General features: G+C 47.7%; 4 protein-coding genes and 1 non-coding gene across 15 annotated transcripts; 3 read left to right on the forward strand and 2 right to left on the reverse strand.

Annotated features, from left to right (window-relative positions):
- The first annotated feature begins 5,864 nt into the window (after positions 1–5,864).
- Positions 5,865–30,855, forward strand: B4GALNT2 (beta-1,4-N-acetyl-galactosaminyltransferase 2 (SID blood group)). Its single transcript, XM_030839816.3, has 10 exons — positions 5,865–6,001; positions 6,939–7,076; positions 10,409–10,515; positions 11,700–11,737; positions 14,339–14,519; positions 15,554–15,640; positions 26,885–27,072; positions 27,808–27,948; positions 29,595–29,814; positions 30,650–30,855. The coding sequence occupies exons 1-10, from the start codon at positions 5,865–5,867 to the stop codon at positions 30,853–30,855; spliced, it is 1,443 nt and encodes a 480-aa protein (XP_030695676.2).
- Positions 30,856–43,072: 12,217 nt separating this feature from the next.
- TRNAQ-UUG (transfer RNA glutamine (anticodon UUG)) lies at positions 43,073–43,144 on the forward strand. The gene has a single exon. It is a non-coding gene; the product is annotated as a tRNA-Gln (tRNA).
- Positions 43,145–52,905: 9,761 nt separating this feature from the next.
- GNGT2 (G protein subunit gamma transducin 2) lies at positions 52,906–56,828 on the reverse strand. 2 transcript variants are annotated; one of them, XM_030839883.2, is made up of 4 exons: positions 56,716–56,828; positions 54,454–54,541; positions 53,599–53,704; positions 52,906–53,149 (listed from the first exon to the last, which is right to left on the reverse strand). In XM_030839883.2, the coding sequence occupies exons 3-4, from the start codon at positions 53,680–53,682 to the stop codon at positions 53,024–53,026; spliced, it is 210 nt and encodes a 69-aa protein (XP_030695743.1). In that variant the 5' UTR covers positions 53,683–53,704; positions 54,454–54,541; positions 56,716–56,828; the 3' UTR covers positions 52,906–53,023. The 2 variants fall into 2 exon arrangements, with proteins under 2 accessions (XP_030695743.1, XP_060146950.1); XM_060290967.1 differs by lacking the exon at positions 56,716–56,828 and adding an exon at positions 55,503–55,691.
- On the forward strand, positions 56,001–66,277 carry ABI3 (ABI family member 3). The gene is made up of 8 exons (XM_030839881.2): positions 56,001–56,409; positions 61,303–61,470; positions 62,495–62,671; positions 64,160–64,245; positions 64,428–64,523; positions 64,700–64,833; positions 65,349–65,486; positions 65,796–66,277. The coding sequence occupies exons 1-8, from the start codon at positions 56,293–56,295 to the stop codon at positions 65,957–65,959; spliced, it is 1,080 nt and encodes a 359-aa protein (XP_030695741.1). The 5' UTR covers positions 56,001–56,292; the 3' UTR covers positions 65,960–66,277.
- A 1,418-nt stretch (positions 66,278–67,695) lies between these two features.
- On the reverse strand, positions 67,696–73,740 carry PHOSPHO1 (phosphoethanolamine/phosphocholine phosphatase 1). 10 transcript variants are annotated; one of them, XM_060290608.1, is made up of 5 exons: positions 73,431–73,740; positions 72,298–72,396; positions 70,227–70,336; positions 69,278–69,399; positions 67,696–68,577 (listed from the first exon to the last, which is right to left on the reverse strand). In XM_060290608.1, exons 3-5 carry the CDS (start codon positions 70,269–70,271, stop codon positions 67,710–67,712), a joined length of 1,035 nt encoding a protein of 344 aa, XP_060146591.1. In that variant the 5' UTR covers positions 70,272–70,336; positions 72,298–72,396; positions 73,431–73,740; the 3' UTR covers positions 67,696–67,709. The 10 variants fall into 10 exon arrangements, with proteins under 10 accessions (XP_060146591.1, XP_030695761.1, XP_030695759.1 ...); XM_030839901.2 differs by lacking the exon at positions 69,278–69,399 and having other exon boundaries at positions 73,562–73,740; XM_030839899.2 differs by lacking the exon at positions 69,278–69,399 and having other exon boundaries at positions 73,452–73,740.
- Between the last annotated feature and the right edge of the window lie 34,963 nt (positions 73,741–108,703).

Genomic DNA, 108,703 nt, shown 5'->3' on the forward strand with positions numbered 1-108,703 from the left:
CCGCCAACTAGAGAAAGTTTTTTTTGTGCGCAGCCACAAAGGCCCAAATGCAGCCAAAAATTTAAGAAATAAATAAATTTTAAAAAGAAAAAAAGAAAGAATTCAGAAGCATCTGTTTTTCTGGAGTACAGCCACAAACAGAGTTGCTGGAGAAGTATATGAAAGCTTGTCCCTCATGGTTACCACTACTGTGAATTCTCAGAGGAAGTTCTGGTAGTGAACCTGGGGTAGCTGGTCAGCAGGACCAGTAGTTGGGAAGGAATGCTGGACCCAGAGTCGAAGGAAAGAGGATCAAGTGGATGGAACTTGCCAGTACCTGCAGTGCCTCTAAATCTCATGCAAATTTCTCTTGTGGCCATCACTAACCTGGCGTTACACAGGGAAGGGAATTCAAGGAAACGTGGTTCCAGCTCGGTTCGTTTGAGTACAAAACTACCACATTACCCTTCAGAGATAGAATATTTGCTGATGAAATGATATGATGTCAAAATTTTCTTCAAAATGATTTGAGAAGTGAGGGAAATAGGTAAAGAAATAGATAAATCCATTTTGTACAGGAGTAGAAGGTGGGTAATCGGTACAGTAAAATTTATTTTATTTTTCTCTTTATTTTTTGTATTTACTTGGATTTTTTTCTATAATTAAAAAGTTTTTTTTTTTTTTTTAAGTACCCCACTCACCCCTTGCATTTTTTTCCCTTGGGTATCATTAGTTTCATGGGTTTTATTTATTTATTTATTTATTTGCGGTACGCGGGCCTCTCACTGTTGTGGCCTCTCCTGTTGCGGAGCACAGGCTCTGGACGCGCAGACTCAGCGGCCATGGCTCACGGGCCCAGCCGCTCCGTGGCACGTGGGATCCTCCCGGCCCGGGGCACGAACCCGTGTCCCCTGCATCAGCAGGCGGACTCTCAACCACTGTGCCACCAGGGAAGCCTCATGGGTTTTATTTTATTTTATTCAATGTGTTATAGTTAATTATAGCCATTGTTCTTGTTGATGTATCAATTGTCCCAAATATGGCTGGTAGAAGACCCTAAACTGGCTTCTTTTTCTTTGGACATAACTGTGGTCTTCTTAGATAGCTTCCTTCCTTTCTGACACCACGAGATATTCCAGACTTGCTTTGAATTTTCCTTGCCCCAAAGCCAGAATCAACCATTTCTCCAAGGGGCTCTGATTTCCTTTAGAAGGGAATACTGTATGTAAACCAAGATCCAGATGTTAGGTGTGCTTACGATTATTAGTGTGGTGTCATTTCTTTTAGGTCCTTTCTTTTTAAAAATTTTTTATTATAGTTGATTTACAATGTGTTAATTTCTGCTGTACAGCAAAGTGACTCAGTTGTACATATATATATATTCTTTTTCATATTTTTTCATTATGGTTTATCACAGGATATTGAATATAGTTCCCTGTGCTATGCAGTAGGACCGTGTTGTTTACCCATTCTCTATATAATAGTTTGCATCTGCTAATCCCAAACTCCCAGTCCTTCACTCCCCCACTCCCACTTCTCCCTTGGCAACCACAAGTCTGTTCTCTATGTCTGTGAGTCTGTTTCAATTTTATAGATATGTTCATTTGTGTCATATTTTAGATTTCACATATAAGTGATATCATATGGTATTCGTCTTTCTCTTTCTGACTTACTTTGCTCAGTAATCTCCAGGTCCATCCATGTTGCTGCAAATGGTATTATTATTTTATTTTTTATGGCTGAGTAATATTCCATTGTGTGTGTGTTTGTGTGTATATATATTATATATATATATTATATATATATAATATATATACACACACACACCACATCTTCTTTATCCATTCATCTGACAATGGACATTTAGGCTGTTTCCAGGGGGTCTGGCTATTGTAAATAGTACTGCTATGGACATAGGGGTGCATGTATCTTTTCGAATTATAGTTTTGTCTGGGTATATGCCCAGGAGTGGGATTGCTGGATCATATGGTAGCTCTGATTTAGTTTCTCCATAGTGGCTGCACCAATTTACATTCCTAGCAGCAGTGTAGGAGAGTTCCCTTTCTCCACACCCTCTCCAACATTTATTATTTGTAGACTTTTTAGTGATGGCCATTCTGACTGGTGTGACGTGGTGCCTCGTTGTAGTTTTGATTTGCATTTCTCTAATAATTAGCGATGATGAGCATCTTTTCATATGCCTCTTGGCCATCTGTATGTCTTCTCTGGAGAAATGTCTATTTAGGTCTTCTCCCATTTTTGATTGAGTTGTTTGTTTTTTTGTTATTGAATTGTATGTTTGTATGTTTTGGAAATTAAGCCCTTGTCAGTCACATTATTTGCAAATATTTTCTCCCAGTCCTAGGTTGTCTTTTTGTTTTGTTTATGGTTTCCTTTGTTGTGCAAAAGCTTGTAAGTTTGATTAGATTCCATTTGTTTATTTTTGCTTTTCTATTGCCTTGGGAGACGTTTTTGGTCCTTTCTTAAATGAGGGATGTTTAACAAATTAAGAATGGATGTTGGATTTTATTAAATACTTTTAAAATCATCTGTCAAGGGCTTCCCTTGTGGCGCAGTGGTTAAGAATCTGCCTGCTAGTGCAGGGGGCATGGGTTCTATCCCTGGTCAGGGAAGATTCCACATGCCACGGAGCAACTAAGTCTGTGCGCCACAACTACTAAGCCTGCGCTCTAAATCCCGCGAGCCACATCTACTGAAGCCCGCGTGCCTAGAGCCTGTGCTCTGCAACAAAAGAAGCCACCGCAATGAAAAGCCCGCGTGCAGCTACGAAGACCCAACGCAGCCAAAAATAAATAAATAAATTTATTAAAAAAAAATCATCTGTCAATATAATCATATTGGGTTTTCTCCTGACCTGAATTTTCTCTTGGTGAAATTTATTAATAAATTGTGTGATTGTTGGGAGGCAGAGATATCGAATAATATCCTTCTAACTGAGAATGAACTTTGATACCGGAAAACGAAGCAGGCAACTCCATGAAGTGCAGTTATGAGTTTATTGTGGGTAACTTACATATGGGCTGGCTCTGGCAGAGGATCCAGAGGCATTTGATCCATAGGCATTCGAAGCTGCACTCTGTGCTGCAGAAAAGGGTACAGGGGGATTTAAAGGGCCAAAGCTAAAAACAGAATCTGACTACTAGGGAGAATCATGTCCATATTGATGGGAACCGGGTTATTTTCCCCTCCCCTTGGGGCTCTTATGACCCTTAACCGTCTGCGTCAGCAAAAGGCGTCCTTCCAGGACTGAAAAGGCCAGGGGAAAAGTTGATAGGAAACTTACCTTGCTTGGGCACATTCCTTGTGAGTAGGCTCGATGACATGGAAAAGGGAGCAGGTAACAGTTGAAGGAGAAAAAAACTATAGAATACCAGAGAAGCCATTTACCTGGAGAATTTTTTTCTCCCCACTTTCGTTTTTACTCAGTGACATAATTCTTAGTTTTATTTCCTGACGGCAAAAGGAAAAAAACCCAACCCTCAAAAAGGTCAAGACCACGTCCCTCTGTTGTCGGTGATTTGTTTCTTTTTGTTAGGTTGAAAATTGTGTAATGAATTTGATGACGCTGTCATTCTTTAAAAAAGGAAAAGAAAGGGGCGCGAGTAGGACTGTGGGCCTAAGATAAGCTGACAAAATGGAGTCAGAGTGGTTCAGCCACACTATAGCACTGAGACATCCTTGCTCTCCTAGAGAAAACTCCATTTGTTAGTGGTGAATCTTTCATTTAGGATACCACTGTACTGTATTTGCTAATATTTGTTTAGCATGTTTACATCATTATTCATCTATACCTACATTTGCATCGCTGTAAAACTTTTTTTTAAATATTTATTTAATTTATTTATTTGGTTGTGCTGGGTCTTAGTTGTGGCTCGCTGGCTCCTTAGTTGCGGCACGTGTGCTCCTTAGTTGCGGCTTGCTGGCTCCTTAGTTGTGGCATGCGAACTCTTGGTTGTGGCATGCACGTGGGATCTAGTTCCCTGACCAGGGATTGAACCCGGGCCCCCTGCATTGGGAGCATGAGTCCTAACCACTGCGCCAACAGGGAAGTCCCTAAAACTGGTTTTTATAAATTGGCATTGAGTTGTTTACTTATGAAACATGGATTTGGGACTTTGTTGAGTACATAGGCCTTTGACAACTTCCTCAGTTTTTTTTCACTTTTACAGATCTGTTTAGGTTATTTGTGTTTTTCTAGAAAGTCATCTTTTTCATCTTGCTATTCAAGATCTAGGCTTCTTGTGTCGCTCATCTTCTATCTCCTCTCCCTTCTCTCCTCCCCTCTATTCTCAGTTCAGGGGACCAGGTTTAACTGATCAATATCTCTGCTTCCTGATTCCTGGGAATAAGTTCTGGCTGATCAGCCCAGCTCAGAGGTGTCCACCCTTGGTCCAATCAGCCATGGCCAGGGGAGCATCGTGTGGTACAACTAGACTCATAGGTGTCACCTCTGTGGGTCAGGAGAAGAGTCTTAGAGCAGGGAGGTTATAAAGTAGGCAGATATCTCAAAAATTTTCTCCTCAGTGCTTAGATTTAGCAATTATTTCATTTCAGGTTTCTTTCTAATTTGCCACTTTCCATTTTCATTGTTATTAAGTCCTTGTTTCTGCTTTTCTTAGATTCATTTTGTTATCTATTTTCAAACTTCTTATTTGATTGTTTAATTTATTAATTTTATGTCTTGTGATCAGAAATTTGTATTTAAAGCTTCAAATTTTCCTCTCAGTGTAGTTTTAGTGTGTTCCACAGTTTTGTATGTAGTACCCTCATTAGTTTTATATTTTTGTCCTAATGTTGTCCTTGATTCAAACACTTGCTTTGGAAAGCTTTAAAAAAATTTTTCCACATTGTTGGGAGAGGGGGCTTATTATTACAGGTTTCATTTTGATTGTACTTGTCAGAGTGTGGAGTGTATAATCTGAACGATTTCTACTTTATTATGGTTTTCTTTGTGTTCAAATAAGTGGCCCATTTTTGTAAATGTTCTAAAAGCTCTTTAACAGAATATGAGTTCTATAATTTAGTTGCTCTATTGCTTTATATATTTTTGAGACTTGATCCGTTAAGGACTGAGATTTTAGAGTGTTAGATGTGAGAAGGTTAGAACCTATGACTGTCTTCGTATTTGTAATCCTTCTCCTTCCATGTCCTGCCATTCTTTGCTTTGTGTGCTTTAATGCTATTATCTAATGGATAAAGGTCATGACCTCTACGTCTGTTTTCTGGATCATGCATGTGATCATGATAAGTGATCCTTTTGGTCCCACTTAATAATTTTTTTGCCTCGAATTCAACTGTGTTGACATTAATATTGCAAACCTTACTCTTTATTTCCCCTTGGGCTCTTTTTGCCTATTCTTTTTTTTTTTTTTTTTTTTTTGCGGTACACGGGCCTCTCACTGCTGTGGCCTCTCCCGTTGCGGAGCACAGGTTCCGGACACGCAGGCTCAGTGGCCATGGCTCACAGGCCCAGCCGCTCCGCGGCACGTGGGATCTTCCCGGACCGGGGCACGAACCCGTGTCCCCTGCATCGGCAGGCGGACTCTCAACCACTGTGCCACCAGGGAAGCCCCCGCCTATTCTTTTATTTCTGATTTTTTATTGAGTCTCTCTGTTGCAAATTGATTCTTCACTCTTCTATTTAACAGAAATCAATCTTGCTAAGTAGTGTAAGATACAGGTTTAACTGACGTTTTTCCTCCAGTTACTGTTCCCGTCTATATTACACAATCAAGTCTTTTTTGTTTACATAATCAAGAAAAATAACTTTAACAGCCTTTGCTCTTTTGTGTCCCAACAGCTGTAGATGTCTGTGGATCCTCAAGATGCCGGTCTTACTCTTGGTCCTGGGCGTTGTGTTATTTATGTTCAGAAGTGTATACCTTTATACACAGTCCAGTAACCACAAACCACGGCTCCCTCACCCTGCTCCGGCTGCTGGGATGCTGAAGCTTCTACCTGAGGAACGTGTCAGGAGCCTCTTTGCCTATGATGGAATCTGGTGAGATAACAAGTTATTCCACCTTGGTCTGACCTTTCCTTCCTGTGGCTCACAGTGTCCTGTTGTGCCCACTTTACAGCCAGTTCCCTACCTTCCTGCACCTGTGTTGATTGCGAACGTGATTCCAAACCACGGAACCAGGAAAAGGCTTGGTCTGCAGGGCACAGACTCTGTTCCCAGCGAACGAAGTCCCTTACGATTTTGGAGCGCCTGTTTAACCCAAACCACAGGAAAGATGCTGCCTTTCTGTCCCTCTGGCCTCCTCTTCTGGTCGGGGTTGCTGAGATGCCACTGACATTCCTGCGACTCTCAAGTTTAAAGAAGCTTGGGGAATTCCCTGGCTGTCCAGTGGTTAGGACTCTGAGCTTTCACTGCCGGGCCTGGGCTCGATCCCTGGTCGGGGAACTAAGATAGCACAAGCCGTGCAGTGTGGCAGAAGTTTGGTGCAGGAGATGACTCAAGAGAGGGGGCCTTTTTTTGGATTATAAAATTTATTTTTTATTATTTTATTGGAGTCTAGTTGATTTACAATGTTGTGTTAGTTTCAGGTGTACAGCAAAGTCATTCAGTTATATACAGAATATTGTGTAGAGTTCCCTGTGCTATGCAGTAGGTCCTTGTTGGTTATCTATTTTATCTATAGTAGTGTGTCTATGTTAATCCCAAGCTCCTAATTTATCCCTTCCCCCCACGTTTCCCCTTTGGTAGCCATACGTTGGTTTTGAGAGAAGGGCCTTCTTGCCCTTTCCCCTTCCTTCCCCTCCCTGTGTCTTTGGGAACAGCCACTGCTGTCATTCTAGAGTCTCAACCCAACCCAGACGGTGGCCTTGGGAAAGGAGAGTCTGAGGGGAAAAGCACACTGGCTTAGGCTTCAGGCCTCGCCTTACCCACCAGCCCACCCACCCAATCCGTGACCTTAGTCCTCATCTTGTTCTAGGCTCTTCCCGAAAAACCAGTGCAAATGTGAAGCCTCGGGACATCAGGGAAGCTATAACTTTGAGGATGCCTATGGCCAGAGTGACCTCCCTGCGGTGAAACTGAGGAGACAGGCTGAATTTGAACACTTTCAGAGGAGGTAATGCAGACTATGAGGGCTCTTGGGCCCTGAGGTGGAACAGAAGCTCTCCCTACTGTCTCCTGAGGGTGTGGGTCCAGGGAGAGAAGGAAGGCACTCCCGCTCTTGCAGGGTCCCTGGAAGGAACTATTAGGAATAAACCAAGTAAAGAGAATTGAGGAAATAGTCCTTCAATAAAGATTTATAAAACTTGGGAATTCGGGCTTCCCTGGTGGCGCAGTGGTTGAGAGTCCGCCTGCCGATGCAGGGGACATGGGTTCGTGCCCCGGTCCGGGAAGATCCCACATACAACGGAGTGGCTGGGCCCGTGAGGCATGGCCGCTGAGCCTGCGCGTCCGGAGCCTGTGCTCCGTGATGGGAGAGGCCACAACAGTGAGAGGCCCGCGTTCCGGAAAAAAAAAAAAAAAAAGATCAATCTGATCTAGACAACATCTCTCAATGAGCTTACAGTATAATAGAGGGATACAGACTGTGCCCTCCCACCGGGGTCAAGTGGCCACTCTCCCCACCACATCCTCCCTGCGCCACCATCATCACAGAGCACACGAGCAGTCTGTGGCCCAGGGAGTGTTTTCAGCAAATTGCATGGAACTCAAGAGTTCAATCCCAAGCTCAATGTTATAACAGCAGTCAGAGGGAGGGATGTGGTAGGTTTTAAGAGGGAGAACAGCATCTAGCTCTGAGAATTGAAAAAGGAACTTCAAGAAAAAGGTGACATTCAGAGCTGGCCTGACCTCTGTTACTGAACAGATGACTTTGTATTCTAGCTTTTGGAGTCTGGCTCTGGGTTCTCACCCTTCCAGGAAAGGAACTTTATTGATCTCTTTGTCCTCAGTTTAGCACTGTGCTGGGCAAGTCAAGAAATGAATGAATAAGAGGCATGGGGTGATGTGTGACTCTGGACAGAGCTCTGGGTGTGATTCACTTCCTGAGGGAAGAGAAGCAGTTTGGAGGATGAAGCTTCAGGCATTAAAAAGGAATGAAGTAGATCCCGCTGTACCTTTAGAAGGTGAAGTAGAATAGCACCTTTCCGCATCAAGGTGCAGAAGGTTTGTACAGTGTATTAGTTTGTGTTTTTAGAAGAGGGGTGGACATTTGTGTGTTGCGTGTGTGTGTGGAGGTGTGTTTATGGATGTTGGGGGGAGAAGTATGAACAGTGGTGTAAATGTTTCACAATGGTCTTTTGATAGTGGCTTGTAGTGTCTGCCAATTTCTGTGGTTTAATAATCACACTGTGGCTGATTTCAAGCTACAGACAAGATATCACTGAATTCCAGTTATAAAATATCTCCACCACACAGACACAATAGATGAAAATAACCTCAAGAGCAGAATAATAGGAAAATGTAGTAAAATAATTTGGAAGTGGAGAGTTTTGAGTATTTATTACCTGTGTTCCCATTGTATTTAATTTTAAATGTATATAATTTAATTTTTATTACTGGCTGTGTTTAAAAGCTGGCTTTCAAAGTTCCTGAAAATTCAACAATTGACTCTCCTGTGTCAGTACAACCAGATCTCACACACCACTATTATACATGAATATCAATGGCTGTGTGTCCCTTGGCGGCAGACAAGTGAGTAAGCAAGATATTGCCTTACAAGCCCCTTTCACACAAAGTGTCTAAGCTTTCCAGGGGACAGCGGGCTGGGCCAAGTCATTGAGGCACCTGCTTTCAATGGCTGATACGCTGGCTACCAATTTAGGGGTATCCAAGAGGCCCGGCTCTGGGAAATTTTTCTGCTAGTCAGTCCCCCATGCTCAGGAAAGAAGATCCTGCTTGGGGCTTTCTCCTCACCTCAACCCTTCAAGGGCTCAAGATCCTCACATTTTCCCCTGCGGTCTGAGGGATGCCCCCCACCCCCAGTTGTAATTACACTCTGGATAAACTATACTCAGATGCACAAACTCTTGGGCTTTTTGTCCGTCATCCGAGCGCCGGGAGTCTCCTCAGCTGCCGTTTCACAAAAGAGGTACCAGGTCTGCACCACATGAGCACTCAAGCAACACCAGGAGCCTCAATGATACATTTTTAAGAGCGTTCGATACATCCAACTCATTCCTTTTAATTGCTATACAGCTATGAATATGAATGCAATGAATTTTATTAAGCCATTCCCCTATTGAAAGATATTCAGATTTTTGCAAATTTTTCATTATTACATTTACATAATTTATAATAATATTACATTATACTTCCATTCTTTCTTTCATTTATTAAGATGTGTATAAGGATGTTCACTTCAGGCAGTGCTGAAACAAACCTCCTTATGCATGTCCTACTGTTGACAACCACAAGTTTCTCCCCTTACCTAGCATCTGAATTACTCAATCATAGGATATACTTACTTCTGCTTTTAATAAATATGGCCAGATTGCCTTCAAGAGGACCAATATTAATTCACACTTTCATGAAGAGTCGGTAAGTGTAGTACCTTATTTACATACTGTCTACCTGATCAACACTGGCTATCATAACATTTTAAAGCTTCAAGGAAAAGGTATCATTGTTTTTTGCATTGTTTTTAAAGTTGCATTTCCCTGATTAATATTGCAGCTGAGCGTGTTCCATATATTTATTAGCCATTTGTATTTCCTCTTCTGTTAATTGCCTATTTCTGTACCTTTCCATTTAAAAATTTTGTCCTTTTCATGTTCCCGTAAATACTTCAGGAGTCTAATCTTCCTTCCAGGTAATCTAAATGATTTCCATGGTTAAGCGGATCCCTGAAGCCTACCTAACAACCGTATTACCTTTAGTCCCTCAAACAGTCAAAATATCACTGGATTGTGTTATGCGTTTGACTGAAGGTTGTTACAACAACAAAGCCACCTGGAAATGGTCACTGTGGTTGCTCTAAAAATATTGAGACAACATCCACTCCTAGATAAAGTTTTATATATTTTATTCGTTCAGTGACAAGAAACGTTTTACCACCGTTCAGGAGTTGGTCTGCTTTGCCCTTTGTCCAGCGTATTGGTTGTCAATTACTTTGTACCTTGCCTACCAGGAAGTTCAGATGTGTCTTTGGTGTTTAGCCACTGCTGCTGGGTTGGCCGATATGGTCTGATTATTTTGCTTCTTCTTTTTTGCTGGTTGTGATTTTGACTTTGAACGTGCTTTGTTGTAATCTGCTTCAATTCCTGTGCGGAATTAGAGGCTGGAGGGAGGGGCAGGAATAAAGGAGGAGAGAAAATGGAGGGCAGATCGGGCCAATCTACTTTCAGTTTCTCACCATTGGCAGCCCAAAGCTCTGGGTACAAACATCACTTTAAGAACTAAGTAGGGACAGGCGTCGAAGCAGCTGCCAATGGTTTTGTTTCTCTGCAGAGAAGGGCTGCCTCGCCCACCGCCCCTGCTGGCTCAGCCCAACCTGCCCTTTGGGTACCCTGTCCACGGGGTGGAAGTGATGCCCCTGCACACGGTTCCCATCCCAGGTAGGTACATCTCCGTTCAGAAAAGACCCGAGCAACTTTCTTATTCCTTCTTAAGCAAAAGGAGGAAGCAGAAGGGAACAGTCATTCATAGGGTACCTGCTGTGTACCCAGCACAGTGAAGCTTGACATGGTTTCATTTAATGAAATGAAACCATTTCATTAGTCTCACTCTTGCCACCACTGGGAATCGCCCTTAGTAGCTGTGACCTCCCTGGGTATCCGAGATAACAGAAGAGGACAGAAATCTATGTGCATCGAGGAATCTTGGGACATAATTGGCTTTTTGGTGGCCTCCAGCATCATGGGAGCAGGCAAAGCATGAGCCCATCTCCAGGGAGTGCATATGGCAAAGGATATTTATGCCAGTTAAAACTCTCCTCTACGAGGGAATTTTACACACTCTTTTAGTTCAGCATCACATCCCTGTGAGGTAAATATTATTTTGCCAACTTCACAGAGTTATCTGAGGCCACATAAGAAGAATATGTCTGAATTAGAGCTTGAACTGATCATATTATAAGAACAGAGATAGATTCTAAAATAAAATCATTTCGGATGAATTGCTAGTGTTTTTGAATAGTCATTTAAAAAATGATTTGCCATTTTGGGTAGTTCTTTTTTTATTGTGGTAAAACATACATAACATAGAATTTACCATTTTTAAGTGTCTAATTCTGTGGCATTAAGTACATTCACATTGTTCTGCAACCATCACCAGCAACCATCTCTAGAACTTTTTCATCTTTCCAACTGAAACTCTGCACCCGTTTAACAGTAACTCCCTTTTCCTCTCAGTCCCTGGCAACCACCATTCTATTTTCTGTCTCTATGAATTTGACTATTCCAGGAAACTGAGCGTGTTCAGGATAATTCATTATTTATCTATTGCTTCCTTCCCTTTAGTAACAGAGATACCTAGAAGGGACTGGATTAATTCACAGCACCCATCCAAAACTGAGGGTGGGCATTGGTGGCTTTAGAACTGCTGGAATTTGAGAAGGACCATGGGACACCATCTAATAGAGCCCTGGTGAGAGGGGAGTGGTCAGCAAACTCTCTGGATAGGTGACACTTAAAGGGCCTCTGGAGGGATGTGTAGGAGTCAGTCAGGAAGGTGAGAGCATCAGGGAGTCCTTGGCATCCTCTCAAATGTTGTTTTTTGTCCTTTTTCCTGTGTTCTCCAGGTCTCCAGTTTGAAGGACCAGATGCTCCCATCTATGAGGCAAGGGTCCCCTTCCCAGCTCCCTTTTGCACTTGGCATCCTGTCTTTTGCTCACTGCCTGTGCCCTCTTCCCCCCATGGTAGCCGGTTTCAGATTTTGACAGAGTCTCTATCCTGATTAAATATTAGACGTGAGTCCATGGTGGGGAGAGGGGGAAGGGTGCCTATAGACGTCAAGAATTTTCCAGCCGTGGGGTAGCTGGAGTTCCAGGGAGGACTTCCAGAGGACTGGGCCACCAAGGGTCCTGCAGCTACAAGAGGAAGCTGCGGCCACAGCCGGGCCGTATTGTCTCTATTCGGGTCAGTGCCAGCAAGGTGGATGCTCTGTGGCTGGCCCTTCTTTCCCATTTAAGATAGCTCCAAATCAAGGTCTATGCAAGTATGTCTAAGGGGTGGGATGTAAATCACATCCAGACCCTAACTGAAAAGGAGTCTGGGAAATTTAGTTTTCCTCCTTCTGCATGCCACACGGGGCTGTAATAGGTGGTGATTGAGCAAAGCTGCTCTGTCCTCCAGAGGGCGCCTCTGGACACCTCCCCCGCAACTACCCTCACTGCCGCTGCCCCCTACACCTTTGTCACTTTGTCTCTACTCTGTGTTCCCTTCTTCATGGCACTTATCATACCTGAATTACTTTATATGTGTCATGATATGCTTATTGCCACTCTTCCTCACTAGACTATAAGCTTCTTGAAGGCAGGGAGTCTGTCTTATTCACTGCTCTTTTCCCAGTGCCTGTAGTTTGGATCTCAGAAAGCACCTCTCGAATGACTAAAGTGTTTTCAGCAGGAATGACATAATCTAGGCTACTTTTCCTAAAGATAACTGGCTGTTGCAAAAGACAAGAAGGCAAGGGAAGAGAGTAGCAGTGGGGATGGAGAGAAGCAGATGGCTTCTAGCTACATGTTGAAGGTGGACCGGGCAGGACTCACTCATGGATTGGCTGTAGGTGTTGGGGAAAGAGCAGGACAAGAATGACTTCATTTGGGGACTGGAACAGCTGAGTGGGTGGAGATGCCATTCACAAGGCAAGGAGAGCCAGGGACGGGGTGGAAAACAGGTTTCTCGAGAAAAAAACATAGTTCAGTTTTGAAGATATCGGTTTGAGCTGCTTGTGAAACTTCCTAGCAGAGCAACCAACGAAGCAGCTGGATTTCAGAAAGATAGGAGCTGAAGATGTACTTAAAAAAAAAAAATTATTTATTTACTTTATTTATTTTTGGCTGCGTTGGGTCTTCATTGCTGCACGCAGGCTTTCTCTAGTTGCGGCGAGCGGGGGCTACTCTTCATTGCGGTGCGCAGGCATCTCATTGTGGTGGCTTCCCTTGTTGCAGAGCACAGGCTCTAGGTGCGCGGGCTTCAGTAGTTATGGCGCGTGGGCTCAGTAGTTGTGGCTCACAGGCTCTAGAGCACAGGCTCAGTAGTTGCGGCGCACGGGCTTAGTTGCTCCACAACATGTGGGATCTTCCAGACCAGGGATCGAATCCTTGTCCCCTGAATTGGCAGGCATATTCTTTTTTTTTTTTTTTTTTTTTTTGAGGTACGTGGGCCTCTCACTGTTGTGGCTTCTCCTGTTGCAGAGCACAGGCTCCGGACGCACAGGCTCAAAGGCCATGGCTCACTGGCCTAGCCGCTCCGCGGCATGTGGGATCTTCCCGGACCGGGGCACGAACCTGTGTCCCCTGCATCGGCAGGCGGACTCTCAACCACTGCAGGCAGGTGTATTCTTAACCACTGCACCAGCAGGGAAGTCCCTGAAGATGTACATTTTTAAACCATCAGCATATGAATAGTATTTAAAGCTGCTGCCTCCTCTAGTGAGAAGGTGTAGATTAAGAAGGGAAGAGGATGCAGAACCAAACCCTGAAAAACTCTCTTTGGAGGTCAGATAGACAAGGAGTCGGCAAACGGAATTCAAAAGGAGCAGCCATGGGGCTTCCCTGGTGGCACAGTGGTTAAGAATCTGCCTGCCAATGCAGAGGGCACAGGTTCAATCCCTGGTCTGGGAAGATCCCACATGCCGTGGAGCAACTAAGCCCGTGCGGCACAACTACTGAGCCCATGTGCCGCAACTACTGAAGCCTGCATGCCTAGAGCCCATGCTCAGCAACAAGAGAAGCCACTGAAATGAGAAGCGCCTGTGCGCTGCAATGAAGAGTGGCTCCCCCTTGCCACAACTAGAGAAAGCCCGTGCGCAGCAATGAAGACCCAACGCAGCCATAAATAAATAAATTTTAATAAATAAATAAATAAGAGAGAGAGACAGAGAGAGAGAGACAGAGAGAGAGAGGGAGAGAGAGGGAGAGGGAGAGATAGATATATATATGAGCAGCCGGGGTAGGAAAGGGTAGGAAGAAATCTTTAAGAATGGTATCCTGCAAGGCAAGAGTTAAGAATGCTTCAGAAATGGCCCTTGAACACACCAGGTCCTAGAACTTGATTCTTCTTTACTGGGGCTGGGGCAGCAACCGCAGAGCCAGACCCTAGGTTTCAGGGGCACCCGTGATCCTTCTCCTCTCGTGTTTATGCACTCTGCTCCCTACTGGCCATTCTGGGTATGTGCTGTTCTTTGCATTTCATCTTTCTATCTCATCCACCCTACGTCACCCTGACAGCTTCTCTGGGGACACTGAACACCCTCGCTGACATCCCAGACAGTGTGGTACAGGGCAGAGGCCAGAAGCAGCTGAACATTTCGACCAGTAACCGGAAGCTTTTGAATTTCATACTCCAGCACGTGACATACACAAGCACAGAGTATCAGCGCTGCAGGGTGGATGTAGGTGAGAGGCTGTCCTTGGATGCTTAGGGACCTGTCCAAAATGCTTAGGGACCCAGAAAAACACCATCAGGCCCTCAAAGTCTTCCTCCTCCAGGAAGCCTGCCTCTCTAGCTCCTGTTTCTAACTCTAAACACCTAACTTCCCAATTACTGTACCCAGTGCTATCCCCCACGTTGCCATTGACCACATAGAGTGACTCAAAGGAAAGGACAGGCAAAATGCCTGCTCGACTCTCCATGAAGACAGATCATTCATGCTGTGTCCCTAGAAACCATCCAGTTCTGTTCCTCATTCTCAGTAGCAAGCAAACCTGAAGATGTTGGCTGCAGTAGATGGGGGGCAGTCTATGCATCAGTATTTTGTCCTGGGCACTAACAGGAAAGAGGGATGTGGGGAACTAGAAGCCCCCAGGTCAGTGGCTTTGTCCTCCTCCTCCCATCCCAGTCCCCATTCCCATCCCCAGAATTCCTGGGAGAACAACTCCTGCCACCGGCAGGGCAGTCCCAGTTTCTTTCTGGTTGAATTCAAGGCACCCGTTCCCATTTTGAGCAGCTACACAGGATGCATTCCCAGGACACCAACAGAAAAAATGAAGTGTGGGACAGATTTCCCATGAGCACAAACTAGAGGCAAAGTTCTCTTCACCTTCAGATTTTCAAACGTTTCTTATCACAAAATGACCCTGTGAGGTATAAAATGGGGCAGGTAGTATTATCTTGCTTTTGTAGATGGAGAAGGAGGTGAAGTGATTTATCCAAGGAATTTCAGATAACAAGGCAAAGTCAAATTTAATCCATCCCTCTGATTCCAAGCCCACTTTACCCAACAGATTCTTACGGGGAGGAAACGTGAGTTTTGGAGGTGATCAGCAGGTTGCCCCAGGGATGCACAGCAGGTTATGAGCCACACTGCCATAGACTATGCGGTCCTCAGTCTCATTCCACCAGTCCACTCCCGCATCCCGTCGGCTTCCCGGGCAGCGTGGGGAGTGACCCAGACACAGTGCACCCAACCTGACCTTATTTCTCTCTCCAGTGAGTCTGGAGTCCAAGTCCTCAGTGGCCAAGTTTCCAGTGACCATCCGCCTTCCTGTTATGCCCAAGTTATATGATCCTGGACCAGGTAAGGCCCTTGTCTCTGGGGCTTCATGGTGGGTCCTATAGAATATTGGTGAGATTCAGAAGGGATCCCATCTGAGATGGAGGAGAAGAATAATTATAAAGATAGAGTGGTACTAGAGCAGGAATATGTACATCAATGGAATCAAATTAGAAATCTAGAAATAGACATGTTGATAGTTTACCATGTGATAAAGGTAGCTTTTCAAATTAAAGGGAGAAAAGATGGATTATTTAAGAAATCATGCAGGATAACTGTGTAACTATGTGGAAAAGAACAAGTTGAATCTATCTCACAGCTCATACCAAGATAAATTCCAAATAGGCAAATATCTATTTTTTTTGAAGTACTAGAAAAAAACGTGGAGTTTAAAAATAACTTTGGAGGGACTTCCCTGGCAGTCCAGTGGTTAGGACTCTGTGTTTCCACTGCAGGGGCATGAGTTCAATCCCTGGTCCGGGAACTAAGATCCCGCATGCTGTGTGGCACAGCCAAGTAAATTAATTAATTAATAAAAACTTTGGCGTATAATGCTTTTCTAAATATGACACAAAACCCACGGGCCATAAGGAAAAGACTAAAAACATAAAATACATAACAATTTTTAATGTTTTTATGACAGAAACTTACCATATGCAAAGTCAAATGACAAAGGATGAATTGGGAAAAAATATCTTCAACACACATTAAAGTCAAAGGTCTAATTTTACTTAAGAGCACTTGTGAATCAATAAGAAAAGAACATGAATAAGAAAAGAACAATAAGAAAAGAATAAGCCAATTCACAAAAAGTTAAATTCAAGAATACTTTTAGCCATTAAAATATATGCTCAATTTCATGCTAAGAAAAGTGCAAATGAAAACTACATTCATATTGTGTTGGAAGAGTGGGGAAATATAAACTGCGAGCCGTATCTTAGTTCCCTGACCAGGGATGGAACCCGTGCCCCCTGCAGTGGAAGTGCAGATTCTTAACCACTGCACCGCCAGGGAAGTCCTATCAGCATTTTAAACGTATATGTGCTTTGGTCCAGCCACTTACCATGTGGCTTCTAGAAATTATCCTAAGATGCTTACATCTGTGTGAAATGACATTTGTTTGAAGGTATTTATTGCAGCATTGTTTGCAATGCCAAAAACCTTAAAAGTGGGAGGCACGGGTTAAATCAAGTGTGGTCCATCGGTATAATGAAATGCCACGCAGTGCCATTCAGAAGGATGGAGGAGGAAAACAGGAGCAGGAAGGTTTTTATTCTGATTCAAAATGCTTTCCAAGATGTACAGAAAAGAGTAAAGAGTAAGCTACCTTTTCTGTAAAAAGAAAGGGGGAAAGAAGACATAACTGCTTGATTACAGAAAAATAAACAAGAAATTAGTAATACTGGTAAACTCCTGGGAAGAAACCAAGTAGTTGGGAACAGAGATGGGAAGAAGTATTTTCATGGTATAACTTTCAATACATTTAGGATTTTGAACAGTTGACATTTTTTTACTGTATTACCTATATATTCAAAATGTAATCTATTCAAATAGATTCTTTTCAAAATATAAATTGTTATTTTAAAGTAATAGTATTAAATATCTGTGGAGAGGGATTTAAAGTATGGGCTTAACATCATAACTATCTCAAAAATAAAAGAAATAAGTACAAGGAGTTCACAAAAAAACCCTTTCTGGCTTCAGATTTGTTTAAAGATAAAGTGTTACCAATAAAATGGAAATCACCACAATCTTCTTCCCCTCCCTTCTTTCAGCAGTCATGATCTTTCTTTTCCCTGTTTTTGTACATTTTAATATGTAGATTTCTATTCTTACACATGTGTACACACACACACACACACACACACAGCATATACAGTGTGGTACAATGCATTTTTGAACTTCTCATAAAAGTTACATTGTATGGCATGAAGTTCTAGTTTCTGACCTTTTGTCAGTCCATGGCTTGTCTTTTGATTTTGCTTCGGGGTCTTTTGTTATTAAAAGCTTTATCCTTTAATAGAATTGATTCGTTGTTTTCTATCTTTTGCTTTTTGTGCCTTATTCAAGAACTTCTTCCCGGGCTTCCCTGGTGGCGCAGTGGTTGAGAGTCTGCCTGCCGATGCAGGGGACACGGGTTCGTGCCCCGGTCCGGGAAGATCCCACGTGCCGCGGAGCGGCTGGGCCCGTGAGCCATGGCCGCTGAGCCTGCGCGTCCGGAGCCTGTGCTCCGCAACGGGAGAGGCCACAACAGTGAGAGGCCCGCGTACCACAAAAAAAAAAAAAAAGAAAGAAATTCTTCCCTACGTTGGAGCCATAAAGATACTCTCCTCTATTTTTTTCAAAAGTTGCACATGTTTGGTTCTTACATTTAGATACTTATGTGTGGCATGTGAAGAGGACCTAATTTTTTGTGTATGGAGAGCCTGTTGTCCCACCACCACAGACCTAGTGGTGCAGCCGCCTACTGCTCGTACAGCCAGCCGTTCACACACCCACTTTCATGCATGCAGGGGTCTGAACCTTTCTTAGGTCACATCGATCTATTTATCCTTGGGCTCATTCCATAATGTTTCCATACACTTTATAACAGGTTTTGTATCTAGTGGGGATAAATTCTATACTTCAGGATGACTGTATTTCATTTAGCAAACTTTTCTCAGCCCTTCTTGGTCTTTTACTTTTTCATTAGCGTTTTGGCATCAGCTCATCAAGATCCTCCAAAATCCCTTGAGATTTTGATGAGAATTTCATAGAATTTGTAGATTAATTAGAGATGAATTGACAGTTTTATGAAGTTGAATATTCCCAACCATGAATCTGGTATACCACTCCATGTTATAATCTCCATGTCATAGTCTCTTCATAGGTTCTTCAATAATTTATTTTCTAGTTTTATTTGTAAAGGAATTGCACACTTCATTGGATTTAGTCTTAGGTACTTTATATTTTTTATTGCTTTTATAAATTGGATCTTTTTCTTCTACATTTTAATTGGTTGCTGTTGGTATATAGGACATTAGTGATTTTTGAATGCTTAACTTACACAAGCAGCATCGTTCTTGCACTCATATTAGTGATCGTTTTTAACATAGAGTCTCTTGAACAAATAATAATTTTTGTCTCTTCTTTTCCAGTTCTTATCATTTGTTTAGTTTTCTTGTCTTACTGCATTTTGCTAAAATCTGCAGGACAGTGTTGAATGATAGCAGTGGTAGAAGGCACTTTTGCTTGTTCCTGAGTTTAAGAACATTCGAATGCTCTACCATTCATGTTTGCTGGGTAGGAGTGTGGTAGATGTGTCAGGGTAAGAAAGTTTCCTTCTTTCCTTCTATTTCTGACGTGGACCATTTTTTTAAAGTCTCTATTGAATTTGTTACAATATTGCTTCTGTTTTATGTTTTGGTTTTTTGGCTGTGAGGCATGTGGGGTCTTAGCTCCTCGACTAGGGATTGAACCTGCACCCCTTGCATTGGAAGGCAAAGTCTTAACCTCTGGACCACCAGGGAAGTCCCTTTCCTTCTATTACTGCTGCTAAGAATTTTTCTATTTCTACTTTCTATTTCCTTGCAGAGAGTTTTTATATGAATGAGTATTGAACTTTATCAGATAAATTGTCTGTACCCATTGAAATAATTTTTCTCCTTTAATTGGGTTTATGTAGTGACTTACATTATTGATTTCCTGCTGTTGAAATTGTTCCTGTATTTCTGGAATAAACCCATCTTGATTGCAATGTATTAGTTGATTAAATGCTGAATTAAATTTGATGAAATTTTATATAGGATTCTTGCACCTGTATTCAAAACTGAGACTATTTTTTCCTGTAATGTCCTTGCCCAGTTTTGTTGTCAATATTACACAAGTCTCGTAAGACAAGGTGGATAGCTTTCCTTTTTTCACTGTTTGCTGAAGTGAATTGTAATAAAATAAGAATAATACGTCTCTTGGAGTTTTATTACAACTTATCTGATCCTTATGTCTTTTTTTTTTTTTTTTTTTGGTCCAAGTTTTGGGGAAGGTGGTTAAGGATGGGAATGTGGATGGGAAGGAGTGAGAGAAAGGGAAGAAATTTAAAACTATCAGTTCTGTGTCTTTAATGGTTATTGATCTGTATGTACATTGAGTCAATTTTTAAAATGTTTCTGTAAAGTTGTCTTAAATTTGATGTAAATTGCCTACTTTTTTTTTTTTGTCATAGAGCTGTTCATAGCATTCTCTTATGTTAGTTAAAAAATTTTAAATATCTGAAGTCAGGTCTCCCTTTTGGTTCTTTACACTTATCTTCAGTAATTTTAAGTTGGTTTCATATCTAAATATTCTCGTTTCATTTATGCCTGTTTTTGTTCCATATTTTCTTTTTCATATAGGTGATTCTGTGATTTGTCACTTTAAAGATTTTAAACATTCTCATTTAAAATCCTTTTCAGCTTCCTCTATGATTTTGTCTATCTAGAGTGGTAGATACACACTGTGCAGGGTCGATTTGCTGGCTGTAGTTTTCTTTGAGTGTCTTGGAATTTTTGCTGGTGGCTCATCTTGAGTAGGAGGCTTTTGCTTGTTTGTTTTGTTTTCTCCTCTCTCCCTCTTTCTCCCTCTTTCCTCTCTCTCTCTCTCTCTCCTGATTTGTTCCCATCTCACAGCTTTACAATTGCTTCTACTTCCACTAGCCCAAGATTCCTAGTCCATCATTTCATACCGGAGTGTTGGGGTCCTTGTTCCCTAGTGATACTGTCATCACTGAAGAGCCAGTTGCTGGGCCTAAGGGTGGCTTGGCACAGGGCTTGGCTGTGATGTGGTGTCATCTCTGCAACCAGAGTTGTGTACAGGGATGATGGATGTTTGGGGTTCCTTGCCCAGCAGGTAGTATGTGGTGAGAGATGGAGGGAGTGCAGCCTGGCTTCAGTGTGTGGCTTCTAGCAAAAAGCCTGGCTGTGGACCCACATACCTTATGAGACACTTTTATTCCATTAAAACACTCAGACTTGGCCTCCCAGACTCCTCTGCTGTTCTGACCTCAGATTGCTGCACACCCAGCTCCAGCTCTGCTCACAGCTGTTGATATCTGTTCTTGGAAGAAATGTTGTCTATTTTTGAGCACAGCTGTGTCTGCATTTTTCTTTATCATTGCTATGTGTTTGGAAAAATATGGAATTTCAAAGCAAAATTCTATACCACCAACTTGGCTGGGAGTCCCCTACCTTGACCACCTCCTATGGTAATTCAGGCCCCTGATTCTCTCTTTACTATAACAAAAGAACCAAACTTATCATGTGGCCTGAGAAGAGAAAAGGTAGGAGAGGATTCATTTGCCATGCTCTTGAACATGATTTACTTGACACTTTCTGTTACTGAGCCCTTTCCAGATTCTTGGGCAGCAGCAATACCATAGAAATGAATATTGCTTCTGCAAGACTTAGGCACACAGAGCTTTTTATTAAAAGAGATAGTTTGTGCACAAGAGAGAAGGCAGGAGACAAGCCTCTCAGACAGCCTTATCCACCAGAAGGCAGACAGCAGAAGCAAGAACTACAGTCCTGTAGCCTGTGGAATGAAAACCATATTCACAGAAAGATAGACAAAATGAAAAGGCAGAGGACTAAGTACCAGATGAAGGAACAAGATAAAACCCCAGAAAAACAACTAAATGAAGTGGAGATAGGCAACCTTCCAGAAAAAGAATTCAGAATAATGATAGTGAAGATGATCCAGGGCCTTGGAAAAAGAATGGCGGCAAAGATCGAGAAGATGCAAGAAATGTTTAACAAGCACCTAGAAGAATTAAAGAGCAAACAAACAGAGGTGAACAATACAATAACTGAAATGAAAAATACACTAGAAGGAATCAATAGCAGGATAGCAGAGGCAGAAGAACGGATACATGACCTGGAAGACAGAATGGTGGAATTCACTGCTGCAGAACAGAATAAAGAAAAAAGAATGAAAAGAAATGAAGACAGCCTAAGAGACCTCTGGGACAACACTAAAGGCAACAACATTTGCATTATAGGGGACCCAGAAGGAGAAAAGAGACAGAAAGGACCCGAGAAAATATTTGAAGAGATTATAGTCGAAAACTTCCCTAACATGGGAAAGGAAATAGCCACCCAAGTCCAGGAAGTGCAGAGAGTCCCATACAGGATAAACCCTGGGAGAAACATGCTGAGACACATAGTAATCAAACTGACAAAAATTAAGGACAAAGAAAAATTATTGAAAGCAGCAAGGGAAAAATGGCAAATAACATACAAGGGAACTCCCATAAGGTTAACATCTGATTCTCAGCAGAAACTCTATAAGCCAGAAGGGAGTGGCATGATACATTTAAAGTGATGAAAGGGAAGAACCTACAGCCAAGATTACTCTACCCGGCAAGGATCTCATTCAGATTCGACAGACATGCAAAAGCTAAGAGAATTCAGCACCACCAAACCAGCTCTACAACAAATGCTAAAGGAACTTCTCTAAGTGGGAAACACAAGAGAAGAAAAGGACCTACAAAAACAAGCCCATAGCAATTAAGAAAATGGTCAAAGGAACATACATATCAATAATTACCTTAAACATGAGTGGCTTAAATGCTCCAAGCAAAAGATACAGGCTCACTGAATGGATATAAAAACAAGACCCATATATATGCTGCCTACAAGAGACCCACTTCAGACCTAGGGACACATACAGACTGAAAGTGAGGAGATGGAAAAAGATATTCCATACAAATGGAAATCAAAAGAAAGCTGGAGTAGCAATACTCCTATCAGATAAAACAGACTTTAAAATAAAGAATGTGACAAGAGACAAGGAAGGACACTACATAATGATCAAGGGATCAATCCAAGAAGAAGATGTAACAATTATAAATATATATGCACCCAACATAGGCGCACCTCAATACATAAGGCAACTGCTAACAGCTTATAAAAGAGGAAATCGACAGTTACACAATAATAGTGGGGGACTTTAACACCTCACTTAAACCAATGGACAGATCATCCAAACAGAAAATTAATAAGGAAACATAACTTTTAAATGACACAACAGACCAGATAGATTTAATTGATATTTATAAAACATTCCATCCAGAAACAGCAGATTACACTTTCTTCTAAAGTGCACACGGAACATTCTCCAGGATAGATCACATCTTGGGTCACAAATCAAGCCACAGTAAATTTAAGAAAACTGAAATCATATCAAGCATCTTTTCTGACCACAACGCTATGAGATTAGAAATCAATTACAGGGAAAAAACGTTAAAAAAAAAACCACACATGGAGGCTAAACAATACGTTACTAAATAACCAAGAGACCACTGAAGAAATCAAAGAGGAAATCAAAAAATACCTAGAGACAAATGACAACAAAAACATGATGATCCAAAACCTATGGGATGCAGCAAAAGCAGTTCTAAGAGGGAAGTTTATAGCAATACAAGCCTACCTCAGGAAACAAGAAAAATCTCAAATAAACAATCTAACCTTACACCTAAAGCAACTAGAGAAAGAAGAACAAACAAAACGCAAGTTATTAGAAGGAAAGAAATTATAAAGATCAGAGCAGAAATAAATGAAATACAAACAAAGAAGACAATAGCAAAGATCAATAAAACTAAAACCTGGTTCTTTGAGAAGATAAACCAAATTGATAAACCATTAGCCAGACTCATCAAGAAAAAGAGGGAGAGGACTCAAATCAATAAAATTAGAAATGAAAAAGGAGAAGTTACAACAGACACTGCAGAAATACAAAGCATCCTCAGAGACTACAACAAGCAACTCTATGCCAATAAAATGGACAACCTGGAAGAAATGGACAAATTCTTAGAAAGGTGTAACCTTCCAAGACCGAACCAGGAAGAAATGGAAAATATAAATAGACCAATCACAAGTAATGAAATTGAAACTGTGATTAAAAATCTTCCAACAAACAAAAGACCAGGACCAGATGGCTTCACAGGTGAATTCTATCAAACATTTAGAGAAGAGCTATTACCCATCCTTCTCAAGCTCTTCCAAAAAATTGCAGAGGAATGAACACTCCCAAACTCATTCTATGAGGCCACCATCACCCTGATACCAAAACCAGACAAAGATACTACAAAAAAAGAAAATTACAGACCAATATCACTGATGAATATAGATGCAAAAATCCTCAACAAAATACTAGCAAACAGAATCCAACAACACATTAAAAGGATCATACACCATGATCAAGTGGGATTTATCCCAGGGATGCAAGGATTCTTCAATATATGCAAGTCAATCAATGGGATACACCATATTAACAAATTGAAGAAAAAAACCATATGATCATCTCAATAGATGCAGAAAAAGCTTTTGACAAAATTCAACACCCAGTTGTGATAAAAACTCTCCAGAAAGTGGGCATAGAGGGAACCTACCTCTACATAATAAAAGCCATATATGACAAACCCACAGCAAACATCATTCTCAATGGTGAAAAACTGAAAGCATTTCCTCTAAGATCAGGAACAAGACAAGAATGTCCACTCTCACCGCTATTATTTAACATAATTTTTGAAGTCCTAGCCATGGCAGTCAGAGAAGAAAAAGAAATAAAGGGAATTCAAGTTGGAAAAGAAGAAGTAAAACTGTCACTGTTTGCAGACGACATGATATTATACATAGAGAATCCTAAAGATGCCACCAGAAAACTACTAGAGCTAATCAATGAATTTGGTAAAGTTGCAGGATACAAAGTTAATGCACAGAAATCTCTTGCATTCCTATACACTAATGATGAATAACCTGAAAGAGAAATTAAGGAAACACTCCCATTTACCACTGCAACAAAAAGAATAAAATACCTAGGAATAAACCTACCTATGGAGACAAAAGACCTGTATGCAGAAAACTATAAGATACTGATGAGAGAAATTAAAGATGATACAAACAGATGGAAAGATATACCGTGTTCTTGGATTGGAAGAATCAGTATTGTGAAAATGACTATACTACCCAAAGCAATCAACAGATTCAGTGCAATCCCTATCAAATTACCAATGGCATTTTTTACAGAACTAGAACAAAAAATCTTAAAATTTGTATGGAGACATAAAAGGCCCCGAATAGCCAAAGTGGTCTTGAGGGAAAAAAATGGAGCTAGAGGAATCAGACTCCCTGACTTCAGACTATACTACAAAGCTACAGTAATCAAGATAATATGGTACTGGCACAAAAACAGAAATATAGTTCAATGGAACAGGATAGAAAGCCCAGAGATAAACCCACGCACCTATGGTCAACTAATCTATGACAAAGGAGGCAAGGATATACAATGGAAAAGACAGTCTCTTCAATAAGTGGTGCTGGGAAACCTGGACAGCTACATGTAAAAGAATGAAATTAGAATACTCCCTAACACCATACACAGAAATAAACTCAAAATGCATTAGAGACCTAAATGTAATACCGGGCACTATGAAACTCTTAGAGGCAAACATAGGAAGAACACTCTTTGACATAAATCACAGCAAGATCTTTTTTGACTCACCTCCTAGAGTAATGGAAATAAAAACAAAAATAAACAAATGGGACCTAATGAAACTTAAAAGCTTTTGCACAGCAAAGGAAACCATAAACAAGAGGAAAAGACAACCCTCAGAATGGGAGAAAATATTTGCAAAACGAATCAACAGACAAAGGATTAATCTCCAAAATATATAAATAGCTCATGCAGCTCAATATTAAAAAAACAAACAACCCAATCCAAAAATGGGCAGAAGACCTGAATAGACATTTCTCCAAAGAAGACATACAGATGGCCAAGAGGCACATGAAAAGCTGCTCAACATCACTAATTATTAGAGAAATGCAAATCAAAACTACAATGAGGTGTCATCTCACACCAGTTAGAATGGGCATCATCAAAAAATCTACAAACAACAAATGCTGGAGGGGGTGTGGAGAAAAGGGAACCCTCTTGCACTGTTGGTGGGAATGTAAATTGATACAGCCACTATGGAGAACAGTATGGAGGTTCCTTAAAAAACTAAAAATAGAACTACCATACAACCCAGCAATCCCACTACTGGGCATATACCCTGAGAAAACCATAATTCAAAAATAGTCAAGTACCACAATGTTCATTGCAGCTCTATTTACAATAGCCAGGACATGGAAGCAACCTAAGTGTCCATTGACGGACGAATGGATAAAGAAGATGTGGTACATATATACAATGCAATATTACTCAGCCATAAAAAGGAACGAAATTGGGTCATTTGTAGAGATGTGGATGGATCTAGAGACTGTCATACAGAGTGAAGTAAGTCAGAAAGAGAAAAACAGATATCGTATATTAATGCATATATGTGGAACCTAGAAGAATGGTACAGATGAATCGGTTTGCAGGGCAGAAATAGAGACATAGATGTAGAGAACGAATGTATGGACACCAAGTGGCGGGGGGGTGGTGGTGGTGGGATGAATTGGGAGATTGGGATTGACATGTATACACTAATACGTATAAAATGGATAACTAATAAGAACCTTCTGTATAAAAAATAAAATAAAATTTAAAAGAGAGAGAGAGAGAAGGCGGGAAAAAAGTGCCAACTCCTCGAGTAGAAGGGAAGAGTTGCTTTTATAACAAAAGGGAGGTTTGTCTCACGATCACGGATAATTTCCAGAAATCATCCAACTTCTTTGCTCAGCAGCGGGTGGCTGCATGGTGGCTGTCAGGAATAGGGAGCCCTTCCGTGAGGGGGAAGAAATGCATGAGAATGTTCTGTAAGAAAGCCCAGGAACAGATTAGGCGAAAATTTACAGTTGAGCTTCTTGTCTTGTGGCAACTAGGTATACTCTTAGTGGCACAGAGATAAAGTTAATCTTTTATTCCTGTGAGTCTGGTTCTTTTCCTCTGGGACTCGGGCCCCCAGGGCCTTTGTTCTTTAGTTTGCAAGTCTTGTTTACCCAAGACCGGTCTTTTTCCAAAATGGCTGTACTCTTGTCTCCCTGTCTCATTTCCATTCTCTCCCACAGACCCAGGAGAAGCTGGGTAATGCTGCAGCATGTACTGAAAAGGGTTTATAGAATGATTTCTGATTTCTGTCATTCTGAAAAGTGGCTCTGCAGTCGGGTTCTCTTGCATTCACCCACAACAATAGGTGAGGGTGTAGCTTTCAGCATGCGTTAACTTCAGCTGACCCCACCGCACCAGACGACCCATGTGCCCCCAGAATGATGCAAGTCAGGACAGCGAGGCTTCCTGAAGACAGAGCTCTGACATCTACCCTTTCTTGCTCAGAGAGGAAGCTCAGAGACCTGGTGACCATTGCCACCAAAACTTTCCTCCGTCCCCACAAGCTCATGACCATGGTCCGGAGCATTCGTGAGTATTACCCAGATTTGACCGTGATCGTGGCTGATGACAGCAAGGAGCCCCTGAAAATTAATGACAGCCACGTGGAGTATTACACCATGCCTTATGGGAAGGTATGTCCCTCCCAGATGGGGAGACACCCGGATCCCGGGACAAGAGGGCCCACAGTCAGGTTCTGCCCTGAATGGGGCTGCTTCAGTGGCCCTCCCAAGGCAGCAGGGGCCTGGCATGGGCGGGGAGTCCCCTTGCTGATTCCGAATTCACAGAGAAATCAGGCCACTCTCCCTTTTCTGCATTAACAGGGTAGTTAATCTGCCTCTCCTCACACTTGGTGTGGAAATTGATTGAGGGCCTTCTAAGTGACTTGAGGTGTCCGACAGGCTAAGGTTTCCTAACATGCAGGTCCAACAGCAGAGAAACCTCTCATCCCTATAATTCCCCCCTCGCTGGAGCGTCTCTCTCCCCCATGCACCATCTTTCAAGCACACACAGGAGGAAGTGGATAGTGGATATTATACGTACCAGAGTGTCCCCCGCTCCAACAGCTTCCAGGCTGCATGAGGGGAAAGGGCGGGAGAGCCACAGAGACTCTCTGGGGTGAAAGGGGACTTCCATCGGTCCATGTTAGCCACAGGGCCAAGGAAGGACTTTCTGCCTTTGTCTCAGTCTTTGATCCAGAGAGTCCCTGTCCCTCTTCCAGTGTCTCTGAGACATGGACTCCCTTTAACCCAGAGGTTCTCAGCCACTGTTTGTGGTTCAGCCTGCTTGTTGGGAACTGAGAAATCTCCCAGGTGACGCTGATATGAAGCAGGGCAGGCAACCACCATCTAACCTCACTCTACTCACAGGGTTGGTTTGCTGGTAGGAACCTGGCCATATCTCAGGTCACCACCAAATACGTTCTCTGGGTGGACGATGACTTTCTCTTCAACGACAAGACCAAGATTGAGGTGCTGGTGGATGTCCTAGAGAAGACAGAACTGGACGTGGTAAGGGAGAGTTGCTAGTTCTACCCCATTGCAATCTGACAAGTGAGAGGGGAAGGGGAGGAGAAAGGAAGAGAGGGAAGTATGCGAAAGAAGAGGAGGGAAAGAGAGAAGGGAGGGCAGAAGGGGCGGGGGAGGGCCCGGTGCAGGAGGTGATGCAGCACAGCTCCGGGGTTGAGACCATCACGCGGGAATCAGACACACGAGTTCCGCTTCTGCCTCTGTTCTTACTTTTCTTTGAGCAAATTACACCAACACCCACGCCCAAAACTCACCGTTGTTCTGTTTTTAAAATGGTGTGTTTATTACTTCTACCTTCCTCCTCTCTGGAGTGGCCAGAGAAAGCGAGCGGGGCTCTGGCGCTGTCACACACCGTTACAAAAATGAAAATGGCACAAGGCTATAAAAGACTATGTGGCCTTAAGGACATTAAAAAAATAACAAAAACATCAAAAGTCAAGTCACATATAGAAAAGAGAAGAAAAAGGTGACAGTAATTAATAATGCTGCATTGTATTTTTGAAATTTGCAGAGATTACTAGGTAGAGGTGATAGATTTGTCAATTAGCTTGTGTGGTGATCTTTTCACAACGTATACATACATCAAAACACCAAGCTGTACACCTTAAATATATACAATTTTAATATGTCAAAGCTATCTCAATATAGCTGTTAAAAAGAAAGAAAATGTATAAGAAGTAGCACAGTGACCACAGTTACTTCATACTCCAGGTGGACAGTCCCCAAAGCATCTGACTTGACTAAGATGTCTCTAGAGACCCAATCACAATAGCGTAAATGACATAGAAGGTGCAGTTCCCACCCGTGTAAGAATGCAAGCTGGCACTCGACTCTCCTTCCAGGGTCATCCTGGACCAGCTTCCTTCCCCGTTGTTTGTCCATCTTCGTGGTCCTCAGCTGTATGGTCGGAAGAAATGGGGAGAGGGGAAGTGAAGGACAAGTTCTCTTTTAAGATTGAGATCTTTATAAAAGTTGCAGACATCTGTTCTGAATCACATCCTTTCAGCCAGGACTTAGACACATGGTCAGACCTTGCAAGGGAAGTGGGAAAATTTCATCTTTATTGGGTTAATTGGCTAGACTTTAATTTAGTCCAGTTAAAACTCAAGAGGGTTCATTTACTAAGGGGGGAGGGAAAGTACAGGTGATGGCAGACAATCAGACTGGTGTGCTACCCAGGGTGATTATGATGGTTCAGGAATAGATATAATTGCTTGTCCTGTTTTGTTCGGGCTCCAACAGCTAGATGCATGCATCTCCCACGAGTGCAGGGACGGGCAGCACAGAGAGGTGAGCCGGGAGCAGAGAACGGAACGAAGGCAGCTTGAGACAAACTACTGGCTGCAGGAAGTCCACACAGGGACCCCTGCACGAGCAGGCTGCCTCTTGCACCTAAACACCACTACTTGTACTGGAAGGGAGTGAGTCACCTGGAAAGAGTGAGCCTGCTGGAGGGTAAACGGAGCAGAGTTGTCTGCCCTTTGGACTTGGTGTAAGTGTAGTATGAAGGGTAGATAAAGGGTGTGATTTTTGTCATAACTGAGGTTCAGTCCAGGAAGGCTTCTTGACAGCAGCTACATGGATACTGAGTCTATTCTCTAATGTGGATTTCTCTGCCCACCGGCTAGGTAGGCGGCAGTGTGCTTGGAAACGTGTTCCAGTTTAAGCTGTTCCTGGAGCACAGTGAGAATGGGAACTGTCTCCACCGGCGGTCAGGATCTTTCCGGCCCCTGGACGGCTTCCCCAGCTGCGTGGTGACGAGTGGCGTTGTCAACTTCTTCCTGGCCCACACAGAGCGGCTCCAAAGAGTGGGCTTCGACCCCCGCCTGCAGCGAGTGGCTCATTCAGGTGGGGAGGCTGGAAGAGTGAGGAAGGGAGCTGTGCTGTGGACAGATCTCAGAAGCCTATTTTTTCCCAAGGAGGGAGGGCCGTGTGCCACTGCTCAGGGGAGCTTGTCCTTTCTCCCCAAAATGGGGAGCTCACCCTTTCTCCCTAAAATGGAGAGCTCGTGGTCTCTCTCTTTTTTTTTAGAATATTTATTTATTTACTTGGCTGCACTGGGTCTTCGTTGCGGCACACTGGATCTTCATTGCCATGTGCAGGATCTTTGTTGCAGCATGCAGGGTCTTTAGTTGCGGCATGCGAACCCTTAGTTGCGGCATGTGAGATCTAGTTCCCTGGCCAGGGATTGAACCCAGGCCCCCTGCATTGGGAACTCAGAGTCTTAGCCACTGGACCACCAGGGAAGTCCCTCGTGGTCTCTCTTGCCTCCCACCACCCTCTCTGCCTTCTTGTCTCCCCCAGGCTGTTCTGCTTCTCCACGACGCCCTTCCCCTTCCTTTGCCTCCAGCTCTGGCCCCTCCCTCTTTTCCCACCTGGCTGCTGCTGCTTCTTTTCCAGACATCCTCTCCTATGAAACTGCAGCTGGTGACCTTCCCCTCTCATTCCTCTCAGTCCTGGAGTCCACAGTTCCGTCCAGTTGGAAGCCAATCTGTGTCTCTCTACCCATATCATTGTCTGTCCTCAACTCAGTAGCCTGGGCAGGTGGCTTCACAGGGGCGGAAGCTCCCCAGGGGTATAAACTGTGTCCCCTCCCCCCGACTCCCCTCCCAGACCTGCAGTATGGCCCTGGGTCTCTGGCGGAAGCTCACATTTCCTTCTCGCACTTTCCCTCTCTTGGCAGAGTTCTTTATCGATGGGCTCGGAAGCCTGCTTGTGGGGTCCTGCTCAAATGTGATTGTAGGTCACCAGCCCCGTTCTCCAGTGGCGGACCCAGAGCTGGCAGCCCTGGAGAAGAGCTACAACATATACCGGACCAACACCAAAGCTCAGATCCAGTTCAAGCTGGCTCTCCACTACTTCAAGAACCATCTCCAATGTGCCACGTAAAGGTTGTCCGGGCACTGGAAAAGCGCTATGCTGAGCGGTTGCAGGTATCTAAAACAGAGGAACTGGTGGATGGGCTATCAAAATTTGAACTCTAGATAAGACAGACAGGGCAGATGGGTCTGGCTCAGGTACTGGAAATCTCAATCAAAAGCTGAGGGTTATTAGAAATGGACCAATCACTGATCAGGGCAACGGAGACTGTATTCATTATTGTTTGTATGATGTCTTACCATTTATGAAACATTTGTACATATAGTGTCTCACATTATCTCATTTCATCTCACACAAAAGAGTATATGATGGGTTGGTATCCTCAGTCAAAAAGATGGCTGCTGGGTCCTTGAGGGTTATTTGGTGGAAATTATATCCCAGATCATCTCCAGCATCATTGCCATCCACAGATTTTTTTTGGTCCTACCTTGTGGACTCAAATAATGTGAATAACCCAGGGTCCTTGCCTGGAGAAGGTGGAAGCCTGGTTCAGTTCAGTCCACCAGTGGAATCGGATCAGATGATGAGAGGCGGACCAGGCAGGCGAGGAGGGAGTCAGCTCACCTGGAGCCCGGCACACAGATGGGACGCAGGCAGTTGGAGGGATGAGATCCCTGGGGTAGTCCACTCACTGCTGGAATAAAGATTTCCCTGGCATCAGACTCCCTATCATAAAGACAGATTCCATACTTCCTGGGATTGAACTCAGACACTGTGCTGAGGAGCCATGATAAACGGCGTAAGTGCAGTGGCCAAGCCACTAAATTCTAGGGCCTTGAGATCAGTTGCTGACCGCTCGAGACCCGTGTCATCTGCAGAGTGGAGCCGTCACGATGAGGCAGGCTCTCTCGGTTACCTTGGGAGTCAGGAGGTTCTCCCAGTGCTGCACTGGCTCTGCCTTTTGGTTTCTACTCTTTCCTACTGAAGATGGCCGAGGGTAGTTCAGGATCTCTGAAAATGTGTCTGTGAGATATTAATAAAACTTCATAAAAAATGTTTTGGTGGTCAAATAATTTTGAAAAATACTGCACGCTCTGTCTCCCTCTTGGACAGTCGCAATTCACATTAGTATATTCAAGGTTCTGAGAAGTCCTGCTGTAAAGAAATTGGCTTAACTTCAATTTAGCGTTTCTCAGATACAAATACAGACTGGCGATCATTGTTTATTCTCCCAAACAGGAGTAAAGTACATACCTCATTCCATTGTGTATGTCATAAACATAGTTATAAAGTTTTTATAACTTTAGCATGCATGATCATTTAGTGCAATAGTATGTATTTTATGTACAACACCATAGCTATATAGGGGGACAATGTTGGATTGCTCCATTCAGTACTGTCCTTAGACCCAGGCAAGACGAGCCCCTACCTGGATCCTGTGCTTTAGAGAACCCTGCATATCACAGACACATGTATTTACTTCAAAAACAAACAAACAGGGCTTCCCTGGTGGTGCAGTGGTTGAGAGTCCGCCTGCCGATGCAAGGGACGTGGGTTGGTGCCCCGGTCCGGGAAGATCCCACATGCCGCAGAGTGGCTGGGCCCATGAGCCATGGCCGCTGAGCCTGCACGTCCGGAGCCTGTGCTCCGCAACGGGAGAGGCCACAACAGTGAGAGGCCCGCGTACCGCAAAAAAAAAAAAAAAAAACAAGAAACAAACAGGGCTGGGATAGGGAGGGTGGGAGGGAGGGAGATGCAAGAGGGAAGAGATATGGGGACACATGTATATGTATAACTGATTCACTTTGTTATAAAGCAGAAACTAACACACCATTGTAAAGCAATTATACTCTAATAAAGATGTTAAAAACAAACAAACAAACAGGAACTTCCTTGTTGGCACAGTGGTTAAGACTCCACGCTCCCAATGCAGGGGGCCCAGGTTCGGTTCCTGGTCAGGGAACTAGATCCCACATGCATGCTGCAACTAAGAGTTCACATGACACAACTAAGGAGCCAGTGAGCCGCAACTAAGGAGCCTGCCTGCCTCAACTAAGACCCAGCACAACCAAATAAATAAAACAAACAAACTCACAGAAGAGATCAGATTTGTGGTTACCAGAGGCAGGGGGTGGGGGAAGGCAAAGTTGGATGAAGGTGGTCAGAAGGTACAAACTTCCAGTTATAAGATAAATAAGTACTAGGGACATAATGTACAACATGATAAATATAACGAACACTGCCGTGTGTAATATATGAAAGTGGTTAAGAGAGTAAATCCTAAGAGTTCTCATCGCAGAAAAAAATATTATTTTTCTATTTCTTTAATTTTGTACCTATGTGAGATGATAGATTTTCACTAAACTTATGGTGATAATCATTTCATGATGTATGCTAAGTCAAATCATTATGCTCTACTTAAACTATACAGTGCTGTCGGTCATTTATATCTCAATAAAACTGGAGGAAAAGAACAAACACATGTATTTACTGATGAACATTTGGGCATCTCTGTCACTCAGGATCTAGTGCTTAGTGCCGGGACAGCATAACCTGTTTCCCTAAATATCCCCTCTTGGGACTAAACACTGTTCAGGCTCTAGAGAAATGTTTCTCTGTTCCTTTTTTTAAGAAAATAAATTTATTTATTTTAATTTATCTTTGGATGCATTGGGTGTTCGTTGCTGCACGCGGGCTTTCTCTAGTTGCGGCGAGCGGGGGCTACTCCTCATTTCAGTGCATGGGCTTCTAATTGCAGTGGCTTCTCTTGTTGCGGAGCACGGGCTCTAGGCTGTGGGCTTCAGTAGTTGTGGCATGTGGGCTTCAGTAGCTGTGGCACATGGGCTTCAGTAGTTGTGGTGCACGGGCTAGTTGCTCCGCAGCATGTGGGATCTTCCCGGGCCAGGGCTCGAACCCATGTACCCCGAGTTGGCAGGTGGATTCTGAACCACTGCGCCACCAGGGAAGCCCTCTCCATTCTTTTTGCCCTATGTTCTCAAAACAAAAGGCGACTGCGTGTAAACGCCCTGCAAGTCTGTGGACAGTGCTTTGGAATGCTGGTAATATTTGAGCAGCAAAGTGCTTAGGTAAAAGAAAAAGACACATTTTTAAATTTGTCAAATTCTTCCTCTCAGATAACATAAATAGCAATAGAGTCTTGCCCACTACCTAGTGTCTATTTTCTTGCCTTTCAATTCATGGTTCCAAAAGTACTAGAAAATTAGTGTGCTGTTCACAACAATTGCACGTGTGGCTTAAGAACATTTAAAAATAGTAAGCAAAGATCTTTGAACAAGATACTATGAGACATTTTCTTTTGTTTTGGTTTTTTTTTTAATAGATCTTTATTGGAGTAAGATCTTACCTTAATTTTTAACGTAAAAGAGTCCTCAATGCCTCATGCCAAAAATAAACATTCTAAATTGGATAGTTTTAAAAAATAAAATAGAAGCAATTTTTATTACTCTAATTTTTATACATGTATTTCTAGATGTATCATGCTTGAAGTGTGATACCAATTCTTTTTTATTTATTTATTTATTTTTGGCTGCATTGGGTCTTAGTTGCTGTGCGTGGGCTTTCTCTAGTTGCGGTGGGGGTGGGGGGCGGGGGCTGCTCTTCATTGCGGTACGCGCGCTTCTCATTGCGGTGGTTTCTCTTGTGGAGCACAGGCTCTAGGTGCGCAGGGTGAGAGCGCAGTCTCAGTAGTTGTGGCGCACAGGCTTAGTTGCTCCGCAGCATGTGGGATCTTCCCGGACTAGGGCACGAACCCATGTCCCTTGCATTGGCAGGTGGATTTTTAACCACTGTGCCACCAGGGAAGTCCCAATACCAATTCTTTACGCTGGGAATTAAGTGGTTATTGAATGCAAAAACTAATTATTTTATAAAAACACTTAATGGCTTAAGTTTTTTAAAATTAAAGTAACTACAAAAGGGACTTCCCTGGTGGTCCAGGGGTTAAGACTCCACGCTCCCAGTGAAGGGGGCCCAGGTTCAATCCCTGGCTGGGGCACTAAGATACTACATGCCACAGGGCACGGCCAAAAACAAAATTTTTTTTAAAAAAGGGGGGGATAATAAAATAACTACAAAAATCACAGCTTTACAATATTTTGGATTTTTCCTTTTTAAAGATATATTTGTCAAGGTAAGAGGATAGAACATTTATTTTAACAATTTGCTAGCTTCAGTTTTTATAGCTTTTAAATATTTAAATATATAAACATAGCTAAAATGTAAATTAAATATTCAGACAAATATTTAATTTGTCCCATGCCTGGTTCCAAAAAAAGAAGTCTGCCTTCCTGGTGAATTTCTTGCATTCTTGAGACAGGGAGATAAAGGTGTGTGTTTTCATGGCAATTGTAGCATCCTAAAACATCCCCCAGCAGGGACTGTTGTGATGTGCTGTGGTTACCATCGGTAGGTTCCAGGAAAATCCTCTTCCCTGTCCCAAGAACTGGAACCTTCTACTCCAGCAGGGAGGAGTTCTTAAAGTGGAGGGTGTTCTCCTAAACTGTGAGCCAGTTCTCCAAGAATTCTTCTCCAGGAATAGATCAACTACCCAGAGAGTGTGTGCCTCCATTCCCTAGTCAAAATATATTGGATTAAGAGAAGCTGTACCAATAGCCAAGCAGATTGTCTTTCTTGGAATTTGAATTGGGCCTGAGAATACCCAGTGGGGCTTTATGGGTGGCTGGATGGCAGGCGTCACACTCCGGAGCAGCGGGGCAGCCCCTTACTGTGCAGACCGGGGAGCTGAGACAGCCAGTGTGCAGTGAGAAAAGAATTCGACATAAGCACAAAAAGGAGCTGAAATGAGAGACTCCTGGCGGCCTTCTGGTTCTTTCCTGAGGTCTGGCTATACTCCTTCCCTGGGGTTTTGTGAAACACTATACCCTTATAATTCTCCTTTTTTGCTTAATCGAATTTGAGTTGGCTCCTGTGACTTATAAGCAAAGTGTCCTAAATAATACAACCATTCTGTGTGTTTTCAAAACAGAAAGGCATAAATAAAAGGTTTTCTCTTTGGGTGGTTTGGAAGTAAAAATCAGATCACAGAAAATAACCGCCGTACAGGCCTCCCTCCAGCCTTCAATTTCAGACACAACTGAGCAGCCTGGACTAAACCAATGACAAAGGTATCCTTCCAGGACAGCGAAGGGCCTCTCTGATACTTGCGGGTCAACTCCTAATTCCTGGACAACTTGGTGCAAATAATCGTGTGGGCCTCCAGGGGGAGCTCAAGTCCACTCTCTCTGTTTCCCCTCTACTAATTCCCACCCTCCTGCTCAGGAAAGGAAAATTCCTAAGACTTTCAGAAAGGAGGGATCCTATTGGCTACTGGGCTAGTGGCCTTTTTTTGCGTGCATGGGCGTGTCCACTTCCTGTGGCTGAAGTGGAAATGGGACTGGGGTCCGCCTCATTCTGGATACTGTCTCTCCCTGACACAGGAAGGTACCTCCCCAGCTGTTTTTTGATTGTTGATAGACCAACAACATATACAAGCCGCTACCAAGTGTATCTATGAGAATGCATTTGTCTGCAAGTACCAGAAACTTGACCCAAACTGTCTTAAACTATCATATATAGGTTGCAGCCCAGAGGTGGGGCAGAGCACAGGTGTCCTATGACCGACAGGAATATGTATGAGGGATTCCAAGCCCACAGGTCTCTGCACCTGGCCTCTGCCTTAATGCTCTTCAAAACAGTCATCTAAGGTACAGAAAGACCATCTACAATTTGCTCTTTGCCCCCAGGTTTTTCCTCTTAATGGGCAGAAAATGTTTAAAGCATTGCAGTGTAGTAGCCTGGTCTTTTACTCAAATTGGTCTCCTGCGAAGTCTTCTGTCTCTGCCGGTGCTTTCTCTTGGGTTGGAGATTTTAGCTTTTCTAGGCCTACAAGGCTCCAAGTTATAGGACATCCAGTAAACTTGGATTGCAAGATACTCTCAGCAAAACCATACTACACCTGCTTTAAAACAGGCTGCCTTGGGCTTCCCTGGTGGCGCAGTGGTTGAGAGTCCGCCCGCCGATGTAGGGGATACGGGTTCGTGCCCCGCTCCGGGAAGATCCCACATGCTGCGGAGCAGCTGGGCCTGTGAGCCATGGCCGCTGAGCTTGCACGTCCGGAACCTGTGCTCTGCAACGGGAGAAGCCACAACAGAGAGAGGGCCACGTACCTCAAAAATAAAAAACAGGCTGCCTCAGCCTAAAGCTTATCTCTCATAGGACCAACATGAAGACTAACACATGCCAATATCCTGATTCTTTCCTCCCATTTCCCATTCTTGATATTCTACAGTCTTGGTAGGCCCATAGTTTGTGTTTCAGACACCAGTAACAACATCAGGATCACCAGCTTCCCAGGAAGTCTCTGCTCTCTACCCCATTTCTTCTGCTCAAACCTACATCTAATGACCTTCATAGTATTCATGTCTGTATACAGCTCTTTTTCTTAATCCTTTGCCTGGGTCCTCCAGCTACCTTTCTGCCCTTCAGCCTCCCTGCTCCAGTTTCAGACAACTCTCCCATGTAAAACCTACATCCCATAAGAACCTGCTGTATAAATAAATAAAACTTAAAAAAAAAAAAAAAAAACAGAAAAAAATAATAAATAAATAAAACCTACATCCCTCTTGAAATGTTACCAAGTGATTATCAAAGTTTTCATTGTATAATTGAGTAATCTGTATTAACTGCACAAGCCCCTCTTCTATTCTGTGTGCTTGGAAATATCCCAGATCTCTGCATGCAAGCACATAGAGGCATTAATCATAAAAGGAAAAAAAAAAAGATAAATTTGACTTGATTGAAATTAAAACCTGCTAACCAAAAGACACTATTAAGAAAGTGAAGAAACTTCCCTGGTGGTACAGTGGTTAAGACTCTGCACTCCCAAGGTAGGGGTCCCGGGTTTGATCCCTGGTCGGGGAACTAGATCCCGCATGTATGCCACAACGAAGGAGCCCGCCTACCACAACTAAGACCCAGTACAACCAAGTAAATAAATATACTTTTTTAAATTAGCAAAATTAAAAAAAAAGAAAGAAAGTGAAAAGACAAGCCACATACTGGAAGAAAATATCTGCAGTACAAATATTTGATAAAGGATCCATATATATAATTACCATATATATATCCATAATGGATCTATAGATATATAAGTATGTATAAATATATAATTCTTATAAATCAATAAGATAAAGACAGGTTTTTTTTTCTAAATGGGCAAAATACTTGAAGCACTTAGAAAAGAAGATATTCAAATGGCTAGTGAGCATGTAAAAAAATACGTTCAACATCATTAACCATTAGGGAAGTGCAACTTAAAAGCAAAAGGAAAGATTATTATACACCTCCTAGAATGGCTAAATTTAAGCGACTAATAATACCACTTGTTAGCTAAGATGTGAAGCAACTGGAACTCCCTCATACACTGCTGGTGGGAGTGTAAAATGGTACAAGCACTTTGGAAAGCTGTTTGGCTGTTCCTAATAAACTTAAATGTACACTTACCCGACGACCCAGCAATTCCATTCCTAGTTATATACCCAAGACCGAAAAAGGTTTGTAAAGGAATGGTCATAGTAGCTTTACTCATATTAGGCCCAAATTGGAAACAACCCAAATGTCCATCAACTGAAGAATGGACCAACGAATTGTGGTATATTCATACAGTGGAGTACTTCTCAGCAATGAAAAACATACTGCTGATATATAAAGTGACATGAATGAATCTTAAAAACATGTTTAGCAACAGAAGCCACACACGATAGATACTGCAAAACAGTACATGTATACTATAATAATAGGCAAAACTAATTTCTGGTGATAGAAACCAGAGTAGTGGTTTCAGTAAAAACTGGAAAAAGGCACCAGGGAACTTTCTGGAGTGATGGAAATGCCCTATATCTTGATCTAGGTGATGATCACACAAGTGTATACATTTGTAAAAAATAATTGATTCCGTTAAGATTTGTGCATTTTCCTTAATGTAAATAATACCTCAGAATAAAATGCCTTTAAAAAAGTGAGGTATATTTCATATGTACTGTTATGGAACAATGCTCAAGATATGGTGCTAAATAAATAAAACCAGATGCAGAACAATGTTTTGATTTCTTTTTCTAGAAAAGGATTATGCATATGCATGTATATCTGTGTAAGAATGAAATATCTCTAGAAGGACCATATCAGAAGTTGCCTCGGAGAACAAAAAAAAATTATAGTCAGGAAGTCTTATTTATCTGTGTTTTCCTTTTATACCTTTTGAATTTTGTATTATGCTCATGTATTATCTATTTAAATATTTTTTAACATTTTAATTATGTTAAGTGCAAAAGCAGAACATAAAATTATATATACAGTGAGACTGTAAAAATGCATTTTAAAAAAGGAAATGAAATAGCAAATGTAAAAGTGCTTGTTGGAATTGTAGTTATTTAAAAATCTTCCTTCTACTTTACTGTATTTTCTACATTTTCCATAAATATTTTACCTTTGTAATCTGAAAAGATAATAATTATTATTTTTTAATTAATTTATTTATTTTTGGCTGCCTTCCATCTTCATTGCAGTGGCTTCTCTTGTTGCGGAGCACGGGCTCCAGTAGTTGTGGCACGTGAGCTCAGTAGTTGTATCTCGTGGGCTCAGTAGTTGTGGCTTGCGGGCTCAGTAGTTGTGGCTCATGGGCTCTAAAGCACAGGCTCTGTAGTTGTGGCACACTGGCTTGATTGCTCCGCGGCACATGTGATCTTCCTGGACCAGGGATCAAGCCTGTTTCCCCTGCATTGGCAAGCAGATTCTTAACCACTGTGCCACCAGGGAAGTCCCAAGATAGTTATTTTAAAAAGAGAAAGTAAAAACACGCAAGAAAAGGATAAAAGGTGGATGCTGCTTTTTTCTGTTGTTCAAAAAAAGTAAGTGGCCTGGGAGGGATACATTAGGAGTTTGGGATTAACAGATATACACTACTATGGATAAAATAGATAAACAACAAGGACCTACTGTATAGCACAGGGAACTATATTCAATATCTTGTAATAACCTATAAGGGAAAAGAATCTGAAAAAGAATATATATATGTATATATTATATATAACTGATCACTTTGCTGTACACCTGAAACTAACACAACATTGTAAATCAACTATACTTCAATTAAAAAAACAAAACAACTAAGCGGTCAGATTTCCCCATCAGAGCCTGGGGAATGCCAGGCCCAGAGCGGGGGCCTGGACCGGAGGGCTTGGGTAGGGGCCAGCTGTCACCCTGCACAAAGTGGTGGCTTGTCTGGCAAAACCAGGGCTCCCAAGGCAAAGTGGGGACCTGTGGCAGATCTCACTTATCCTGAATGGCGAGGACACAGAGCAAGGCCCATTCTATCCCAGCTGTGAGCAGCCTAGCATGGATACAGGAAACTGTCTGAACACAGCCTTGAGAGTGAATATGAATACTTTCCATGTTGACTCCTCAAAGCATTATTGTCCCTACTCCATTGTCTCTATATTTACAGGCTCATAAGAAACTTGGGAAAATATCTTTAAAGCCCCTAATCCTGGATTTCAGCCCTCTTTTCTTAACCCTTGGCCTCATTGTACTTTCTGGGGTACACTCTGCCCCAGTTCAGCCCTCAGCTGGGATGCCACAGCTGAAGCCACAATAAACCCACCTCCAGCAGAGCCCTGGACTCCCCCAGCTTCAGGAGCCGCCTTGTGTGGAAGCTTGAGAGTCTGTTCTCAAAGACGTCATGGGATGCCATCTTTGGGATGTCACGTGCAGTGGATTTATATTAAAAGAACCTAGTCACACTGGGGCAGGGAGATTACATATTGTCTCTGTTTTCTCTGTTATCATTAAATATATATATATAGAATATGATGCTATAAAGGGTCTCTGAACACAAAATTAGAATGTTGTTTCTTCCTCCTAAGTTCTCCTGTGCCCTCTAAGGGGGTTCAGGGGACATGTCTGTTAAGGCACTAGCCACACATAAAGGTGAGCAAGTCCCAAGGAATTCACAGCCCAACCAAGGGGAAGAGAGAGGGAAGATGGGAGAGACTGAGCCGCAGAACACAATTTCTTATAATTCCAGTGAGTCATGACAAAAGCAGTAAGGGAGATGATCCTTTTACGTTCCTTGAGGAATGAGCAAGTGGAGGATTTCATTTGGGCTGGTAAGATTTTTTTCAAGCTGAGAAAGAAAGTGGAGGGAACTGCAAAGAACTAGGGAGTGGAGTAGGGAGAGTGGGAATAGGACGGCAGTCATTCCTTCTCCTCACACCAGATAGAGAAACTGTCATACACTTTCAAAGGATATAATCATCACCCTTTAGTAGCTTTCTACAGTAGTTTTTGAAAACTTAATTTCAATACCCTCTAGCCAGTACAGAACCCTTGTAAGAAGGAAATAAATGGGAAAGCTGAGGTCCAGAGCTGCTAAAGTCATTTGATGTTAAGTCAATTTGATATTAAGTCACTCCAGCCTTAAGAGAGGGACACCCTTATCTCATAGGAGCTGAAGGGGAATTTGGTTCATTCTTCAAAATGGAAAATCATTAATGTTTCTTCGGACAATATACAAGAATTATAAACGATTTTTTCAAGCAATACAAAAAAACAGGACTTCATAAGTTTACTCCCAGGAGATAAATGTCATCAACAGATCTTTTCGGATTTGGGCTAAGCAGGTTCTTGACTATATGCAACAGAAAGGGACTCTGGGTACCTTACATAGAAAAGGAACTTATTAGGAGGACGTTATAGAGTTCACAGCACCAGAGGGAAAGCAAACTCAGAAAGATGGGCAAGAATGAAGGGGAACTAGGCAACCAGGAACTCAGCCAAGGTCAGGATCCTGGACAGTCTAGTTAGGATGCCACTTCTGCTGCCAGTGGACATGGCACGGCTGCCATCACTGCCCCTGAGGCTCTGGATTGGCACAGCCACCACCGGCAGCCAACTAAGTTCTAAAACGTTCCTGCTTCTGGATTCTAAATCCAATTGGCCAAGTTAAGGACACACATTTTCACTCTGGCTGCCAGAAGCCTGGAGAGTGAGCGTGTCTACCTTGGGGCACAGCTCTGCTGTCACCCAGTCCCATGCAATGTTGAGTCTCTCAAGAAACGGAGTCAATCAGATGGCCGAGGGCAAATAAATGGCAAATATTCATTACATGTGTACTCATTCAGCTTTTCTGTTTGTGTATAAGTTGGATTTTATTATACACACTATTCGGCAAGTAGATTTTTGTTTTTGTTTCTTTAGGACAGTATATCTTTTCATGCCAATGCAATAAATTCCCCCCTAAATTCCTGCACAGTATTTATTGTATAGATATTGTCAGTATTTACTTAATCAAGTTTCACTCAATGGACATTTATTTTTATTCTTTACTATTAAAAACCACACAGCTGAGAACATCCTTGACTAACTGGCACTCGTCCTAGTAGCCCGTTAGGATAAATTTCCAAAAGTGCAATTGTTGAGCAAATGGCATATAAAATTTTATCTGTCGCCAGACTGACCTGAAGAAACATTATCCTTTTACACCTTCACTAAAACTTATGAGAAAGTCCAAAAGGGATTGTCTATTTCACTGATCTGATTCTAATCTACACGTTAAAAGGAACCATGCCCCCAAGTAGCGTTTAAAGTAGGAGAGGGAGATGGAAGCGGAACTTTCTGTGCAGATTTCTCGGTGGCTCTAGCTACGTGTAACGCCAAGGAATCAGGTGGGGCGCACTTCCTAGCGGCGATTCGCGCTTGGGGCACCTGGGCCTTGAACGGCTGTCCCTCGACGTGCCAGTCAGCTTCCCTCCCCGCTCGGCCAAAAATAACCTCCCCGGGGTAGTCGCTGTGTAAGTAAATAATTAAACAATACGAAGCCCAGGATGCGAGCGCCGAGCCTCCTGCTAGGGGTCTATGGGTCGGAGTCGGCCTTCTCCGGTCCAACATCGCGGGCCTAGCCCCGCTAAGGCCGACCCCGCCAGCCTGCCGCCCCCCCCACCCCACCCCCCGGGCTTCCTCAAACCCGGTGAGGACCCCTGGAGGAGAGCAGGGAGAGAGGCAGCAAGAAATGACACCCTGGGACCGGGATGGTATAGGACGCCGGGGACGCTGAAGCCCTCGTTGCTCCGCTCCTGCCCGCCAGTTCGGCTTGGGGACCAGAGCCCAGGACCCAGAGCCGGTAAACCCGGCATCCACTGCCGTTTTCGAAAGGCAGCCCGGCGCGCCCGCTATGTGACTTGAGGAGGCTCCCGGCCGCCAAAAGTAGCGAGCGGGTCCCATGGTGTAATGGTTAGCACTCTGGACTTTGAATCCAGCGATCCGAGTTCAAATCTCGGTGGGACCTCTCCAAAACCTTTTGGTTCTACAATTCCTATTTTGGAGGCCCCTGGCGGCAGTGGCCATCTCAGGCTGTGCCGGCGCCCCCCCGTGACCTACCTGACCGCGATTTAGGGTCCCTCCCTCTTTCTCAAGATGCTTTCGTTTCAGAGCCTGCTTGAAGGTCGCGGTGCGCATGCGCGAGACTCGGGGCGGAAAAGTAAGTGTCTGTGGGAGCTGGAGCGTGACTTTAGCTTGCCGGGGACGGCCGAAGGTGCCCGAGGGATCCCGAGGATTCCGCTTCGGGCGGGGAACAGTGGCAGCCTTCTGGTCTAGGAAACGCCACCGCCACCGCCACCCCCACCCCCGCCCCGCAAGCTGCCGGGAATGCTTCTCCCCATTGGCTAACATGCAGAAGGGCCAAACACTTCTGCTCTGGAAACAGCGAACGAAATAGCCATAGGGAGCCGAGGGGAGCGGGAGGGAATAGCCGACTGCGGAGGAGGGCGTGTGTTTGGGGGTCCGTCCGCCCGGAAGTCGGCCAGATACTGAAGTGTGTCTGTCTGGGTTGTCCGGTACTCGGGCAGTAGACTGCGAGGTTGTCTTTCAGTTGGAAAAAAAAAAATCCCTTAGTCAAGGAATCCACTCTTCAATCCGTTTCAGCCGGTCAGGGTATCTCTGGCGACGGTTTCTCGCCGTATCGATGGGCTATTTCTCCCGAGCAGACGATAGGAATCTCTATGGGGTTCACCCGCAGGGCTGAGCGAATCTCTTTTGGCGAATTTGTCCAGCGTCGCTGATTTGGGTGCTGACCAAGCGCACGTGATTTGCAGGAAAGGTTTTACCTCTGAGGTAGCGGGGAAGAGACGTACACGGAGTATTGTCTTCTTTGGATTGGTATCTGGGTTTTGAGAGCTGTCTGTCTCTCGGGGACAAGTGACGAGGGAGCCCGCTCACGCATTTGTGATCCCCCTACAGGGTGACTGGCACTGTGGTTATACGGCCCCGCGCCTTGGGAGGATGCCGTGGAAACAGAACCCTCGCTCTGCTCTCCCCAACTCTCTCCTGAGCACCCTTCCTCCCCACTCCACCCCACACACTCCTTAAACATTTGAATGAATTTGTGTGTATGAGCGATCCCAGCTTCAAAAATACCTAAACATGAGACGTGGGAGGACTTGCACTAACAGATATTAAAGCTTATTATCAACTATTAACTGTAGGAATTAAGACAGTGAGGTACTGGTGAAAAGAAAGACAAACATACCAATGGAACAGAATGGAGAGCCCAGATAGAGCCGCACACATACTTGGACCAGTGATTTATGACAAATATAGCACAACAGAACAGTGGGGAAAAGGACCTTTTTTCAATAAATTATTCTGGGACAATTGAGTGTCCATATGGAAAAATATGAAATCAAATTCCTCCCAGTTTTCACTAACACAGCAATACATTGCATGTGAATTATAGACCTTTATGTGAAAAAAAGAAAAAAAAGAGCAATAAAACTTTGGAAGACAACATAGAATATCTTCATGACCTCAGGGTAGGGAAAGTCTTCTTAAGCAAGACACGAAAGGTTCTGAAAGTTTGATATATGTCACCATATTAATATGATATTCTATGTTTTTCTTATCAGAAGACCCCAAAAAGGAAGTGAAAAGTAAGCCATAGAATAGGAAAAGATATTTGTAATGCATAACTGACAACTTGTATCCAGAGTATATTAAAAGCTCCTAAAATTCAGTAAGAAAAAAGACAAACAACCTAATGGAAAATAACAAAAGACTTGGACTGACACTTCATAAAAAAAAAGGAAATCCAGAATAACCGGTACACATGAAAAGATGCAACACATCAGTCACCAGGAACATGCAAATTAAAAGCTCAATGAGATACCATTGAGATACCACTCACCAGAATGACAATGCTGAATGTTATTGAGAATATGGAATAATGTGAATTCTCAAAGGAGCGTAAATTGGTGGAAAGCAGTTTGAGATCTACTAAAGTTGAAGATATCATACCCTATGATCTAGCAATTTTACTCTTGTACATATACCCACAGAAATGTGTGCTTTTGTGCACTTAGAGACATGTGTAAGAGTTTTGAGCAACATAATAGCCACAAATTGGAACTCAAATGTCTACCTACAGTAGAATGGATAAATAATTTGCAGTAAGGCCACACAATGGAATATTACACAGCAACAAAACAAATGGACAACTACATGCAACGAAATGGGTGAATTTTTTTTAAGTATTGAACAGAAGAAGGTAGATACAAAAGGATAAATGATAAATTATTCCATTTGTATAAAGTTTCTTGGGACTTCCCTGGTGGCGCAGTGGTTAAGAATCTGCCTGCCAATGCAGGGGTCACAGTTTTGAGCACTGGTCCAGGAAGATCCCACATCCCACGTGCCGCAGAGAGCCACAACTACTGAGCCTGCGCTCTAGAGCCCATGAGCCACAACTGCTGAAGCCCGCGCACCTACAGCCCGTTCTCTGCAACAAGAGAAGCCACCACAATGAGAAGCCCGTGCACTGCAGCAGAGTAGCCCCCCCTCTGCCCCCGCTGCAACTAGAGAAAGCCTGCACTTAGCAATGAAGACCCAAAGCAGCCAAAAATAAAATTAAATTAATTAATTAAAAAAAATAAAGTTTCTAAACAGGTAAAACTAACTACTGTATATTGTCTAGAGCTGCAAACTTAGATGGTAAAATTATCCAGCAAAGCAAAGGAGTAATTCACATATAAGTGAGGATATGTAATACTTTGGGGAAGAGAGAGGGCCATGATTGGAAAGGGGCCAGCAACAGTCTTCCAGGGGTACTGGTACTATTGTATTTCTTGTCCTTGGGTGGAGGTTACATTGATTGTTCACTTTACAAAATTTTGTTAAAGTGCGCATTATGTTGTATGCACTATTCTGAATGTCAATTTAAAAAGTCAAAAAGTGATAAACAACAAGGTCCTACTGTATAGCCCAGGGAACTATATTTAATATCCTGTGATAAACCATAATGGAAAAGAATACGAAAAAGAATGTATATGTGTGTGTGTGTGTGTGTGTGTGTGTGTGTGTGTGTGTGTGTAACTGAATCGCTTTGCTATACAGCAGAAATTAACACAACATTGTAAATCAACTATACTTCAATAAGTTAAAAAACAAAACAGGGGGCTTCCCTGGTGTCTCAGTGGTTGAGAGTCCGCCTGCCGATGCAGGGGACACGGGTTCGTGCCCCGGTCCGGGAAGATCCCACTTGCCGCGGAGCGGCTGGGCCCGTGAGCCATGGCCGCTGAGCCTGCGCGTCCGGAGCCTGTGCTCCGCGACGGGAGAGGCCACAGCAGTGAGAGGCCCGCGTACAGCAAAAAAACAAAACAAAAGAAAACAAACAAACAAAAGTCCAAAAGTACCTGCCTAGAGACATGTTTCTGCCATGGTCACAGATAAGAAATCCGAGATCAAAAGTTGTCCACAGAGAGGGAGTCAGGATAAAGATCCTCCATTCTGAGCCAGCCGAACCACATTCAGAGGATCAGGTTCAATTCTAGGGATCACACAAAGACACTGATAAATTTCATCCTGCCACTAACTGGGTGGGTGCATTTGGGTAAGCAATTGAAATGTTCTGAAATTGTAACTATGTGAGGTGATGGATGTGTTAACTAAACTTACTGTGGTAATCATTTGGCAATGTATACGTGTATAGCAAATCATTATGTTGTACACCTAAAACTTATACAATGTTATATGTCAATTACATCTCACTAAAGCCGGAAAAAAAATTCTGCGCCTCATCCGTAAATTGACAATAACGGTGCCTTTTGCATGGCAGTGCTCTAAGACTTAATAAAATAGTAAGCAAAAAGTCCTTTTCTCTGTGTCCCATCCATGATAGGCTCAATAATGTTAACTGCTAGAAAGATAACCAGAATAATAAACACTGTGGAAAGTCAGATTCTTGACAAAAAAACAAATGCTTATATGGGAAGGAAAATAAAACGTATAGAGCACTTGTTAGTTGTCAGTTTATTTGCCTAGTTGTTCCTAGTCTTGGTTGCAACAGAGGCAGAGAATGACGACTCGTGGGTGGAAGTTAGAGGGGCAAATGGGAAGAACTTTCTAACAGTCTGAGCTGTCCATCAGTGGAACAGGCTTGAGAAATTTTGAGCTTCTGGTGCCTGGAAGTCTGGAGTCAGGGAGCTCAAAGGTCTTTGTCACATGGGGTGTAGGAAGATTTCTGCACTGAGATAGAGGTTGTGCTCCACAAAAGTTGCCCTGCCTTCTGCCCTGAGCTTTGATTTTTTTTTTTGAATTTCTGAATTTTATTTTATATATTTTTTATACAGCAGGACCTTATTAGTCATCAATTTTATATACATCAGTGTATACATGTCAATCCCAATCTCCCAATTCATCACACCACCATCCCCACCCCCCTGCCACTTTCCCCCCTTGGTGTCCATACGTTTGTTCTCTACATCTGTGTCTCAATTTCTGCCCTGCAAACCGGTTCATCTGTACCATTTTTCTAGGTTCCACATATATGCGTTAATAGACGATATTTGTTTTTCTCTTCCTGACTTACTTCACTCTGTATGACAGTCTCTAGATCCATCCACGTCTCTACAAATGACCCAATTTCGTTCATTTTTATGGCTGAGTAATATTCCATTGTATATAGGTACCACATCTTCTTTATCCATTCGTCTGTTGATGTGCATTTAGGTTGCTTCCATGACCTGGCTATTGTAAATAGTGCTGCAATGAACATTGGGGTGCATGTGTCTTTTTGAATTATGGTTTTCTCTGAGCTTTGATTCTGCTGGGAATCCTTATGCCCACTGAGGACTTACTCCCCAGGGCCTTTCTCATCATGTCTCCAGTGGCTTTCACCATGTTTTGCTTGTTTGTTTGTATAAAGATCCTCAGTAAGATATCGTTTTACATCACAAACCAGTTCACACATACACAAAACTGAAATAAAAGTTTGGGAAACAATAGTCACCTTTATTCTATGTAAATTGCACTCTGATATTTTCTATGTTTTTATTTTTTTAAAGCTGGTCTCGGGACTTTCCTGGTGGTCCAGTGGGTAAGACTCCACGCTCCCAATGCACGGGGCCCAGGTTTGATCCCTGTTCGGGAACTAGATCCTGCATGCATGCCGCAACTAAGAGTTTGCGCACCGCAACTAAAGATGCTGCCTGCCACAACTAAAGATCCCATGAGCCGCGACGAAGATCCCGTGTGCTGCAACTAAGGCCTGGCACAGCCAAAATAAATATAAATAAATAATAAAGAAAGAAATAAATACTAAAAAAAAATAAATCTGGTCACAACTACTAAAGTGATTTCACAACTACTCACTAATGGTTCTGAACCCACCACCATCCCCTCTTCCTTCCCCTCCTAGCTCAGCTTCTCTGAGACTTCTGTCTCTGACACCCCCCTCCACCTTTCCTCCCTTTTCCATCCCCAGTAGCTGAGGGGAGAACCTCTCTCTCCTCCTTGCCAGCAGTCTGAGGAGCCCCTACCATGGGTTTATTTCATGGAAGGGCCCCCAGGGACAGCATTGTCGGGAAGGTAGCGCCTGCAGGATGTTGTCCTTGCCTAGAATGACCAGCAGAGGGCAGAACACCAGGACCTCCAGGGAAGCCGGGTCTGTGCCTAGCCTGGCCCCTCCATTATGCTAGATTCCCAGGGCTGTCCACTCATTATCTTTGGTTTATTCATTTGTACATGACATAGTGTATATTCAATACACAATGCCTGGCGCATAGTAAGCCTATAAAGAGGAATCACTCAGTCATTCCACACCCATTTGTTGAGCACCTACTATGTTCTAGGTGCTGGAAATACAAAAATCAAAGATTTGTCCCCCGCCCTCAAGGAGCTTGAAACTTGACTAATAAATGGAAGACTAAAGGAGAGTTTAAAATGAAAGGTTATAGGCTCAGGAGTACATGTAGACACCAAAGGTAAGTGAAGTCCAGCCAGGTAAGGTTAAAAAAAAAGAAATCCAGACCAAAGCTCAGAACAGCATGAAGCGCTGTTGTAAAAAGAAGGAAAATGCGCTTGTGTAAAAATGTAAAAAGGGTAAAAAGCGCTCGTGTAAAAAGAGGGAGAATGTTTATATGTGTTGACTTGTATCTGCATAAAGCATCTCTGAGAGCTCATGTGAGAAACAGTTAACGTCGGTTTCTCCAGGGAGGAATATAGGAGAAGAGGAGGGAGGCACTGTTCATGGTACGCCGTTTTACACTTCTTTCTTAAATTCTGAACTACCTGATTTTGAATGACCTATTCATTCAGTCATAAAGGAGAGAATCTGGGAAAGCTTTCCTAGAAGGGATGCTTCAGCCTAGTTGTGACTGTACATGAATTAGCTGGATACAGAAGGTGTCTCAAGCCCAGCACGAGCTGGTGGAGGAATTAAGAAAAGCTCCACTGATGGAGTCCTGGGGGCAGGTGGGGTGAGCAGTGGGGAGAGCTGAGGCCTCAGGGGTAAGCAGGGGTAAGCAGGACCCTTACCCATGGTGTGGGAAGGGCCTCGGTGCTCAACCCACAAGTCTTGACTTGGTCTTACAGGAGGTAAGCAAGGGAGCCACAGAGAAACACTGCAGCCAAGCGTTGGGGGTGGGAGTAGAGGGGCCAGATGAGGGGAGCTCAGTGGGAGGCTGTTGGAACAAAGGGATAGACAGATGAATGTGTGAGCAGGGTAGAAGATAGAGTCTTGAGGAATTTGCATCTGATCAGACGGCATGGGGCCGTGGGCAGAGTCCTCGTCTCTTCTTGGCCTTTTACTCCTTTCCTGGCCCCACTGGTTTGTTTCCTCAGCTCCGATGCTGCAGGTGATGTCACCCCCTTCACCCATTTCCGTGGTCTGGTAGAGAAAAGTCAGAGCGGCCAGGGGGACATGGAGACACTACTGCAGATAAGGTAAGGAGTCCCTGGAGAAAGAGAACCAGGCATGACTTTCTTGACATAAGAGAGGCCATTTTTGGCCTAAGCCATTTGGTGATGTAAGCCTGGCCACAATGCTTGCCCTTGAACAGGTCTCAGTAATTAAAGATTTTAAGGGAACAAAAGAATGCAAAAGCAAACAACTGTTATCAGGCGAGAGAAGTTATTGTACTATATCAAAGATAATATATCAGTTGCAAAGACTCCCAGTTTTGCCTCACTGGTAAAGATTAGCCTGAAGCACTCAACCACCAGATCAGCTGGACCCTAAGGGATGATGATGTGGACCTTTTCTGACCCTCATGACTTCAGTCAACTCAAGCTTGGACTCCTGTGGACCCTTCATGAATATGCACGTATCCTTAGCTTAAAACTTTCCCAATGTTATTGTTTTGGGAAAGATCCCTGGTGTTCTCCTTACTTGTTGTAAGTAATAAATCCTTCTCCCGCTCTTTGGCTTGGTTGTGTCTTTTAGCTTGAAACCCACCAGGAGGCAGACTGGGTTTTTCAGGTAACAAAGGTGAGCAGAAGAAACCACTGCTCTACCTGGAGCCCTGGTAAGGGTTCAGAGTCCTGAGGAATGAAGGTGGGAGTCCACCCCTGGACCAAGAACTCCAGCCAAGAAGGAAGACACAGCCCATGACCTACACCCGTGTGACTGTAGCCCCCATCTGCTTTTCCTCTCTTACTGATGGAGCTGTATGAAATATTAACACTTCCCCATTAAAAAAAAAAAAGTATTATATTTAAATGTTTCCTCTTCTTTTCCTGCTCTTAAGCAGAGTATATTGGGGTGGCTGAATTTATTATTATTTTTATTTTTTATTTTTTTTGCGGTACGCGGGCCTCTCACTGCTGTGGCCTCTCCCATTGCGGAGCACAGGCTCCGGACGCACAGGCTCAGCGGCCATGGCTCACGGGCACAGCCGCTCCGCGGCACGTGGGATCCTCCCGGACCGGGGCACGAACCCGCGTCCCCTGCATCGGCAGGCGGACCGTCAACCACTGCGCCACCAGGGAAGCCCCTGAATTTATTATTGAGGTCACAGAATGGCATAGTGGGGTTACTATGGAATTGGGAAAGGAGTGGATGTTTCCTGGGAGATCCTGGATTCTGACCAGTGGCCCATGACCTCACCTGTAGGAGCAGGACACACCGTAGGGCTGTGGCCCACTGGGGAGGGCTGAGGGAGTTTGCAGCTCAATGCATTATGTTAGGTTTGTTTTCAGATACTTGCTTTCAATTCTCTCTCTCACCCCCCAAGCCAGAAACTCGTCAGCATCCTTGACCACCCCCTGTCCCTCGCCTATCTCTCAATGAGATGTCAAGATCTGAAAACTTCATTTCGCAAAGAACTCCCCCTCTAGACTTATAGCCACTGCCCTAACCCACCTCTCCCCTGAGCTCATCATCTCCTTAACTCCCTCTCTGCCTCCACTCTTTCTCCTTTCCATCTTGTCAAAAGCTATTCCCTTCTAAATGCAAACATTACCAACCCACTCCCAGCAGAGTCAGTGGTTTAGTATTGCAGACAAGACCCTCGGATGGTCTCCAACCCCACCTCTCTAGCAGCAGATTCTAAAAATCTAGGCCTTTCTCTTGACATTCCAACAACTGATCTGATGAGTGTTTGCATACAAACCCATGTTCTTTTTTTCTTCTTCTTTTATCTATTCCTCTGTTCATACTGTCCCTTCAACCAGATTTGCCACCCATCCACCCTTTACAACTTAACCCCTTAGGACTCAGCTCCAAGTATCACCTACTTTTCGAGGTCTTTCCTGTCCTCCCTCCCGGGATGCAACGCAGCCACTCAGCTGGATTTGATAGCCCTTCTGTGTGTCCCCCTCATGCTTCACGCAGACGTCCCTGACATTGCACTGAATGCACTGCATCATGAACGTCTGTCTGTGGCCCCTTTAGACAGTAATCTTCTTGCTAACAAGGCCTAGGAATTAGTCTTCCCGACCTTAGCAGGATCCAGCCTCCCTCATGCTAATCAAAACCTAGCCTTCTGCGGCTTAAATACCCTCAGCAGCTTCCTATTGCAATGAGGGTCAAAAAGAAACTTCTTACCTGAGCTCACAACAAGATCCTTTAGACTTGAGCTCATCTTCCTCTCCGGCCCCATGTTTCACCCCTCCCAGGTCTGTCCTCACCCCCCACGCCCCCACTTGCCTGCAACAGTTCACTTTGACAGTTTACATTGCCCTGATTGTCCACCTGCTGTGTGTTCCTGCACCACCCTTGACTTTCTTTTCCCCACAGCAGCACTTACTGATTAAACTGTATCCCTGTTTCATGCCTTCTATGCTAAATTCCATGAAAATAAGAGCCATTTGAATTTAGCTCACTTTTCTATCCTAGCCCAGCATGGAACAGGCACTCAATAACATTCAATAAATCATGACATCACGACTTTACGAGCTCTTTTTGTCACCAGGCCATCTGGGGTGATCCAAATGACCAGGGGGACTTCCACAGGACCGGCCATGAGGTGGGGGGAAAGGACGCCCCCAACTCCAGTCCTCAACCCGAAAGCTCTGAATGGGAATTCTGGCTCCTAGGCAGACAGTGGAGGGGGGAAATGGGAGGAGTAACTGTTTCCCAAGGACCGTCCCAGGTCTCAGGCAACTGCAGTCTTTTCAGACCCCACGAGTTTAGATGTCCACTGCTGAGCCAGGGAAGCTTTCCTGGGAGTGTTTCCAAGTGGGGTCAGCAGTGACCAGGCAGGTGGTAGTGGGAGAGAAGAGTTCAAAGCAGGACTGGGGAATGGATTCATGATGTATGCAACCAGGCATCTTTACTCATTCTGTGACTAAGAGAAGGTGAACATCCCTGGTTCCCTGGGCGTCCCAGGATACTTGACTCTGGATAAGGAGGGGGCTGAGGAGGGGCAGGCATTCAGGATGAGGGGCTCCAGTGCCATCAGCTTATCATACAACCGCCTTTTTCCTTGAAGGGATTCTTGTCCTCAGGGATGCCTTTGAGAAGAGGGTCGTTTCCCGCTTCGGCCTCCACGTAATCCTTGATTTCCTTTCCTGTCTTGGAAATCTGCGGGAAAGTAAAGTGTGCGTCTAGCCCCTGTCTGTGGCTCGGGATTCATGATTTGTTCAGTCCCAAGAAAGCAGGCTTCTGGGCAGGGTGGGGATAGAGGCCGGAGAAGAGAAAGATGAGAGGCACAGGCAGGTGTGAGTACCTTGACCAGAACCGCAAAGCCTGACTCTTACCCTGAGGGACTTTTTGGCCAGGCCCAGCCCAGGGACAGGGCCGGACACATTGAGCCCTCGAGGCTCTGAGGTTATCTCTTACACACCTTTGTGGGATCAAACCCTGGCCTCCTTCCACTTCCCATCCCATTCCAGAGGCACCTCCTGCTCTTTCTACTGTCCTGGAGAAGGCCCACCACCAGGCTGTCCATCACTTCCTCCTTCGTGTCCCGGCTCCATGAGGACCAGAAGGGGATGGAGAAGAGGAAGCAGGGAAGGGAATAGGAGGCTCACCGGAGCTCTTGGGTTCTTCACTTCCTTCTTCAGCTGCTCCACCTCCATCTTTAAAAGCTCCTTCTCACTGAGCTCCTGGGCCATCCTGCCCTGGAGAGACCAGGTCCTGGAAAGGATTCCACAGCTGGGATTGCAAATCCCCTGGGCTCCCCCAGCTCCCTCCTCTGTACTCCCCACACCTCAACTTCTACCCTCCTCCCTGCTCACCGTATATTCTCATCACTCACCGTAGATTCACTGCACCCCCGCCCCCACCCCCATCCCATTATGAGTCTAGCCTCCAGAGGAGAGGATGCTCCCAGCCTCATGGGGGAGGCACACACAATCTTTGCCCTTTAGATAAGACCTGTCTATGGAGGAAAAGGGAATCAGAGCATGGAGAAGGGAGAGAAGAGTTTCTTTCAGTGAGGCAGATTTGGGAAGCAAAGTTATTGTTCCACCTAATGACACAGGTAGAAGTTTTCAGGAAACTCCAGGTCCTGTCAGAAGAGAGAGTAGTTTAGTGACTAAGAGAAAGACTCTGGAATCTGCCAGCCTCCAACTCTGATCGTGACTCTGCTGCTTCCAAGTTGTGTGGCCTTAGGCAATTTGCTCATCCTCCTTGAGCCTTAGTTTGCCCATCTGCAAAATGGGTATAATAATGCTACCTACCTTATATGATTATCGTGAGTGCTAAGAAAATAATGCATGTAAAATATTTTAACACACTGCCTGGCACATAATGAACACAATACATTTATCACCATCATCATCCTCATCATCACTACTACAGGGTTATCAGGAAGGCCTGCCCAGTGCCTAACCCAATACCTCTAAGGCTAGCTCCCAGCCCAGTGCAACCTTAGCCCCTCTTACCTGCCAAGAAAGAACGTGCGCTTCAAGTCTTGTCCCCAGCCCAGACAAGATGGAGTTTGAGCCTCCTAGCTCCTCAGCAGCTGAAAGTCTTTGGATAAAGCAGATGGTTTGGAAGCCCAAATCTCTGATGCCTAAGCTGATCATAGGCTCAAGGTTCTAAGCCCATCCAGCAGCCTGAGCCTCCAAGACTGCCACCACTGCAGGCCCCCTGCCCCCTGCGTCGGCCCCCCTCCTGTAGTGACCCCTCTGGCTTACAGCCCGCTTCCCTGTTCTCACCCTCCAGCCCTGATTGCTCCCCTTCCCCGGCCTTCTCTCCCAAGCCCTCTCCTCCCCACCTCTGAGCCTGCTCTGAGGCTGTTCTTCCCAATGAGGCAATTCCTAGACCAGCTCCTAACTTCCCTCACCCGAGAAGCCTTGTGTCCCCATTTCGAGCCCCACCATTTCACCTTGCAAGGTTCTCCCAGCTCAATCTTCATTCACTCATTCAGTAAAAATGTACTCACTTAGGACGCTGTGCCTCTCAGCACTTGGGCCCATGGCCACACCTCTAACACCTGTGTCCCCACGTTTTTGCCTCCATGCCTCCCCTTGAGCCCCATGTGTGGGTCTCCCTCAGCAGTCCCCGAGCTCAGGGCCCACGTCCTGATCTCTCTCTTGGTCTCCTCCCAGGACCACCGAAGGGCTGTGCCATTTAATAGTCACTGAGCTCCTGCTCAGGCTGACGCCCGTCCAATGACAGGAAACCCTCTCAAGGAGCAGATGTTAAGGGACCGATGTGGTCAGTGAGGGATCCTCTTCTTTCTCCTGACTCTAGAATGAATGACAGACTCCCCAGTGGGAGGGGCCGGGAGGAGGCCCGGAGTCCATCCTAACTTCCCCTGCTCCAGGATCCAAGTCCCACTCACAGCTCTGAGCACTAAGAAATTGAGATCAGGACAGGACCCCGGAGGTCATCTGGTCTGAGTCTCCTCCTGTGAATGCAGGAACTGGAGCACAGACCTCCTGAGGCGGGCTCAGTGCTCCGGCCACCGCTGCCTCCTAAGACTGACCTGTTAATCTGGAATTTAAACTTAGTGCTTCTCAAAGCCAAGTCCTTCCTGTTGTCCCGAGTCCCTTGTTCTACGCTTAGTCAATTTCATCTTGTCCTGCCGCTATCAGGCACAGAACATGTATGTACACCAGATCTTCATTGCAGGTAACCCTTCAGAGACTTGATAATGATTCTCAGGGGGCCTCTGGCTGTATCTTCCCGGTGTCCAGCATGGTTTCCCTGGCTGCTGCATCGGTTGTTTTCCACTGTCGCGGCACCACTGCCCTAGGGCCCCCAGCACAACCGGTCTCCGTATCCTCTCCACCCTCCAGTCCCCTGTCTCTTGGTGACTCATCCCCGAGCTTCCCAAGGAAGCCCCCACCCTCTGCCCTTTCCTCCCCTTCCATGAGTGGAAAATCCATCTCCACCCCCAGAGCAGGCCAGCCCCCTTCCTCCTGTCTCCCATCCCAGCCCCCGCTGCAGTTTCCTCTCCAGGCCCAGGGAGCAATCACAGCCGCCCCGACCTTGGCTTCCTCTGCTGGGAGGGATTGGGGGGCTGGGCCCCTGCAAGGGGCCCCCAGCTTCCCCCTTCCCCTGGGCAGGGGACAGAGAAGCACAGGCCCAGGGAGCGAGGACTAACTTCCTCTTGTGCCGGAATGAGCATGTCTGCCCTTTGCAAGTGGGTTTGGGTCTCTCAAGCAGAGGAAACCAAAAGCAGTGAGAGGGAGGGAAGGCGGAGCGACCAATCAAGGGCAGGGTGAGGCGCAAAACCAGCGGCTCCCCGGGGAGCCAGGCAGAGGCGGGGGGCCATGGCGGAGCTGCAGCAGCTGCAGGAGTTTGAGATCCCCACGGGCCGGGAGGCCCTGCAGGGCAACTACAGCTCCCTGCTGCGAGTCGCAGACTACTGCGAGGACAACTACGTGCAGGTAAGCAGAGCAGGCGCAGCCCCGGTGGCCCAGCCCCTCCAGGGGCCCGGACCCCCTCCTGACAGGTGCTCAGCCTGGGCCTTGGCTAATCTATCCTCCCACTCCAGGGCGGCTTCATCCCAGTCCCGCAAACTCCAACGCTGACTCGTGCTCTCCAAGCCCCCACTGTGCCCCTTCTCTCTCCCGGAGCCTCAGACATGCCCGGCAGGCAGCGCTACCCCGTCCTGCTACAGGCCTCATCCTAGGCTCATCTCCCTCCTAGCCTTTCACTCAGTTCCAGAGGCCCAAAGACTTGTCCTCACACACCTGTTGATGCCATCATTCCATGTTCAGGCTGGCTCTGGGTGAGTCTTCAGAAGAACTTCCCATTGTCGTGAGCTTGAGATGGACGAGGGAAAGTTCTGCTCCTGAGATCTGAGGGAGAGCCGAGAGACGTCAGACTACGCTAGGTTAAAGAGATGGGGTCTGACTCAGAGGCAGGGAGATGGACAATAAGACTGCCGGGAACAGGCTACCAGCAAAAGATAAGGATGGTGGCATTTTAGAATAGTTTTCTAAATTGTGGGGTTGTCCCAGGACCGCAAGTCTGGAGCACGGGAAACTTAACAACGATCGAGCACCTCTGTTATTTCATTAACCTTTTTTTTTTTTTGCGGTACGCGGGCCTCTCACTGTTGTGGCCTCTCCCGTTGCGGAGCACAGGCTCCGGACGCGCAGGCCCAGCGGCCATGGCTCACGGGCCCAGCCGCTCCGCGGCATGTGGGATCTTCCCAGACCAGGGCACAAATCCGTGTCCCCTGCATCGGCAGGCGGACTCTCAACCACTGCGCCACCAGGGAAGCCCTCATTAACCTTCTTAACCACCTTGTGAGACAGCATCATTATTCCAATTTCATAAATGAGGAAACAACAGTTCAGGGAGGTGAGGTGACTTGTCCAAGTCATACAGCTTGGCAATGGTAGAGCGGGCATCAGCCCAGGACTCCTGACTTCTGACGATGAGCCCTCTCCTCCCTGCCTTCCCCTCCCTGACATGCTGTATGACTTTAAGACAGTTATTTGCACTGGGACCTCCCGGCTCAGTAGGCGTGTGGGAAAAAATAATAATATAAGGAGCAAGTGCTTATGGGAAAATGGCAGATTAAAGAGAGTCAATGGTAACAAAAGTTAAGCCGCTTTGCTCTGCACCCAAACTGCTCTCATTGCCTCCTTCAGTCCTCACCCCAGTCTGTGAGCTGAGGACCACTCCTACTTCACAACCAGGAGGCTGAGCTTTGGAGAATTTAACTCACTTTCCCAAGGTCTCTAAGCTAGTGGTAGAATCTGAATTCGAACCGGCAACTCTGACTCCAGAGCAGCACCCCCAAACCTCTAGTTGAAAATGTTACCCCGCGTGTAGATATTGAGTGGCTGATTGTAGCTACTGCAGATGAGCCGGAATGTGGCTTGTGAACCAGCTCTATTCTCCAAGCCCTGGAAGGCATGCTCCTTCTATGGACTAGGATGGAGGCTGGCCTTCCCATTCCTTCAGTATCTTCTGCGCATCTCAAAGCACTTCCAGATGGGTTCTCGTTTGCACACAGTGTGCACACAGAATTTGAGGTCACAAAGAGCTGAGTCCAATTTCCAACTCCTGGACCTGAGACAAGTTTCCCCTCTGATTCTTTTTTTTTTTTTTTTTTTTTTTTGTGGTACGCGGGCCTCTCACTGTTGTGGCCTCTCCCGTTGTGGAGCACAGGCTCCGGATGCGCAGGCTCAGCGGCCACGACTCACGGGCCCAGCCACTCTGAGGCATGTGGGATCTTCCCAGACCAGGGCACGAACCCGTGTCCCCTGCATCGGCAGGCAGACTCTCGACCACTGCGCCACCAGGGAAGCCCTCCTCTCTGATTCTTATACCCTCCTTCTCAGTGGTCATATGGGTTTAATGTAATAATGTATTAAAGCATTTAGCCCAGCGCCTCCTCCTTAAGAAGGGCAGGATAAATGGCAGCTGTTACCGTTATCACCATCATCATCATCTTTCATCAGAAGGATGGAAGACACATACAGATATAAAAAGTCAATTCTAGTGAGGTGAAGCAGCCCTTGCACAGACACTCAGGGCATCGGAAGCCCTGACCCAGGTCAGAATCTGTAGGTTCATGCTTCCTTCATGCAGAACACTAACTACTAGACCACACAACCAGGTACCTTTCCTGACTTCTCTGACGATCTTTGTCTGGGGAGCAAATGCTAAGGAAGGGTTTGGATGACTTCTCAGAACTGGTCTTAAACAAAGCCTGGTTCCCACACCCTCCCTCCCTCACCCCTCCCTCCACCCCAACCAGGTGTCAGGAAACCCATGGGGAATGGGGGAGGGCAGGCTGGGGTGAACGGCAGAGTTCTCCGTCAGGGTCCATTGGATTTGTAGACAGGGTGATTTGCATGATGAATAAGCAATCAGCCATGAAGTTGGATCCCAGACCTTTGTCTCTCCAGACCTCACTTTCGATTAAGACCAAAGCCAGGGGTCAGTAGGCATCCAGGCTCTAGCCTCCCAGAGCTGGGCCCAAGCAGACATTTTTCCTGTTTGGACTGACAGGAAAAATCCAGTGATGAATTCCATATGCCAGTCCAGGGAGGGGACAGTACAGGAGAGGCCAGCTAAGACCGGAGAAGTAGTCACTGCTCCATTCTGGGCCTTCGTCCATCTCCTTGCCTACTAAAGGAAGGTCTTGGACTAGAATAAGACCTGCTATGATTTCCGGTTTGATTTCTTTGCCTTTTCAAGGCACTTGGGGACATATGTTGATGAGATGTAAATTAGATGCAAACGAGCAGCTCTTTCCCTCAGTTGGAACAGAAAGGCAGGGAGGAGCACCTGAGGGGAAAAGCATGGAGGGGGTGTGTGGGGCGGGGTGTGTGTGTGTGTGTGTATGTGTGCTGTCCAGAAGGTTCTAGGCCTGCCCTTTGGCTCAAGCCTGGCTTGGGCTACACTGGAGGCACCCAGGTCTCTCTCAGCACGCTTCTCGGACAGGTTCTAGGTCTGTTCTCCACTGCAGGCCCAGAGGAGTACCTGAGAGCCCTTAGCAAGGAGACCTCAGCGTGCAGCCTTGCTGGTCACTCCGCTGGCCTCTCCCCAGACTTGCCATGGATTGGCCCGCTACCCTCCACGTCCCTGACCTGAGATGAGGAAGCTGTCTGGGGAAGCAAATGACCGGAGAAGCTTTGTCCCAACCCGCACAGTCCGATCTGGGACGGAAAAAAAACCCTCTTCTGTCTTCAGCCACTCCCTGCCCACCCCACCGCCACTGACTGGAAGTGTGGCCCTGGCCAGCACCTGGCACAGTGCCGGGCACGCAGCAGGAAGATGCCCAGCAAGTGTCTGGGTTTGCATTCAATCCGCTGAGTAACTCACAGACACGTATTCATTAAGTACCGTCTGTGTATTGGGCACTATTCCAGGACAGGATACAGAATATGACAGATGCGCTCCCTGCCCTCACAATGCTTACATTTGTGTGTGTGTGTGTGTGTGTGTGTGTGTGTGTGTGTATATGTGTGTGTATAGATAATAAAGTACATAGATAAATAATTTCTGATAGTGCTAAGTGCTATGAAGAAAAGAGAACGGAGTAAATCTGATAGTGAGTCAATACAGAAGTGGGCTGGGGGAGATCTTAGGGTGGTGAGGGAAGGTGTCTCTGAAGCGCTGAGATTTAATAAGGATTCTAGAAAGAAACACAGCCAGTGCAAAGTCCTGAAGTAGAGGAACTCCCCTGGTGGCACAGTGGTTAAGAGCCCGCCTGCCAATGCAGGGGGAGATAGGTTCGATCCCTGATCCGGGAGGATCCCATATGCCACGGAGCAGCTAAGCCCGTGCGCCACAACTACTGAACCTGTGCTCTAGAGCCCACGTGCCGTGACTACTGAGGCCGTGTGCCATGACTACTGAGGCCGTGTGCCACAACTACTGACGCCTGCACACTTAGAGCCCGTGCTCCGCAACAAGAGAAGCCACCGCAACTAGAAGTCCGTGCACCGCAATGAAGAGTAGCCCCCGCTCGCTGCAACTAGAGAAAGCCCGCATGCAGCAACAAAGATCCAACGCAGCCAAAAAAAAAAAGGCCTAAGGTAGAAACGATCTTAGCTTGATCAGGAAGAGAGACCCAATGGCCAGTGTGGCTTGAGGGGCGTGAGTGAGGGAGAGTGGAAGGCAATGAGGGTGAGAAAGAAAGCAGGAGCCAGCCTTGTGAGGCCCTATGTAGGCCACGGTTAGAAGTAGCTTTATTCTCGGTGTGTTGGGAAGCTGTTGGAGGGAATGAGTGATTGAAATCACCCTTCCTGGGCCTCAGTTTCTTATCTATAAAATGGATCAGATTATCGCTTCCCAAACACCAGCTTGAAGACTGGAGATAAACCAGGAGCACAGGAGTCGCCTGAGGAACTTTTAGAGGTACAGATTCATTGGTCCCGCGCCCAGGGGATTCTGGTTAGAAGGTCTGGGATGGGGGCATGAGGTTGGCTGTTTGGTTTTCAAGTCTGAGAATATCTCTTCCAGCCAGTATTGACTTCCTCTTTCCTTTCTACCATTCACCCTTTAGCTCCCGCCCCCACCCCCCTCAAAAAATATCTTCAGGAGGATGGTGGAGCCAATCCTGTGTGACTATTTGAGCAGGGTGCCTTTTCCTTCCCTTGCACCCAGTCCTCAGGGCTGCAGATTCACTCTCCTGATGTCCCCTGAGTCCTTCTTACCACATCATTCTTACAGAAACCTCCTCAAACAGCTGAGGGTTGCCACTTCCTCCCAACTCAGCCCCCACATTTCCTATACCCCATCCCAGCCCAGCCCACCCAGCCGCGGCCCCAGTGGAATATGCTGGCCTCAGGCCAGGGCTGTGTGTATTTCAGGCCACAGACAAACGGAAGGCGCTGGAGGAGACCATGGCCTTCACCACCCAGGCCCTGGCCAGTGTGGCCTACCAGGTGGGCAACCTGGCTGGACACACTCTGCGTATGTTGGACCTTCAGGCGTCCGCCCTGAGGCAGGTGGAAGCCCGTGTGAGCACGCTGGGCCAGGTAAGGGCTGTGGGAAGGCTGCTCGCCTCACACCCCAACTCTTCAGCCCCACCTGGACATCTTCTGCAGCAAAATTTCTTTCTTGCCTCCCTCCATGTCCAAATGCCCACCTGTATCACAGAAGGCTGGCACTCCCCAAACTTTTTGAGACTTCTAGTCTTTGTGGCTGTGTCTCAGGGGTGAGCCTTGCTGCCCCATCGGACCAGGAACTCCCCGATGGCAGAACTTTATCTTTCTCTGAATTCTATCCTACATGGTAGAAAGCAGGCTCTCCCTATCACGGTGGCTGCATAGGACAGGAAAGAGGAAAATGGACCCTGTTTCCATATAAACACGGGTGGTGATTTTATAAATATCCCAGACTCAGAGTGCTTGCTTGGCAAGGTCATCCTCAGCCCTGGAAGCACTGCCACCACCACACAGCAACCCCAGCCCATCTAGCATACGCACCCTCCTCCTTCCTTCCTGGATCCTTGGCCAAGGAATTGCCCCATAAACCACACGCACAGATCCAGTTACACATGGGTCTGGCCTGTGCATCTCTCCCATGTTCAGTGTGGGTGTGTCTTTTCCTCTCACCCCAGCAGATTGGAGTTCCCACCCTCTCAGTGCTGTAGGTTTCTCCACAGTACATTCCAAGAGGAAGTTAATTCACTTATATTATTGTCCCCCCAAAGGAAGAGCTGATCCAGCCACAATTCTCAGCCACCTCCACTTTATCTCCCTCTGCTCCCAAGCCAGCCCCGTCTCTTCCCAGCATCCCCAGGGATGTTGTGTTTTCTCTTCCTCGGTTCCTGCTCAGCTAATAATAACCCTTGCTCTCTTCCACCAGGAAGTTGCTCCAGAGTGGTTCCATTCTCAACTGGCAACCCTTTCCCCAAATGCTGTCTGCCCTTGGGGACAAAACTCACTCTTTCTCTGGACTTCCCTGCCTCCGATGGTCCCTCCTCCCACCCCAAAGCCTTAAGGGGAAGGGTGCTGTGCAGAGGCTGCCCCACTGTCATCTCCAACCCTGTCTTTGCAGATGGTGAACATGCATATGGAGAAGGTGGCCCGAAGGGAGATCGGCACCTTAGCCACCGTCCAGCGGCTGCCCCCCAGCCAGAAAATTATCGCCCCTGAGAGCCTGCCTCCCCTCACGCCCTACTACAGGAGACCCCTCAACTTCGGTTGCCTGGATGACATCGGTCACGGGGTCAAGGTAGAGAGAGGGGCTCCTCCTCTTTCTCCAGAGCCCACCCTCTTCTCTTTTTTTTTTTGGCTGTGTCACGCAGCATGCGAGATTTTAGTTCCCTGACCAGGGATCGAACCTGTGCCCCTTGCAGTGGAAGTGCGGAGTCTTAACCACTGGACCACCAGGGAAGTCCCCCCACCCTCTTCTGCCTCATGGCTCTCTTCTCTCTAGACCCTCAGTTTTCTTCCACAACCATGTTCTTGTCCCAAGCTGCAGTCCCTTTCCGTCCTCACTCCCTAAAGCCACCACCCTAAGTGGCTACCTTACTCCACAAGGCCTCCTTAGAGGAGTCCCTTCACCCCCTTCCTCCTTAAAAATTCTTCATGACCCCTCTCTTCATAACTGACCTTTACTCTGTATCACACGATCTGCTACGAGTGACATCTGGGCACTCCACCCCTCCTTGTGGGTGGCGGGTGTGTGTGAAAGGGAAGAGGGGGGAGGGAGAATGTCAGGGTGTGTATGAGAATGGTGGGCCAGCCACATGAGATCGGCAACTTCCTCTGTCTGGAGGTTTGAGGTCACTGCACTGAACAGTCATCCCAGAGCTGCTGTTGGGTGGGAAGGGGCTGGGACGCAGCCACTCACAGGAGGACACGATGAATGACTCTGGCATTTTCTTGACAACCCATGTCCTTCTGAGAGGTGGGAGAGGACACACACCCCCATCACATTTTGCTGATTACTTGTCCCCACACTCCAACATTCCAGACTAGATTGGACGTTCCCCTGCATCTAAATGGCCCCTTGCTATCCTTAACACGCCATCTCCCCCCAGAAAGAGAAAGCACACGCCCTCCTTCAGTCACCAGGCCTCCTCACCAGTAAGTTCTTCCTTCTGTCCAACTTCAATTCTTTATGCGTGGGCTCGAGTCTCTTTTTGTCTTGTCCCTTGTGAAGGATAGCAGAGGACATCAGCACCCATGCACCCCCTCTAGGTAGGGGAAACCCTGTCACTAACAGAGGTGCTCTCTTGCATGTGGGTTTGCACCTTGTCACGGGTACACTAAACGTTCTGCTCCTCTCTGCCCCAAATTCCCCAAAGCCAGTTCCCCAGGCCTGCGAAAATGATAGGTGGGACATTTCTAAGTCAACCTCTACCTCCTCAGCCGCACACTGGCGTTGGGGTTTCTCAGAGTCAGGGACCACCAAGCTGAGCGCTGAGACGCTTTTGCGAGCGGGTGGGGCTCAGCCGCTGAGGTTCTGCAGAGGAAGTGGCCTTCTGACCGTGCCTGTCTGAGCCTAGGCAGACTTAAGGCCTGGGATCCAGGCAGCGAGCAAGAGTGGGTGGGGCGGGGGTGGGAGAGGGGGGCTGGGAAGTGGAACCGGGAACTTGCTGTGTCCGCGCTCTCCCTCCCAGTTCTCGTCTGCCCCTCCCGCATTTCCTCTCTGGGATGAGGGGGCTATTGCAGGCCCCCCCCCCCGGTGTCAGCCCCGCCCCCTGTTCCCCCGCAGGATCTGAGCACACAGCTGTCGCGGACCGGGACCCTGTCTCGAAAGAGCATCAAGGCGCCTGCCACACCCGGCTCCACCACCCTGGGGTGAGGCCTCCCCGCAATTCACACCTGCGCCGCTCCATCCAGAAACCCTACTCCTCCATAGCCCCCTTCAAGCCGGGCGCCAAACTTCCTCCTCCGCCAGTTGCCACCTCCTCCCCGCACCGACCGCCTGCTCGCCTGATGCCTTCCCCTTGACGACACCCCTTCTCTCTGCCCACCCCCAGGAGAGCGCCCCGGATCCCCGAGCCAGTGCAGCTCCCCATGGTGCCGGACGGCAAACTCTCCGCCGCCTCCTCTGCCTCCTCCCTGGCCTCGGCCGGGTGAGCCGCACAGGTCCAGGTTGGGGGTGGTCGTGAAGGGCGGGGGCTTAAGAGGACTCAGGGTCACGGGGGCGGAGCTTATGACGGAAGGGGGCGGGGCCAGTTGGTTGCTGAGTTAGGAAGGTGTCCCCCCCCGCCCCCAATTTAGCCGAGCGCCCGCTTTCTCTGGTCTTCAGCAGCGCCGAAGGTGTCGGTGGGGTCTCCACGACCCAGGAGCAGGCAGTACCCCCACCTCCACCCCCTCCACCTGCTGCCTCCGAAGGTTTCCTGCCGCCGCCTCCGCTGGGGGAACTGTACCTGCCCCCAACGGGTAAGGAGCTCTGCCCTCTCCTCCTAGCTCAACTTTGGGGTCGTTCTCACCTCCCAATACTTCTCCCCACCCTCACCCTTGTTGGGTCCAACTGGGTCTATGTCAGTGACCACTTTGTCCAAGGCAGGAGTACAGGGAAGAAAGGCAGCGGAGGGAATGAACTAACATAATTTAGCCCCCGCTTTCTCATCCATTTTCTCCCTTTTACTTAACCTCCTAGGATCTTCACACTCCCATTTAATAGATGAAGCTGAGCCTGAGAGGTTAAACTAAGTGCATTGGCTCACTCAGTCAAGTGGCAGAGTCTGACAGCCCTACAACTGTTCAATGTTACCGTATTTACTGAGCACCTACTACCTGCTAGAGGCATTGTGGGAGGACCAGGATGAACGGGGGCTGAAAGCAGATTGCAAAAAATGGGTAGATCCTGGGGCCCTGCTCTCCAACACTGAAGTTTCTTGGCCTGGAGGCGGTTGCCTGTGTGACACTTGCAGCCTTTCTGCTTTCCCTCCCAGCCCCAGAGCTGCCCATGCCCCTGGACCTGCCCCCTCCTCCACCCTTGGATGTAGATGATTTGGGGCTACCACCTCCGCCACCACCAGGCTTTGGGCCTGAAGAACCCAGCTGGGTCCCTGATGCATACTTGGAGAAAGGTACTTGACACCTGGGATTGAAAGGCACCAGATCCTGGGGTCAGGATTCCCCGCTCTTCTAGCCCAGAGCCATTCTCCCCTCCAGCTGCAAAGGGGTGAGGCTGTTGTTCCCCACACCCCCATAGAGAAGAGAAGCAGCCGGCCTGATATTGAATATTATCTCAGCTGGGGAGGAGTCCCGGGGCTTTGGAGAAGGCGTCTCCTGCTCCACCCCCCACGTTGCTCCCTAGGGTCCAGTATGTGGGCTCCAGCATCCCTGTGGCGGGGCAGGAGGCACATCTCACGGCACCTTCTCCTCCCGCCCTGCAGTGGTGACACTGTACCCGTACACCCGCCAGAAGGACAACGAACTCTCCTTCTCTGAGGGCACCGTTATCTGCATCACCCGCCGCTACTCCGATGGCTGGTGTGAGGGTGTCTGCTCAGAGGGGTCTGGATTCTTCCCCGGGAACTATGTGGAACCCAGCTGCTGACAGTCCGGGCTCTCTGGGATGCTGACCCAAGCACAGCCTTGAGTGAGCCTCTTTTTCTGAGTCCCACACCGAAGCCAGCTCCACAGTCAAGACTGGACCAGGCCTGCACACCTCCTGGGCTGTGAGCTGTGTCTGTTCCTTCTCCAGAGGCCTGCTGGAGACAGGAAAGAACTGGAAACCAAGGAGTTTGGTGACCTTATCCACAGGGGACCCTTACGCCATGCATGACAGGGTCTCCAGCTGCAAGCGCCAACTTTGAATAAAACTCTGATGCCCTGATTGCCCTGCAGGGCTGGGGAACCGAGGGACTGAAAGGCAGCCCACTTGTAAGGCTCCCGCTAATTGAGCGCCCCCGCCTGCCCTGAGCAGCGGTATCCCCCATCTCCTCGGTGCTCACTGAGCCCTCTGCGCTCGACCCCTGTGCCCCTCTGCAGAGACGGGCTGCACCCTGCTCCTTTGCCTGTTGCTTGCTTTGTTATGTATTTAGTTTTGGTTCCCCAAGCTGGGCACTCCTCCCAAGAGTGGGGACCAGCTCCCTCACTTAAGTGGGGCTCTCTGAGAGCAGAGATCACCTCGCCCTCATCCCTCAGGCTGCGGCGCAAGAGATCTCAGCCACCTTCACCTCCTTTCTCTTTTTCATTTTTTTTCTGTACGCGGGCCTCTCACTGCTGTGGCCTCTCCCGTTGTGGAGCACAGGCTCCGGACGCGCAGGCTCAGCGGCCACGGCTCACGGGCCCAGCCGCTCCGCGGCATGGGGGATCTTCCCGGACCGGGGCACGAACCCACGTTCCCTGCATCGGCAGGCGGACTCTCAACCACTGCACCACCAGGGAAGCCCCTTCACCTCCTTTATAGCTCTGAAACACCAAAAGAGGGAGGAGGGCCTTGGGTTTCCGCTGGCTCTGCTTTAAAACATCATGGCTTTCTGTTCCATACGGGAGAAGGGGGACTCAGAGGGCCCAGTCGGCGGGGCAACTTTGGTTAAGTCCCTGGTTTCTTGCTGCATAGACGAGGCTGGGGTGCGAGGAGGTATCTTCGGGGTCTGTGAGGTCCCTGGCGGGCCAGACCCGAGCCCCGGACAGTGTGCTACCTCATTCGACCACAAGGAGGTGTCTGTGCCCTCTGGCTTTTTTTCCTGTGGGGATGCTGACAGGGTTGGGGGGTGGGGGGAGGGAGGCCAGGAGTACAGTGTAGGGTCACAGTAGGTAAAACAAGATCTAGGCCTGGGACCTTCGGCAGAGAGCGCCACTCCTCTCCGCGGGGAGTCCGGTGCGGGGGAGGGGGTGGTGGAGAGTGCAGGGCCTGGGTCCCCTTGACAGAAGACTGGGGGTGGGAGGTCATGCAGCCCAAGGTTTAACTAAACCTTTAGTTAAAGGCTTAGTTGGTTTAACTAAACCAACGCAGCGGGAGATGTTCTACCCCGCCAGGGAACCCCTTCCTCCCAGCTGGGAGGACCAGGTTTTTGGAAACGCTGCTGCCTGCTCAGTTATGCGCACCGCCCGGATGCGGCAGACTCCGGAATTTGCTTGCAGTGGAACTGGGGGAGGCAGCAGAGCTGGGTTAACTGCATAGACGGGGACAGCTCCGAACTCTCTCTTTCAGTCCCCAAATGGACGAACCTAGGATTCCGGAAATTCCCGGAGGATCATAACAAAGCGAAAGGGAAAGGGGGTAATAAAGCTAGGTGTGTCTTTCCCGACCCCCACCCCTCACCCCCTCCCCGCCCGGGTGCCCCCTGCAGGCCACGTCCTCAGCACGTCTTCAGCACCTGTTGCAGATGGAGGCGCACTTCGGTGGCGGTTTCCCAGGGCACCACCCTGGCGCAGAAGGAGCTGGGCTCGGCCTTCTGCGCCTCCTGGATAAGGCGGTGCATGGGGTAGCCCCGGCGCGGGAAGGCCACGTCGCCTCCTGCCAGCACCCCCATGGGGCAAAAGTCGTTGGCGCCGTCGCCCACGTAGAAAAGGCGCTCGAAGTGCACGCCGTCGTGGGCCCGCTCGCGCAGGTAGTCGCTGAGCACCTTGTGCTTGCACATGTTGGCGGGGCAGCGAGCGCAGCTGTGCGCGTGGAAGGGCCGCAGCGCCAGCAGCCCCCGAGCGTCGGGCCCCGACGGGTTGCTGAAGATGCGGCGGAACAGGCCGTGGTGGCCGGCGGCGCGCAGCGCACTCTCCACGCCAAAGGTGTTGGCGTCTGAGATAAGAATAACCTCAAAGCAGGCCCCCTGCTTGGCCACAAACTGCAGAAGCTCGCCCATGCCGGGCGACAGGGGGATGGCCTCGTAGATGGCGCGCAGGTCCCGGGGCCGCACGCCCTGCTCGCCCAGGTACTGGAAGACGCGCTGCATGTACTCGTTGTAGAAGCCCTCGCGGTAGGTGGCACGCAGGCTCTCAGGCAGCCGCTGGCCCGGCGCGGCGCGCACGATGGAGTCATCGCTGTTTTCATCCACGATAGTCTCGTCAAAGTCGAAGGTCAGGAGGAAGCGCGGTGCGCCCTGCGCAGCCATCCCGCCGTCCTGGGAGCAGGGGAGAGAGGAAGGAGCAAGCGAGAGGGGGCGCGGCGGGAGCCGGCCAGGGAGAGGCTGGTTAGCGGGTCTCGGCCAGAGGCGCTGGCACATCCAAGACCTGAGGAGGACCCAAGGCTGGTTAAGCAACGCCGTCCCCACCCCCAGCCTTCCCCGCCCACCCCCTTGCACCTCTCGGTTAACTGCGCTGGGGTTTATCCTCAGGGGACCATCCTCCTCGTGAACCCAGAAGGGCTTCTTTGGCACCTGCTTCTTCTACTCTCATCCGGGGCTATGGGGGCTTAACGAGGGTCAGCTTAAAAGAGTGGCAGAGTGGCTTCCAAACCTCCTTTGGGGAGGTTTCTGGACTATTCTGGAGACTTCCAGTGACCCCAGCTGTCCATTGGATACAGGGAGGGTGGGAGGGACTCTCTACTCCCTCTTCCCTAACATAGTTAAGGAAAACCACCCGTTCACCCAAATGCAGCAGCCTCCTCGTTCCCCTTTTTGGCCATGCACAGCCGACGGCTTGTGGGGCTGGTGGACAGGAGGAGCCAGGGAAGACTTGCTAGCACCACCCAAAGCATGTGGGCGATCAGTGCCAGGCCTGGAGAGGTAGGGGCCTGGGCTTCTGCACTGGCCAGAGAATTGGATTTTAGCTCTTGGAAGAGCCAGGTAGGTGGATTGACTATCCCAAATCCAGGCAGGCTCTCTGTGAGCTGCCTCCAGCCAGTGGCACTGGGCAGGGGTCCGAAGATGAGACACAACTTCTCGGGGGAGTTTTAGGGCCCTGTGCTGACAGCTCATCACTAATCACTTGCCAATTCCCTGGGAGGAACTTGTCAGCAGGTGGGGTTTCTGCGAGAGTCCGAAGCAAGCGGGCAGCAGGAGAAGCAGTGGGGCTTGGGGAAGTCGGAGCCTCCCACACCAGGCCACGACATACCTGGGAGACAGGTAAGGGAGAGGAAAGAGAGCAGCAGTGGCTGAAAAGGCAGAGGAGGCAGCAGGTAGTGGGGACATGGGTTGGGGGGGGGATGAGGCAGGAGTGGGGAAGAAGAGGGCTAGAGGAGGAAGTCGTGCCAGGGCCACGGGGAGGAAGGAACATGAAGTCAAGACCCTGGGTTAACCATGTTGCGGGGGGCGGGTGGGAAACACAAGGGAGAGGATGGGAGGTAACAGGGCAAGTGTGAGGGCGCGAAGGCAAGCAAATGGAGAGCAGAAGCCCTCTGCAGCCTGGCCCTGCCTCTCTGCCTGCCAGCAGCTTTATGTGACAGAGGGGCAGCGAGCAGATTACGTACAGCTTCAGAATATCCACCATGCTGCCTTTCTGCCTCTCAACCCCCCACCCCAGTTAGTTGAGACAGAGCCACTCCTCTTTCTGGTTTCTTCCTAACTCCCTTTCCAATATTCCTGTGATGTTTATGGCCTGGTACATCCTGTAAACAGAAGGCCAAGCTCCTGATTTCCAAACTGGGATTTGAACCTGCTATCTGCCTCCCTAAGAGAATTGTCCCTTTGACTTCCATCCCTAGGGTCACTCTCTGGTCTCACCAACATCTATCTGTGAGTTTCAGTGGCCCACGATCCCTGGAGTGGAGGATGTAAAGCATCAGGGCCCCACCCCTGGGATGGAAGCTTCCAGGGATTAGTGGAGGCGCAGTAGAGGTGAGGGCAGGCTTAAAAGGGGCTGGATAGGGCTCCTCCCTCCCCATGATGGGAACATGGGAGCTGAGGCCTCATCCTAAGAGACCCCTGGAGGGACCCACTTACCCTAGATAGGCATCGGAGGCCAGCAACTGGAAAACACCCGCTCATGGTCAGTACATCACCCTGGGCACCACCTGTAGGGACTGTTGGCCTCCAGCTGTCATCCAGAGCTCCTAACAACCACACAAGGTCCGTTTGAGGGCCCCAGTCAGGTGGCTTTGTTTCCTTGTCCTAACCCCTCTCCTGAGCCCCAGGAACCACTCAGTAAAAACAGCCCCTCAGATAGGCCAAGGACCACAAAGCCCTTGCTGGGCACCCTCTTAACAATCCCCTACGATGCTGGAAAGGTTACAGATGATATTATTGGAGACCTAGAAAGTTTAACCAACTTGTGCAGACATCACCCACTGTATGTGGCAGAGATCTCAAAACCAGATCTCAGAGTCTGAGACCAGTGCTTTTTTCTCTGTATGGTCATTGCCCCATTCTTGTGTACGGCACATCATAGTTTACAAATCATCTTCGCTCACATTCTCTCCCTGCTCATCACAATCCCATGAATTTAGCAGATGAGAAGGGCTCAGAGATTAAATAACTTGCCCAAGGCTATGATGGTTCCATGGCACAGAGCCTGGTTCATGAAAACCTGGCCACAGCCTTGCCTGCCCTCTGCCCTCAAAGGGGAAGGGGCAGATGACCAGGCTCACTGCACCACAGCTGGAAGGCCGGGACCCCTGGGCACCACAGGTGATCTGGGACTGTCTTCCTCCCTGGTGCTTCTAGAGGCTGGCAGTCAGCAGGAGTCGGGTTGAAATTTCTGCCGGACTTTGCTATGTAACTTTGGGGACAGGGTTTGGCTTCGTGGGGGGCTTCACCAGTGCAGCTACAAACCCACAACTCCAGTGCCTCCCCTCCATCCTGGGGTTAAATGAGAGACTAGATGCAGCTGGGACAGGTCTGGAAAGCTACTGTGAGCCAGGAGACTAGACAGGCTAAGGAGCAAAGGAGCAAAGGTCTGGCTGGCTGCTTCCCTCTGGTGGTGAGAGTGGGTGACACTGGGTACCCCTCTGACTTTGTCAAGTTGACTCTCCCCAGAGCATCCCAGGACAGCATGGAGAAGCTGTAGCCCTCAAGACAGAGACTGGGATATCCCAGGAGGGAGGGGCTCTCTCGCTCTCCATCTTGAGGTACCCCATCCCTCCCCACTCCCTGACCACACATGCGTTAAACCCTTTTGCTAGGGATGGGATGTGGGTTTCAGCCTTTTCCCTAAGAACTTGTAATCTAGGAATTGAAGAGACACAGTTCAAGAAGATGGGAGAGGGCTTCCCTGGTGGCGCAGTGGTTGAGTGTCTGCCTGCTTATGCAGGGGACATGGGTTCGTGCCCCGGTCTGGGAAGATCCCACATGCCACAGAGCGGCTAGGCCCATGAGCCATGGCCGCTGAGCCTGTGCATCCGGAGCCTGTGCTCCGCAACAGGAGAGGCCACAACAGTGAGAGGCCCGTGTACCGCAAAAAAAAAAAAAGAAAAAGAAAATGGGAGAGAAGGGGAGGGAGGCATGTGAGGTGAAGGAAGGGCACGTTTAGGGGGTTAGAGGTGGGAGGGCTGTCCCCAGGCCCCATCTAGAGGGAGTTTCAGCCTTCCAGAATCCTGGCTGATATCACATGTTCCCCAGGGGCCAGGCAAATCCAAAGAGAAAAGGTCAAGGGATGCCACTCCCCTTGTAAAAGCAAACATGGACAGACATGTGCCGGGCAGACACAAAGATAAAAAAGGGTCTCCAGGAACCACCCAGAAGCCAACTTTCACTGCCCTTGGTGCTTTTTCTTTTCTTTTCTTTTTTAAATTTGGTGGAATAGTCTACTGGGTTTTAATCATGTTCAAAACTTCTCATAGCAAAAGAAATAGTTACATTTTTTTCATCTAATACTAGTATTTAGGGAAATCAGTTAAACATTTATTTGGTGAGTTGCCCTTGTTTTAGTCCCCACAGCAGAAAGCCAGGCATCCTGGGTTTCTCCCCTCGAAACTGAGAAGGCCATGCTGTGATACCCACCCCTACCCCAGAGTAGTCAGAGGGACCCCAGGCCCCGCTTGGATCTGCCTCCTGTGACATTCAAAAAGGTACTCACCTCTGCTAGCTTTGTCCTGAGTGATCAAAACCTTTTGTGGTCACCAAAAAGTGTCCCTCAGAGGAAAGGGGAACAGGACCTCTGAGCTTTTCCTGCAGGCTAGAGTAGAGAGAGAAGGGTTTCATCAGGCTGGCAGGGAGTCCACGTTCTAGTCCTACCTAAAAGCACTGCTTCTCTCCTCCCCCCTCCACCCTCCCCACCCACCCCGTTCACCTTTTTACACAAGTGCTGCTACATTACATCTATGGGAATAGGGTGCGAGGACACCTGGGGATGAGGGAGGGAAACAAGAATAGGCCCTAAGTTTGAAAGGCCCCTCTTAATTGATGGATGGAGTTTTAGCAGCTTTAACGGTTTTCTACGAGAAACGTGCAGGATAAGGATGTGGTGGGGGCAAGGACCCCAGAGATACTATAGTAACGCATCCTCTTAGTATCAACCACTAGAAACCAGATTCCACCACTAGGCTGGAGTTCTCTCCCTCCCCCAGACAGCACTCCCAACTTCGTCATGGTCTATTCCTCGCTCACCACCACCAGCAGTGAATAGGAAAGGCCCAGAGGGGTCAAGCTAACATCCTGGGTCACACAGGGGTCTCTACTGCCTCTTGGGAAAACTGCAGCCAGAACTTTCCCTATTGCCCCCCTGGGTTGTGAGCTTGCAGTCCTGACTAGCTGGGTTGAAGTCCTGGAGCTCTCGTGCCAGTGAGGAAGCTGAGACCCTGAGTCACCTCTGGTCTCGCCCTGCCTGGGTGGACAAGCTCGGAGGGGATCCTCAATGGGCAAGGAGGTGGCAGCTGACGGTGGAGTGGGGGGAGAGATATTTTTAGAGGTGGCTGGAAAGCAGGCACTCTGGCACACCCCCAGCTGGCGGGTGCTTCGCTCCAGTGAGGGGCGGCGGGCGGGCAGCTCGGGAGTCGAGGGGACTCGTGGGTGGCAGGGAGCAAGGGAGCACGGATTCCTAAGCCTTGTCCGAGTCGGGGACGGACCTAAACCCCGACAGCCCGTTCCTGGGGTAGGAGAAGGGGGACTCATTCCTCCGCCCCGGAGACTCCCCCAATGACACGCGCGTGAAAGAGCGCTCTCAGACTCAGCGCAGCCGCCACCCCACACTGGGACCCCAGCACTCCTCACCTCGGGAAACCCAGGACTCACGTGGGGAGCGGTGGCTGCAGACGTCTGTCCCGGCTGAGTTTGGAGTGTAAAGAGTGGGGAGAGGGGCTAGCTGAGGTATTTGGGCGCAGGATGGAGCAAGGGGTGCTTACGGGAATTGAAGGGGACGCGGTGTCTTATCCGCCCCCGGATTTCTTGGGCTCCGGCTCTCACGAGTCCCTCCACTCCCGAGGGGCCGTGGATGATGTGCATCTGGACCGCTCTCTCCACTTGCCCCCCATCCCCACCCCGGGCCGCCGCCGCGTCCCCTTTAAATACCCGGGAGCCTGAGCCGGAGCCCAAGCCGCGGTTGGCGCTGCTGCTGCCGCAGCACCCGGGCCCACCGCAGTCCCCGCACGTCACAAGCGGCTGTCCAATCACAGTGGCGCCGGAGAACACTAAGGGGGCGGGCCTCCGCAGGCCACGCCTCCCGGCTGCCCCGGAGGCTCCCGGAGCGCAAGCGAAGGTGGGATTGGGAGCTGCGGGAAAGGGTAGGAGAGTGGAGGTGGAACGCGTCCCTTCAGAGGGGCGTGGGTGGGGGGCACCCTCATTAGAGCGGCTGCGGGCCTCTACGTAAGTCCCGAGCACACACCTGGAGGTGCTCGGGCTGTGGACTTTCTCCACCGCCGCCTCTAGAGCTCTGATCCCGGAGATTTGCAGAAATGCACCCTCATCTCCAGCCCTTATTCCGTTCTGCTCTCCTAAGCCCAAGAGCAGGGATCGGTTGACCCCGCCGAGGAAAAGCAATTCCTCTCCCACGTGCGCATAGCTAGGTGCCCTCTGCCCTCCAGGCAGAGTCACTGCGCCCCGCTCCTTGGGACCCTTGCTCCCGTTACAGGTCACAGGGGGTTGCCGACTTTCCCACTCCCCTACCCTGTAAACACTAAGTTGGGGACCAAACTCTCTGCTCCTTTGCAAGTAGTGTGGTAAATAAAAAACCCACTTTCTCCTCGCTCGCTGAGTCCTTTCCTAGCCACACCCGCCCCACCCTTATGCCCTCCCACCCTGGTGGTGAGGAGGAGAGAAGATTATGTTTAGAGAGGAAAGAAACTTATTTATTGAGAACATACTATGAACCGGGTATCGTACTAGATCGCAGCACTTATGGTTGAATGTTGACAGCAGGAAAAATTGAGTTCAAACCCAGGCACACCTAACTCATGGGGGTCACAAAGGGGCTGTGTGGGTGGGGAGAAGGTGGGCAGCCCCAGGTCTGGGGCTAGTCTCCCTGGCTCCACTCCCAGGAGAAGAGAGGGCGCAAATGCAAAGGCCCTGAGTGATCTGGAGGCCAGTGGGACTGGAAACCAGAGGGAGCGAGGGTCAGCCAGGGAGTACCCTAATCTCTGTGCCAGGGGCTAGGGGTACATTGATGAATAGGACAAACGTGTGCCATGTTTCCATATATACAAAGGGGAAGCAAGGCTTTAAATCTGCAAACCTGACCCTTAAAACCCTTGCCAGTAACTCCCAGTGTCCCAGCTCCTTCAACTGGTTTGCTGCTCCACTTCATCTCACAGCCCAGTCTTCACGCCTCACCCTTTCCTCCTGCTCCCCTGCAGGGGGCCCTTTCCTTCTCAGGACCACACCCACCCCATTTGCTGAGCAAGTTCAGCCTGGACATCATCTCTTGCCCTGTTACACATCCTGCACTTCCTTTTATTATACTGATCACGTGTGTGCTAACAGAGCGCGTAGTAGGTGCTGTAAATGTAGGGGGTCCCTGGAGAAAGCGATCAGGCGTGGCTTTCTTGACATGAGAGAGGCCGTTTTGACCTAAGCCATGTCGTGATCTGATCCAGGCCACGGTGCTTATCGTTAACAGGTCTCAGTAATTCATGAGTTTAAGGAAAGTGAGGGAATGCAGGAAAAAAGGAAAAGCCGTCAAGAACCAATAGCTCAGCTATAAAACAGAGTCCTGGATCCTCCTCAAGGGATCTGCATGACAATCTGATACATATCTTTGAGTTCTGTAGGAACTAAGGCCCCTGCCCAGGTGGAGGATGGGATGAAGATGTTGACCCTCCGGACTTCAGTCAAGTAAAGCTTGAACTTTGTTGACCTTTGCCCCAGTTCTATGCTGAATCTCCTTTGGGAAAGATGCCTGGTGTTCTCCTTATTGACTTTTGTTTTGTTTTGTTTTTTGCCGTCCGCCTGGCTTGCAGGATCTTAGTTCCCTGACCAGGGGTTGAACCCGGGCCACAGCAGTGAAAGTGTGCTTTAAATAATAAGTTCTTCCTTCTCCTGCTCTTTGGTTTGGTTGTGTCTTTTGGCACCCACCAAGGGGCGAACCTAGTTTTCAGGTAACATAAATATTTTTCCATATGTCAGTTCATGAAATCCTCACCACCCTATGAAGTGGGTGCATGGCTCGTTTTACTGTTGGGAAATCAAGGCACAAAGAGTTGAGCTAGACTAGGGTCACTCAGCTGGTGAATGGTAGAGCTGGGCTTCCAACCTGGCTACCTTAATCATCACGCCACACTCTCTCATTCAGTGTCTGCCTCGCTGCTTCTCCAGTAGGCAACGTGAGGGCAGAGACCATGCTTGTCTTATTTATTAGTGTCCCCCTAGTCCCTAGCATATAGACCCTGGCACATAGTAGGCCTTAGATATTTGTTGTTGGATGAAACAAGTCCCCTGCTGTGTTCACCTCAACATTAGTCTCCTCAACGTTAGTGCTCCACTTGTGTTCCCTGTTAAATCTTCACACCAACAGTCACTTCGGATTTATTCCCATTTTACAACAGGGAAATTGAGATCAAATGACTTGTCCAGGGTCACATGCTCTCAGGAGGCACTAGATTCTAATCCCTTTGATGCAATTAGCCCTCTTAACCTTGTTTCCAAATTCACCCCTGGGGCTGAAGGAGGGGTGGGCAGAGAGCTTCCTGTAGCCGCCTGTAGTGAGTTCTTACTGCCTGGTTTCGCCTTCCAGCCACGGGAATACCAAAGTTCAACAGGGGCTTCGTGCAAAGCACCTTTATGGAATAAATGTATAAACTCCTAGCTCTCCCTGCACTAAAATTTTCAGGACGCAAACCTATTTCTCTCTTTCTTTTTTTGCAGTACACGGGCCTCTCACTGCTGTGGCCTCTCCCGTTGCAGAGCACAGGCTCCGGACACTCAGGCTCAGCGGCCATGGCTCATGGGCCCAGCCACTCCGCAGCACGTGGGATCTTCCTGGACCGGGGCACGAACCCGTGTCCCCTGCATCGGCAGGCGGACTCTCAACCACTGCACCACCAGGGAAGCCCTGTATTTCTCTTTAAACTTTCCCCTCTCATTGTGCCAATGAGTAAGCAAGTTGGATGCTCAGCCATGTGTCTAAAGATGGGGACAGAAGGAATGGGAATTCTCACCTGCTACCACACCCCATCCCCACCCCCAGCAGGTTGAGGCCTCTGCCCAGCTCTCTGGCTGCAGAACTTCCTCCCCTCCCGTGGGGTTCACCTTAGAACTCAGCTCAGTCCATCTGGCAGAGAGCTTGTGGAGATGGGAGTCATCTGAGGTGACAGGGACAGGAGTCCCTGGTGAGCCCTGACTCAGGTGGCCAGGAATGGAGCTCTCCAGCTGGTCTTCACAAAGAGGATGTAACTCTTGCCCGAGGTTTTGGTTGTAAGGCCTGGGAGGCCGGGAGGCCAGGAATGTGGCCTCTGACTCTCTAATCTGCCCGGTGGTGAGAGGGGCGCTGGCCAGAGGGAGGAGTAGATCGCCGCCGGGACGATTGCATTCAGGCACTGGGCACCAACGGGGTGCCAAGAACATAATCCCCACATCAACCCTGGCAGATGGGTTTTAGTATTTCCATTTTACAAATAAGAAAGCAGAAGCTTGGGGACATTAAGAAAGCACCTTGCCCAAAGACACTGTGTAGCAAGCGGTGGTCAGTCCCGATGTTCAGGTCAGCACTTCTCTGTCTGCAGAAGGTAGAGGTTTCCTTGGGGATCTGGTAACTGATGCAGGTGGGCTTAGTGGAAGAGGCCACTGGGAGTGACCCCGCTCAGGCAGTTCTGCAAGATCTGTTTTAGGTCCTCTGGGTCTAAGGCACTGTGTTGGGGTTTAGGGATCAGGGCTGGATAAATCCCTTTCCAGGTTTTTCGGGTAACATTTCCCTCCCTGCCTTCTCCAGCCCCGGCCCCTTCTCCATACAACGGGCTCACCTGGACTGAGCTGTCTGCTGTCCTCTCATTTGGCTTCTAAGCACCCTCCTTCTGTGAAACGACGTACAGAGGCTTGAAATCCGCCACTCTAGTCTCTTCATTTTTGCAAATGTCACATTAGAGAGAACAGGGCGATTTAGTTTCTGCCTGCCTCGTGTCCATGGTTACTTCTTGCATCCCTCTCCTCCTCGTATTGTGTGCTCTAAACGTACCAGCCTTATTTCAGACTTTCACATGTGCTACCACAGGCCCTTTGCACATGCTGTAGCCTCTTCCCACACCATCCATGGCCTCTCACTGAGTTCAGGGCTCAGCTCTGTATGTCACTTCTAAAAGGAAATTTGTTATGCCCACAACCCCTCCTCCCACCTTGATGTCGGGACCTCCCATTCCACATCTCCACAGCACTCTGTACTTGTCCTGGGTGATGGATTAATGTCTGCCTCCCATCAGACTGTCACCTCCACGAGGATAGGGCCGTAGTGCGTTTGCTCCCAGGATATCCGCAGCAGCTGCACAGGCCTTGATCTAGAGCAGCCAGCCACACCATAAATACTTGTTGCCTGAAGGATTGCAGGAGTCTCTACCTCATCTACTGGTATAGGGTGTGGCCTTAGGCCTGGAATGAGACCAAAGCAAGCTGTCTCAGCCTCAGTTGTGTTGCAACCTGGCCGTCTGACTGTGGATCTGCTAACAATAGATGGTGCTGGCAGCTCAGCATGTCTTTACACCTTCCTCTGAGCAAGCTGACCCACCCAGGAATCTCCTATCCCAAGGCAGGCCTGTGCTGCTGGGAGCTGGAGGCCTTGAGGGCAGGTTGATAGGAACAATATTTTGGGTTCCTTTTGCCTAGGTCCAGGTGCACCAACAATAAGAGTCCCTCATGTTTTCAGTAGATTTTGGAGCTTACAAAACACTCTGGGGACTTCCCTGGTGCTCACCTTTCCGCGGAAGGGGGCACGGGTTCGATCCCTGCTTGGGGAACTAAGATCCCGCAAGCCGCGCTGCATGGCCAAAAAAAAAAAAAAACTTAAAACAAAAAAAACACTCTCTGTAATTCACATTATTTTCCTGATGAGGAAAATGAGGCTGAGAGAGGTTAGGTGACAAGTCCAAGGTCATACAGTCAGTAGAGTGGATAAGGCAAAACTTGAACCCAGGTCTTATGAAACCAGCTAGTTTTCCAGAGGTGATTATACCAGGGGAGGTGACGTGCTGCTAACCAGCAAAGAGTCCAAGATTCTGGCCTTTTTGGCAGTTGACTCTTTTGTTCTTTTTTTATTCATTCATGCATTAATTTGTCCAAGAGACATAAGCTCCTCATTACCTTCAAGAAGGTCACAGTCCAGTGCTAGCATTTTGAATCTGTGGTCCATCTGGGAATGGCCTGAATTTAGTACATACATTTTTGTGTGTTTATGTACCAACGTGCATTTTTTATGTAAGCTTTCAAAAAGTTTCGTGACACCACCTGCCCTCCTCTCCCCTTCCTGCAAAAATGTTAAGCACCACTGGGGTAACACATGCTACTTATTGTAAATGGACAGCAGCCCATGTGCTCAACAGTCTGTCCTGCTTGTTTGGGTGACTAAGGCCCCAGCACGTGACCGTCTCTGGCCCACATGACCCATCCTCGGCACTGAGACCCTGGACAGCTCCTCTCAGCCACTTCTGGAGGAGTCAACATATAGAAACACACACATGCCACACGCAGCTCTAAAACTGCTCCTGACGCCAGGGAAATACTTTGGTTTTTCCCTCTGGTATTAGTAACACACAGTACGGCCCACGATGGCTACATTTCTTGAGGGCTGTGTGAGTCAGACACTATGATGCTTACACCCTCATCTCTTTTCATCCCCACAACAGGCCCGTGAGTTTAGCAGCTTGCCCGAGGTCACATGGCTGGGAAGAGGTGGAGGTGAATTATAAGACAGCATTGCAGGGACAGAGGTGGGGGGGGAGGGGGAGGGAAGCTGAATGTGGTCCAGATCCTTCAGGGATGGGGCAGTGGTCACAGCTATTAGCTCCCCATGAGAACTGATTTCTGCTGAAATCATTCCTATCTTCCTTCTTTCATTCTACAACTGTTTCTTGAGCATCTTCTCTGTGTGGAAGATGTGTTGGAGATTGGTAGCCAGCTTCCAAGATGGCCTCAGTGATGCCTACCTCCCGGTGGCCACACCCAGGGTTAGTCTGAGTGACCTGTGGCATTGGGCAAAAACGAAGGGACATCTCTTCCAATATAGGTTATAAGAGTGTGGCTTCCCTCCTGGGGCTCTCTCACTCTCTTGCTCTTCCTCTTTTTGGATTACTTGCTCTCGTGGCAGCAAGGTACCCTGTCATGGATAGTCCTATAGGGAGGCACACAAGGCAAGGAACTGAAGCCTCTGGCCAGCAGCCAACGCAGACCTAAGGCCTGTCAGCAACTACACAAGCCAGTGTGGACGCAGACCCTCAGCCTGGGTCAGGCCTTGAGGTGACTGCAACTTCACCTCTGGCTCTCAGAAACTGTGGGAGATAATACATGCTAGTTTTAAGTTGCTAAAAATTTAGGGTCATCTGTTACACAGCCATAGAGAACTAAATGAGTGATACATTTGTACACGTATTTCTTACATTCTGTAGAAAGGAGACAGTGGAAGGAAGGAAAGGATGGAGGGAGGGAGGGAGGAAAGGATGGAGGGAGGGAGAAAAGGAACCCTATATGTTAGATAAGCAGTAAGTGCTATGGAGAAAAATAAAGCAGGGAAATGGAGTGGGAGTGAGGGAGGTTCCATTTAAATAGGGCGACCAGGGAAGGTCTGACTGCGAAGGGGTCAGTTAAACAAAGACCCATGGGTGTGAGCCTTAGAGAAACCTGAGGGGAAGAGCATCAGGCAGAGGGAACAGCAAGTGCAAAGGCCCTGAGGTGGGAGCATGTCTGGATCATGGGACCTACCAGAGCTCGCACTTTGTAATATATTTTGCCTCTAGATTGATTGTCCTAACCAGGCCTGGCTTTGGCCACATCATCAGGCAGCCTCCAGGAGCAGGGAGGTGGTGTGTTGAGCCCCCTCTCTTCTACCCCTAAAAGGCCTGGGCCCTAGACCTTGGCTCTGTGGCTGTATTCCTGGGAGTGGGTCTCAGGCTCTTGGGAGGTAGAAGCAGCTGCAGTGCCCATATTTTCCCAGTCTCCCAGGCAGGCGGTCTGGGAGAAACTCAAGTGAAACTTCGGGATGAGAGAAACGATGGAGGAAATGCAATTTGGATGCAGAGATCAAATTTCAGAGATCCTCCAATAATTTAGGGGGATAACAGGTAGAACAATTTAACACCAGCTTCATTTCTGTAGTTGTAGGCTCTTCTTTGCAATGTCTGTCTCTGGATCAAGCAGAATACAAAGTGTGTGATACGGACGTATCACGGCAAAAAGTGTCGAAGTAAGAACCCGCATCTGCCTCCTAGTAACAGAATTGTTGCTTGTAAGTGACCCATGGCCTGGGGACTCCCTCTTTCTGTGCCTTCCACCCTCTCAACACAGGGATGTCTGCCTTGTCCTACAGTGTGTCCTCAGAGCCCCTCAGGGCTCCGCAATGGCAGGCCCATGACGATAGCAACTGTATATTCCAGATCAGAAAGGACAGACAGTGCAGCAAGCCTGAAGTTATACTTAGAGGACAAAGGGACAGAACACTGAAGATGGGGCTTTCTGGGAAAATGAAGGGCCCAAAGCAGCAAATACCCCTGCCCCTAAGAGACCCACTCATCCTGGAGGGCAGAGGAGCCATCCCTTTATTCAACAATGAGTTCTTTCAACAAGCGTTTTTTTTTTGGCCGTGCTGTGCAGCTTGTGGGATCCTAGTTCCCTGAGCAGGGATTGAACCCGGGCCCCCTGCAGTGGAAGCGCAGAGTTCTAAGCACAGGACCACCAGGAAATTGCCTTTCAACAAACTTTTCTTGAACACCTACTGTATACCAGGACTGGGCTAGGTGTTAGAAACAATCTGAGCAAGACAGAGTTCCTGCCCTGGGAGCACTTAAAGCCAGCAAGCGAGAGAGACAAGTGTATAGGCAACGGCCTGGTGCTTCAGGGGAGCCTGGGAGGGACACTCATTCCAGTCTAAGGGAGGACCTGGGAGGAGCGTGATGTGTGGTGATGTCGGGGGAAGGGTCCATGAGAAGTGACTTCTAAGCTAGGACCTGCAGTATGAGTAGGAGCTAGATGAAGAGAAGAACTCTTTGCTTGTGCAAAGGTCCTAAAGCGAGAGAGGCGGTAGAAAGGGCAGAGGGCAGAGGGTGTTATAAGCCTCATCCCTAAGGGCCATGGGGAGCCGCTGAAGGTGTGGAGCTAGGGGTTGACACAGTCACAGCTGCATTTTAGAGACATCACTTTTGCTGCTGTTACTGACTGCCACATGCCCCCCCATGCCCCCCACCCCACCCCTGTGGCTGAGCAGGCTGAGCTGAGGCAGGGGCCTCTGGGGAGACCACAGCCTAAGCTGACCCAGTCCTCAGGGTGTTGGGGGCATAATGACAGGCTCTCCTCTTTTCTGCGCCCCACCCGCCCTGGCAGACTGCAGGGTCAGGTTCTGAGGGCTGCTATATTGGGCTCTGGTGGGTGAGGGTTCCATCCTTACTTTGCCTGCCTTGGGCTGGCTTCTGCTGGGATTGAGGGGTCATTTGTATCTCCAGGTTGGCAGGGCCTCCTCCCCAGAGCCACGGGCGCCTAAGATAACAGGGCAGCCTAGGAGCTGTTTATGAAAAGGCAGCCTAGTGGGGGTGGGCAGGGCCTGAGGGAAGGGTAACTGCTACCACAGATAGCAATTGGGGCGGGGAAGGCCGTCTAAATTACAGCTCCCAGAATAGAGGGACCCGGAGGGAGCACTGGGGCATCCTACCAAGGAAGTACTGGTAGCCTGCCAGGCCCGTCCGGGCTCCGGGCCCTGCAGCAGGCAGAGGTGGGGTGACCACACGCTGGCAGGGGCTGTGGGGATTGCCCTTCATCCTTGGCCAAGGCAGCTGTGAGGTGGGGCCGAGGCCCGGTGGCAGGGTGGCTCCTGGGGGTTGGGAGAGAATCAGCCTGGTGTGACCTTCTGGAAGGGGCGAGAGCAGGAAGGGAGTGAAAGCCTGTGATGAGGGAGGGGCTGACGTCTTGCTCACCCCGGAGGAGACTCCATAACATGTCTCTGTGGATATTTCACATAGAAGTGTGAGAAACTGTAAAAATAACAAGAATGACAGGCATAAAAATAGCAGCTACGTGTCAGTCACTGCTCTAAGCAGTAACGTACATCGTTCACCCTCAGAGCTTGCGTGACATGGGTATTATTACCCCCATTTTATAGATGAGGAAACCAAGGCCCATAGAGGTCAAGTAAGTGCTAAGTAGAGCTAGTGAGCTGTAAACTTTGTCTGACTCCAAAGCCTGGGCTCAGAGTTGGGAATCTGGTTGGAGCCTTTACCCACTGGGTTTCGGTTTTCTCTTCTGTCATAGGGATCATAGTCTCCTGCTCTGCAGAGATGTTGTAGGAATCACATGGGGACAGCATGCTGGGCTGGGAAGATCTTCAAGTCCAAAAACCTGGCTGAACTGTACGACTTACCCACTCTAGACCTCTGTTTTCTCATCTGTAAAATGGGGATCTCATAGGACCCTCTGATAATCTGATGAGAATATATATGTGGAAAAGTATTTACATCTTTGAAGGCATGTTATAAATCAGAGAGTGCCACATTTCAAATGATTATTATGTGGAAGTGGAATATTCATAAAGGCAACAATTTCCAGTTCACCAGGGGAGCTCACCCATGCCCACTATCCCCAAAGAGAGTCCTTCTTTAAAATATGGACTTGCTCCTTGGTCTATCCTCAGGAGCTATGCAGTTTTCCTATAAGTGGTGGCTTAAAGCAAGGCACACTCATATTCACTTTCTGTGAGGATTTGCTGCCTCCAAACTGTGTTTCTTCTTTTTTTTTTTTTAACATCTTTATTGGAGCATAATTGCTTTACAATGGTGTGTTAGTTTCTGCTTTATAACAAAGTGAATCAGTTATACATATACATATGTTCCCATATCTCTTCCCTCTTGCGTCTCCCTCCCTCTCGCCCTCCCTATCCCACCCCTGTAGGTGGTCACAAAGCACCGAGCTGATCTCCCTGTGCTATGCGGCTGCTTCCCACTAGCTATCTATTTTACGTTTGGTAGTGTATATATGTCCATGCCGCTCTCTCACTTTGTCAAACTGTATTTCTTCAACTACTTGTACCCCAGGTGCTGATTTTCAGCTGAGGCTGGGAACCCCTCCCCACCCCCAAGTTCCCAGCATCAGCTGTTCTTTGTGCTGGGGTCTCTATACGGAGACACACCCTTGGCCCTGGATGACCCTTGACTCCAGGCTGCTGCTGGCTTCCTGAGCCTCCTGCCCGCCCAGGTGTATTACTTAATGTCGCGCAAGATCCTCTGGCCCCAGCGGAAGTGCGGCCACAAACCCCAGAGACTGGAACTTGCTGATTCATCCAGGGAGCCAAGGTCAGGTTAAGGGCACTGAGTCAGGGGATAGGAGGGGACACCTGGCCACAGCCTCAGCCACTCCCATCACACATGACTGGCTCCTCTCTCTCTCTCTCGGTCCCTGGCTCAGGGTCTGTGGTGACTGAGCATGTGCAGGGAACAGGGAACCGAGCCTTCTACCTGCTCTGCCCAAGCCCTGTGGTGGTCCTTCCCAAGGCCGGCTCTCCCTCCTCTCCCTGGGATCTCATCATTCACTGTGAGGAACTGGTTCAACTCGGCACCTGCACCTTCTGCTGAGATTTACGATCTGCTCTTATGACTGCTCGTGGTGAAATTGCCCCAGGACGTAGCTGGCTCCTACGCTGTCCCCAAACCAGAGCTCCTGCCACCATGAGGAGCCCTCTCCATCCTAGGGAGGGTTCTACGGAGAATCCTTAAGGGGAGTCATTCACGCACTCATCCATTCAACGAATGCTTATTACATACGTACTCTGTGTCTGGGGCTATTCCAGGCACCAGGGGCACAGCCCTTTTTGCCCTCATGGAGCTCACATCTAATGGGAGAGGCAACCAATAAGTAAATGTATAGCTATATGTGCTATGGAGAACATAAGGCAGGGAAGGGTATTGAGAGTGGGGAGAAGGGCGATATTTATTCAAAGACAGCTGGACGAAGCCCAGCTGATAAGGTGTGGGATGCAGTGAGGGATCCAGCTGTGCAGATGTTTGGGGAGGAGGCTTCCGGCAGACAGAACAGGCAGCAGGAGGCCAGTGCTTGTGAGAGAGTCGAGTGAGCTGGAAGGGGCCACGGGAAGGACAGAGCTCCTATTTATGGAGAAGCAGGTTTGAAGGATGGACGTTTTGGCTGTGAAGATCTAAACCCAAGTCCCTCAAGCCAGTTAGTTTAATTCAGCTGGAGTTAAGGTTTCAGGTCCCGATCTGCTGCTTCTTCGACTCTGACCGTGTCTGGAGGGACAGTGGCCCAGCTTCTGCCCCACAGGAAGGGTGTCCTGCTGTTCCTCCTGCCTTTCCACCCAAAGCCTTCTCCAGCTCCCCCAAATCCGGAGAGAAGATGACTTACCTACCTGCTGGCCCACCTTCACCCCTCACCCAGCACACACCTGCCTCATGTCATCACTTCTATTTATGTCTTCTCTCTCCAGGTACATTGAGGGCAATGGGAGGGCAGGGACTAATTTTAAACTGCTTGGAGTTTATTGCACTGGGCACATGGGAGGTCTCCATAAATGTACTTGAATTGATCGGAATGGAGATGCTCAAAGGAGGCCACCTCTCTTCTTGGGGACGTTGGGGCTTCGAGCAACTTTCTCTGTAAACGGCCTTCATGGGCTTGAGGGATTCGAGAAAGCCTGGTGGGGTTTACCAGGCACCGGGGGTATCTAGGATTCTCCCACCTTGGATTTGACCATCTGAATACCAAGTTCCTGTCACCTCGAGGATGTCAGCTGAGACTGTGGTCTTTCAACCCCTGGGTTCCAAGCAGGTGCCACAGGGGCTGCCATAAGGCAGAGGAGGCTTGCTGAGTGCCCCCTACCCTGCCCCAACCCACTTCAACAGGAGGAGGAGCTCTACTTTTATTTTACATGTGTACAGGTACATTTTCCTTTCGAAAAAAAGATTTGCTACAAATCACACACACACAGAGTCTATAAAACACTGGGGTAGCTGAAAGTGTTGGAGACTCCGGTTCTAGGTCTGGCATGAAGCTGACCAGGTTTGGCCACAGTCTCCTCATCTAGAAATAGGAACATATGGAAATATCTTTCCAACCACAGGATGATAAGCTGTCAAATTCTTCAAATCAAGTGTTCTCCAACTCTAATGACTGCAGCTCAGGGAGCAGACACTCTGGTGATTCTGACTCAGGTGGTCTATAGTGCATGTCCTGACAAACATGGCTTAAAAAAAATTGCTAAAAGAGAGGGGAGGGATAAATTAGGAGCTTGGGATTAACATATACACACTACTATATATAAAATTATGTAACCAACAAGGACCTACTGTACAGCACAGGGAACTATACTCAATATTTTGTAATAACCTATAAGGGAAAAGAACCTGAAAAAAAATAGATACATATGTATGTATAACTGAATCACTTTGCTGTACACCTGAAACTAACACAACATTGTAAATCAACTACACTTCAATAAAAATAAAGAAGTTTAAAAAAAAGATCAAGAGGGCTTCCCTGGTGGCGCAGTGGTTGAGAGTCCGCCTGCCGATGAAGGGGACGCGGGTTCGTGCCCCGGTCCGGGAAGATCCCACATGCCGCGGAGCGGCTGGGCCCGTGAGCCATGGCTGCTGAGCCTGCGCGTCCGGAGTGATCCGCAACGGGAGAGGCCACAGCAGTGACAGGCCCGCGTACAGCCAAAAAAAAAAGGTCAAGAAAAAGACAAAAAAGATTAAATTCATTTTTCAATTTCATTTCAAAGTGAATGTTTTCACTTTAACAATTAAAATCATCTATCTAAAATGTGCCACAGGACTTCCTTGGGGTCCAGTTAAGACTCCGCACTTCCACTGCAGGGCGCATGGGTTCAATCCTTGGCTGGGGAAGATCCCACATGCTGTGAGGTGCAGCCAAAAAAAAAAAGTACCATAAAATAAAGCAAACAACAATCCTCCTCCCCCCCCCCCCCAAAAAATTCCTAAAAGAGAATATTTGATTTCGAGAAGGACATAAAAGAAATGAATAAGAGTGGTTATCTCTGGGGAGGGGAACTCAAGGCTTGAGGGCAGGGGAGTGAGGAAGACTTACATTTTACTATATTCTCTTTTGTACCTTTTCAATTTTTTACCACATGCATGAGTATTTGAACCATATACATGTATGGGTAAATGTAAATTTATTTGAAAAATAAATGTAAAATGTTTAGAGCATTGTTCAGGTACAAGGTAACAAACCAAACATCCCAAATATGACCGCCTGCTGTGTTTCCACTGCAGGTTGAAGCTGAACCACAAGGAAAGCCAGCAAACTTGTCCCTGGGGTTTTGGGGGAAAGGTTTTTGGAGACCTCAAGAAAAGATGACAGAGAGTCACCCAACTGACCTCTCCATTAGGTGTGGCACCCAAGCTGGGTGAAGGGTGGCAGGTCCTGAACTGTGCGTATTTCCCTTAAGGGAGCTGCTCATGATGGCAGAGATGGTAAAACAACACAAACAAACAGAACAGAATCAACCAACCCAATACAGGGAGGGGAGGTGCTGCTTACGTGCCCCGTGGGGCTGTGTACTTCTTGAAAACCGCCTTGAGGTTCTGTGCTCGTACTTGGCTGTCTTCTACCTCCAGCACTTGTCTTGCTCATCCTCTGAGTCCAGTGCCTATGCCCAGCCCTATTTATGGACCAGATGCAAATGTCTAAGGTAAGAAAGCTTCTCATAGCCCCACGCCAGGTCACAGTGTTACTGCTCCCACCGCAGCGTCCAACAACTAGCAGTTTAACAGCTTATAGACAGCCTTCCCTTCTAGTCCAGCTGAGCTTCCTTCAATCCTGTAACACAGGCATTATTATTGTCTTCACTGAACAAATGAGGAAATGATCTTGTATCTGCCATCTTGTATTTTGTGGTATGCTCTTGGCCAAGTCACTTCACTTCTTTGGTTTTGCCACCTGTAAAATGGGAGCCGTTGTTTCTGATAAACCCACAGGCCAGGGAACACCTAAGACTCCAAGGGTTCAAAGAGGCTATGTGCCAGAGGCAGTAAGGGAGGGGCAGAGATCAAATTCAAACCCAGATTCTGAACTGAAATATTTCTGCTGCCCCACCAGCCTCAGGAGGTGGCTGTCAGCATCCCATCATGCAAGGTGATGCAGAGATATTTGGAAAGAGTTGATAAACCCACTTATTTTTTTCTTTGGTCATCATTAGGAATTTGTTAGGAGAGAGTGGACAGGCAAAGATATACCTTTATACTTACTTAATAGCCTTTTATTGAGTGCTACTATGGGCACAGGTGCTGGGGAGGTAAGTATAATTATTATATGGAGAAAAGGAAGAAAAGTTAACTCCTTACAGCAGGCTATTGCCTGCAGAGAAAGTATCTGAATTAGAATCCTGGAATATTAGTGCTGGAAAATTTCTTAGGGGTTAATAGAGTCCTTATATAGATTGGAAAACTGAGGCCCATAATGGGGAAGGAGTTTGCTCAAGTTCCACAAGTTAGAACACTCAAGTGGTCTTTAATCAGATTTATTAATGAGAAAATAGGAGTGGTCCTCAGCCTCCCACCCTGATGGAGTGAAGACAGGAAAGGGGGAGACGGGAGGGGGCAAGTGGAGCCATCCAGTAAAAGGAAGCCAGGGAGCCCAAAACAGGGTCCAGGACCTAGGTCCTGCCTCCCTTCTGGCTTACATCCTTGAAGCCTGCCATTCCCTCACCAGGGGATGCAGGCAGAAAAAGAGGGAGATTGGCCTGTCTAATTCTGAGCCCTGCAACAGAGGGTTTTCCAGAGCTTCACTGTGGGCGCTGACAATGGAGGGATAGGAATTCTCTCGTTTCCGTTAGTTGTATCTCGCGATGCGCTTTTGGCTAAGTGGCTTCGCCCCTCAGTTTTTCCATCTGTAAAAGGGGGTTACTGGCCCCGCCGAGTCGCAGGTCCAGATGGCATGAGGATCAAAAGAGAGGCGAGCAGAGGTAAGATTATTTGTGCCCGGCTTTTCCCGAAAAAATTCCGCCCCCCCTCCTCCAGGACCTGTCCCAGAGAGGCGTCTGGAAATTCAACAGAGCCAGCCAGTCTGGGAGTTAAACAATCAGCCGACGAGGGGATCCGCGGAGACAGAACAGCTATTCAGACGGCGGGGGCGGTGAACGGAGGCCGCGCAGCGACACTTGGAGAGAGCAGCTTTGCACACACGTCCCCTCCCGGCCCCCACCCGTTGCCATGGCCGCCCCCTCCTGCTCCCAGCTCCTCCCCCATCCTGCCCCGCCCCGCGCCTGCCGGGCGTCCCTTGCGCTTCCTGGCTCGCGGTCGCGGGAATGCGGAGCGTGTCACGTCCAGGAAGGACGAGTTGACCCGCGGCAGGGCCGGCGGCGGGGCAGGCGGCGGGCTCGGACGGGCAGCGGCCCCCTGGCCCCCGCCACGCCTCCGTTGGCGCCACGTTCCGGGACGGGTGCGGCCGCCGGGAGCGTCGCTTCTCTGGCCGGGTAGCCGACGCCCTTCCCGGCCACACGTGGCGCTCCCGGGGCGCGGGGCGGCAGCTCGCGGTTGCAGGGCAACGGCAACCCCGCTGGCCCCCTTGGTCACCTCAGGACACTTGCTCAACTTGAGTTGGCAACTTGGGGGCTCAAACAACTTACGCTGGGCCCCCGCCTCCGATGCCCGGAGTCGAGTCACGAGCCAATCGTAGAACTAACTGTAGGATGGCGTCCCATGGTGGAGCGAGCCTAAGGTTTACCCTGTGCGTTTTATTGCTGGGGAAACAACGGCCCAGAGAAGGGGGTTGATTTGTTCAAGGTCCAGGTCCCAAGGTAAGTTACTGCCCAGCCAGGATTGGGGCCTACGTTTTCGTCGCCCATCCCAGGGCCCTTTCTCCAACACTCTCCTACCTACGTTCAATTAAATCAAACCCACCCTGGGGCTAAGGACAGTCAGACTTTTTGCCAGGAGTGGTTTGGCTAAATTAGTGAAATGCCAGAAAATGGAAGGTTTCTAATAAAAGCCTGCCTCCAGGGGCCCAGAGTGTTATAAGGTCTCACCCACTGGCTCCACAAATGACCTGCACAACCTTGCTGGCCGCTTGCCGCCTGGCAGCAGTGGGCCTTCCAACAGCCCCAGGCCCCCTCTTCCCCCAGCACACACGCACAATGGCATTTTCTTCTCTGGCACCTGGAAGGGGCGGAGATGCCCAGAGACCTGATTTGACCTCTGAATGCCTGTTTTTTCTCTACCTTTAAAAAATGCCCAGAACTGGGAAAGTGGGGATGGGAGGTGGATTTGATTATTCTGCTATCTTGTACCTCTTGATGGGGTTCTTCCATTCTACCCACAGGCGATTCTCAAACTGTGTCCCAGAGTAATATTTAGACATCCCTACATTCTCAGTCTTTATGGAGGGCTAATTTAGCCATTATCCAGACATACCATGGCAGTGTTTCAAACCACATCAAGGAAGACCCTCGGCATATAAGTCCCACTTCAAAAGTAACTCTTTCTAGGGCTTCCCTGGTGGCGCAGTGGTTGAGAGTCCGCCTGCCGATGCAGGGGACATGGGTTCGTGCCCCGGTCCGGGAAGATCTCACGTGCCGCGGAGCAGCTGGGCCCGTGAGCCATGGCCGCTGAGCCTGCGCATCCGGAGCCTGTGCTCCGCAACGGGAGAGGCCACAATAGTGAGAGGCCCTGCGTACCGCAAAAAAAAAAAAAAAAAAAAAAAAAAAGCTCTTCCTGGATCCCTGCCCTGTCCCCAAACAGTTCAGCGAGGAAATGGCTGCTGCGTTGATTGCAAACCTTAGCCTGGTCAAGACTTTCTTTGGTCAGGAAAACCCAGAGGGGAAACTGAGAATGTCAGCTGAGAATCTGGATCACCCCTCAACATGTGTGTGGTTCAGCAAATCACTCAACCCCTCTAGATATTTCTCTTTCCATCCCCATTCCCTTGGGGAACCACTCCATTTTCTCACCTGTTGGAGAAACACCATGTCGTCTCACACTGTGATGACAGACCTCATGCCCACAGATGACTGATCTGTGCCCACAGAAATAAGAGAGGCACGTCTAAACTCCAGATCTTCGTCATGCCTGTGTACATGATGTATCCATTGTAACTTCTCAGAGACTAGGTTGGAACACGTGGTCTGAGGGTTTAGGAATCCTAGGTCTTTCACCTCTCTGTGCCTCTCAGGCATTAGGTCCCGATCCTGGAAGTCAGATTGGGGTCATCACAGACTCTTTTTTTTTTTTTTAATATATATTTTATTTACTTACTTATTTATTTTTGGCTGCGTTGGGTCTTTGTTGCTGCGGGCGGGCTTTCTCTAGTTGCGGCAAGCGGGGGCTACTCTTCGTCGTGGTGCTCGGACTTCTCATGGCGGTGGCTTCTATGGTTGTGGATCACGGGCTCTAAGTGCATGGACTTCAGTAGCTGTGGCTCGCGGGCTCTAGAGTGCAGGCTCAATAGTTGTGGCACACAGGCTTAGTTGCTCCATGGCATGTGGGATCTTCCCGGACGAGGGCTCGAACCCGTGTGCCCTGCATTGGCAGGCGGATCCTTAATGACTGCACCACCAGGGAAGCCCCATCACAGACTCTTAAATAAGGAACCCATCTTCAAGACCACCGTCTCATTCTGGAGAAATTCCATAATTACTTATTTGTATGTTGAGTATCTTGAAAGATGAGATGATCAAGACAGTTCTCCTCCCTCAGGAGCTCACAGTAGGACGATACACAGAGGAAGTGGTGCTTGAGCTGGGTTTTGAAGGGTGGATGGTTGGCCCGGAAAGGTGGGTTGTGATAGAGGCTGGAGTTAGAACTAGACACGTGTTTTCTTGGCTGGTGCTCTTTGCGTACATGGTCAGTGTTTCTGTCATCTTGAGATGACTTGCTGGGGAAGCTGGAGACCTGAATTCCCAGCTGCCTGAAATGGGGCACCGATGCAGCAGTCTGGAAAAGGCCATCATTATGTTCGGCCTTGACCCAGCATCCATCAGCAAGACCAGAGCTGCCTGGGCCATTGAGGGAGGAAACGAGAGACAGCCTCGAAGACACACAGACCGAGCTGGCAGCAGCAGTAGGGATCTGAACCCTTTAAAATCTTGGCATCGCCTGGACGGAAACCAGGGTCTAGCGTTCCCTTTATCCTAGTCCGGGAGAGGAGAGGTAGTTTTCCATTTCTCTCTCCACTCGTAGACACCACAAGGATAGCCTGGTGAATCTGAGCATTTGATTCTCGATGATCTGAGTGTGGCTTATCCACTAGTGAAGAAACTATTTCCCAGTCTCCTTGGTCCCTGCTGTCTGGCATGGGGTGCTCAGAGGATGCAAATGTCTCAGCACAAGACAAAGCCAACTCAGAATGGCAAAGTGCTGCTTTAAACACGCGACTATAGAATGAATATCCAGTAAAAATGAAGCTGGAACCTACAGCTGTTTTGGGGGTTGAATATATTGCTTCCCCTGCTTTAAAATATGAATGAATTAGAACTTTTATATTATTTTGAAAGATTGATATAAGAGAAATACCCACATGCAAGTGTAAGGATGAGAAAGGAGTGCTACACGGAGGTCCTGGGACTGACTTTCCGAAGGATGCAGCCTCAGCTCTGCCATGAGCTTGCAGTGTGGCCTTGATTGGTCACTACTCTCCAGGAGTCAGTTTCCTCACCTGTAAAATGAGGGCTGAGACTCCAAGCACTGTGGAACGTGGAGTTTAGACCTAGGGAACTGAGACTCTTGAAACTGAAGCCCACCAGGCTAACTTTATCCCCTGTCACGTGGATAACAGTGTCTCCTGGTGTGTGTCCTGCCCGTCAGTCTCGAACACAGGAGTGAAATTGGAGGAGGAGAGCCTGCGCCTGGGGCCCAGGCCTGCGTGAGCACGTGGAGGGTGAGATCAGGGCCAGGCGGAGGGGCCGTGTGGCGGTGAGAGGACTGGTCTGGAGGAAGGAAAGTGGAAGAGGCAGAGGGGCTATAGACAGTGCTGCCAGTTGCTGGTCAGGTGGCCTTAACGGATCCTGCTCTCCTGTCAGGCCCACATTCAACTGATGGCGCCGCTCTCTGGATCCACTAGAATGGGTCCCTGAGTACAGTGGAGGTTTCAGATGCTCCACCCTTGGTCTCCTGAGCTGAAGTCCCCAGCTCTCTCCTTGACCCTTCCGTACGGTCTGGTAACTTGGATCACAAAGAGGTGGAAAAAACCAAATCCTCTGAAAAGGGCCCTGTTCTTTCACTCAAGACAGCGGGTGTGGGTCTTCATAGCCCCAAGCCAAACATGTCACATCATCCCCCAGTACATCATTCTAGTCATTCTCCTTGTGGCGCCGACCTGGGCAGAGAGATGTGGCTCGCTGAGGGTGAGGAAGGTAAATAAAAGAGTCTTAATTTGGTAACTAGCTAATGTTTGAAGTTCTAATTTTATAACTCTCCAGGGTGAGCACCGTTTTGTGGTCTGAGATTGTCTGGGATATTATTTGCTAACCGAAGCCACCGTCATTTACCTCGGCCCGCCTGCATTCCCGTTGTTTAAAAGTTCTGTGGTTCTAGGCCCGCGTTGGGCTGGCATTTCCCCCAATGAGTTCCCTGATTTCAATCCTCCGCTGGGCCGACCTACGGAAATGAATGTCCTCTCACCTGGGCCCAGCCTGAGACGAAGACAAAGCCAGCTGGGAAACCAGTGCATCAGTCACGGCAGCTCAGTGGCTTCCTAAACGGATTTTTACAAAGTCACAACCAGAAAGCGAGAAAAGTAACTTCCAAACGCTGAATGCTGACTCTTCTCATTTTTCAGTTCAATATTCCTGACTCCAGCGGAGCACCTCTCATTCCTCTGACTGGTCAACCTCTCATTCCTCTGCTTGTGACCCCTTTCAGGGCTTGATCCGGTCACTTCACACGTGAGGGACTGCAGGGGGCCGTGCTGCATTCATCCTGCAGAGACCCCGACTTCACCCCAACATCAGCACCTGCCCATTTCTCAAGGGGGAGACTTTTCGATGAAAGTCTTCTTTGGATGAATCTGTGCCCACCCACTCAGGCTGGCCACACTCCCTGGTTACCATTCCTGTCATCCACTGACAACATTACAAAATGTGATTTGCCACCGTCTATGATTATTAGCCTGGAGAGTTGTGATCCTGAATAGTTCTCTTCCTCCCTGGTCGTGTATTTAACATCAAGTCCACATTAATGGCTACCACACAACAGGTGCTTGGGACAGGTGAGCTGTGGCCTTAAGCTGGGTTCCCTCAAGTTGGGAAATTGGTGATTTGGGAGCCGGAGGCTTCCTGTCCACTCCCATGCTTCTGTTTTTCTTAAAAGTAAGCCCTCAGATAGTGATGCTGCCACAGGCCCTATATCAGCCAGGGCTCGACCAGAGAGACAGAACCAGTAGGAGATATATCTGTATCTATCTACAGCTATAGAGACTTATTGCAAGGAACTGGCTTATACAATTGTGGGGGGCTAGCTAGACATGTCCCAAATTTATTAGGCAGGCCAGAAGGCTGAAACGCTCAGGCAGGGGCTGATACTGCAGTCCACAGTGGAATTTCTTCCTCCTCAGGGAAATCTCACTGTTGAGCTTAAGGCCTTTCAACTGATTAGATGAGGCCCACCCAAATTATCGAGGATAATATCCTTTACTTAAAGTCAGCAGACTGTAGATGTTAACTGCCTTCACAGCAAAACCTAGATTGAATTGGTGTTTGATTGAATAAGGGTGTTATAGCCTAGTCAAGTTGATAGAGAACTAACCCTCACCGTCCCTGTGGCAGGAAAGGCAAACCCGTACCCAGAATATGTGTTGATTCCAGTCTTGTCTTGCTTCATCCAGAGTGGAAGGGATCCAATGTGGCCAACTTGTCACCAAGTGGCTAGGTGATTTCTTTGAGGAGTGGTGGTGCCAAATCAGGGCCGTGGCATTGGCCTCTTAGTGGCGGGTTGGTTGGCAGTAGCTAGGCGAATCTTGGTGAGTGGGAGTCCATGCTAGTTGGACCAGTTATAACTTTCATTCCCTGCTCTCTTGGATCTCCATTCATGCACCCGTTGAGTGAGCACTGGGTTGGCCAATGATGGAGACTGGCTAATGTCAACTGGCCCAGTTATTTGGTCCACTTGGCATGTGTAGTGTAGACATGGTAGATGTTTCAGATGGCCTTCAACGTGTATTGCGAAAATCTTCACACTTCATGCCCGTTCCCATAGGTCATTCTGCATATCTCTTTACCATGCTTCCTTGTCGTGATCTTCCAAACTTTATTTCTCAAGTCCCTGGACAGCTAGTCAGACCATTTGCCCCTGTGTGTGTTTCTGGTATGTTCTTACCTCAGGCTGCTTCTCTATCCACATGCAGTGGATGTCTGTGTGTGCCGCTGAGGCTCTGCCCACGGGAGGATCCTCCCTCACTGCTGTTCCTCGGGAAGACCCAGAGAGGGTGGCAGTGCAGCACGAGTCTGTTCCCAGCGTGCGTACAGCAAGCCAACCCGTCTGTGAACCAAGCTCTCCTTTTTCCCCCCCTCTTCCTTCAGATGATCATAAAGTGCCCCCCCACTCCCATGTATCCACCAAACATGGATAACTAGTGGAGAGGTACCTGTGTAGCGGGAGACATGGGGGTCTGGGCCACGTGCTTGTGTAGCTTACTTGTACGTCTTACTTGTGCCCTCTGTCTTTGCTCAAGTTCAACTGATGAGTCTGACAGAATCGACCTCGTGATAGGAAGTTCTGGCTGCATGAACACTGATGGCTGTGGTCAGGTGTTCTGTTTATACCAGGGTTCAGTGGCATTCCAGAAGCTGTTCTGCAAAAAGTTTATAATGATCTTATGCAAATAGAATAGACCTGCTCCAGACCCCATGTGTCTACATAATTCTCCTATTTGGGCTTGCTATAAACTCCACATAATTTCTTCACGGCTGCGTCTAATGCCACCGTTGTATGGCCCTTATCTGCGAGGTGGTAGGCCAGCTTGCACCATGGCCTGGACCTGCTGAAGAACTCTTTTCAACTCTGGACTCTGCTCAAAGTTGGCATCCCTTCGTGCCATCCTTTACATGAGTTGAAGCAGCATTGCCAAGTATGGCAAGATGTCTCCAGAACCCATAGAGGCCCACAGGGCATTGTATTTTTTCTTTGAGTTGGGAGGTGCGGGATGAAATCATTTGTCCTTTCTTACGGATGCCCTAGATCACTGGACCCCTAGACATTTCACTGATGTGGCAGGCCCTAGAATCTTCTGAGGGATTATTTTCTACCCTCTCGAGTAAACATGTCTTAGCAAAGCCTCCAAAACACTTGCCACTTCTTACCCCTCCAGTCTGATTAATACAATGCCATCAGTGCAGTGTATCAATGTGATGCTATTCAGGATGTCCAGACAGTCAGGTCTCTTTGGACTATATTATATCAGAGGGCAGGAGAGAGAACACAGGTGGAGGGTAGCGGGAATAAGGCCATAGTATGTACATTTATCCATTTAAAGTGAATGTAAATTTTTTCTGCTTCTCCTTGACAGGGATGGAAAAGAAAGTATTCACTAGATCAGTGGCTGTAAACCATGGACCTGAGGCTGGGTTAATTACCTTTAGCAAAGATACTACATCTGGCACAGCAGTTTCAATGGGGCTACCATTTGTTGAGTTTGCAGTGGTCCTTTTTTTTTTTTTCCTTTTCCGCTGTGCCACGCAGCATGTGGGATCTGCCCCAACCAGGGATTGAACCGAGCCCCCTGCACTGGGAGCGTGGAGTCTTAACCACTGGACCGCCAGGGAAGTCCGCAGTGGTCCATTTTAATCCCCTAGGTCCTGTCTGTGTTTTGCAAAGGCCAGATTGGTGAATTTAGCAAGGATATAATGAAGACTGTCCTTCCTGTCATGTTCTATTAATCACCTCCGTAGCTCTCTGTAGATCAGCTACACCACGCCCCCAAATTCTGACACAGCCACTCATTATACTTGAATCCACCTTGCCTCTGACGTTTAAGTGCTACCATCTGCCTCCGTCATGTACGGATGCTACCATCCTTATTGCTATTAGGGAGTCTAGCTCTGTACCATCAGCTCTGCTATGCAGAGGACAGACACATGGAGCTTCTCAGTGATGATGGTGTCCCTTACCAGAGGTTTCTAATCCTTTTGGTAAAAGGGGTGTCCTTCAGGCCCTCCTGTGGAATATAGTCAGCTGTTGAATTTTCTAGCTCTTCATAGTATATCCACTCCAGCACTCTCACTTCTCTGGGCCTTCCATAGCACTTTTAACTTTTCTACTTCTCTTAGTGTAGGCCATGTCTTTTCTCCCAGTTTCCAGCAGCCGTCTTAGCAGTGTATTAGCACCATCTCCTGGGATCTTTGCTAGGGTCCATTATCAGAATGCTCCCATATCAATAAACTGTCACCTATCCAACCTTACGCCACCCTATATCCCTTGATCTAGTCCCATAATACTGTCCTGGCTTCTGTTAGTACATGCTGGCTAGGTCCTGCAACTTCAGAATATGGAGGCTGAATCAGTCAGAGTCCAAGGAGGAGACAGAAACCACATTGTAATTTGGACAGGAAAAGTTCAATATGTAGAATAATGAAGTGTAATAGGGGATTGGAGTAATAAAGGATTGGCTAGTAAGAAACAAAGAGAACTCAAGAGTATAGGAGTAGCAGATCTAAGGAACAGCCACTACCCCTAATGCTGGGATGGAGTCCCCAAGGAAGAGGCCATCCACCCCCGGGCCAAGATCCGGATCTTGTTGAGAGGATATGGTCGTGGCTCGAAGGATGGCAGAAAAGTCACTGTGGTGACGAGCAGGTGCACTTGCTGGAAGTTTGCCCTGCAAACTCACCAAAATCTGCCCTCCAGGATGCCTGGGGAAGCCATGCATGGGGAGGTGTGTCACTGGAGACAGTCCACTATGTAACTTACTGAGGGGAGTGCTGGGAAATGCTGCTGGCCGCCAGGTGCTGCTGACTGTCATGTACCAGAACTGGACAGTTGGGAAGCTGCCCATGCTGCAGAAGCCAGGAGCTGGAGGAGCTGCAGGAGGCTGGCTGCCAGCAGTGATACACTAGAATTAGGAAGGAAAACCCCTTTCTCCTGCAAAGGTCCTCCATGGCCCTCTAGTGATGAAGCTTAGCATTTTGCCAACTGGCAAAGGAGAAATATTTCAAGGGCTCAGATCCATTCTTCCAGAGCAGGCAGTGAAGGGTATATTTGGAGCGAAGAGGCAAAAATTGACAACGGGCACAGTCCTTGTCTTCCTTTGGCAAGGCCGGCACTTCCCTGGCTAGGTTATGTTGTGGCTTGGCCCTAGTTACTGGTTTGGTAGCCAGGAGGAGAGATGGAGTAGACTCAGCAAGGTGTGCGAGGCAGAGGTCTCTGCATCCTCTTTAAGCAAGAGGGGGAAATTAGTCTCTTCCAGGAAGGAGTGAACCACTTCTGCAGTACCAGAGGGTTCAGGGAGACCTGGGACTCCTTGGACTCAGAAGTGTCCCCATTACAGATCTCAGGGTTCCACCCCTTCCCAGCCAGGCCCCTGAACTTGTCATAGTAGACTTGCAGTGGACGAGAATTCAACTGTATCTGGAGCTCTGCTACTCTTATATTTAAGTCCTGGACCTGATCAGCTTTTCTGCTTTCTGACTGCAGGAGATGAGAGTTTCTCCTTATGTGCTGCCAAGGCAGTTCGTTTTCTATTGCTGCATAACAAGGGGCCACAAACAGCTGTTCTAAACTACATCCACTTAGTATCGTGCAGTTATGTAGGTGAGGAGTCTGGGCAGGCTGGACTGGTTTCTGCTCAGGGTGTCAGGTCAGCTGTGGCAGCTCATAACATAATCATAGGAGTAGAGTCCCATCGAATTAACAGGTTCATGGATTAGGGCACAGAATCTTGGAGGGCCAGTTTTAGAATTCTGCCTTCTACAGTCTACCCTGTGGCCCCCGAAGATTCGCATCCCTCCTAAACGCAAAATACACTCATCCCCTTCCAATGCTCCCAAGGGACTCGTCCTACTATAGCATCAATTCAAAATCCAAAATCTCATCTAAGTATCATCAGCTCAAAAGTATGAAGTTTCATCATGTAAGTCAGGTGCAGATGAATCTGCTGAGTATTAGCCACTAAGTACAGCTCCTGGGCACAGTTCCTCTCCATCTAGGGACCTGTGACGCTAAAGAAGTAAGTTATATGCCCCCAGCACACAGCGGTGGGACAGGCTTAGGACAATGGTCGTGTTCTGGTTCAGAAAGCAGGAAATGTCACCAGTCCAAAGCAGCTGTTAAATCTAGTCAAGGAAATTCTATTAGGTTTCAAGGCCTGGGAACAACTCTTCATGGCTCTTGACTCTGCCCTCTGGGCTCCTGGATCCCCCCTCTTTGTTTTTCGTGAAAGACAGGCCATGTTTGTAACTGAGACCTTTTTATCAAAGTGCTTCCTGTCAGTGAAATTTGGGGGACCCAAAAGCCTTCTTTCATTTTCTACTCGGTCTTTCTTTTCCTGTGGGTATAAATTTCTCAAGAACCTTGTGGGCTTTGCATTCGTGGCACAGGGAATCACTCCATTAGACAGAAGTCTCTCCCACATGTCTTTCTGGAATAATCCCTCTTCTATATTTGGCTTCTGCTGAGAAGGCTAAGGGGCAATAACCCCTGAGCTTCCTAGAGGACCCCTGGATTGATTGAGATCTATGTCAAATACCTTGATACAGATTGAATCGTGTCCTCCCAAAATTCGTACCTTGAAATCCTAACCCCCAGTACCTCGGAATGTGATCTTATTTGGAAATAGGGTTGTTGCAGAGGCAATTAAGATGAAGTCACCCTGGAATAGGGTGGACCCTTAATCCGATATGACTGGTGTCCTTATAACAAGGGTAAACACACACACACACACACACACACACACACGGAGATGCCGTGAGAAGATGGAGGTAGAGATCAGGGTGATGCTTCTACGAGCCACGGAACTCCAGAGCTTGCCAGTAACCCTGCAGAAGCTAGGAGAGAGGCATGGAACAGATGCGCAGTCTTCAGCAGGAACCAACCCTGTTGACACCTTGGTCTTGGTCTTGTAGCCTCGGGAACTGTGAGACCACACATTTCCGTTGTTTAAGCCACCAAGTTTGTGGTACTCCATGGTGGCAGCCCTAGCAAACCAATACATTCCTTGATCTCTTGTGACTGGCTTTTAGATCTCTCTGAAGCCTCGGCGAAAGGTGGTACAGCCACACGCCAGGGCTTTTCTCTACGCCAGGGTGTGGCAGCCATTTCTGCATTTTAGTATCATTTGCAACCTGGATAGGCTGAGAATTTCTCCAATCATCAAGTCCCAGTTCCTCTGAACGGTTCTTCCCATAATTTATTTCTCTCCTCTTGTATTTTACTCTCAGCAGCAAAAAGAAACCAGAAACCTAGAAAATCTCTGCTAAATATCCACATTCCTTGCTTACAAGTTCTGTTTTCCACGTAACTGCTAGACACAACTCTGCTAAGCTTTCTGCCACTACGGAACGAGGGTTACCTGCCCTTCAGTTCCAATAACATATTCCTCACTTCCATCTGAGCCCTTACCGTCAGCGTCTTACGTTCATCTTTCTATTAACGATCTGTTCATGGAGACAGAGGCTTTCTCTAAGGCAATTTAGGATCTCTACATTGTCCTCGCGTTCTTTTGACCTGCACTGTCTTTAATGTACATATTTCTACTAAAAGTCAGTTCAAGGCAATCTACCTTTTTAGGTATTTGTTATGGCAGCCTGCTTCCAGGTACCCACAAATGTTTTAGTTTTCTATTGCTACATAACAAATATCACAAATGAGGGGGACTTTCAACAACACAAGGCCCTCCGGCTTTCACACTTGCCTTCAGTTGGTGGTTAGACACCCTTGGCCACTCATTATCTTTCCCTAATGCGTCAGTGGTGCTCAGGACAGCCTTCAGATTCCACTGTCTTTAGAATTAGTACCTCCCCCGCCTCTCAAAAGCCTGTGATATCGCCGCCCCCCCACCCCCTGCTACCCCGGAAGTGCATTCCCTTTTACAGGGTCACCACCGATGACAGTTTGAACAGTTGTCCCACCTATCACTAGTGATAGTGTCTCCACCAGCTGCCTGCCAAGGGTACAAAATCCCGTTTTTGACTCTGCTTCCCCTAGACAGTCCTGGTACCAACTGTATTAGGTCAGGTTCCCAAGAATCAAAACTTGGAAAGTCTTCAAAGAAGAAGGATTGGACAGAGGTCAAGTTGGGCCGAGTTGAACCGTGATGAATTCACAATAAAGGCCTCGGCTGATCTCACAGGAGCTCAGGAGAGGGCAGCTCTTCAAAATTTCCCCCTTGAGGCAACAGGTCCGGGTCATTACACCTGTGTGCCAGCTAGTCATTGGATGTAGGCTGCCCTTGGGGAGGAGAGGAGGTGTGACTTTGGGGCAGGTGGCTTTCTTCAGCTGAGAGCCATTCCTGGAGAGAGACTCAGCTGAGAGCTGTCAGCACAAACGCTCTGGAGCAGCTGGGAGAATGAGTGCCTCGACCCTGAAGAGGGGAGAATCTGGGAAGCACACCACAGCATCCGCTGCAATCATTGTTTTCTCCATCTGCTAATAGATAACATTTGTACTTCGTATTAATTTTCTATTGCTGCACAAATTACCCCCAAACTTAGTAGCTTAAAACAACAAACATGTATTATTCCATAGTTTGTTGGTCATGAATCTGACCTCAGCTTAGGTGTCTCTGGCTCAGGGTCACCAAGCTACTGGCTTGGGCTAAGTCACTTCTAGACTCTACTGTGCTGGAGAGCCCACTTCCAAGCTCACTCATGGGGTTGCTGGCAGGCTTCCGTTCCTGGACAAGTCCTCCATAGGCTGCCTTAAGTATTTTCATGACATGGCAGCTGGTGATTGGAGAGGTAGAGACCATGACCAGGAGTCTTTCTGTAACTAATCTTGGAAGTGACACTGCATCACTTCTGTCATATTCCATTCCTGAGAAGCAAGTTGCGAAACCAGCCCAACCAAAGGCGAGAGGATTGCACAGGGTGTGACTGGAGGTGGGGGCCGCCCTGGCGCGGCCTGTCACAAATACTACCCGGCAAACACCAAGCTGAGCATTTTACCTGCACGGCTTTATTCCATCCTCACGGTGACCTTAAGGGAGTTGCTGTTAATATCCTACCCTGCAGATGTGGAAACAGGCGCAGAGTGGTTAGATAACTTACAGCCACAGAAGTGACCGTTAGGGGAGAAAAGGTCGAGCCCAAGTTTGTCTGTGAACAAGCCTGTGTGTTTCTAACCCTTATACTGTCTCCCCTGATAACATCTTGGGAAGGTCGATGTCGTTGCAAAGATTGAAGCTAAGTAAGGGGCTACCATGCTTTAGGTGCAGGGACTAGGGGGTGAGATGTACCAGTCAGAGGGCTCTAAACCCAGGCAGTACCTAACCCAGGAAGTTCTGGGAACACAGAAGAGCAGGCCAGAAATCTGGGTGGAGGGCAATTCTGAAATGGTGGCGTTCTTGATGAAATCAGCTGTGGACATGAGGAAACCCTCCTTCCTCTCCAAGTCCACAGTTGCTGAATAGGGATTGGAAATAGAAGTAGCAGGGTTACACATGAGCTAAAACTGTTACTTCGTCATGCCCCCCAAAGTTCTTGCATAACGGACTGTGCAGAATTATAAGCTCTTAGTAACTGTTAGACCTAAATCTGAGGGCGTTTCCAGGTTATCTTATTGCTGTGTAACAAACCACCCCGAATCTTAGTGGTTTCTAACAAAAATCATTTATTTCTGGTGATTCTTTGGGTTGGTGGGGGAGTTACTCTTCTGGCGTTACCTGGGCTCTTAAGCGTGCGTTTAGTTGGAGTGTCGGCTGACCTGAAGGGCCTGCTATGGCCTCAACCACGTGCCTGGAACCTTGACAGGGACAGCTGGGACCTCTTCTCTCCACGCAGTTTCTCATCGGTCAGGGGTCTCACCTGAGCTTCCTCAGTCACGTTCCAAGAGAATTAAAGGCAGAAGCTGCACACGCTCCAGGACTTGCAACATCATTTCCCCACATTCTATTGGTCAAAGAATTCCTAAGACCGGCGCAGATTCAAGGGAGCTGAGAATGGCCACACTTCTTACTGGGAGTTTAATGGAAGGAGGGGCAAGGACAGACTACAGAAGGGTGTGGACACAAGGAGGCGTGACTCATCGAGGATCATTGTACCGGCGGTGGGTTAGAGGCCCCATGAGACAGGACTGACTGCAGTGTGCCCAAGATTTGACCTGTCTCCGCTGCAGGGCACCGGAATGAGAGATGGCTAATCTCTGCAGGGAGCTTCAGAGTTTGGACCCAGGCAGAAATAGAAACACGTGAGACTTAAAATGTTAGAAGATCCAGTTAAAACAACCCGATTCTGTAGGAAATTGAATTCAAGCTGCTGCTGGAATAAAATAATACACATATACACTGCTTTAGGAAAAGATTCTTCAAACTGCAGGTAGGGCTTAGTGGGTCTTAAAATTAATTTAGTAGTTCATGATCAGCATTTAAAAAATAGAATAGAGGGCTTCCCTGGTGGCGCAGTGGTTGAGAGTCCTCCTGCCGATGCAGGGGACACGGGTTCGTGCCCCGGTCCGGGAAGATCCCACATGCCGCGGAACGGCTGAGCCTATGGGCCATGGCCGCTGAGCCTGCGCGTCCGGAGCCTGTGCTCCGCAACGGGAGAGGCCACAACACTGAGAGGCCCACGTACCGCAAAAAAAAAAAAAAAAAAAAGAATAGAAAATATCAAAGTGCAGCACAAAGATATTTTTCTTGGATTTTTAATTCACTTTTATAAATAAATGCATAGATATGTATATTGGATAGCCAAGTAATGAGAAAATACATTTCTTCCTGTGGGTCACAGCCGAAGTTTGAAAGCCACTGATTTAGTATACACTGGGGTGGGGGGAATATCTACTTTATATTCATGAAAAAAGTGTGTTAACATCAGCATCTAGTCAGAGTTACAAGATGATAAAGAATAAGAATGGTAATTCTATGATTTGGGCAGTTTTGTTCCGTTCTAAGAGGTTTGAAACAAAAGGAACCTTGAACAAGATTTCCTTTCTCTGTGCTTAACTCCCTCACTGGAATCCTTAGACAGAAAGAAACGGTAATCCTGAGCTTGAAAGGTGCGGTAGAAAATAGTTGATCCTCCAGTGGCTACAGTAACAGCTCTGAGGGCAAGCCTCACTGTTGGAGTTATTTACTTGTTTGTTGTCAGGTTTCCTCCACTGGAACATGGGCTCCATGAGAGCAGGGACTGTGTCTTGTTCACGGCTGAACCCCCGGTGGCCAGGTCAGGGCCCAATACATGTTAGCCACTCCATAAACATTTGTGGAGTAAACAAACGAGTGCACGAACTAATGGGAATAGGGGAAGGAAAAGGAGCCTCATCCAGGTACCACATTTTATAATCCCTGCTTTTCACTGAGTGTACTTTGTAAGCGCTTTCCATCTGTCTTCTTTTTCTTCAAACTGATTCGGAACCCAATCATGATCCTTTTTTTCACATACTGTTTTCTAGGATATGTTCAGATTATCGTTCAGCTAGACAGAGTAGTGTTACTGAAACCAATCAGCACTGAGCCAGGCGGCACAGAATAAAAGAGAACTAATCGCTCTAACTTTGGCCAGCAGCCTTGAAAACACGTTACCCTTCATGGAGAGGTCAGCAGGATTTGTGGGCTGGCCAGCCTATTATGAGGACTGTCACATGAGGACAAGGAAGGAAGAAATGAAGTGAAGAAATACACACGATGGATATGACTACTTTTTTTTTTTTTTTTACTGTGAACATTAGCATTAAGTTGGTTACCGTACACATCCAAAGGCCCAGCATCTCAGAAATATCATGAAGTGGCACACCTGGTACCAGAGTCTCATAAGAATAAAATAAACAATGCTACATCAAGTGGTTAAAAATACACAAAAAAGTAGTTTTAACAGTCTATAAATTTTTTATACTTAAAATCATGATTGAGTTGAAATTAAAAAGTGCATTTCAATTGCTAAAAAAATAATATTGGTATAGTTAACACAAGGGGGGAAAATCAGTACATTGAGGGATCTGACAGGATGCTGGAATACAGAGGACTCAGGGAAGCTGGGCAAGTTTGGGGACTCAGGAGGGAAGCTTGGTTCCCCCTCCCTACGGTTCCCTGGGGCCAAGCAGCTCTCCTCTCCCCAGTATCTTTCCCATCTTACGAGATCCTGTCCTATTACCTGTCACCTCCCCAACTGAAAGACTCCTCTAAACTTCTTTGCAGCACAAGAGGTACCTGTCCTACATGAGTCCACCTTCACCTTCAATTGCGTCCTCACAGAGGTAGGAGAGGGACACTGCCCTCTTCTGGACTTGACACAAGTACCCCAGCTACATGGCCTTAATCCTTATGACCTAGCAGGCAGAACAGGGACCAAGCAGCTTCTGTTTTGTCAAACTCCTTTGGACAAATGTTCAACATTCAACAACAAGCTTTGTAAACCTAACGCTGAACAACTCCTGGCAAGCAAACTGGATTTTTTTTCTTTAAGAAAAGAGGAAAAGTGCAAGTGATTTCAGTACTGTTGGGGAAAACAAAAATACAGACAGACAAGTTACACCTGGCCCCCTTGTTACCTAAACCAATCACAGCTTCAGTTTTGGTTTTTGCCAAGTGCTGGGGTTACAAGTGGATGCCTCTATCTGTCTGTATTGCTCAGGGTCAGACTTGGCTGGGGAAAAAGGGCCAGGCAGGTATCTGTTCGCAAGGCCATTCCAGGTGCAAATGCCTCCTGGCTCTACGGGCTGAACAGTTAGGGTCTGGTGTTTCCTCTTAGTTGACCACTGACCTGCTTCTTGTGAGGAAGGTGCTGCTATGAGCACAAACGAAACTTGTGGTCAGAGAGCCGATGAGAGTTAGGAGCGCTAAGACAAGTAACTGACACAGAGGGAACACACACTGAATCCTACCCGGGAGGAGCGGCTGCTGCAGGGGACTCCCTACAGGTCAGGACACAGGGCTGACCCCGCTGACTTGGTCCCTGCTGTAACAGACATCTGCTTGGAGCAGAGAAGGTAAGAAGCACTTCCTCATTCATACTCCAGAGCTACCCCTGCCGCTCGTGTCCTTCTCAGAGATGTAATGGCCCTGCGCTGGCGGTGGGACTTGGGAGAAAAGAAGTAAGGAGGGTGGCCTTCCTGCTCTGCACTTAGCACACAACGGATCCCCCATGGGAAGGTTCTGGCTTTCAATCTCTGGCACCAATATGTAAAAAGGCTAATTCAGATGCCTGACCCACAGGGACCTCTGACCCACATATCAACCTTTGTTTCCATCATGAAGGCTGAGCACTTAGTAATAAGGGAAAATGTCTTAAAAACCAAGATCTATAAATAAATATTGAGCCTAGAGAGAATATTCTATAAGAGACTTAAAAGCGGGATCTTTCTTTAGAAGGCAAGAATAAAGAAGCTAAGGTATTTTGTTGCTCCCTTGTGGACAAAGCCAGTACTGCTGGTGGAGCAGAATCATGCTGCCCATGTCAAGAGGAAGATGCATATTCGAACGTATGGAAGATGGAGAAGAATTCATCTGATTTTCAGAGGCTGCATAGATATGGTTGGGGATACAACTTGAGCAGTAAACACCAAAACTACGCCACACGGTTTCTTCCTTTTTTACTTTTGGAACAAGTCTAATGAGTTGAATAACGAAGCACAGAAAAGATATTTCTAGCATAGGCCGCAGCTTCTAAAAGAACAAAATATTTCCCACCAGCTTCTGAACGCGATTAAACGCAGCCTCAGGTCCTACGCAGAATGTGAGTTGGTGTCTCTGGCCTTGTGATCACACGGTCCCTTTTCACCTGTAGAAGTCAGGTAAGAAGGAAGCTGTGTGTGCTCAGAGGAGCTGGATATTTAGAAACAACTTGATTCTTTGGCACATCCGCTCTAGAGACAGGCTCTTTGGTTGATCAAAACCAACGATGCAAGTTCCAGATTTCCTTCCAAAGTTGAGCAAAATTCAGCTCCTAGCCCTTCTTGCCCCATCCCCAAAATCATTTTCAAGTAATTTGTAACGTCCCTGATCTCACCAGGGAAGCTCAAATGGTGTGAAACTAGAAGGTGGAGGAGATACTTCTTAGAGGCAAAGGCCCTTTGATACTTGTGCCAAACGTCTCCTACGTACAAAGACATGAAACAAGCCAACAGTCTGTCTCAGGGATGTGGCTCCTCAGGTGTGAGCGCCCCCCTCCCCCACTCCCCGCACGGCTCCCACTGCTGTGCTGCCTGAGAGTCCCAGGAGAAAAGCCACAGATTCCAAGTGGTTACTTTAGGTAGCCAGTTACCACCTAAAAGAGGCAAACTTCTAGGTTTGGGGACTATCAAGGCATACTAAAGCAAGAAGATTTCAAACAACAAGAAACTCTTGTCACTTATTTCTGTAGAAATCTACTTTTTGCATTTTGTAAACGAGTATTCCCATTCCAAACAACCAGTGACATCTTCAAATGTCTTGAATTTATTCATTATCAAACATAAGCATTCTCACAATATCACACCATCCCACCATAACATACTGTCGCCAGATAAAAGGAACAAGAATTTATTAACAGCTGCCTTCTTAGACTCCCACTTCACGTGGTTGTTAGTTAGCCTTGAAAACCTGAGTATTAGTATCATCCACTTTAAGGAAAGAGGCATGACGTTTTAAGTCAGAAAGGAAAAATTTCGACTAAGGCCAAAATACTCAACTCAATAGCTTTCATTCACTTAAAAAAAAGCAATCTAATTTCCTCATTTTAATGAGGTCTATTTGTTTTCAGTCTGGGAGGAGAACTGAAAGGGAGCAAGACACCTGTACGCAGCACGAACTGCAGTTCTGACCGTGAAAGATGAGCCAATCGCTACAATGTTTTATCAATAAGGTGCTCATATCACATGGAGAACACACTGAAACCTCCTTTTTATGACATCCTTCATATACTACGTATCAACGATATTTTAAAAATTAATTAGATGTGAACAAGTAGAAGAGAGTAACCGGAAGTTTTTGAGGGACAGAAGGATGAGAGAGGCAGATCAAACATCAGTAAAGGACTTCTGATAAACCCAGAGAGCAATTTTAAATTGATTTGACTAAAGTAACATTATGGGTACAACCTGGCCAAATGTTTCTCGAGGAGAGAGAGCGTATCAGAACAGGGCATAGCAAGAGCAGCAATCTAGATCCCTTACTCAGAAAGGGGAGGCATTTCAGGAAGACTAAGACGAGAAAAAGATGTTCAAAAGAGATACTCAATGACCTTTAATTTGAAAGGAACATCTACTTTCTGGTGAAAGAAAGGAACATGAGCAGTTAAGATAAGGATAAAGCCTTTCATCACTAGAGATGTAATACGTGAAGAAATAAGATATAAATAAAAGTTTAAAATGTAATCTAAAAGTGACATGGGGGAACAAAACAGAAATACATAAAAAATTCACATCCAAGGTTTTAGAGCTAGTTTGTAGAGACAAATCAATTGGAATAAGAGTGAGTTCCAATACTCATGGAGGATGAATAATCAGAGGTAGGATTTAGATCAGGAAAAGAATGTTCCATGATGCTGGCTTTTTGAAGGCACTCAAGAACAGAGTGAGAGAGACTGAAGCTGCAGTGAGATAATACAGGATGAGTGAGAGATGTACACGCACTAATCTGTCATAAGGAAATAAAAACAACTCCAGGAACACTATGACGAGACATACATTATCAAGTTATACACAGAGTCTAACAAGGTAGAAATCCGCTTTGTAAGTAGCTTCTTACAACAATATAGCTTCTACTTAGGGAATGAGAAAGAGAAGTTTGTCTTCCCGATATGCAATTCTGCAAAATAGCTTAATGAAAAAGTTGATAAGTGGTACATTATC

The sequence above is a fragment of the Globicephala melas genome, chromosome 20 (genome assembly GCF_963455315.2).
Source record: "Globicephala melas chromosome 20, mGloMel1.2, whole genome shotgun sequence".
Classification (NCBI taxonomy): Eukaryota; Metazoa; Chordata; class Mammalia; order Artiodactyla; family Delphinidae; genus Globicephala; species Globicephala melas.

What these genes read in the sequence shown, in the direction of transcription:
- ABI3 (XM_030839881.2), top strand. Translation starts at nt 56,293, where the DNA reads ATGGCGGAGCTGCAGCAGCTGCAGGAGTTTGAGATCCCCACGGGCCGG. An exon ending in TCCTCCCTGGCCTCGGCCGG is followed by an intron (nt 64,524 to 64,699) that starts GTGAGCCGCACA and finishes TCTGGTCTTCAG; the next exon opens with CAGCGCCGAAGGTGTCGGTG. An exon ending in ACTGTACCTGCCCCCAACGG is followed by an intron (nt 64,834 to 65,348) that starts GTAAGGAGCTCT and finishes TTTCCCTCCCAG; the next exon opens with CCCCAGAGCTGCCCATGCCC.
- PHOSPHO1 (XM_060290608.1), bottom strand. Translation starts at nt 70,271, where the DNA reads ATGAGCGGGTGTTTTCCAGTTGCTGGCCTCCGATGCCTATCTAGG. An exon ending in GCCTCCGATGCCTATCTAGG is followed by an intron (nt 69,400 to 70,226) that starts GTAAGTGGGTCC and finishes CCTGTCTCCCAG; the next exon opens with GTATGTCGTGGCCTGGTGTG. An exon ending in AAGTTCCTCCCAGGGAATTG is followed by an intron (nt 68,578 to 69,277) that starts GCAAGTGATTAG and finishes GGTCCTCCTCAG; the next exon opens with GTCTTGGATGTGCCAGCGCC.
- B4GALNT2 (XM_030839816.3), top strand. Translation starts at nt 5,865, where the DNA reads ATGTTCAGAAGTGTATACCTTTATACACAGTCCAGTAACCACAAACCA. An exon ending in TTTGCCTATGATGGAATCTG is followed by an intron (nt 6,002 to 6,938) that starts GTGAGATAACAA and finishes ATCTTGTTCTAG; the next exon opens with GCTCTTCCCGAAAAACCAGT. An exon ending in CAGATGCTCCCATCTATGAG is followed by an intron (nt 11,738 to 14,338) that starts GCAAGGGTCCCC and finishes CATCCACCCTAC; the next exon opens with GTCACCCTGACAGCTTCTCT.
- GNGT2 (XM_030839883.2), bottom strand. Translation starts at nt 53,682, where the DNA reads ATGGCCCAGGAGCTCAGTGAGAAGGAGCTTTTAAAGATGGAGGTGGAG. An exon ending in TGAAGAACCCAAGAGCTCCG is followed by an intron (nt 53,150 to 53,598) that starts GTGAGCCTCCTA and finishes ACTTTCCCGCAG; the next exon opens with ATTTCCAAGACAGGAAAGGA.